Source organism: Macaca fascicularis, chromosome 11 (assembly GCF_037993035.2).
Source record: "Macaca fascicularis isolate 582-1 chromosome 11, T2T-MFA8v1.1".
Classification (NCBI taxonomy): Eukaryota; Metazoa; Chordata; class Mammalia; order Primates; family Cercopithecidae; genus Macaca; species Macaca fascicularis.
This window is the reverse complement of record NC_088385.1, coordinates 112680827-112825005: the sequence shown is the minus strand read 5'-3', so window position 1 is coordinate 112825005 and position 144179 is coordinate 112680827. Positions and strand designations below refer to the sequence as shown.

General features: G+C 41.2%; 1 long non-coding RNA gene across 1 annotated transcript; it reads left to right on the top strand.

The window, feature by feature from the left end:
- The first annotated feature begins 49071 nt into the window (after positions 1-49071).
- LOC123567577 (uncharacterized) lies at positions 49072-119600 on the top strand. The gene is made up of 4 exons (XR_006690616.3): positions 49072-49239; positions 49696-49822; positions 50155-50278; positions 119469-119600. It is a non-coding gene; the product is annotated as an uncharacterized lncRNA (long non-coding RNA).
- Positions 119601-144179: the final 24579 nt, after the last annotated feature.

Sequence of the window (144179 nt, the reverse complement as noted above, 5' to 3'; positions counted from 1 at the left end):
TCTTTATCTTCTGGAATGCTAAACAAATCATAGGGACTTATTTGCAGTGTTGAATGTAACTTGAAATAAGTTTTTTTACCTCGTGGTCTTGGCCCAGGCTGTTTAAATTGGACCAGTTTCATTATTGACTTTCTTCCCTTCTTTATACATTGTTCCATTAATTTCCCCAAAGTCATTTTTCTTGATGTCCTGCCTTTGTAAGCTGTGTTGGAGTGGAGGAAGGGTGAATGAGCTGCTGACATATTAAGTACTGACTGCTCCTGGGCTGTTTGAGTTTGTGGTTTGGCTGGTCCATTAGCAAATTTGTTCTTTCATTACTAGATCAATATTTTCCTCATTTTCCCCCCAGGTTGTAGGCATCAGAATTAGTCTCTGGGCCATTGGATATGTCCATTGATTATATGAAGTTGTACTAAGGAATCATTCATACATTCATATGTGCATTCACTCCAGAAATCTTTTGGACAACAAACTATGTAGAATTGCTATGCTATCAAATACCAATCCCATGAGGATTTTTTTAAAGGATTTTCCAAATGAGTTTGGGACACCTGTCTTAGAGGGTCACAACACACCTGAGCCTATTGTAGGATTTGAGTAATCTCACAGTAAAGAAATACCTTTGTATTTCTTTAAAGCATTCCCCAAACTTTGACCATGTGTATTAGTCAGCTTTTTGCTACAGTAACAAATAACCCTCCAAACTCTTAGTTTAGAACAACGTATGTATTTTTTCTTACTCATAGGTCTGTTTATCAGGGGTGGATTGTGCAAGGTTCTACTTGGCTCAGCTGTAGTCTGCTGTGTTCTGGGGGTCTTCTCATTGTGAGTCCAGGTTGAAGGAAAAGCCCCTAACTGGAATATGCTGTGCTCATGTCAGATGCTAGGAATATGAGAGAGCTTGAGCTAAACCTCACATTCCCATTTAAAGCTTTTGCTCAGATGTTGCGAATGACACATTTGTTCAGATCCATTGGCCAAAGCATGTCACCTGGCCAAGCCCAGAGTTAACGAGGTGAGGATAAATACTCCTCCCAAATGATGCATGGCCGAGTCACATGAATATGAGTAAGAAGGTTTAATACTCTTACTGGAGGGAATACATATTTGGGAACAGAACTTTTTTTCCAATAGCTTTAGGTCTGATTTCCTAGAAGCAGAGATTAAAATTGGGATTCCAATCAGGTGACTTACTGAGGGACAGCTTACAAGAGAAACCTATAAAGGAGAAAGGGGAAAACGATAGGACAGGATAAAAGATAAAAGCAAATATGTGGTTTCACCTGAAATCTAGCCTCAGTCTGGTCCCATGGGGAGCTGGAGTATGAATGGCATCACAATGTTGTCCTTTCTTGAGGCAAGGGATTGGGCTTCCGCATGCCCACACCAACCAGTTTTTGGCTTTAAGCCACCTCGCAGGGGGTGAGAGGTGAGGTGGCTTCTTTTATTTATGGAAAATTCTCTGGCGAAGGACACAGCTGAGAGTTCTTAGTAGCCAACATTTACTGCAGCTGGAAGATGGGTGCGCTAGCCTGATAAAAGGGGTCTGGGCAGGGTACCAACAGTGTATACCATAATACATCCCTGCACTGTTCAAATCTTCATGATTTCCACATGACTTTATCCAAGCACAGCTTCTCCAGTATTCTGTTTGGTCACAATTTGGGGAATATTCACAAGAGGGATAATGGAGGGAAAAGAAAGTGATAATTAATACTCATAAACTCCTTCCTCTACCACTCAATATAAACTTCCCTCCTCTTCCATTGTCACTTTGTTGGTTTAGATGGGTTGCTTATTGGGATGACCACACTCCTCATCTCTGAGCCGTCTCAGTGTACGATTAACTTGCTTTTATCAGGACAAGATTTCTTTACTATTAACAGTTAATACTGAACATGGGAGTATCAAAGGACTTGCCCAGTGGATCATATGAGCACAAAACATATTTCTCTCTACTTCCATTCTGTGGCAGCCACCCTGTCTTCTCATTTTGATCAGAATCACTTACTTCTGCTAGTATAGTAACTACTTTCTAGGCCTGCTGGTCTACTGACATGAGGATCCTGAAGTTCCCAGGCGGTAGCCATAGATTTAAGTTTAATGAAAGTTTTACCGTGTCCCCCAGGGGAACTAGAACCTCCAGGTATGAAGAGCCTAGAGTAGAAGGAATGGGAAGGACAAATTCCCAGGTTGGTTACTGCAAGTGATAGCAAAGGGAGCCACTCTTATTCTGCCTCATATTTCTAGGACCTATGTATTTAACTACCAAGGACACTGTACAATATAATGGCTGTTGGTCTAAGTTGCATACCAGCTGAAGAGTAGTAGCTTCATATTTTCTTTTTTTCTTTTGAGATGGAGTTTCGCTCTTGTTGCCCAGGTTGGAGTGCAGTGGTGCTATTTCGGCTCACTGCAACCTCTTCCTCCCGGGTTCAAGCGATTCTCCTGCCTCAGCCTCCTAAGTAGCTGGGACTACAGGCGCACGCCACCACGCCCAAATAATTTTGTATTTTTAGTAGAGACAGGGTTTCTCCATATTGGTCAGGCTGGTCTCGAATTCGTGACCTCTGGTGATCTGCCCGCCTCGGCCTCCCAAAATGCTGGGATTACAGACGTGAGCCACTGCTCCTGGCCATCATATTTTCAACTTTGTCTTTAAGAGTTTGTTTCACAGCTTTACAAGGTCAGTAATTTTTGCAATGTGTGGTACGTGGTAGAATTAGTGGATCCCATGGCTATATGCCCAGTATCACACCTCTTTTGCTGTGAAAAAGACCTTTGGTCTGAAGCAATGTTAAAATGGGATCCCAAGTCAGTTATATTAGATAATCTTTGAGTCCTTGCATAGTAATGTTGTCTAACATCACTGTTGTTTGTTTTTTGAGCTGGCTTTGCTGGCTTTGTTTGGCAGGCAAGGCAAACTCATACCTAGAATATGTGTCAATCTCAGTCAGGATGAATGGTTGCCCTTTTGGTAGATGGATTATGATGTAATCATTTTACCACTAAGTAGTTGCTTGATTTCCTCCAAGGATGGTGATATGTCTAAGTCTTAGTGTTGATATCTGTGCAAAGGTTCTCTATCACATGCATGAGTGTGATGAGACAGAACACACACAATAGTCGGGCAAAAGCAGATTTATGACTCCAAGACGGGCAGCAAGGATAAACAGAAGTCTAGGAGCCACCATGAGCTGGTCCAGCAAGGAACAGAAGAGCTTCCCAGGGTAGATGGAGTCTGAGCTGCATATTCCCCACGTTGCACCACAACTGAGGGATCCTGAAATCATTCTGCTATGAGTTTTATACCCTGGGTGCCCCTGGGACCACTGAGCACAAGTGTTGCAGAACATCCTATTCAAGGAGGAATGAGGATATAGCCTTGGCTGTTCCAGACAGTTCCTCCATATTCCAGGACATTGCATTCACGGTACATTCTACAGGTTATTTTGAGAATTACAGGTGGGAGAGGGGAGAGCTGATTGGCCACGCCATCAGTGACCCATCCTCCTATACTCTTTTGCTGGCAGCTTGGACATTCAGCATGGTGATAGCTATATCAACCTTTGTGAGAACCCTATGAACCTTCGTTCAGCCTATGCTGTTGAACCCTTGCATGGCCTTCATCTCTGCCACTAAGATTACTCTTAACATGTGCCTATTTCTGCAGTGTCTGAGGACAGAGGCTGGCTGACATCTACTAGCTGAGTCATTCTGTCCACTTATTTGTTAGAGCCTCTTTAATGGTGGAAGTTCTCTGATACACACTGTGATACAAAGACCCTCACAGTTTATGCCCACTCCCATAGGCACATCCTAATATACCTTCTGTAGACTTCCTTGTCCCCAGCCTTACAATCTTTCTGTTTCCAGGCACCTGACCCCATAGCTAGGACATTTGCTGCTGGGCATGAGTGAGTGTATATCCTAATTTGGGACCACTTCTCTCTATACACAAAATGGATGATACAATAAATGAATTCACCTCACACCATTGCCTTTCAGCATCATCCCTAATTGGGACTGTAGTGCAGGAAGAGAAATTTGTTATTGCATCAATATACTGAGATGATCTTCATAAACCCAGCTTGGGTTTTCTTTTAACCTCTTGTATTAGATGGTTTATAGAGAACTTCCATGAGGCCAGAAGTGTGACCTAAGGGGGAAGCACCAGGGCCACAATGGCTGGAACACCTGTTTTGCGGTTTACTTCTGCCCTCTGGACTTGCTTTAGTCCAGCATTAAATGTACCACTTCCATCTTAATGATGGATAGTGCCTGGATCTACTTGACCTTATGAATTGGTAGATTTGACAGCACCATGCTCATAACAAGTAATTTTGACCACATGGTCACTTGATATCTGAGGGTCCAAGGCTCAGTCTTTATCGGGGCCCAGTGTTGTGCCAGGAACTACTTTTGAGTGGTACAGAGCACTCTGCTGCATAGCCTTGCTCCATAACTCGGCAATTTGTGCTGTAGTTTTTCTATTGGGCCTTGCTGGAGACGCTTTATGACCTCTTTATGTACCAAGATACTTTTAGTGTCAGGGAGTTTATTGATCGTATGGCCGAATCATCAGGCCTGTTTGTATTAAAGCCTGAATCTGCTGCAGAGACTTTTCTTGAAGCACATCATCCAATAAAATGTCAGAGTAATATTCACAAGAATGGACTATGCTACCTTTAAAACCCAAAGAAACGAATCAAGTGTTGTGATTTTTCCTTAGTGGTAGATAGTGCAAGGTACAATAAATTGTCTTTTACTTTGAGAGGATGTCACAGTATACTTCAAAACACTGGATTCCTAAAAATATTACTAATGTTTCATAGGCTTTATTTCTTATTTTCTGGACTGCATGCATCTTACTAAGGCACTCAGAGCACTTGCCATTTCTTGTCCATTACATACAATTAACATGATGTTATCAATACATTGAACCAAAATGATATTCTGCAGAAGTCCAGATGGTTCACAGTATATTGTGACAGAGTTTAAAAGATTAATAATCTCTGGAGGAAGGCCATGGATGCACACTATTAAAGTCATGGAAGTATTCCATGTAAATAAGAACCGCTTCAGAATCTCCTTGATGAGTGTGGAAAAGCATGCATTTGCTAGCTCAGTAGTCATAAACTATGCCAGAAATTATATTAATTTGATGTAGCAAGGATACCACATCTGGCACGGCAGCTGTGACTGGGACTATTACTTGGTTAAGTTCATGGTAGTCTAATGTTATGTATCATAATTCATTCAGTTTTTCCAAGAGCCAGTCTGATGAATTAAATGGAGACATGCCATTGCCTCCTGTATGCAACAGAGTTTTTGATGGGTTCAGCTGAAGTCTAGTCTCAACTGAATGCCATGGAGAGTCCTAGGGAGTAAATGATGCTACAGTTTTCCCATCTGGAAGAAAGTGGGGCAAGCTTTATGTCAACGTAAGACACTTGATATCTGAGGGTCCAAGGCTCAGTCTTTATCGGGGCCCAGTATTGTGCCAGGAACTACTTTTGAGTGGTGCAGAGTACTCTGCTGCATAGCCTTGCACTTTCTTCCAGATGGGAAAACTGTAGCATCATTTACTAAGTGGCCCTTTGGGAAGGGGGACAAATTTTCTCTGAAATCCTTGAAAAATCAGACTCCTGTAGGCTAAGGACAAGTTTTGAAAAAAGCAAAGCTGTGAGTTGTTAGTAACCACCAGTCTAAGCAGCTCGGGGATAATGCACTGGCCCGGGAAAGGATTTCCGGGTGGGGCATCAAACAGCACCTACAACAAGCAATAACCTTTATTGATATCATATGGAACTAGGGTTCCCTGAAACATATTTTACAAAACATGCCATATTGCAGGCACTAGAGTGAAAATAGGGATGTAGACAAATAACTGTAACACAATTAGCCGCACCCAACGTTTATTTAAGGTGACAGGTGCTGTGCTAGGTATAGGGTGACCAACCATCTTGGTTTGCCCAGGACTGAGGGGATTTATTGGATGTAGAAGTTTTGAAACTCTCAATTTCAAACTATGACAGTCCAGGCAAATCTGGATGAATTAGTTGCTCTAACAGGGTGCTGTGAATATTAAGGGAAGTAACAGCGTTGTCTGTGGCAAGAATCATAAAATCTGCTACATTCAACAAATGAAGTGTCAGGGATTTCTAGAAGGGATGGCTGCTAACTTTCTTTTGGAGAAGAAATAAGGAGGAGGAATCATCGTGCTGACATGTGCTTTCCTAAAAGCAGCAAGCTGTACCTTTTCTACTGAGCACAGAGAGCTTCTTCTCCTGCGATCTCTTCCTCCTGCTTGGTACCGGCCCCAGCTCCTGCTCCAGCAAATATGACCATCCTCCAAAAGAAATGAAGGCTACAAAAATGCTCACGTCTTATTAAACCTGCTCTTTGATTTCTTTTGGGATGGAAGGACTCTTCTGAATTGCATCATGTACATTGTAGATAGTGCTCACCTTCCTTTCCTCATTCATTCAAATAATGAACACCTACTGTTGAGCAAGAGGCATCTGTTGCCCATTATCAGAAGCAGAATTTCAAGAATTTCTGTTCACTGTATCTTGGTGTCTGAATTGCCAAGGAAAACAATGCAGATAAGCACTGCAAGGAACAACATTTTACTTGCACAGAGAAGAGACAGAGCATGATCTGCCTCAATACTGGGCATTGGTTCTCCATGGCCAGTGGGTCCCTCCTAGCCACTGCTGCAGGGCAGTTGGCCTACAGGCACCCAGGCACCTTTTTTTGTGCTGCAGCAGAAGGACCCTTTCCTCTCCCTACAGGGAACAGACGTAGCAGTGGGGTTGAGCAGGTGTCATATGGTGCACACGTTTAAGCAGAACAAAGGAGTGCACATTGAGTTTTAACCAAGGAAAGATATTTCCACACAAGGTGATAAGTTCAGCACAGGCTGTGAGGACTCTGTAACTCTTGGTAAGAGAGTGTTACAGGTCTCAGGCCCATTCTTGCATGGTTTAGTGGGGGTTCAGAGGCTGCATGCACAAGACAGCCTTTCTCAATACCTGCTAAGTGCCAGACACTGTTCCAGCTAGTGGAGACACAACAGGGAACATAGCATACAATCATCTTGCAACTTACATTCTAGTTATAGAGATCGTGTGTGTGTGTGTGTGTGTGCTTATGATTATGACACATGGTGATAAGTGCTATGGTAAAAAGCAGGAAGACAGATTAGGAGGCCAGTGGATCAATCTAGGTAAGATGCGATGATGAGTCGGACAGGGCAATGGTAGTAAATATGGTAAGAAGTACTTGGGTTCTGGATATATTTTGAAAATGGAGCCAACATGATTAACTGATAGGTTGAATGAGGTATGAAAAAGAAGGGTTAAAGGTTAGAGGATCAGGAGTTCAGCAAATAGGTATTTGAGTGCCAAAGTTGAGTAGGCAATTGGACATATGAATCTGAGTTCAGGAGAAGCATGAGTAAGATATATAATTTTTGGAGTCTTCAGTTCATAGATGGTATTGAGAGCTATTGCCCTGGATGAAACCATTAAGGGAGGAGTACGCAGAGAAGAGAAAAGGAACAATGATGGAGCTCTAATGCACTCCAACATTAACAGGAATGGGGAATGAAGAAGTAGCAATACAAGAGACTAAGTGGTAGCAACTAGTGAAGTAAAAGCAAAACCAAGGATGTGTGTTGTTCTGGAAGCCATGTCAAGACACTGTTTCAAGAATGAAATCATGATCAGATACAAGTCAAGTAGGATAAAAACCCAGAATTAACTCCTGGGTTCAGCAATATGGAGGTTACTTGATAACCTTGATGAATCTGAGTTTTGACCACTAAAATGGAAATTCATTTCAGATTATTTTATCCTCTGGAATAACTCCCAGCTTTCCTTTGGAAACCGGCCCAAAGTTTCCAAAGGAGTGACAATGTTTAGTGTTGTGATTCTCAGCCAGACTGTGGTAATCTCAAGTGCAGGGGCCTTATTTATTTTACTATCTCTGGACTTCTAATACATTGCCTGGTATACAGTAGATGTTCAGAAAATATTTGTTTTATAAATGAAGTGAATGTGCTATTCAGTATATAAGTTTCTTCCTCTTCTTTATCCTTATTCTTCTGTATATGCTTTTTAAGTTCCTTCCTTAAACAATGAAAGATTTGAAGTTTCAGTGGATATCAAATTTTAACAAAATAAACTAATGAAAGATTAAAAACAACAACAATACCAACAATTATTCCTTGAGGGTTTATTGTGTGCCTGGCAAGCATTTTACAAATATAATCCCCACCGTGAGAAAAATTGTATTATTCCAATTTTACCATTTTATAGGTTAAAAAATTGAGACCCATGGGGGTAGAGTAATATGGTAGCGTCCTTAGAGTGGTGATTTCTGTGTTCATCAAAACCCATTTCCTTTTTGTTGTGGGGACACAGCTTGAGACATTTCCCTGTCTTCTTTGCAGTTAGGAATGGCCATGTGACTGAATTCTGAGTCCACAAGGCAACAAGGATATGTGGCACTTTCAGGCTTGGCCCACAGAAGTCTTACACGCATAATCCTTTTTCTCCACGTGGAGTTTTGGAGTTTAATAGAGCAATTTCTGAGTCCTGGTGGAGCCACAAGATGCAAGGAAACTAGATCCCTGAATGACCACATGGGAAGCCGTCTGCTAAGTAGGAATAGCTACATTAGGCTTTGCAGTAGTGAAAAGCATGTTTTGTTAAGCCACTGGGATTTGGGAATTTGTTTCATAGCAGCTAACATTACTTGCCTTATATGGAAATATAGCTGGTAAGTCTGAAGGCTTATTTTATGGAGGGGAAAAACTGTGGGTCATTGAACTAAGGGACGCCAGGCATAAAGTGTAGATACCATATCAAAAACAAGGGACTTAAGTGACTGTGTGCATAATGCATGCTATACACTAAAACCTCCAGCCCTCTTCCCCTACTTTGACCACAGAATGCTGTCAGGATCTCTGTGTTCCAAGCCTGAAGTGGGAAGAGGCTTCTCTAGGAACTCTAATCTCCAGCCAACAAGACAGATTCAAAGATTCTGATAATGGGAGTTTTCTAACACATGGTCTGATCAAATCAATGCTAACAGCCTGCATTGCTTGGTTGAGAGCTTCCAGTGAGTTTCCTCATTCCTCACTTTTATTCATACAAGTAACAAGGATTATCAGACATTAGGAAAGTTCTGATATGAAATATAGAGACCACAACAAACAAACAGAAGGAATGCAAATGAGAGGAAGCAGAGGCACAAGGGAGAAGAATTGTGGAAACATCTTTGATTAATGCTCTTAAGACAAGATAGTACATGAATGAAATGAGAAAAGGATGCTATAAAATAAACAGAGAAGAAAACAAGTTTTGGTAATTAAAAACATGAGGACAGAAAGAAAAATCGCAGTAAGTTTGGAAGATACATTTGAAGAAATGTTACCAAAAGTTGAGCAAAAACACAAATAAAATAGGAAAGAATTATAACAATATTAGAAGACTGGTCCAAAAGGAAATCCAGAAAAAAAAAAAATCAGAGAAGGCCAAGGGGAAGGGTGGGAAACAATCTATGAAATAATTTAAGAAGATTTCCCAGGACTGAAGGACAGGGTTGACTGATCAAAACATTGGATGGAAAAAAGGATCCACACTAAAGACTATCATAAAATTTCTGAATATTTGTGATAAGAAAAGAGTCTATGAGTTTGTGGAAAGAGAAAAAAGAAACAGGTTACATACAAAGGTTCAAGTATCAGAATGGCTTCAGATTTTTCAACAGCAGCATCTCCAAAAATTAGTCAGTAATATCCAACTACAATTATATATCTAGCCAAATTATTAATCACAATTGAGGGTAGAATAATAGCATTTTCAGATATTTGAGTTCTTAAAATTGTCTCAAGAATCCATTGGTGGATGTACTTCGAGAAAATGAAAGAATCAGCCAAGAATGAGGAAGACACAGGCTGCAGCACGTGGCAGAGCTGACAGAGGAGAGGGTGATGGGTGTTTTGGGAGGATAGTGAAGCTGTGTCCACGCATGGAAGGCAACCCCAGATCTGAGTAGAGACAGAGGCACCACCATGGGCTGTCCACACTAAGTTTCTAGCTAACCTGAGAGTTCAGGAAAGCCCGGTCTGGATTCTGAATGATACCTGGCTTGTCTTGACCAGAGGCTGAGAAAGTTCCTGCTCTCTCCTCCATGTGCTGCTGCCTAGGTAAGCTGAGGACACTCACTTCACCCACAGGAACGTCCTGCTTTGACCTAATCTTGACAGCAGGACTCAGGCCACATAGATTCAGAAACAGCCCACTCTCCTGGACAGGATTCTTTCCATACGTCTAGTTCGTGGCCCACACTACAGCCTTGCCAGACAAGCTGCAGGATTTCTGAAGTGAACTCCACATCTCTGAGGCCTCACTTGTGACCTTGCCCTGTGGCTTCTCCAGAAGGGACTCCTGGATACCCTCACGGAATCTAACGTTAGGTCACGGCCTAGAGGCTCAGCCTGTCTTCCCTAGTGGGAAGACAACTAAACATTATTTGTTTCTTCATGCCTAGGAGGGAGACCCCATAAAGCAAAGCTGGGCAAGGATGAACACAGCAGGTGGGATGAGAGTTACTTCTGGGAGGGGATGAAGGACTGATGGGAGGGGCATGTGATTGGGAAGGGACACATGTGGTATCTAAGGGACTGGTAATGTTCTTGTTATGAACTTGGTTAATGGTACATGAGTACTTACTCTATGATTATAATTTAAACTGTTCTCTATATACGATCCATTTCAAAACTTTTAAAAAGTGAGTGGTTGAGTTAGGTCATTGTTCATGTTCTGTTGAACAATCATGAGCTCGAATTTTATGAGGTTGTGAGTGGAAATGGATGCACAGAATGAATCAGATGGTGCAGTTCATTGTGGTCTATGAGACAGTCCTAGCAGGGAGAGCACAGGTTTGGCATGAGTGTTCACAGGCTCCGGAGACAAGGTGTATGGGAGTGCTGATGGAGAGTGGAGGGCAGGGAAAAGCCCATGAGGTTTGTTGATTATTGTATTCATCTGTTCTCATGCTGCTAATAAAGACATACCTGAGACTGGGTAATTTATAAAGGAAAGCGATTTAATTGGCTCACAGTTCAGCATGGCTGGGGAGGCCTCAGGAAACTTGCAATCATGGCAGAAGGGGAAGCAAACATGTCCTTCTTTATGTGGCAGCAGGAAGAAGAATGAGTGCCCAGTGAAGGGAGAAGCCCCTTATAAAACCATCAGATCTCATGAGATCTAACCCACTATCACTAGAATAGGATAGGGGAAACCACCCCCATGATTCAATTTTCTCCACCTGGTCCCTCCCACAAACCTTGGGAATTATGGGAACTACAATTCAAGATGAAATGTGGGTGGGCACACAGCCAGACCATATTAATCATAGCCTGCCTCCATCATTGCCTTTCCTTCCACTCACCTAGTCTCCTCTCAACAGCCTGTCCAGAGAGATTCTTTAATAACTTCAGTCAAATTGTTACTCCTCTGCTCAAAACCCTCCAAAGAGTTCCCATGTGTTGCAGAGTAGAATAGTGAAGGAAGCCTTGCAGTATCTGGTCCCATACCACCTCTGTGACCTTATCTCCCTCTATTTTTCTCCTCATTCTCTCTGCCTCAACTACTGTCATCTGCTGCTCTTAAAGAGGCCAGGCTTACCTCTGCCCAGGGTCTTTGCACTTGCCAAGTTCCTCTGTGTGATTAGCACTCCTTCAGGGCTTGCATCCTCATTTCTTTGGGTTTCCTGCTGAAATGTCACTTCGTGAAGCTTTTCCTGACTGTTCCTTGTGACTCGACGCTCCTCTCTATTTCTAGCATTCCTTTCACATTTCCTATATTTTATTTTTTATCATAAACAATATAAACCATAAAAAATATATAGGAAATGTGAAAGGAATGTTAGAGATGGTGAGGAGAGTTCCCTGTCCCCTCCTCTGTTCCTCTGCTCACTAGAATCTAAGTTCCAAAAGGGCAGGATTTTTTCTGCTTTGTTCATAATAATAGTCCTGATTTGGAGATGGAGTGACAAGGCAACACCTAAGCTTTCTTCATGGCCTGCCCAGTCCCAGGACTGCATCTTCTGGTCTGTAGTGTCTCCTTGTATAAAGAGTCATTCGTGGCATGACTCAGCAGTGAATGTTGATAGAGTTGACACTCTTCCTGCTCTTTGCCCTGAAGAGCAGGAAGAGTGTCATGTAAATGCCAAAGCTTGTTATTCCCATTGGAAACACACAAGGGCCTCTGAGATGCCTGGGAAAGGCTCAGTCTTCCAGGCTCCAATGTCACCTTCTGGATCTCCTGAGCTGCCCCACTGGCATGCTTTGAGCCCTCTTAGATATAATTCAGTCAATTTCCTGACATGCATCCTCTTATTGCCTTATAATGCTTTCATCGAGTTACGACTTACAACAGATCAGCACAAGCCTAAGTAAAAACAGAGATTTGCTCCTTTGGTGGAGTGTGTCCAAGTTGACAGCAGAGCAAACACCAAAGACTACTTGGGGCTTAATGGGAACCATTCCTTCTATTTGATTTGGAAGACTTTGTTGACCCCAACTAAGAAAAACTCAAAGACTCTCACAAGCACAGAGATTGAGTTTTCTCTAATGCCCCATTAGGGATAGAGGAGCTGGGCTGATATTTTAGAAGGGAAAAATGCAAGATAATAGTGAGAAGCTCTAAGTGGGCAAAGGGAAAATTCGTGACTTGAAAATCTCTTTTAATGGACCACTGGATTTACTACGTACACAGCAGAGATTTTAGTTATGAAGACAGAGAGGGTATCCATAAAACTTCCTCTTAAAATTATTTAGCCTGAGCAGTAAGTAATCAATCCAGAAAGAAAAGGTCTAGATAGACAGATCCCTGTGTTTCTTTGCAATAAAGCAAAATTGATCATCTTTGGTAAAGGAAATGATTTAAGGCTCTTTTCACAATCCTTATGTGTGCATACTATTTTCTAATTTTTACAAAGCACCACTTTGGTTCGCCTTCCCAATAGTTCTAGGAAAGAAACAAGTCAAGAAATATGGTCCTCATTTAATATTGAAGAAACTAGTATTCAAAGAAATTGTTTAGCCCAAAATCATTTGTGCAGTGCTACCCAACAGAACTTTCTGCAATGACAAGAATATTCTATATTTACCTTGTCCAATACAGTAGTCCCTAGCCACATGGCTACAGCACTTGAGATGTGATTAGTGTGATTGAGGAGTTAGAATTTTAATTTTAAAAACATTTTAACTCACTTAAGTTTAAATAGACATTTGTGGCTATTTATGTGAATAGCACAGGAATGAGTGGCTGAACCAAGATTCTAATCAACAATGGCCGCTTCCATGCCGTCGTTTCCAGGCAGGTTCTGACTAACTGTGAAACAGGAAGTGAAATTTGCTAAGAATGCACTAGCTTCAGGAATACATAAAGTAAAATCAGTCCCAGAGACCCTTAAGTCCAGCATACCTGGGCTCAGTCCTGTGGGTACTTTACGTGTAAGCAAATTCCTGCTGCTTGGTTTTTACAGTAATGCACAGGATGAAATCTGGTTGCCATTATGCTTGCTATATGATCTTTTTGTGGCTTCCATCTTCTTAAAACAAGAAAAAAGGCCTCAGACTCCCAACATATGTTAGGATGATAAGCACCTATTTAATCTCTGTCACTGCGAAGAGAACAGAATATTTCCTTTGAAGTGAGGAAAGTTGCTTTGTGAATTAAGGCAATTCCTTTGGGATGGTGGAGGAGAGTTAAACCAGGCCTCATGTTTCCCAGCAAAAATCCCAGATCTGAGAATATGTTGGTATCTTGTACTATAGGGGAGGAAGGGAAAAGGAGATGCAGGCTTAGTGGGAGTGGGTTGTTCTAAGGGTTTTCAAACTTACCTCCTTTTTTTTTTTTTTTTCTACATCAGCCTTGTGAGTTTGGAATTATTATTATAAGGCACAGTTTCTCAACCTCAGCATTATTGAAATTTTGGGCCAAATAGTTCTGTGCAATGGGTGGCTGTCCTGTGCAATGTAGGATGTACGGCAGCATCTCTGGCCTCTACTCACTAGATCAGAGCCACATCCCCCCATCGTGACAACCAAAACATGTCTCTAGACATTGTCAAATATCTCCCACATGCATCCAGGTTCAGAACCACTGTTGTGGAGTCATCTTACATAAATCTATCCCATCTCACACAGCTATGTTTTGCTTAGAGCATTTTTAAGCTCAGTTTTTTTTCCACCCTCCAAAGACCATTGTTTTTGTTACACTCTTTTTAACTTTTGGTGGAATTTGGGGAAAGGCATTAAGGAAAATTATTAATAAAAGAAAAGAGAGTAGGAGTCCTTAGTGTCCCTCCCTTTCTTCCCCAATCCAACAATCATGTATCCTCAGTATTTCAAACAGAGGCCAGTATAGAGAATGCATACAGTATAAAGAATGCATACAATATATATCTTCCAGACTGCGCATGAATGAATGACGTTCAAAGATACCACGTATTCTATTTTAGGACATTGGATGGGACAGACAGGGCCATGCATTAGTTTCCAAAGGGTCAGAAGTGTTAGATATGAGTTTTAAATTTCTTTTCAAAGAATCAATATGTCAGTATGTTCAATTCTTTGCCTTCTACTTTTAAACTTAACTTCCTCATAAAGCAACCTTTTTCGATTACCTGCTCCACCCTGACTCATTCTGATTACCTGCTCCACCCTGACTCATTCCGATTACCTGATACCTGCTCTACCCTGACTCATTCTCCACTCTGCATAACCATTTATCCCGCCAAACCATTCACCCCATCACTCTCTTTAAATTAGCCAATTGGAATTAGTTTAGCCTGTGCAGTCTAACCCTAGCCAATAGGGGAACGACACAGCAGCAGGGGCCACGTGCATCAGGGATAAGGACCCCTTCCCCTCCCTTGTCCAAGTGTGCACTCACCATTGCTCCATCTGTAAGGGCACACCCTTCTATAGAAGTAACTTTACTTGCTGGGAATTAAAAAGAAAATTTTATATTCGAGTGCTATTTCTTTTGTGGCACCGAAATTTTATTTATAACAGAAGGTAGAAATTAGAAGACTTAATAGTTTCAACTGAGGAAGTTCCATGGGGTGAATCCAAGTTAGAGCCTTTGAGAGAGATTCTAGAATCAAGATTCCAGACGTCAGCTACAAAGTCAAGACTTAAGGGGGAGGCATCCTTCTGGTTAAGAGTGTGAACTTCTAATCCAAACCTGGTTTGGATTCTGGCTTTTTGATTGGTAAGTATGTGATCATCACTCTTTTTCTAATCATGAAGAAGAGATAAGTACAAAGGTAGAGAATCAGAAGAAAGTAAGAATGGAGTTGGAGCAAGTAAGGAGCAGAAGAGGAGATCAAGAATAATTGCCTGTTGGAGATTAACAGGTGAAAGAGGGTTGAAACCACCTTTGCAAAAGTTCTGTCAGCAAACGAAACTAGCCTAATCCCCGTCTTGCGTTTCCCTTAATTGTTCCTGGGCTGTTGGGCCAAGCGAACTGTGGGAGACATTTAGGCTACAGTTTAAATGACAATAGGCCTTGCCCTAACTCATTTGCTTTTGTAAAGCTAATAGGAGGCCATCAGGTTGAGGGGAGGAGAAGACCGTGAGTCCCGCTAAGGTGCAGATATTATTACAGAGGTTATAAAATATGCACTTCCGCAATTACTCCTGCGAATGACACCTCTATTGTAGATTGGCCTTTGAGATATCTTTCCAGGTTTTTTGCATGTCTGACACTCATGGCTCCCCCTGGAGTGACAATCAGGCTCCTGTGGCCCCGCCCAGAAGTGAATCAGGCTGCAGGAGGACCACTTCAACCCCCTATGGTTTCATCTCTGCCCCAACCAAACAGCAGCAAGCCCTTGTTACTTGGCCACCCCCACCCTTTCCCCAAACTGCCCTTGAAAAACCTCTAACCTGTGAGCTTTGAATGAGATGATTTGTGTAGGAACTCCAACTCCCATGTGGCGTGGCCAGCCTCGTGTCTATTAAGCTATTTCTGTACTATGATGCCGTGAAGTTTATGCAGTGGGTAGGAAGAACGCGTCGGGCAGTCACAAGGTGAGGGTGCTGTGTTGCTAAGAGATGCAGAAGTGCATCAAGTAATCCTTGAGCTGGTGTTGTCTTAGGACGGGTCTCCAAAAGCAGGCCTTGAGATGCAAATCTGTGTACAGTAATTTATTAAGGGTGTGTTCCCAGGAGAAACAGTAAAGGAGAAAGGAAAGGAGGTCAGGGAAGGGGAAGTTGAACAAGTCTGCAATTTCAAGCAAAGTTCCAGGCTCAACCTGATCCTACAGGGAACTCTGGAGTGTGAATTATATCTCAAGAGTTTGTTCACCTCGAGGCAAGGGAGCTGGGCTTCCCTGCCCCTACACCGGTCAGCCATTGGCAATCGGCTGCTCTGGGAAGATTTGAACTACTGGAACTTCTAGCTGTCTGCATATATGAGTAAATTGGCTCAGTTGTCCAAGAGTATTTCCCTAAAGAAGGTTGTGGATAAAAGCAGTTAGAAGTAAAGCACACAGATGCTGGGTGATAGATGTACACAGCCAATGTCATACAGATCTGAACGGGTCTGGGTGTAGCACTGCCAGTGTTTGCTCCAGGTATTCAGGGCCAAATTGAGTTGATCCTTAATAAATCTAATTAATAGCCTTATAGGCAGTTGTGGAGCTGTTGAGAACAAAAGAATTGCATGTAGGAGGGCTGATATGGAAGGCAGGATTGAGATGTAAATCACAGCTTTGGAGGTGGTGAGACTTGGCTCTTGAATTCCTTAAGCTATTCCTCCTTTGCTGCAACTTCAGGCTCTCATAGCTATGCACTTGTGGACTTCTGTCTCTTTCTTATTAATCCAGGACAACTGCCTGCCTAGGCCCCAGGCATGGGCACACAATGCTGGCTGAAAGGCCCTGGGCCCACAAAGGTAGATGGTCAATTCGATGTTAGAAAACAATTTCCATTGGCCCAGTGAGAATAATGAGAATAACAATAACAAATAAAACTTATTGGAACACTTTCTACATACCAGGTAGCATGCTACGGACTCAATTTGTATGAACTCCTTCCTTCATCATGAGTCTGCAAGGCAGTTCTTATTACCATCATCATGTTATAGATTAGAAATCAAAGCTGGGAGAGGCAGCTTACCTTTTCCCAAGTTATATTGCTTGTGAATGACGGAGTCATACTCACATTTAGATCTGATTCCAAAGTTCTTTGTCTTAACCCTTAAGAATTCAACACCTTCCAGTTGTCACCAAGCATTTGTGGAGACCTTCTTAATATTCTCGTGGCGCTTGCAGGCGCTGTGATCCAGTAGGGGGAAGGGGCCAAACAAACTCCAATTACTTGAGAGCCAACGTATTTGTACAGTAAATGAGGGCTCAGGCTTGTATCATCAGACCCATAAAATGGTGTTAGATGCCTAGAAGCTCTTTTAGTTTTTGCCTGGTACACTTTGGCTTTGTGTTCCCACCCAAATATCATCTTGTAGCTCCCATAATTCCCACATGTTGTGGGAGGGACCTGGTGGAAGATGACTGAATCGTGGGGTGGATCATTCCCGTGCTGTTCTCGTGATAATGAATGAATCTCACGAGATCTGATTGTTTTTAAAATGGAATTTTCCCTCCACAAGCCCTCTCTTTGCCTGCTGGCATCCATGGAAGATGTGACTTGCTCCTCCTTTCCTTCCCCTGTGATTGTGAGGCCTCCCCAGTCATGTGGAACTGTAAGTCCAATAAACCTCTTTCTTTTATAAATTGCCCAGTCTTGGGTATGTCTTTATCAGCAGTGTGAAAACGAACTAATACAGTGTCTTATCAGCAACCTGCAGCAGCAAAATCTAAACAAGTCAAATGCCTCGGCAGTAATGTGATGGGGGATGGGCAATGGGGGCAAGAGAGGGCAGGGAGCAGATGAGGACTAGGCTCAGCAACTTGGGCTGGAAGGGAATTTGAGGACTAGCTCCTTTTTCTCTTCTTGTACTGGCTTCTGTGGGTAGGGTTTGGGGGTGGGTAGAGAACAAAGAACATCTGGCCTGGGGTAAAAGGGATGCTGGGGTTGTTGAATGGGTGGTGCAGCCTCCCAGGGTCCCTGGCTTGCCTCCTTGCCTTGCAGCCAGGGCATGAACAGTCCCCTACCCTAGGCCTTGGTTGATGTGGCTGTAGACTAAACTGAGAGAGTGACTGAGCTGGTCTAGAAGTCACTGAGATGTCATGGGAAGAGCACTGGGTTTAAAATCTGGTGCGTTGGGGTGGCATGCTGACTTGTCACTTGCCAACTGAGTGTCCTTGGGCAAGTCACTTAACCTTTCTTGTTCTAAGTGTTCCCATCTGTAATCATAATAAGATGACTAACATTTATTCAGTACTTACTAAGGCTCAAGCAATTGCTCCAAGAGCTTCTTATGCTATATTTAACTCAATCCTCATAACCACCCTATAAAGTAGGTACTATTGACTGGGTGCAGTGGCTCATGCCTGTAATCCCAGCACTTTGGGAGGCCAAGGCGGGCAGATCACTTGAGGTCAGGAGTTGGAGACCAGCCTGGCCACCATAGTGAAACCCATCCCTATTAAAAATACAAAATTAGCCAGGCGTGGTGGCATGCACCTGTAGTCTCAGCTACTTCGGAGACTCAGGTGGGAGAATCATTTGAACCCAGGAGGTGGAAGTTGCAGTGAGCCAAGATGGCACCACTGCACTCCAGCCTGGGTGACAGAGTGAGACTCCATCCCAAAAAAATAAATACATAAAAAAGTAGGTACTATTGATATCTCTATTTTTTAGGTGAAGATATTGATGCCCAGGGAGGTTAGATAGATGGGGACCACTTGTTCTGGGTTGCCTGAGATTGTCCCCACTTACACCTGTAATCTCTGCCTCTCATCTGGCTTAACATTTTTCTATCACTTTTCATGATCAAAAATGCCCTGGTTTGGTTATTACATTATGTGTAGTACTTATAGTGTATGTTATACTTAGGTTAAATATTTTGTCAAAATCCCAGAACTGTTAGGTGGTAGAATAGATCTTTAAGCCTGGGAAGTCAGATTCCAGGAAGCATGTTCTTAATCATCAAACTGTATAATATCTGGACACACCTGCTTCAAAGGGATTGTCTTCTTTCCTGCCTTTCTTGCTTCCTTGCTTCCATCCTGCCTGCCTGCCTTCCTATTCATTCCCTCCCTTACTACCTCCCTTTTTCCTTCCCTCTCTCCCTCCACTCCTTTCCTTGTTTCCTTCCTGCTTCCCTCACTCTCTCTCCCTCCTTGTCTTTTTGCCCTCCTTTTTTTCCTCCTTCCCTTTCTTCCACATTTCTTGGGTGCTGACTACAGTGCCAGGCATTAGAGATATAGGATGATCTGTGCCCTCAGCGAGTTCGTAGACTGGTGGGAAGGCAGACACACAAATCAATATTTGCAATATAATATGAAAGGTGCAATAGAACAAACACAACGGACAGAAGCTACAGGAGCATAAGACAGGGAACCCTAATTGTGAGTGAAGCGGTTTCAGGAAAATTGAAGAATAGAGGGACTTTTAAGCTCCATCTTAAGGATGTGTGTTGTCTAGAAGCTTGCCAAGAATGTTATGGGAGGGGTGAGGGCAGAGACTAGGGTCAAAAATAAAAATAAAATATGAACATTTTGGGTTACTTTTAGGAATTAAATTCATAATAATAGTAGCCAGATTCATAAGAAATCACTCATACTTTCTAGGTAAGAATAGCTTACATAATTAGTAGCGCTATAGCCAAGCCAGGGACATTCCAAGTGGATGGAACTGTTTGTTCCTTTATAGAGGTAGTGTATCAAGAAAGGATGCCTTCAGCTACAAGCAACAGAACACACAATTAAAAGTGGTTTCAAAATAAGGCATTGTTTTTCTTTTGTAGTACAAAGTGTGAGGCAGGCAAATGGTTGTATTATTCAATTTTCCACCAAGGATCAAGGTTCTCTCCATCTTTCTGCTCCGTCAACCTTAAATAGGATGGCTCTTTGTTCTTGTGTTTGTTCTCTAATGATCCCAATGTGGCCTTTGGAGAAGACAACGCTGCTCTTCAGCTTGGTTCAGCTACTTATCTCTGGAACTTTGGACGAGTCACTTAACCTCTCTGTTTCCTCATTAGTAAAATAAATGAGAAACAGCCTGACAGGGCTGCTGGGGAGAAGACTGAGTTCCTGTATGCAGAGACAAACTAGGCAAGCCAAAAAAAAAAAAAAAAGAAAAAAAGAAAAAAAAAAGATTTGTTTTCCTCTTTCATCTATATTTTTGTTGTTGTTTTGCATATGTGCTTTGCTTTAAGGGGAGGGCAGGGACTAGGATCAAAAAAAGAAAAAAAAACCGCATATTTGGGGTTACTTTTAGGAATTACATTTATAATCATAGTAGCCAGATTCATAAGAAACCACCCGTACTTTCTAGGTAAGTATAGCTTATATAATTAGTAGCACCATAGGCCAAGCCGTCCACAAGTGCTGACCCATCGCACAGCCTGCCATGTGGTCGAAGCTCAGAAACTAGGGCAGGCAGAAAACACCACAGATGGGCGAGGGGAGTCTGGGCTCCTCTGGGCTTTTACCTTGTATCGTTGACAAAGGCAGCTTCAGCACTCTGGAGATTGAGATCCAAGATTTTTTTCCAAAGCCAGAATTTGAGATTAAGCCACAGTTAATATTTGAGAGATTAACTGTTCCATTAGGGAAGGGTGGCCATTCATTAAGCCTCAAAGGCAGTCGGAATGAATTATGTTCCAGCAAGAAGGGTGGATGCGTCCTGCTCTTAAAGGAGATGGAGGGAGATGGGAATCGGATTCCAATGAGCTCTCTGTGGCTTTTTTGGATGGGTCTTATGTGCCCCGATTTAGAAGAGATTTATTTTTTAAAAACAGCTTTTTGGCCAGGCATGGTGGCTCATGCCTGAAATCCCAGCACTTTGGGAGGCTGTGGCAGGTAGATCACTTGAGGTCAGGAGTTTGAGACCAGCCTGGCCAACATGGTGAAACCCCCGTCTCTACTAAAAATATAAAAATTAGCCAGGTGTAGTGGCACACACCTGAAATCCCACCTACTTGAGAGGCTGAGGCAGGAGAATCGCTTGAACCTGGGAGGTGGAGGTCGCAGTGAGCTGAGATCACCCCACTGCACTCCAGCTTGGGCTACAGAGCGAGACTTCATTTTTGTTTTGTTTTGTTTTGTTTTGTTTCAGTGTTTTATTTGCAAAATCTAGAAAAGCAGAATGATTCATTATTGGTTCAGCTGGGATGATGATTCCTGAGCCAGTGAATGAATTGCCTTGGTATTTTGAAAAATCAGATACAAAAGAACCACTATTTTGTGTGTGTTTCATTTTGAATAGTTTTACCTGGTTGGTTGCTGGGCATTTTACATCCTTTCCACATAGGTGATTTGAACATAATATCTTTTTAATGGGAAATAGAAAGAATTTATTTAAAACCAGTGAAAACCTGGGGCCCTAGTGCATAAGACACTGGAGCCAGACCAGTCTCTACAGCTGGTAATGCTTGCATCACTAAGACCATAATAAAAATGTAGTCTTCATTAAAAATATTTCAATCAGTCCTCAAGATTCTTTAAGAGGAGACTGAGATTTCGCAAGATGATCTAGCTTCTCCCAGGTCATATCCGATCTCTCAGGGGTTGGCAAAGTGTTCTATAAAGAGCCAGAAAGAAAATATTTTCGTTGTGCAGGTCACGTGATCTCTGTAGCAACTACTCACCTCTACTGTAGTAGCATAAAAGCAGCCATACACAATAGCAAATGAATGTGTGGTTGTAAAGTTCCAATAAAACTTTAATCTCTAGCTGGGTGTCGTGGCTCGCGCCTGTAATCCCAGCACTTTGGGAGGCCGAGGCGGGTGGATTATGAGGTCAGAAGTTCGAGACCAGCCTGGCCAATGTGGTGAAACCCGGTCTCTATTAAAATTACAAAAATTAGCCAGGCATGGTGGTGCATGCCTGTAGTTCCTGCTACTCGGAAGGGTGAGGCAGGAGAATCGCATGAAACTGGGAGGCGGAGGTTGCAGTGAGCCTTGAGATTGCGCCACTGCACTCCAGCCTGGGCGACACAGTGAGGCTCCATTTAAAAAAAAAAAAAAAGAAAGAAAGAAAAACTTTAATCTCCAACAACAGGTGGTGGGCTGATTTGACCCGTGGCCGGAGTTTACCAACCCCTCCTATAGAGAGTAGAATAGAAAGAAGATGATAAACCAATGACATTTCTTTAAACACCTACATTTTTATTGGGTTAGAAACAATGACTTCAATAACAAGTTATCGTAACAATGACCTTTTTAAAATCACTTTTTTATAAAGAAGAAATACTTTTATTATTTTTATTTATTAATTATTTTAGAGGTGGGATTTCACTATGTTGCCTAGGCTTGTCTGTAACTCCTGGCCTCAAGTGATCCTCCTGCCTCAGCCTCCCAAGTAGCTGGGGTTATAGGTGTGAGCCACCATGCTTGATTCTATTTTTATTATTGACAAATAGGATAACAAAAAATAGAAATAAGGAAATATGTATAACTTACTGTGGTAGACAATTTGGGTCAGCTAACCTCACACCTGATCACCCCTACTTCCTTTCTGGTCTCTATTATAGTGGTTGAAAAGCTAACACACTCACTTGCCCATTTCTTTACTGCTAATGATTGGATAACCATGTGACTCAAAAAATGTCCAATGGAATGAAAAAGGGAGTTTTCATGGGTGTATCAGGAGTATTGGGAGGCCTCCAGGATACTTTTTCCTGATAAAAGGAGAAAGCCATTTCAGGAAATTTCTCTCGGCCTCTCTCTTCTTCTCACTTGGAATATGGAGGTGAGGCCTGGAGCTATAGCAGCTGAGTTGTCACCTTGAGGTGGGAAGCCAACAGGCTAAGTCTGGCTGAGAGGAAAGAAGGATCTGGATCTATGATGACACCACTAAACTGAGGCATATTGCCCTAGACTGCCTGCCATCCTGGAATTCTTGTTACATGAAATAAAAACAAAACGCTGTTTGTTTAAGCTACTGATAGTTGGCTGTTTGTGAAATGCAGCCAAAAACATCACTAACAGATAGTTCATTGAATTATTAAAAGCTTGCAAAATAACTCATGTTGGAAAACCCTGGTCTAAAGTGTCCTTCACATGCAATATCCAGATCTAAACTTTGTATTCAGTGTGTGGGTAGGGATTCTTTGCTTTTGAATACTATAAAGTAGATGTCTGTTTAGTGTTGTTCTTTTAGCACAGTATAAAGCTTTCTTTGCAAATGCAAAGGTTCTAGTTTTAAATCTGCAAATTAGATGTAAAGGGGTGACCTGCCCCTCCACACCTGTGGGCGTTTCTCGTTAGGTGGAACGAGAGACTTGAGAAAAGAAATGAGACACAGAGACAAAGTACAGAGAAAGAAAAGTGGGCCCAGGGGACCCGCGCTCAGCATACAGAGGACCCACGCCAGCACCAGTCTCTAAGTTCCCTTAGTATTTATTGATAATTATCTTTACCATCTTAAAGAAAAGGGAGTGGCAGGACAATAGGGTCATTGCAGGGAGAAAGTCAGCAGTAAGACATATGAATAAAGATCTCTGTGACATGAATAAGTTTAAGGGAAAATGCTGTGCCTTGATATGCATATGCAAACATCTCCATAAACCTTTTTAATGCATAAAGAGGAGAACTGCGCTAGCAAGGCCCACCCTTCGCCCTAAGGCGGTTTTCTCCTTTCTCAGTAAACAGAACATACAATCAGGTTTTACACTGAGATGTTCCATTGCCCAGGGACGGGCAGGACACAGATGCTTTTCTCTATCTCAAACTGCCAACAACCGCCAAGAGGCCTTCTTTCCTCTTGCACTAGTCCTCCTCAGCACAGACCCTTCACGGGTGTCAGGCTCGGGGACAATCAGGTCTTTCCCTTCCCACGAGGCCATATTTCAGACCATCACATGGGGAGAAACCTTGGACAATACCTAGCTTTCCTAGGCAGAGGTCCCTGCGACCTTTGGCAGTATGCGTATTCCTGGGTACTTGAGATTAAGAGAATGGTTATGACTTTTAACCAGCAAGCTGCCTTCAGGCACTTGTTTAACAAAGCACACCCTGCACAGCCCAAAATCCTTTAAACCTTGAGTCACCACAGCACATGTCTCTTGCAAGGACAAGGTTGGGGGTAGGGTCACAGATTAACAGCATCTCAAATACAGAACAAAATGGAGTCTCTTATGTCTGCTTCTTTCTATATAGACACAGTAACAGGCTGATCTCTCTTTCTTTTCCGCACAAGATGGGACGTTAAAATTTAGAATACACCTTGGGAGTAGATACTTATGAAAATTATATCACTTTTCCACACCGTTTACATCAATATAGTGTAAGCTGCTTCTCCTATTAAATGAATGGCATCCAAAGTGAAGTAAAAAATCAATATCATGATAAATTACTTGCTCATCAAAGAACCGTTTATCTGGAAAACTCAGATACCTAAAACACAATCAAGAAGTAGATGTCCAGCATAAAAAGACTGCAAAGTGTTAATAAATGCCAAAAGATCTATTCCCTAAATTGCTAATAATGCAATCAAAGGAAAGGATCCTGGGCTCATACTCAGAGCTTTTGTGTGTGTGTGTGTGTGATGGAGTTTCGCTTTTGTTGCCCAGGCTGGAGTGCAATGGCTCGATCTTGGCTCACTGCAACCTCTGCCTCCTGGGTTCAAGTGATTCTCCTGCTTCAGCCTCCCAAGTAGCTGGAATTACAGGTGCCCGTCCCCATGCCCAGCTAATTGTTGTATTTTTAGTAGAGATGGGGTTTCACCACATTGGCCAGGCTGGTCTCCAAATGACCTCAGGTGATCTGCCTGTCTCGGCCTCCCAAAGTGCTGGGATTACAGGCGTGAGACCTGCACCTGGTCTCAGAGCCTTTTTGCTCTTATTTTCACACATAGTCTTTTAGTGTAGTGGCTACTCTACCTTGACTAACAAACGGTGGCAAAAATTGCGAAGGTGACATGCAAAAAACTAAGATTTAGGAAATATTGTTAGAAAGGATATTATTTCCCTTAAAAAGGGGGGAAGTTGAAGTTCAGACCCAGCAGAAATTGCACCAGAGCCAAGCTTTCACCTTGAGCATCATGGCTTGGGCAGCGAGAAGGTGGCCCACTGTTTCCAGACACAAGAACACTTCAGCCTTTCTGGACAGATGACTCAGATCAAGTCATGCCATCGAGGCACTGAAGCAGACTTCAGAAATTGCTCTCCTCCCTGCCAGCAAAGTCAGCTTAGACACCAGATTGCTATTTCTTGCCTTCTATGTTCATGTCCAGAGCCATTCCACACTCCCTAAAACAACCCCTTTCAAAGGTGATGATAAGGCTCATTTGGAATCTGTAATTGTGGCTTTCCTGAACTGCATTTGAGGCACAGTATCTAAGAACAAAGACCAGTTGCTTGGATGCCGAATTGCAATCCAGAAGAGGGTCAGGGGTCAGAGAGGCCTTCTGAGGCTAACTTCTAGTTGCATGCATGCCTTTGCTTGATGGTTTGAGTTATCTTGAATATTTTTATGTGTAAAAAGAAACTACTAAAGGCAAATGGTCATCTAAAAATGTGAAATTCTGAAGCACATGTCCATGGCAAAGTTTGACCTAGTTTGAAAATAAAATAATTTTGGATTTTTATTTTATTTTGGAAAAGTTCATTTCGGAGTTTTGGATTATTGATCCTCCATGCTAGACAAATAGAAATAGTCAGGTATTTCCTGATAGTTTAGGACAGGAGCTGGCAAACTGCAACCCATGAGTCAAATTTGGCTCACCATCTTTTTTTTTTTAAACATGAAATTTGATCAGAACACAATCACACCCATTTGTTTGTGTTTTCCATGGCTGCTTTTGGGCTACAATGGCAGAGTTGCACAGACAAGCAGGGACCTACATGGCCTGCAAAGCCTAAAATATTTACCCTCTGGCCCTTTGCAGAAAAAGTTTGCCTACTCTTGGTTTGGATGAACTAGAATTAAAACCTATTGTAAACTCTCATAAAAAGGGCTAAGTGGAGTACAGTTGTTAGAAGGTGCTCAGTGAACACTTGCCAAAAGAATGAATGAGAAAGAAAAGCCAAAAAGTTAAGTTTTTACTTCCAGATGCACTGTGATACTAGTACCTTTTGGGCAAGGGCCACATGTATAAGAGAAAGTGATCTACCATTGATGAGAACTTACCTTAGACCATCTGATTCCTGATTTCATTTAGGCCCCCACAGCAACCTAACACGTAGATATTATCATTGCATGGGCTTGGCGATGACGAATTTCCTCCTGTTCAGAGACTTTTGCATTTCATCTCAGGACTTTAGCTCTGTTCCTGATGGCTGAGGTACTGACCATCTGATTGCTTGATAAATAATACAGTGTTTAAAACATCTTATAAAAGTATTTTCGATTTACACAAAAGTTGCAAAAATAGTTCCGAATTTCTATATACTCTTCATCTAACTTCTCCTAATGTTAATATCTTATATGTGTACTTTAATGATCAAAACCAAGAAATTAACACTGCAACAAAACTATTAACTAAAATACAGATCAAATTGAAATTTGGCCAGCTTTTCCAGAATGCTCTGTTCCTCTTTTAGGATCAGCTTCAGAAACCACATTGCATTTAGTTGTCATCTCTCCTTAATCTCCTCTGGTCTGTGACAGGTCCTCAATTTTTTCTTGTCCATCATGACCTTCCACTTGTGAATACGACAGTTTTTTCTTGTCCATCATGACCTTCCACTTGTGAATACTACAATTTTTTCTTGTCCATCATGACCTTCCACTTGTGAATACTACAGGTCAGTTAGTTTTTAGACTGTCTCAATTTGGGTTGTCTGATGCTTTCTCACAATTAGTTTGAAGTTACTCATTTTGGTGAGAATATCACAGAGGAAATGTGCTTTTCTCCCTGCATCACATCAGGGGGTCCATGACGTTGCTCTGTCTCATTACTGGCGATGCTTACCTTGATCACCTGGTTAAGGTAGTGTCTTCCAGGCTGCCTCACAGACAGAGCAACACTGAAAGATATGCAAACACCTAGACACAATTAGATGCTTTACCTACTAAAACGGCTGTAAACAACTACTACTTACATCAAATTCAAATTTATCTTAGTTTATTCCTAATTCTAAGTCTCCAGGTTAGGTTTTCCCACAAAAATCTTTGCCAGCTGTTACCATTTCTTCTTTGAACTTAAACCTAGAACAGAAGATCTGACTATATTCTCTTCTAATCAGCCCTCCTTTTCTGTTACCTCATGATCCAAGAAAAAGAAGAGTAAAAATACTTCCTTTGCAATCCACTGGTGTCTGTAAATATCCTTTCTTTCTGTTCAGTGGAGGAAATGTCTCTCCTCCTAGTAAGGTCAATCCCTCACCTGAATCCTAGCCCCGCCCACCTCATCAGGTTTAAGTAATGATGGTGGATCTTCAGGATGGAAAACGCTGCAGCTGGTAAATATTCATTCGTAGAAGACTATTGACATGGGAAAGTGTTCATAATATATTCCATATAGTTGCTACCATTTCCAAGGCTTTCCATTCCTTTGCGTACATAGATATTTCCATCTGTTATCATTTTCCTACCATCTGAAAAGGACTTCCTTCAACATTTCTTATAGTGTAGCTTGTCGGTGATAAATTCTTTCATCTTTTGTGTATCTTCAAAAGTGTTGATTTTGCCTTTTTAAAAGAAAGCTTTATTGAGTTATTATTTACATATCATACACTTCAGTCATTTAGAGTGTAAAATTCAATGGTTTTAATATATTCACAGAGTTGTGCAGCTACGACCACAGTCTAACTTTAGAACATATTTTTATCATCCCAATGAGTCTGTACCCATTAGCAGTCACTCTCAATTCCTCTCTCCCCTGTGACTCTTCAAGCCCTAGGCAACCACTAAATTTATTTCTTGTTTTAATAGATTTGCCTATTTTGGACATTTCATATAAATGGAATGATTTTCTTTCCCTCTTATAAAATGAGAAAAACATTTGATTTTTTAAAAGTGAAATAAATTGTCATAAAAAATTAAATGAAACAATACAATATAGGTCTTTTGTAACTTTCACTTAATATTTTCAAGGTTCATCCATGTTGCAGCATGTGTCAGTACTTTATTACTTCTTATTGCCAAATAATATCCCATTTTACTTATCTTTATTAAAAAAAAAAAAAAACTTATGCTGGGAAAAGAATTCCAGGTTGATCCTTTTTTTCCCCATAGCTTTGAATATGTTGCTCCACTGTCCTCTCACTTGCCTTGTTTCTGAAAATAAATCCTCTGTCATCCTTTTCTTCATTCTCTATTTACAACATGCCTTTTTCTCTGGTTATTTTTCATATTTTATCTTTTTAACCTGTTTTTAGCAATTTGATTATGATGTGCCTTGATGTATTTTTTTCACATTCCTTGTGTTTAGAGTACATTAAACTTCTTGGATCTGTGGATTTATAATTTTCATCAAATGTGGAACATTTTTGGCTTTTATTTCTTCAAATATTATTTCCTGTCCCCAACCAATTTTATAAACACACATGTCTCTATGTATATGTATATATATATATGCATTTAAAGATCATTGATGCTCTTTTATTTAATTTTTTATCTGTGTGTTTCATTTTGGATAGTTTTACCTGGTTGGTTGCTGGATATTTTTGTATTCCTATAAATATTCTTGAACTTTGTTCTGGGACATGGTTAAGTTACTTGTAAACAGTCTGGTCCCTTTAGATCTTACTTTTCAGTCTTATTATGTGGGATCAGGGCAACATTTATTCTAGGGTGAACTGTTCTCCAGTCCTGAGGCAAGACTCTTCTGAAAACAACTCTACCCAATGCCCTGTATTCTATGAAATTTTCCAGTCTTGACTCTTAGGAATAGACACTATTTCCTGCCTTGTGTGAGCGCTGTGTTCCCTCTAATCCTTCGGGTGGTTCCTTTTTTTGGCCTCAGGTAGTATTCTTACATGCCCACACTGACTAGCATACTGATGAATACTTAAGGAGAGCTGTCTGCAGATCTCTAGAGTTCTCTTTCTGTGTAACTCTCTCTTCTCCAATAACCTATCATGGGAGCTCTAGCTTCCATGGTATCCCTGGATTCTCAGCTCTGTCTCTTCATTTGAGGAAATCTGCTGGGCTCTGGCTGGGCTCCTCATCTCTGCACATGGCTGGAAATGTGTATTAGTCCATTTTCATGCTGCTATAAAGACGTACCCAAGGCTGGGAAGGAAAAGAGGTTTAATGGACTTATGGTTCCACATGGCTAAGGAGACCTCACAATCGTGGCAGGAGGCAAGGAGGAGCAAGTCACATCTTACATGGATGGCAGCAGGCAAAAAGAGAGCTTGTGTAGGGAAACTCCCATTTTTAAAACCATCAGATCTCGTGAGACTTATTCACGATCATTAAAACAGCACGAGAAAGATCCACCCCCGTGATTCAATTACTTCCCACCAGCTTCCTCCCACAACATGTGGGAATTGTGGGAGTTACATTCAAGATGAGATTTGGGTAGGGACACATCCAAGCCATATCAACATGTAAGCTTGGGAATTCATTGGCTCACCTTCTTGGTTTTCCATCTGTCTTTCCCTGCTTGCTGCCCTAGTGTCTTGAAAAGCATGGTTCCATATATTTTGTCCGGTGACCTTGGATGTTTCTGACAAGAGAGTGAAGTGGTTCCTGTTATTCCATATTGGCTGCAGGTGAAAGTCCTCCACTATAGACTTTTAAAGCGAGAAAGAACCTCAAGTTATTTAGGGAAATTCTTCTTTTCATGGATGAAAGCTCTGAGGCTGAACAGAGTCCTGTGGTCTATATTAGAAAGAGCCCTAAACTAGGTTGGGATACTGTGTTGTAGTCTTGATTTTGTTATTAACTAGTATGCAGCACTCTTAAGTGATTTGCTCACGAAATAAAGGACTTGCTACTCCTATTTCTCCTCCTCATCCTCCTTTGCTTTTGCAGGAGTAATTGAAAACAGTTTTTCCAAAGACTTTAATGTATCAGCCGTTAGTTCCTTCTAGGTCATAGCTCAAAATGGGTTAGAAATATGAGGGTGGCTCTACTGAGGCTGTTTCACAAAGAGAAAAGAGTTGACAGAAAAAAGAAAATAACTGAATCATGATCGAATGTGACCATTGAGAGTGGAGTTGATAGCCCTCTTTGTCTCACTGAAGTGCTTAATAAAAAAGGACAGTACACATTATGTATTAAAAATTTCCATCCAATCAGTTAGTATTTTAACAGTAATCTTATTTCTCAAAGTGTTTTTAAATGAAAGCTTATTATAATCAGAAATATTGGTTAATAGGACACTGCTGTACATATGGCCATGATACTCAATAGCTACTCTTCAGAAACCCCTCAAAATAACCCCCCAACACCTTCGTATAGTAACTTCCTGACATGTCTCTCTGTGTATATTCTCAGAACATATATCGCAATTGGAAATTATCTTATTAACCTATTTCCCTCTTTCTTCTTGTGATCCTTAACCCCACCATTTGTGTGGGGGCTTTGTGAGGGCCCAGATCATCTTCATTAGTGGCTCTAGAGCTTCGTGCAGGGGCCAGACACTTAGTGGGGCTTCACTGTGGATTCAATGAATCAATAGATAAAAGAATGAAACTCCTACAAAAATTCAGTACATCTAGGATGAAGCAGGACAGCCAGAAACTGAGCTTGGATTCAGAAACTTTAAATTAAACATTCATTCTGGGCCAGGCACAGTGGCTCAGACCTATAATCCCAGCACTTAGGGAGGCCGAGGCAGGAGCCTAGGAGTTCAAGACTAGCCTGGGCAACATAGTGAGACCTTGTCTCTACAAAAAAAAAAAAAAAATTAGCTGAGTGTAGTGTCTTGTACTTGTATTCCTAGCTACTTGAGAGGCTGAGGCAGGAGGATTGGCTGAGCCCAGGAGTTCAAGGTTACAATGAGCCATGGTTATGCCATTGCACTCCAGTCTGGGCAACAGAGTGAGATCCTGTCTCAAAAAAATAATAATAATAAATAAATTCAACATCTGTCTTGATGTAAGCTGTGTTCATTCATTTAACAGGTATTAAGGCAAAACTGACTGTGTTGGAGGCTCTCTGTTCAAATGCATCAAATTCTGGACAAGTCACTTGAACTGCCTGGGCCTTATTTTCCTCCCCTGACAAATGGAGACAGTGGTATCTGCCTCATGATAATGTATGGAAAAGCACTCTGTCAAGTGCAGCCCTCTACATAAATGTAAGATATTGTTAACTACCTATTTTTACATAACTTTACTCTGAATTTTTAATCTTTCTAAAAGGGTATTCATGGCCTTAGTCTGGAAAGACTTAAATGGCTTCCTATATTTATTATATAAATCTCTGCTGATATAAGCAGCTAGTAATTTTTTCTTTAGATTTTTTTTCCTTTTCTTCGGTGGGAGCATCTTAGTGCTTTGGCTTTTCTCGAGGAATGATAAAATGTCTTCATCCTCTCTTGACACTTCTCCCTGAGATGGATGAGTGTAGGAGTGCTGTTTGGAAGTAGGCCACTGGGGAGGAGGAGAGGAGAAGGGAAAAGTTAGTGTTTGCATGTTGCCTTGGTTACAGGCATCACCTCCCTTCTGATTCGGGCCTGCCCTCCCAGAAAGCCTGGTTTTAATTTTTCCTTTGAGATGGGGACAGGGCTTTGCTGCCAATTTAGATTTCACTGGTCAGCTGTTTGGCAGACTCTGGGCCCCTGAGGCCATTTCTTTTTGCTTGGGCTATTCACCGACCTTTTGTGCAGCCACATCCCCTTGGTCTGATGGTTCTGATCTGGCTTAGGTTGAATGACCTTGTTATTGCTGCTCTCCTGATCACCCTTAAAAGACCCACTCTGGCCACAATTGTGCACTGGAGTGATGTGTCATCCCAGAAGATAAGAATGTGATGAAACCCTGTTGTACCAAATAAATAACCCATGTTTTTTCCCTCCATGTCTTGATAAATGCATTTCATGACTGGAAAGTCACTAATATGTTTACACATGACAATGGTGAAGTGATGTAAGGAAAAGATTGAAGTTATCCGTGTAGGAGGGTTCTAAGAGCTGAGCTTTACACTTGAAGCAATGCAGTTTGGTTGGTTGGTTGATTCTGGTAGGTTCATTCTCTGTCAAATTGAGTTAACTGTCCAATTCTGTCCATGGAGATTGTGAGAGGCTGCTTAGGAGGCCAATGTACCTGAAGGAAGGTTTCGAGGGCCAATGTGAGTTGGCACGGAGGTACCGCTAAAGAGGAGAGATAAATGGAGCAGCCAGGAAGCAGACCAGGGTATCAAAAGCTAAGAGAAAAGTGAGCCATAAGTTGAACTGATGGAACCCAGGCAGAATTACGGTGGAGGAGGGAGAGCGCGTGGTTGCTCATGAAAAAGGGTGAGGAAAAGGAATTAAGGGCAATATGTGGCAGAAGAGGCTGGTATTCTAGTATCTGAATCTAGGGATACTGGACATTCTCTAGGTCATTTCTGGGATGGGATCGCAGGAGACTCTTCCTAGGTGTGCTGAGGGTGGGGACAGGGATTCCTCATGTTGAAAAATCAGATCACACTGTAGTATAGTGAGGATGATACTAATATATGTGACAATGCCGGGTAAGCTGTAAAGCAGTTCAATTGTTAGTGATTATTGCTGTTTATTCTATGATAATAATAAACATGTGTATTGTTGCCCCTTCCTGGGTCCCTGGAAAAATCTTTTCCTACCCACTGACCTCAGTCAAGTCCACCTCCATCCATTGGAGAGGTTCCAGCACTGCAGAACCTACAAGAAGAAGGGGTTCACCCTCCAGTGGTCTCCCAAGGGTCTCCTTTGCCCTTGCGCAAAATTGGAAGAGACTGGGATTAGTGACCTTTTCTCTGTCAAGAAAGTATCCTTTTGAGCATTTCTTCCAGATGAGTGGGCTCTTCTCATTCTATATCTATATAACCAAAAGAGACCTTTGAAAACTCCTTCTAAAAACAGAATGATTTCCTGGAACATGACTTGCTATCTTCCCTCATTAAAGACAGACATTGTTGGCAACCAGATAGCTACCGCCCTTGCTAAAAAGAATATTGTAAAGTTCTGCACTCTGATATACATGCAAAATGCCAAGCATTCTTATTAGTGATAATAAAATGAAGACATTCAGGCCCAGAGTAGTTGAGTGACTTGTTCAAGGTCACCCAGCTAGTACAAGGCAGAACTAGATTTAGAGACCAGGCTGTGAACTCCAGACCCTATGGCATTTCTTTGCCTCTTAAGTGTCATGTTACCTTTGAGATGTTATCTTAATGACCCCCGAGTCCTCACCCTGTTTCTGGAAGAAAGAGTATATCCTTTGTGAACCAAGCTATTCAGTATTAAAGAAAGCATTTTAAGTCTGAGGCATATTGTGAATAGTGTTTAACATTCCTGAACTCGAGGCCTGGCCATCTTGGCCTGCTCCCTTTGATGGTAAGTTAAACATCAAGGCTGTAATAATAGACTCTGCATGTCTTAATAGAGAATAAAAGCTGGGCATTTTGCACGTGCACAGGAAATTCCTTTAAAATAACCAAATATTAGGAGTTTATTTTTTATTCTTAAAATAAGAAATTGATTTATCTTCAAAAGTTACTTTCCAGAGCTCTTCTTATACAGAGTATTTTTCAGCTGAATGTAATGTTAATGTCTGTGCAAGCAGCATGTGTAAGACATGAAACTCCATAGTCACCCAGGCAACATTCACGCTACCATCTTCTTTCTGTTGGGTCATCCCAGGAGCCTCTTAACTGGTCTCTCTACCCTTGCTCATTCTTCTTCACCCCCATAATTTACTGATCTTTGGTTCACCCAGGACCCAGAATGAACCTTCTAAAATGAATGTCAAAACAGTTTACTCTTTCTCTACTCTTTTTTTTTTTCCCTATGTCTTCATTCAACAAATGTTTGCTGAGCCCTTACTTACGCCAGGTGCTGTTCTAGGTGCTGAGGATATATCAGTGAGTCAAGCAAAGATTCTAGCCGTTGTGGAGTTAGCAGAGCAGGCAGAGAATAATAAAGATCACTAATAAAAATGAAAGGAGCAGAGACTAGGAAGAAAAATGCAGCAAGGGAAAGGGATCATGCAAAGATTGGGGATAGGGTTGAGGGAGAGCCATTCACCTTTTAAGATAGCATGGTCACCTTAGACCACATTGAGAAAGTCATTTGAGCTCAGAACCCTCAAACGGTTTCCCATCTCAGAGAAAAACCCAAAGGCCTTGCAATCGCCTATAAGACCCTACAAGATCTAGACACTCCCACATCGCAACTTCTCTGACATCATCCCCTATTACTATGCCTCTGGCTAAGTGGTCTTCAAACTTTGGTAGTATTCGATCATCTGGAGAACTTGTTAAATCAAAGATCACTAACACTAGAGAAATCCAAATAAAGTTTGCAGTTTAGTTATTAGTGTGGTATAACTGTTAATCTCTTAGTTTTGAAAAATGTGCCATGATGGAGTAAGAGGCTGACATCAGGGGGAGATGGGTGTAAGGAAAATCTTTGTACTGTCTTTACAACTCTTCTGTCAATCTGAAATTATTTCAATATAAAAAAGTTAACACACACACATATACATGCACATACACACTGCTGGGCTGCACCCCAGAGTTCCCATACCTGCAAGTGTGGAATGGGGCCTGAGAATTGGCATTTCTAACTAGTCTCCAGGTGAAACTGATGCTGTTTGTCCTAGGACTCTGTTTGGAGAACCACAGCCCTGGGTAACTCTGCTCCAGCCAAGACATCCTTGGTCCCCCTGGAACAGCTCAGCAGGCTCCTACCTCAGAGCATCTGCACTTGCCTAAAATGCAATTTCCTTGAGACCAAAGTGTGCAAAGCTCATTCCCTTAACACCTGCAGGTCTCTTCTCCACAGGGAAGCATATTCACTTGATTCAAAGTGCCCACACCGTTCCTCACTGTCTCCCGTGTCCATCTTTCCTGCTTTATTTTTTTCTATTATAGCACTAGGAAGTGACAGACTCTGTACAGTCATGCACTGCATAGCTGTGATTTAGTCAATGAGGGACTGAATATACAACGGTGATCCCATAAGATTATGATGGAACTGAACAGTACCTATCATTTAATGACTTCGTAGTCATCCTAATATAGTAGCAATGCATTACTCACGTGTTTGTGGAAATTCTGGTATAAACAAACCTACCGTGCTGCCAGTTGTATAGAAGTCTAGCACATACAGTTCATGTGCATGATAACACACTTGATCATGATAATACATGACTATGTTACTGCTGGACATAATTCATGATACTATACCTGTTATCGTTATTTTATAGTGTACTTCTACTGATAAAAAAAGTTAATGGTAAAACAGCCTCAGGCAGGTCCTTCAGGGGATTTTCTAGAAGACAGCATTGTTTTCATAGGAGATGATAGCTCCATGCATATTACTTCCCCTGAAGACCTTCCAGTGGGACAAGATGTGGAGGTGGAAGACCGTGATATGGATGCTTTTGACCCTTTGTAGACCCTTTGTGTTTGTGTCTTAGTTTTTAACAAAGTAGTTTAAAAAGTAAAAAAAATTAAATGAAAAAAATTAAAAATAGAAGCAAGCTTATAGAATAAGGATATAAAGAAAATAGTTTTGTGCAACTGTGCAATGTGTCTGTGTTTTAAGCTCAATAGTATTACAAAACAATAATAATTAAACAATGAAAAGTATATAAAGTAAAAATATTACAATAGGGTAAGGTTAATTTATTATTGAATAAAGAAAAAACTTTAAATAAATGTAGTGTATCCTAAGTGTACAGTGTTTATAAAGACCATAGTGGTGTACAGTAATGTCCTAGGCCTTCACATTCACTTACCACTGACTCACGGACTCACACGGAGCAACTTCCAGTACCGACAAGCTCCATTTATGGGAAGGGTCCTATAGAGGTGTACCATTTTTTTATCTTGATACTGTGTATTTTTATTGTTCCTTTTCTACGTTTAGATACACAAATACTTATCATTGTGTTATAATTGACAGTATCCAGTACATTAACATGCTATGCAGGTGTGTAGCCTATAGGAGCAATAGGCTATATCATCTAGGTTTGTGTGAGTAAGCACACTGTGTGATGTTCACACAAGGACAAAATCACCTAAGGACACATTTCTCAGAACGTACCCCTGTCGTTAAGCAATGCATGACTGTATTTACTGTTCATGTATATTTCTGTCTACCAACTCCCGTCCCAGAAATGTAAATTCCATGAGAGTAGCTTCTCTGTCTCATTCTTTGCCATGTCCCTGGCACTTAGAAAGGCGTCTAATCAGTGTATGCTCAAAGACTACACGTTTACTGAAGGAAAGAATGAATAGAGTAAAACTGTCCATGAGGAGTGGTGGAGCGGAGTGGTTAAGAGGTGGATGAAGCTGGAAACCATCATTCTCAGCAAACTAACACAGGAACAGAAAACCAAACACCGCATGTTCTCACTCATAAGTGGGAGTTGAACAATGAGAACACATGGACACAGGAAGGGGAACATCACACACCGGGGCCTATCGGGGGTGGGGCTGGGGAGGGATAGCATTAGGATAAATACCTAATGTAGATGACGGGTTGATGCGGGCAGCAAACCACCATGGCACGTGTATACCTAGGTAACAAACCTGCACGTTCTGCACAGGTATCCCAGAACTTAAAGTATTAAAAAAAATAATAATAATAAGCTCAGCTTCAAGAGTCAGAATGATTTGGGCTCAAATGCTTACTCAGCCACATCCTTCTTGTTTATTTAGCCTTGGAAAAATTACTTTCCTCAACTACAACCGGGGGTTTCCAGTTGTACTATCTCATAGAGAAATGTGAAAATTCAATGCAGTAATGCAGATAAATTATCACAGGGCTGGGCACAGAGTAATATCTCAATAAATGTCAGTTCATACTATTTTTGCTCTACAAATTTGACCCCTGTGATAATTCAAACAGGACCTTGGTTAAACTTCAACTTTGTGTAGAAAACCATTTCTTTGGGGTTGGTAAAAAGTGAATAATGCTATGGAGAATATTTAAGCTACTAACAGAAGAAACTATTTTTAAATACTCCCAAGCACTTTCAAAGTGTCTGGTTGCTGTTCCAATTATCTCTACTTTTGTTGAAAATCATTCTATGTAACCGTGAAAGTAAAACCTCTAAGGATTGTTCCAAACTATAGTTGGAAATGCTTTAAATAAACTTTGTTAACCTAACTTATCTTAAAACTACAAAAATAGGTTTCTTTCCTTAAAAATATATATGTTTATAAATACATATTTAATTACAAATATATTATATCTCTATGTTATATTAATAGAAAATGTAATGTATTCCTATATGTTAATACCTAATATGAAGATTGATTTTAATATATTTATGTTTAATAAATATTTACACATATATTTCTTTATTTATAACTATTTATATTGATTTATAAATGAGCGTGTTCCCTGATTTAGAAATCCAGATGGAGCTAATTCACGCAGTTCTGATTAACACAGCTTTTGTGTAGCTCCACACCATGTGAATGCAACTCCTTGCTTAAGAACTCAAATGCTGACCCACAGTATTTACCAGATGTGGAAGATGATCTATATTTGTTGTGAGGCAGATGTACCAAGTTGAAATCTTTTTTTTTTTTTTTTTTTTTTCACTTTTTCCCTATTATGCTCCTCCCAACATTCACATCCTCGCCACCAACTCTTAATGAAAGCTTCATCCGTGGGTGGCATCTTGGCCAGCACCCTTAGAACTGGGTTTGCAATGGACATCATAACTGTCAATGAAAAGACTCAGAGATAAAAGCACTTAGAAAAGAAAAGTTAACTTGCAACAAGGGCAGAGGAGTCAGACTTCAAAAAGACTGGCTTGCCACACAAAAAACACAAAAGGTTTTTAAAGAACAAAACCACAAGCTCACCAAGGCTACCAAGGGCATGTGAGTCTGTTCATGGTAAGGAAAAAAACAGCATTTTGACATGATTATTGTAAGAGAAAGGTTGTGACATACTTCAGTTATGGGCATTGCAAAAATCAGGAACACAATTGTCTTTGCTAGGGGTCCATGCTTATGAGAAATGCAAATTTCATTTATTTTGGGGACCAGAGACAGATAGAGCACCTATTATTTTTGTTAATTTCAGGGTTCAAAATTTGCCTGTATGTTTTTTTTCCCTTGATTATAGTATGTGTCATGCATGTTTACTAATCATGATGACAGGCCACAATGTCAGTTTTGCTTTACAAAATGTCCTTGGTCACCAAGTTCAGCTTTTGCTCAGGGTCCAGCCCTTGTTGCTTCTGTTCTTAATGGGTTTTCTGTTTTCCACAATTGCCCACCCATTACATTAACAGTAGCTGACATTGACTGAGTGCTAGGGACAGAGGTAGGTGCATTATACAATAATAGCTCATATTTATTGAACTTTATTCCAGGATTTCCTGTTCTAAACAGTCTTCATATTATCTCATTCAATCTTATGATAACCTAAAAGGTAGATACTATTATAATCTCCATTTACGTAGGAAGAAACTGAGGCACAAAAAGGTAAGCAACTTGCTTGACATCACACAGGCGATAAGCAGAGGAGCTGGGATTTGAACCTGACTCCAGAGTCCCAACCATGCTATGCTGTGCTGGTCCATCTGCAGTTGCATATTTTCTTCCTTTTCTAAAATAATTTTTATTTTGTATTTTTGTGGGTACATGGTAGGTATATACATTTATGGGAAATGCAATGCATAACAATCACATCAGGGTAAAAGGGGTATCTGTCATCTCAAGCATTTATCCTTTGTGTTACAAACAATCTAATCATAATCTTATTTATTTTAAAATGTACAATTAAATTATTATTGATTATAGTCACCCTGTTGTGCTATCAAACACTGTATCTTTTCTCTTTCTAATTATATTTTTGTACCCGTTAACCATCCCCACTTCCTCCCTAACCTCCCACTACCCTTCCCAGCCTCTGGTAACCATCCTTCTTGCTTATCTCCATGATTTCAATTGTTTTAATTTTTAACTCCTATAAATAAGTGACAACAGGCAAAGTTTGTCTTTCTGTGCTTGGCTTGTTTTACTTAACATGATGACCTCCAGTTCCATCCATGTTGTTGCAAATGACAAAATCTCATTCTTTTTTATGGCTGCATAGTACTCCATTGTGTATATGTGCCACATTTGCTTCATCCATTCGTCTGTTGATGGACACTTAGGTTTAGGTTGCTTCCAAATTTTGGCTTTTGTGAATAGTGCTATAATATACATGGTAGTCCATGTATCTCTTCAATATACTGATTTTCTTTCTTTTGGGTATATACTTAGCAGTGGGATTGCTGGATCATATGGTAGCTCTACTTTTAGTATTTTGAGGAACCTCCAAACTGTTCTCCATAGTGGTTGTAGTAATTTACATTCCCACCAACAGTGTTTGAGGGTTTCCTTTTCTCAATGTTTTTGCCAGCATTTGTAACTGCCTGTCTTTTGGATATAAGCCATTTTAACTGGGGTGAGATGATATCACATTGTAGTTTTGATTTTAATTTCTCCTATGATCAATGATGTTGAGTACCTTTTCATATACCTCTTTGCCATTTGTATGTCTTCTTTTGAAAAATGTCTACTCAGATCTTTTGGCTCATGTTTCAATCAGATTATTATATTTTTTCCTATAGAGTTGTTTGAGCTTCTTATATATTCTGGTTGTTAATCCCTTGTCAGATGGATGGTTTGGAAATATTTTCTCCTATTCTGTGGGTTGTCTCTTCAATTTGTTAATTGTTTCCTTTACTATGCAGAAGCTTTTTAACTTGATGTGATCCCATTTGTCCATTTTGGCTTTGGTTACCTGTGCTTGTGGGCTATGACTCAAGATATTTTTGCCCAGACCAACGTCCTAGATTGTTTTCCCAATTTTTTGTAGTAGTTTCATAGTTTGAGGTATTAGTTTTAAGTCTTTAATCCATTTTGATTTGACTTTTGTATATGGGAATAGATAGGGTCTAATTTCATTCTTCTGCATATGGACATCCAGTTTTACCAGCACAATTTATTGAAGACTGTCTTTATGGACATTTATTTAAAATATGAGCATTTTAACAATATTGATTTTTCCAGTCCATGAACATGGAATCTCTTTCCAGTTTTTTGTTACCTCTTCAATGCCTTTCACCAGTGTTTTATAGGTTTTATTGTACAGATCTTTCACTTCTTTGGTTAATTCCTAGGTATTTAATTTCATTTGTAGCTATTGTAAATGGGATTATTTTCTTGATTTCTTTTTCAGATTGTTTGCTGTTGGCATATAGAAATGCTACTAGTTTTTGTATGTTGATTTTGTATCCTGCAACTTTACTGAATTTGGTTATCAGATCTAATAGTTTTTGGGTGGAGTCTTTAGGTTTTTCCAAATATAAGATCATATCATCTGCAAACAAGGTTAATTTGATTTCTTTCTTTTTAATTTGGATACCTTTATTTTTTTATCTTGTCCAGTTGCTCTAGCTAGGACCTCCAGTACTATATTGAATATCAGTGGTGAAAGTGGCATCTTTGTCCTGTTTCAGATGTTAGAAAAGAGGCTTTCCATTTTTCCCCATGCAGTATGGGTCTGTGGGTCTGTCATATGTGGCTTTTATTATGTTGAGGTATGTTCCTTCTATACACAGTTTTTTTGAGGGTTTTAATGATGAAGGAATGTTGAATTTTATCAAATGCTTTTTCAGCATCAAATGGAATTATCATATTATCCTTCATTCTGTTGATAGGATGTATCACATTGATTTTCATATGTTGAACCATCCTTGCATCCCTAGGATAAATCACACTTGGTCATGATGAATGACATTTTTAATTTGTTGTTTAATTTGTTTTGCTAAGATTTTCTTGAGGATTTATGCATTAACGTTCATCAAAGATGTTGGCCTGTAGTTTTCTTTTTTTTTGATGTGTCTTTGTCTGATTTTGGTGTCAGGGTAATACTGGCCTTGTAGAATGAGTTTGGAAGTATTTCTTCCTCTATTTTTTGGAATACTTTGAGTAGGGTTGGTATTAGTTCTTCTTTAAATGTTTGGTAAGATTAAGCAGTATAGCCGTCAGGTCCTGGGCTTTTCTTTGCTGAGAGACATTTTATTACAGCTTCCAACTTACTACTTTTTACTGGTCTGTTCTTTTGAATTTCTCCATAGTTCAATCGTGGTAGATTGCATGTATCTTGAAATTTATCCATTTCTTCTAGGTTTTCCAACGTATTGGCATACAGTTGCTCATAGAGACCTCTAATGATACTTTGAATTTCTGTGGTATTGGTCATAATGTCTCCTTTTTCAGCTCCTATTTTACTTATTTGGGTCTTCTCTCCTTTTTGTAGTTAGTCTGGCTAAAGGTTTTTAAATTTTGTGTATCTTTCCAAAAAACCAACTTTTTGTTTCAGTGATCTTTTGTCCTGTTTTCTTTGATTCCATTTATTTTGGCTCTAATCTTTATTATTAATTTTCTTCTACTAATTTTGGGTTTGGTTTGTGCTTGCTTTTCTAAGTCTTTAAGATGCATTATTAGCTTGTTTATTTGAAGTTTTTCTCCTTTTTTGATGTAGGTGCTTGCAGCTTAAACTTCCTTGTTAGGACTGCTTTTGCTTTATCCTGTAGATTTTTATATATTATGTTTCCATTGTTATTTATTTCAAGCCATTTTTAAATTCTTTCTTAACTTCTTCATTAACCCACTGGTCATTCAAGAGCATACCATTTAATTTCTATGTGTTTGTATAGTTGCCAAAATTCTTGTTATTGATTTCTAGTTCTATTCCATTGTGGTCTCTGAAGATATTTAAAATTATTTTAATTTTTGAATGTTTTATGTTTTAAGACTTGTGTTGTGCCCTAACACACAGTCTATCCTTGAGAATGATCCATGTGCTGAGAAGAAGAATGTATATTCTGCAGCTGTTGGGTGAAATGTTCTGTAAATATCTGTTAGATCCATTTGGTGTATAGTACAGATTAAACCCAATGTTCCTTTGTTGATTTTCTGTCTGGATGCTCTGTTCAGTGCTGAAAGTGGTGTAGTAAAATCTCCAACTAATATTGTATTGGGGCACTATCTCTTTCTTTAACTCTAATACTATTTGCTTTATATATCTCAGTGCTCCAGTTTGGGGTATACATATTTACAATTGTTATATCCTCTTGCTGAATTGGCCCTTTTATCATTAGATAATGACCTTCTCTGTCTCTTTTTATGGTTTTTTTCTTGAAATCTATTTTGTCTGATATCAGTACAGCTATTCCTGTTCTTCATGGTTTCCATTTGCATGGAGTATCTTTTCCATCCCTTTATTTTCAGTCTGTGTTTTTATAGTTGAAGTGTGTTTCTTGTAGGCAACAGATCACGAGGTCTTTTTATTAAAATCTATTCAACCACTCTATGTCTTTTGATTGGAGAGTTTAGTCCATTTACATTCAGTGTTATTGTTAAGGATTTCCTCCTGCCATTTTGTTACTTTTTTTCCGGTTGTTTGTAGTTTTCTTTTTTCTTTACTTCCTACTTGTCTTTCCTTTATTTAAGGTGACTTTCACCGGTGATATGTTTTAATTCCTGCTTTTTATCTCTTGTGTATCCATTGTGTTTTTTTTTATTTGAGGTTACCATGAGGCTTCTAGTTGCATAGTTTCTTAAATCCTCACAACCCTGTGAGATGGGCATTATTACCTCCATGTTATAAATGAAGTAAGTGCAGAGTTTAACTGACTTACCAAAATGACATAGAAAATGGCAGAGTGAGAATTTAAATAGGAAACATTTTGTCCCTAAGATTTTCCAGTGCACTGTCACAATGTCTGTAAGATATCCTGGTTCTTGTTGGCCACCATGTGGTCTTTGGACAGCCCACATGACTTGGCCCTCTGGTGTATGACTTCCCTGGTTTCTCACTCTCTGGTGCTCAGACTCTTGAGATGTGTGGATTCTTGAGCAAGTTGGGATTAAGGATGAAGGGGTTCTTGTTTGCTAAAAGAAATAATTATTTTCCTATTATAAGTTATATATCCAAATTCAGTTCAGTCTTCACTAAGAGACCTCAGTGTACACAGTCCGGTGTTATGGGTCTGCTTTGGGGCCAGAGAGAGAGAACAGAGTTTGTCTAAGATACACCTTCCTTCTTTGAATAACTTATAATCTAATTGGGCAAACAAAAATGGCACTGAGACACAGACGTGCACTGAGCTTTCTTTGTGTTACTGATGGAATGCTATAAGGGTTCAAAAAGACACTGGAGCTCTTGGACAAGCCTCTTGGGGGATGAGGACCTTAATGACATGTGGAATCTGGAGGTGAGCAGGAATATTCACTAGGCATGGACAAAGAGGTAGAAGAAGGAGCTGGTGAGTAAATGTATTCAGGGAAGAGGGAGAGGAAGAGAGAAACTGACATATACTGATACCCTTTATATGTGCCAGATGCTGAGCAAGGCACTACTCCAATGACTCCTCAAATTAGCTATGCAATATCAGTGGGATTACTTTCATTTTACAGATGAAAAAAATCTGAGGCTCAGAAAGGTTAAGTAATTTGTCCTTGGTCACTCAGTTCTTAAGTGATAGAGTGGGGTTCAAACTCAGTCTTGACTGGTAACAAAATTCATGTTATTCTAATGCTGCTAGGATTTTATAGAATTTCCAACCTCCCCAGAAGAAAAGATCTACACAGGCAACTTGACTCCTTTCTGAACTCATGGCAAGAGAACCTTTGTTTGCTTTTGATGAGGCACAAACCTTGGTCCTGGCTTCTTGCTGATTGGTAAAGGGATACTTGCTGTGCTGGGGCCTCCAGCATGACAGGTCACAAGTCTGGGCCCTATGGGTTGAACATGGTGGACAGGGCCATGCCATGGTTTGGCCAGCTGGGCTCAATCCAACACAAAGGCAAGTTCTGGAAGCTGAAGCCTGAGCCTGAGGATCTAGGTAAGGAGGTCATGTCAAGTTGGTGCTGTCTGGAGAATACAGACAACCCCGTAGAAGCCTGTGGTGGACAGGTCAGTTTGGTTTCACTGACTGTGTGCCAGATAGGCCTTGTGCTAGGGACCAGAGATACCAAAGTGAATCAAACACAAACCTGGTCCTCACTGGGCTCGCAATTTTTCTGCACAGATGGGCAAAGAGATAATTTAAATATAACTTTATAAGTGTCATGATTCATTCAGCTATATTCAGCCTCCATATATTTGACTGTCTTCTGGGAAGGTTTTTGGAAGGACTGATCACCCAGCACCTGCTTCAGTGTGGACTCTGGGACCTGGGTGTGTCTACATGATCTATGATGCCATGACCCTGCAGGTTATAGCATGCCTAATGAGTGGAATGGTCAATCACATGATCAAAGCATGACACTTAGATGCATTGTTCATTTCTGAATATGCATTTACAAATAAAGGACAGAAAGTTATAATAGATATAACTTTGAATGAAGATTCTTCTTATGTGCTTTGTATATCAAGGTTCTGGCAGTCTCTGATGGAGCAAAATGTATACAGGCATACTTTGGAAGTATTGCAGGTTCAGTTTCAGACCACCAAAATAAAGCAGGTGGCACAAATTTTTTGGTTTCCCAGTGCATGTAAAAGTTATGTTTATATCATACTATAGTATATCAAGTGTGCAATAGCATTATATTGGAAAAACCAATGTACATACCTTAATTTAAAATACTTTATTGCTGAAAATGCTAACAATCACCTGAACCTTCAGCGAGTCACAATCTTTTGGTTGGTGGAGGGTCTTGCCTCAATGTTGATGGCTGCTGATTGATCAGGTGGGTGGCTGCTGAAGGTTGGGGTGACTGTGGCTATTTCTTAAAATAAGACAACAATGAAATTTGCCTCATTGTGACTCTTTTTTTCATGAAAGATTTCTCTGTAGCATATGATGCTATGTGTTAGCATTTTACCCTTAATACAACTTCTTTCAAAATTGGAGTCACTCCTCTCAAACCCTGCTGATGCTTTATTAACTAAGTTTATGTAATATTCTAAATCTTTTGTTGTCATTTCAACAATGTTTACAGCATCTTCACTAGAAGTAGATTCCATCTCAAGGAACCACTTTCTTTTCTCAACTACAAAAGGCAATGCCTCATCCATTCAAGTTTTATCGTGAGACCCAGCAATTCAGTTGCTTATTCAGATTCTATTTTAAATTCTAGTTCTTTTGTTGTTTTAACCACATCTGCAGCTGCTTCCTCCACTGAAGTCTTGAACCCCTCAAAGTCATCCATGAAGGTTGGAATCCAGATTCTTGTTAATGTTAATATTTTGACCTCTCCACATGAATCATGAATGTTCATAATGGCATCTAGCATGGTGAATCTTTTCCAGAAAGTTTTCGATTTGCTTTGCCCAGATCCATCAGAGGAAGCACTGTTTATGGCAGATATAGCCTTACAAAATGTATTTCTTAAATAATAAGACTTGAAAGTCAAAATCATTCCACGATCCATGAGCTGCAGAATGGATGCTGTGTTAGCAGACATGAAAACAACATTAATCTGCCTGTACATCTCCATCAAAGCTCTTGGGTGACAAGGTATGTTGTCAAAAAACAGTAATATTTTGAAAGGAACCTTTTATTGTGAGCAGTAGGTCTCCACAGTGGGCTTAAAATATTCAGTAAAACAGATGTGCTGTCATCCAGGCTTTGTAGTTTCATTTATAGAACACAGGTAAAGTAGATTAAGTTGAATTCTTAAGGGCTCTAGGGTTTTCAGAATGATCAGTGAGCATGGGCTTCAACTTAAAATTACCAGCTGCATTAGTCCTTACATGACAAGAGAGTCAGCCTGTCCTTTGAAGCTTTGAAGCTAGGCATTGAATTCTCTCTAGCTATAAAAGTCCTAGATGGCATCTTCTTCCATTAGAAAGCTGTTTCTTCTATGTTGAAAATCTGTTGTCTAGTGTAGTCACCTTCATCAGTTATCCTAGCTAGATTTTCTGGATAACTTGATGCAGCTTCTATATTTGTACTTGCTGCTTCACCTTTCACCGGCTTCTTTCCTTAAACCTCATGAACCAACCTCTGCTAGCTTCCAACTCTTCTTCTGCAATGTTCTCACCTCCTTCAATCTTGATAGAATTGAAGAGAGTTAGGGCCTTTCTCTGGATCAGGCTTCGGCTTAAGGAAATGTTGTGGCTATTTTGATCTATCTAGAACTCTTCACTGAAACTTTCTGCATATCAGCAAGAAGGCTGTTTTGTTGTCTTACTATTCGTGTGTTCACTGGAGTAGCACTTTTAATTTCCTTCAAGAGCCTTCCCTTTGCATTCACAGCCTTGCTAACTGTTTAGTGCAAGAGGCATAGCTTTCAGCCTATATTGGCTTTTGATGTGCCTTCTTTACTAAGCTTAATCATTTCCATTTAAAGTGAGAGCTGTGTAACCCTTCCTTTCACTTGAACCTTACAGGCCATTGTAGTGTTATTAGTAGTTCTCATTTCAATATTATTGTGTCTCAGGGAATGAAGAGGCCTGAGGAGAGGAGAAAGACAGGAGAGCAACAGTCGATGGAGCAGTCAGAGCACACAACCTGTATCATTTAAGTTTGCCATCTTCTAGGGACACAGTTCATGGCTCCTGAAAACAATTACAATAGTAACATCAATGATCACGGCTCACTGATCACCATAACAGATGTAATAGTGAAAAAGTTTGCAGTATTTCAAGAATTTCCAAAATGTGGCATAGAGACACAAAGTGAGTCCATCCTGTTGGAAAAAGGATACCATTAGACTTGCTCGATGCAGGGTTGCTACAAACTTTCATTTTGTAAAAAACACAGTATCTGCGAAACAAAATAAAATGAAGCATATTAAAACAAGGTATGTCTGCAATTGTTATGGCAAAATGCTATGATAACTACTGATAACAATAAAAAATTATTAATTTCAAATACAAAATAATTCCCATACCTTTCAAACAGTTAATAAATGGAGAGATAGTATGATGCTAATATAGATATTTTCAAAGGGGTAGGCTAGCTAGATAACTTTAAAACCTAATAGCCTCTTTGAGCCAACAAATCTTTAAAAAGTTTGAATAATAATACATGACAGGATAATAGAGAATAGTTCCGATTAGAATGCCCTTGCTTGTAGAATTATTTGTCACACTTCTTAAATAACCTTAAAGAACTTAACGATATTTACTTTCCATTTCGGCCATGAGTCTTGGGAGAAATGTTTTATTTGGAAGGCACCACCTCTTGTGAGGATGAATTTAAAAAATTAAAATGCCAAGTTTCCCCTCTCAAAGGGGAAAAACCTCCCAAATCATGTGAAGCACCATCTATGCTAAGTCCTCAGACGTAAAAGAGATACATAAGAAGAAGAAAATAACAGCGTGTAGGAGAACGGTATGATACTCAAACTGTATTTTATTCTAGTGGATCAAACTGTAAGAAACAGACTTCACAGAAACCCATTTCAGCCCTGGGGCACCAGAGGCCTCACTCTGCTTAGTGCCTTTCAGAGAGGAAGAACAACCCCGGAGGTGGTGGCAGCATCCATGCCAGTGGTTGCTATGGCACCGCTGGCCAGAAAGTGCCCTGCTCCTCCATTCCTCAGTGCAAGTGCCTCGAATAGTCACCATAGTGACTGCTGCAGTGGATGGCACTGGAAAATCACTGGGCAGCACTCTGACATCAAAGATTTGAAATTCAACTATTCATTTCATTTTCTTTCTTTTCTTTTTCTTTAAGAGACAGGGTCTCATTCTGTCACCCAAGCTGGAGTGCAGTGGCGTGATCTCAGCTCATCGAAACCTCAAACTCCTTGAAGTGGACTAAAGCGATTCTCTTGCCTAGCCTCCTGAGTAGCAGGAACTATGAGCAAGCACCCCCACGCCTGGCTAATTTTAACATTTTTTTTTTTTTTTTTTGTAGGGACAGGATCTCATTGCCCAGGCTCTGGCTAGTTTTTATTTTTATTTTTATTTTTGTAGAAATGGGGGTCTCACTGTATTGCTCAGGCTGGTCTTGAACTCCTGAGCTTAAACAATTTTTCTGCCTTGACCTTCCAAAGTATTGGGATTACAGGTATAAGCCACCATGCCCAGCCTATTAATATTTTTAATAATACAACTGTAATAATAAGTCAATCATTGATAGAATTTGAGATCCCTCAGGCCTCACCCACGTTGTTCCAAAACTGCTATGGTCACTAGCTCTGCATGGCCCCAACGAGCTTCATGTAGGTGCCGACATCAGCGCCTGGCCTCAGGCCCACGCATGAGCCTCTCACGTCCACCTGGGCTTCCCTGTTGGCTCCAAGGGACCTCACCACATGCCCTGCTTGAGCAGCCTGTGGTCCAGGGGAGTTAGTACCCGCTGTGGGGGCAGCAACCAACTGATGATGGGAGCTGGTGAATAAGTTCTTCCCCTTTCCACTGACCATACATAGCCCTGAGACACCGTTCATGTATTTCTCAGGGACTAGTCCCGCAGGATCCAACAGTCAGCACACATGGCTATGGCCACTTCGGTAATGCACCCTCCTCTTGGCTCTTCCTCTGTGGTGGATTTAAAAATATGTCCACAAGTTCTTTGATATTCATCCACTCAACAGATGGAGTTCCACTTTTCTCCCCTTGAGTGTGGGCTGTATTTATTGCCTCCCTTGTAGAGAATAGATTTTGGCAGAAGGGATGAGATGTCACATCCAAGGTTAGGTTATGAAACCACTCTGGCTTCCTTGTTGGGGTCTCTCTCTCTCTCTCTCTGTTAAGGGGTGAATTGTGTTCCCTCAAAATTCACATGTTGAAGCCCTAGTCCCTGTGCCTCAGAATGGGACTGTATTTGGAGATAAGGTCATGATCGAGGTGATTAAGCTAAAATGAGGCCACAAGGAAGGTCTCTAATCCAATGTGACTGTTGTATTTTTCAGAAGAGGATGTCTGGACACTCAGAGAGACAGCAGGGACACCCATGCACAGAGGAAAGGCCATGTGAGGACGCTGTGAGAAGGCGGCTGTCTGCAAGCCAAGGAGAGAGGTCTCAAGAGAAACTGGCCTGGCAGCCACCTTGCTCTCAGACTTGTAGCCTCCAGAATGGTGAGAAAACAAACTTCTGTTGTTTAAGCCACACAGTCTGTAGTACTTTGTTATGGCAGCCCAAGCACACTAATACACACTCTCTCAAATTCCTCTTTCTCATCACTTGCTCTGGGGGAGGCCAGCCACTGAGCCCAGCCTCCCAGGTTCCTGCCCCTCAAAACCTTGTGGGATGATAAATGCTTGTTGTTTTAAGCCACTGAGTGTGGGGGGTAATTTGTTACACAGCAATGGAAAGCTAATGCCCCCTCCTTCCTTACCTCCTTGCCCTTGTCTTCACCCCTGTGCCCAGGGATGGTCCCTATGGAGTGATATAATTCTCATAAATCCTCTGACTCAGGCCCTACATTCTCGGGGAAACAGACTAGGATCATCCCAGATTTCCTCTGTGAGGCTCACGGTCTGCTGTGACCTTGGCTTTGGTTGATTCTTGCCTTTTAACATTTACCTATTCAGGATCGGGTCAGAATGTGTATTCAGTGCACCTCGAAGTCATGTCATGGAATCAAAATGTATTAATCAAACCCCTACTGTGCGCGGAGACTGTGCTGGTCCTGAAATAGAAGATGGTTAGGAAAAGCAGGTATGCTCCTTTCCCCAGGATGCACCCAGGAGTTGGGGGGCACCTGTAATCAAATATGCATGACTTCATGGGGAGCCTCCTGAGATTCCAGCCCTCCTCTAAGCCCACGGGGTGTGCACTTGGCAGAGCCTACCTAGAGGCTTTGGGACCCCCTCCTTTCTAGCCTCTCTTTCTAGCCTCCCTTTCATGAAAAGGGAGTGTCATTTATGACACTCAAGAGCTCAGCCCCTGAATGTGTAGTTCTAGTTTCCTATGTCTTCCATTTCCTCCTTTCCACCCCCCTGAATGTGTAGTTCTAGTTTCCTATGTCTTCCATTTCCTCCTTTCCACAGGTGCTTTTTGAGAACTGCTATTTGAGAGACCAGGTGGAACAGTGGTTATAGGCAGAGACTGAGGGGTAAGACTGACCAGGCTTCAATCATGGCCCTTCCTCACTAGCTGCAGGACTTAGGAAAGGTAAGATGCCCCAGATCCCTGATTTCCCCATCTGTGATGTCTTGTGAGCATCAATGCTTATCATAGATTTTATGGTGTTCTGGATAGAACCTGGCATATAATAACTCTTAGCTATTAGCATGTGCTTAGCACAAAGGAGGGAGTCAAACAAGAAGTAATCTGTACCTCCAAGAAGCTATGAACATGGGGGCACTCACATCAACACGTCTAGCTGTTTTGGAGGCCTTGAACAGAGTGCCTAGTGCCCAGCACAGTGCCTAGGTCTGGCTGGAGTGCAGTCAAAGCTTGTTGAAGAAACCCAGTTGTGCTAGTCTGAATCATGGCCCTCAAAGATGTCCACATTATAATCTTCAAAACCTGCAAAACTGTTCCCTTACATGGTAAAAAAGGCTTTGCAAACATGATAAAGTTAGGGATCCTGAGATGAGAGATCATTCTCTATTATCTATGTGAGTCTATTGCAATCACAAGGTCCCTAGAAGAGGAAGGTGGGAGGATCAGAGTCAGAGGAGGTAGGACAGGAAGCAGAGATTGGAGTGATGTGGCCATGAGCCACAGAATGCAGGTGGCCTCTAGAAGCTAAAAGAGGCGAGGAACAGATTCTCCCCTGGAGCTTCCAGAAGGAACCAGCTCTGTCAACACCTTGACTTTAGCCCTGTATGATTCATTTTTGACTTCTGGCATCCAGAAATGTTAACAGTAATTTTTGTCCTTCTAAGCCACAAAGTACCTGGGAATTTGTTATGGCAGCAAGAAGAAAAACAATATACCAGTCTCATACTCCCTGGGGAGTTGGTGATGAGAGAGTCGGTTCCCCTCACAAAGGAACTTTTTTCCTCTCTGGGGGGCCCAGCCAGCTTAAGAGGCTTAGGAAGGGAGAGAGCCAAGGTTCAGAGGTGAGGAGTCCTGTTTCCCCTGCGTCCCTGGCAAAGGGCCTCCAGTGGAGGAGGTGTGGGGTCTCACACTGCGGCCTCCCCGGGATTGGCCTGGAGAACAGGTCCTGGGATGCGCCAGTGCCCTGAGCAGGGCTGCCTGTTTCCAGGGAGCAGGAGAGCTGGGGCAGCTTACGGAGTGCGCCCCAGTCCGTGTAGGAGGTGGGTGCGAACAGTGTGAGGGCGGCAGTACACCACGACCGAGGTACCCAGGAATAGATCCTGTGCTGGCCCCAGATTCTTTCTGGAGGAAGTGAGGTCCTCACACCGCACCCACAGTTAGAGCAGAACAGGTCTTTTACAGCCTGACAGAGAAGACGTCACTCTCCAGAGCTGGAAGACCTAGCTTTTGATGCTGGCTCTTGCTCATTGCCCGTGTGACCTTCAGCTAATCCCATAACCTCTCCAAGCCTCAGTTTTCTCAGCTGTAAAATGAGACTAATAAAAGTAGTAGTAGCAGTAATAATCATCATAATAAAAAGTATCTAACACTCCCTGAGGGCCTAAACATGCTGGGACATTCTAGATACTATTTTATTCCAGATACTAAGCACATTCTAGATACTATTTTATTCCAGATACTAAGCACATTCTAGATACTATTTTATTCCAGATACTAAGCACATTCTAGATACTATTTTATTCTAGGTACTAAGCACATTCTAGATACTCTTTTATTGAGATTCCATCCCAGAACACTCCGCTGGGGTGGGTCCTAGTTTTCTCCCCTTTCTAAAGATAACAGGACTTATCCCAGGGAGTTGGATTGAGTTTTAATTCAATGAGTTAACATTTATCAATCTTTTCCTGGCATATGGTAGTATACACAGTAAATGACATATCTGTTATTATTATTATTTTTCCCCCATCGAGAGCCAGGATCCCCCAGATTCTTCCATGCATTTTGTGATGAGTTTGAGCCCCTCTGAAGGCTGCTACAGATGCTCTGTGAGTCACGCAGATCATTTGGTTTACTTCTTAGTGCCCAGCTTGGCACTGGGCATGCCGTGGGAGCTGGGGCAGCAGGTCTGGGCTGCACTTCTAGCAGAGTGTACGTGGGCACCAAAGCCCTTTCACAGATGTGGTTTGATTTTTACCCCTTGGATTGGTCCATAAACCTCAAGGCCTCTTCTGAATGATAAAAGCAGTGATCAGATTAGCTTTTCCTCCTGCACCCTGCAAATGACTTTTTAGTGTGTCTGTCCCAGGTGGCTTGGATGTCCAAAGCCCATTGGAGCCAGGCAGTTGATTCAATGGTGAACATTGTTCTCCCTGGGAGCCAAGCCCAGCCACCTCTCAGGAGTGCATGTCTCTGAGCATTGCTTGGTTCCAGCAGTATGAATCTCAATTTCTTTTGACTCAATAGCAGTAGAACCCTCCCTTGGAAGTTACACTGGGTGAAGTATTGATTGGAGCAGATGTAATGGACTGATAAGCTTTCTGAGTGCTGAAGAATATTGGCTTCTTATAAGTGTCTTGGCATTTGTGGATCTCCTCTCATTGGGTCCTAGATGAAGCCCCACTGCGGCTGTCCTCTGTAATCAGAAGGGCAGGCTTCACTCTGTGAGATTGGGTTACACTTCAAGCATCTGTCTCCCCAGGTTTTTGGGTGAAATCATTTTCAACCTGAATGCTTACTGGTTGACAAGCTACATACTGTCATCCTGATGGATGGGATGGTGGGAGAAAAGCTACCATCCCATTAAGGGCACAGGTTAACTGAGGGTGATGGATTTTCCATAGCTCTGAGAAAGTCTACAAATCCTTTGTATAAACACTAGCTTGACAGTGAAAACAATTTTCCCTTCTTTTGTTGAGGGCAGCAGACAGAGTAAATATTGACAGATGGACAGGTGTGCTTTGCTAAGAGGCCCACGGCAGGTAAACGAAGCAGGGGAGGAATGCTTTGGTTGAGTCATTATCAACAGAGGGAAAGCCATTCTCTTTGGGCTCCGTGTTTGGTATGATGGAGATTTTATGAGCCTGAAGAGGCAAGTTGGAACTCTGTGAGACAGTAAAGTCACAACTAGGGCTTGACTTTACCCACCTCCACCCCCGCAAGATTCTGATGCAGAGGGCCTGAGGTGGAGCCCAGGCATCCATCTGTATGTTTACAAAGCTTCCCAGTGGTTTTGGGGGATGTGGTCCAAGGTGGTGAGCCCTCTTAAGACAAAAATGTTTGTGTTTAGTGTGACCCTACTCCCCAGGCATTTCCTAAATATGCTGTCTGGTCCTGAGAGCTTGGGGACAGTGTAGATGACGCAAAGATACTACCTTAACCTAAAACTTTTAGAATGTTCAACTTGGACATTGCTGGGAAGAGAGCCTCATCAGGTACAAAGGTGGATGTCCCAGTTGGCTTTCAAAGACCCTCAAATTAAAATCCAAACCCTGATAGGCCCCACCTGACCTGCCTAGCCCTCTATCAATCTCTCTGTCCTCTCTGCCCCTTGCTCCCTGCACTTTAGGCTCTTGTCCTGATGAGTTCCTTTCTCCTCTGGCCCCCTCCACACAGGCTGTTCCCTCAGCCTGGATGCTCTTGTCCCGCTTTCTGTAAGGCCATCTCTGAACAATCCCCGGAGTTCAGAAGGTGTTCCCCATTATTCTCCCTCCTCATACTCTGTTTTCTTATTTATGAAAGTGGCTGTTTTTTGCTTATTGATCATCTCCCACATCAGACTGTACGTTCCATGAAAGCAGAGGCATTTTTTATTTCTACTACCATTGTGTCCTCAGAGCCCATTGGACTTCCCAGCACATAGTATGTGTTCAATATAGGTTTATGTGGTGGCTGAATGAATCCACACAGAGCTGAAAGACTCACCATCTGTATTAGTCTGTTTTCGCGCTGCTGATAAAGACAAACCTGAGACTGGGTAATTTATAAAGAAAAAGAGGTTCCACGTAGCTGGGGAGGTCTCACAATCATAGCAGAAGGGGAAAAACACTTCTTACATGGCAGAGGCAAGAGAGAATGAGAGAATCAAGCAAAAGGGATTTCCCTGTATAAAACCATCAGATCTCGTGAGACTTATTCACTACCAGGAGAACAGTATGGAGGAAACTGCCATCATGATTCAAAGATCTCCCACCAGGTCCCTCCCACAACATGTGGGAATTATGGGAGCTACAATTAAAGATGAGATTTGGGTAAAGACATAGCCAAACCATACCACCATCCATCCTCAAAGGGACCTAGAGACCACAGCCTGATGTTTCAAGAGTCCAAGCTATTTTTTCTAAGAAAGGAACAGTTAGTGTGAAATAATGAAGTCGCATTCTTGGCTTCCTTAGTAGATGGCCCTCACGGTCTTCTGGCATTGCTTTTTCCCGTTGAGTCATCTCTCTCCCATTTCATTCTAGGCTCCCGCCCACCTTCCCTCACTCATGCCATGCCCTTGTTTCCTTCTTTAGTGAAAATCACAAACCACTGAGAAAAAAACTTCTCTCAATGTTCTCACTCCTTTCTCCTTCCCATCTTCATTTATGCCCATATCTTTCCTACCTTATAGTCTCTCAGAGGCTGAGATGTCTTGTACTGAGGGTAGAACTAGGTCTGGGAAGGGGGCTGGAAGACACGTGGGTCCTGGAAGAAGGTGGCAAGCAAAGGACAACCTCTAATATTTCCAACTGCCTTTGGCACCCTCCACCTTCTAAATTAGCCTTGGTGGGAAAGTAGGGGCCCACGCCAGGCGGGGGCTACCATAAGCCATCTCTTGTCACCAAATCCTTCCTCTGTATATACCTTTCCACCAAGTCATATGATACAGATGAAACGAAGTTTGCCTTCAAGGTGTTTAGAGTCAAATTTAAGAATCAGGTTAAGTATCTCAACCTCGAAACACACACACACACACACACACACACACGACAAAAAAATAAAGATGGACAGAAAGGGGATCCATTGTATTGTTAGATCAAAAGTTTAAAAATATAAACCTAATTGAATTCATGCTTTATGGAAATAGCTTTTAAGTGGTAAATCAGATTAGCACAGTAGCATAAGATTGCAGGAAAGACAAGAAGATAAGGACTTTGGTTTGTATCCTACTTTTACTATTTGCTAGATGTTGGTAAGTCACGTAACCTTTGATCTGGAAACTAGGAATAATTTTTAATTTTTAAAGATTAAATAACATTATTGAAGTGAAATTTTCTGGTACAAAGTAAGTACACAGAATAAAATTAGGTCACATTTATTGGGTGCTTACTATGTTCCAGAAACTTCAAGATGCTTTGCCTTTGTTAACTCATTTAATCCTCACAACAGCTCCATAGATGTTTCCCTGCTTTACAGACATGGAAACTGAGGCACAGAGAGGTGGCAGAACATGCCAGCAAATGGGGACTCAGAATTTCTCTACAGAGGCTGGACCGTCACCAACTTTCCACAGTTCCCCTCTGTCTGTAAAAATTGCTTTCTCTATGAGTCTGTTCATCAGGGTTCTTCTGCACTGAAATGAAGGAAGAGATGAAAATAGTATCACTTTAAATTTTTCAGCATCAAACTGGAAGGTCAAAGCAGATGGGTATGTCCTGGGATGAAAAAAATAAGTTGAGCACCTCATGTTTTTCAAAACATTTCTTCATAAAAGAAGTAGAGACTGTTTGAATTATAAGGGCTCTCATTTGTCATATAAGATATCATTCCCTCTCTGCCAATGCAAAAATCCCCTCTGTTGGAATTTGACCTATTATGGGAGCTTCTACTTGAGTGGGGCAGCCCAATGCACTTGAGTTTCCTTATCCTTTTGACAGGTGACTGCTGCTGGTCCCTGGTGCCCTCTGTACCCGTGGACTGCACCTACAAGGTGCCATTCTCATCAGCAAATGGCTAGAAGTTCAAACTTACATGAGTCAACATTTCCAGGGATTTATAGTTGTAGGTATTCCTATTCCTACTCTCTTCACTAGATATTTACTGCAAGTGCCTATGTCCAGGAATGACATTTCTATGTGGGCAACAGAGCTGACATCAGCTCAGTGTTTCCTGTTTCAGCCTGATGTTTCCATGTCTCAGTATTAATTGTGGCAGTATAGAGGGTTTTAACATCCAGAAGACACCTCAGAGCAAGAATATCTGCCCCCACCCTCCCACCCCCAGGCCCTGAAGTCACTGACACCTTTGACACCATGCTTCATCTTTTGTAACTCTAAACTAAGTTCTTCTGACTCCAAAAGGTCAGTGTTTAATTATTTCATTCATTTCCCCATTCTTCTATGAATCTATCCACCCATCCATCCATCATCCATCATTCATCATTTATTCATCCATCCATTAATCCATCATCCATCTACTCATCATCCACCATCCATCCATCTGCCCATCATTCATCTACCAATTCACTCATCCATCCATCCATCCATCCATCCATCCATCACTCATCTACCCTTCCATTCATTATCCATCATCCATCTATCCACCCAACAATCATCCATCCATCCATCCATCCGTCCATCCATCCATCCATCTATCATCCATTCATCCATTTGTTATAATCACATATTGAGCACCGATTGTGAGTCAATCCAATTCTCAGTGCTGAGGAATTCACAGTGAATCAGGCACTTAGCTCAAGTCTACAAGGGGCCACCATGTCACTCCTACCATCTTTTAGGTTGTACTTGCTCATACATCATCTCTAAGCTTCCTAAACTTCACTTACTTACCACTTGTGCAAATTCACAACTTTCACTTATAACTTGTAGTGTCATTTGCTTAATATTTGTCTTTATGTAAATTATCCTATTTTAAAAATCAGTTTCTTTTAAAAGGAAGCTTTATATTACAGGTAACATTATACATTTGACATAAGTTGTATGTTTTCATAAATAATTAAAATAAGTGCATACAGTGTTCACCTGTGCACCTAAAACCATCTCAGGTACCACCAATGGTAATTACACAACAGTTTGAGAAACTGAACTATATCATGTTTGTCGCACAAAGTCACTCTGAAATGATTATGAACCCCATTTCCAAATGTAAATTCTCAAATGAGGTAATTCTTCTAAGGATGCATTGTTGGCAAGAATTAGAATTTAAGACTGAAACTCAGATCTTCTGGCTGAAAGTCCAGAAAATCCCTTAGAAGATGGTAAAGTTCCGAGATCGCACCACTTCATGCCAGCCTGGGTGACAGAGCGAGACTCCGTCTCAAAAAAAAAAAAAAAAAAAAAGAAAGAAAAAAAGAAGATGGTAAAGTTAGCACCAACATTTAAAAAATTGAACAGAATATAATAAGATGTAGTATATCACACTTAGTGTGGTTAAGTATGTTTTTGTGAAGCTTAATCATGGTTTAAAATGTGTATCTTACTGTAAGGCTTATAGTCAAACACGTTTGAAAATCATTGCTTTACCCACCATGCCATTTGGAAACTGGGTGCCTTGTTGGCACTCTTGGCTGGAAAGCACTGCTGCACTGCAAAACTCCAGGGATTGTCATTCATATCATCATCAAATCTGCTCTACTGCCTGCTTTTATAAACAAAATTCTACTGGGACACAGCCGTGCCCATTTGTTTATGTACTGTATATGGCTGCTGTTACGTACAAATAGGGTTGCCATATTTAGCAAATAAAAATACATGGTGTCCTGTGTGTTATTCAACAACCCTTATTACAATGACAGAATTGAATAGTTGTGACAGAGACTGTATGACTTGCAAAACCAGAAATATTTATTATTTGGTCCTTTGCAGAAAACATCTGCTTATTTCTTCCCTGTATGGATGGCACCCTCCGGAACTGTGCAATGCCCAGGCTATGTACATGCACATGGCAGTACTATAGTTGGCCAGTTGCCTCTTGGAAGCTGCTCTTCCTTCCAACTTCCTGTTCTTCCATTGCATTTCAGTGTTTGCTTCTTTTCAGGGCTCTGAACCCAGATTGTGTGAACAAAGAGAGCTGAGCTTTCCCTCCGAGGAGCTGTCTTCCTAATGTCTCCCAGAACTGCCCTTTATCCCTGCTCCTGGCTGCCCTCATAGCCACTGCTACTCTTCCCAAGTCTCTGGCCCCTTAGGACATATGAATGGAGACATTTGGACCCTTTTAGTAATAAACTCTGAGTGACATTCTTAAACAGAGGAGTGGGGTTTGGGAATAATGTGAAAAACTGTGAAATTCTCCCAGTGTGAGGGGCCCAGCCCAGTTTTGGACAGTGAATCATGGCCTTGGCCAAGATGTTCTCATTAAAATCTCTGCTGACCTCCTTGGAGGAGTAAAAGCTATTGCCTGCAAAATAGGCAGCTTCTCAGCCTCCTCCTCCATAACCCGGCCTCACTCCCTGGTGGTCTTATTCCACATATCCTTTCCATCTCTGTCCATCTTCTTTTTGCCTTATCTCAACTATTGAGATGAACCTGGCTTGAGACCTGCCCATGTATAGTAACTAGAATGGTAAGATAGGTAAGATAGAAGTGATAGCTCAACTCCTTACTATAATTCCCTTGTCATTTCTTTTACTATATATTTTAAAATTCAGATCATGCCTGGAATGATGCATTTGACTCCTGGATCCCACGTCAAGGCAAGCACCAGGAGCTGGAATGGTCTAGAAGAAAGCCAGCAGTATGGCCAAATGCTGGAAGGGTTTTGTTTTGTTTTGTTTTGTTTTGGCACATATGAGTGGTTTGGGGTTTATAGAACATTAATGTTGGATGGAATCTCTAAAGAAAAACCATGCAAAATCATAGTGAAAAAGTGGCTGCAAGGTTCACAGAAAACTTGGATGTGATCGTAGGTTGTCTTTCAATGTATCCATGGGATGAAACTAGTAAACGTTCTTTGCGTTCTGTTTCTAGCTTTTTCACTGTCATTGCTTTTGACAACACCATCAACATGGTATGGTCTACGTAACTAACATTTATTGAGTGCTCACTGTGGACCAGCCACTGGGGTAAGCACTTTACATACATTACCTTACTTAAACATCACAACAACCCTATAGGGTAGGTATCATCATCCTCATTTCATAGAGTTGGAAACTAAGATGTTGGGAAGTTGAGCCACATAGCTAGTGATATCAGACTGGCCCTTAACCACAAATCTTTTGAAATTTATACTGAGTGTGTGTGTGTGTGTGTGTGTGTGTGTGTGTGTGTGTGTGTGTGTCTACTGTGTGTGGCTTTCCTGGGCCTAGAAAATGTCTGGCACATCGTAAGTGATGGATAAATATGTGTGAAGTCAATGAGTGAATGGCACCAAAGTTGGTGCTCTTGGTCATTTTGCTGGTGGGTCTCAAACTTGGCTCTTCATTGGAATTGCTTCCACAACTTTTCAGAATACAAATACTACAGGCCCCTCTGGAGATTCTGAGGTCAGGCCCAGGAGTCTGATTTTCAAACCATTTCCCAGCAGATTCTGATGCAACCAGCTCAGCTTCAGGCCTGCAGACCAAAATTTGGCATCCACGACCGCCATGCTATCTTGCCTCTTAAAAATTTGCAACTTTTTAATGCTTCTGCAGAACAAATAAAACCACAATTTATGCTTCACAATTCGTATAGCTCATCTCACTTCCTTCTCACAGACTTTTCACATTTCAGAATGTTACAAATTGCTTTCTTTTCTTGGATACCAGGATATAACATTGGATCTTGGGAGGCAATTACCTCTGATGAAGGCCCCAAAAGTTACACAAATATTTCTTGTTCTCAGTCTGATTCTCTTTCTACTAAAGAAACCAGCCTCTCTTGTTTATTCTAGAGGAGAGAAGACTCAGGGGGCAATTTAAGCACCTTCAAATTTCAGTGACACTGAAGGAAGAGGGACAAGCTTGTTCTAGTTATCCCTGGGATAAACCTAAGGCTGGGATGGTCTGTATGTCTTGTTTTGCCAAAAGAGAGTTCCAGGTTACCCCTATTTTCCGGATGCAATTATTAATAGTTCCCCTATTTAGTTTCAAGCATGAGCCTGTCTTTGGACAATAAATAATATGGTCATTCCATGTAAGACTAGAAAGAAAAGACATACAAGGAGATAAGTTTCTGGTCTTTATAAGGAAATAATTTCTAAGAGACATGAAAAAAAAAATTGAAATCAGGCCGCTAAGTTAGGGAGTGAGTTTCGTGTTTCTGGAGCTGTTAAAACAGCTGGCACATGGTTATTTGTTGAAGATAATGGAAAAGAAGTCAAGCATCCGGTGAGCATTGGAGGTCCCTTCTGAATAAGTGTCCAGAATTCTCAGGGGGCATCAGATGCTGTGGTGCCTGTTCTGTGCTAGGGGCATGTGTCACACCCACACCCACATGGAAAGATGCTGCAAACAGCAGAGCCTTCTCTTCTCCCTCTTGGCAGGCTATCTCATGGTCAACCAACACAAGATGTTTTCCCACTACTGTAGAATTGGAGAAGGCTCAAGGTATTTAGGATTTGGCTCTTAACATCACACCCAAGGTCCAATGGCCTCTGCTGAGTAGGCTGGGCAAATCTTCAGGATGTGAGTATACTAGGATAGACTTCCTTTCCTGAGAGCCAGAGCCACATCTGCTTCCATCCGTCTTTGTGGAAAGTGCACGAAGTTTAGGCCACCCCTCTGCTCCCCACCCCTGGTATCCCCAGGTCACTGGGCATGTGTCCATTTGACCTTTGGTGGAGTCTGACCCCTGCTCACACTATCTCAGAGCTGTGCAAAGTGTTAGGGAGTTTTCCAACATTCTTCAGGGAAGTTATCACTTCCAGCCCTGCCCTTCTTCCTATTCCTACATAGCCAGAAAGTAAGGCACTGGCTTGTGAATTTCTCTAAGATTACATGGCACATTGGCTTCAGAGTCAGGGATCCAAACTCAAGATATCCCAGGGGAAATTTGGCCGCAGTATCACACATATTCCCAAGCGGATCCAGAAGTGGGCAGAAACAAACTGAAAGTCTCTAGGCTGAAACATTGTTTTATTCCTGTTGCAGGATTGAAGCTTCTAGACTCCTTGACTACATCAAGTTAGGAAGGAATGTGAAACAGATAGTGTCTGAGTTCCGGTTTCGTTTTCGGATGAGAGTTGCAATGATTATCTGAGTAAGTCTGTTAATCACATATGCTATCTGGAGATTGCTTTGCTGTTCTTACTCCTTGACAGAGTGAAATTTGATTGGCCAAAAAGATATTATATCAAATACTTCGAATTTTAGTATTAGATATGGTCTCGAAGTCACTGATGCTGACATTTCTCCTAGTGCAGGAAAGTCTTTTACTATGTCCTTAACAGTGGCAAAATTATATTATTTTCTTACATTACAAATGGCTTTTTATATTTTTAATATTTTATTACTTTCTATTTATAAAAGTATTGTATACTCATTGTAGAAAATTGGAAAGTGGGCCAGGCATAGTGGCTCACGCCTGTAATCCCAGCACTTTGGGAGGCCAAGGCAAATGGATCACTTGAGGCCAGGAGTTCGAGACCAGCCTGGCCAACATGGCAAAACACTATCTCTACTAAAAATACCAAAACACTAGCTAAGCGTGGTGGCACACGCCTATAATCCCAGCTACTTGGGAAGCTGACATATGAGAATCATTTGAACCCGGAAGGTGGAGGTTGCAGTGAGCCAAGATTGCGCCTCTGCACTCCAGCCTAGGTGACAAAGAGAGACCCTGTCTCAAAAAAAAAAAAAATGAAAGAAAAGGAAAAAAAGATGGGAAAATATAAAACATTATCAAGAAGCAGAAAAAAAACACATATAGTCCTACAATCTAGAGATAAGCATGGTTAATAGTTTTACAAATAAACTTTGTCTTTTCAATGCAGGTTGTGTTCTTGATAAATAGAACTGATGATAATATATATGCTACTTTTCTCCTGAACAATGTAATGGACTAAGAACTTTTAAATTCCATTTACCTCTTCTTAGTGTATATACTCCTGTCATTTTGAATTTTAATTGTCTCCAAAAATACGTTTTAAACCTGACTCCAATATGTTATTATTTTTCCTTGTATTTCTGTTGTAATGAATATGCATATGCTCTTAGATTTACTCATTTTTCTTTTTTTACCACTTTTGTGTCTCTTCATTTTTCCTGCATCTTCAGTTTTCCTTATGGAATCCTTCCCCTGTTTGAATAATATACTTCAGAATATTTTTAGTAGCATGTCTGTTGGTTCAAACTCCTTCAGTTTCAGTGTGCAAATGGCTGTGTGGGTGATTTTTCAATGCAGAGAATTCTTAGATGCCCATTGTTTTCTTTCATTTCCCGTTGAGGCAATGCAGTTCCGCTGAGGTTATCATTCTGTTGTGTTCCAGTTTCTGTTGTTGCTACTAAAAAGTTACTTGTCAGTCTAACTGTTGATTCTTTGGACATCATCTTCATATGTTTGTTTGCCTGACATTTTACTATGATTATGTCTAGATTTCTTTTTTTTAAGATCATGCTTGGAATCTGGGGAGCCTTCTTGAATATGTGTATTAATATCTTATCATTTCACATCAGCCTCAGTCATAAATGTTTCAAGTATCGCTTCTGTCTTATTCCATTCCTTTTCTCCTTATGGGACTTCAATTAAACATGTTTGACCTTTTCACTATGTTCCCTGGTTCATATTCTTTAGCCTATAGTTTTCATTTTTTTTTCTTTGTGATTGACTCTGATTGCAGTTCTTACCACTGTTCCCATATCCATCTTGCCTGCTTGACTTGTGGTGTATATGCCTTCCAGAAGGCAAGTGTCATGCCACTCCCTCTGGTACTCTTTGCCCAGCACTTTTGTAAGAGTTTCAGTCTATGACTGAATGTAGGAAAAAAAAAGTGATTTGAATTTGGTAAGAGGGTGCATTAATCCATTTTCAGACTGCTAATAATAAGAACTGCCTGAGACTGGGTAATTTATAAAGGAAATTGACTCACAGTTCAGCATAGCTGGGGAGGCCTCAGGAAACTTAACAATCATGGCGGAAGGTGAAGGGGAAACAAGACACCTTCCTCACAGGCTGGCAGGATGGAGAAGTGCCAAGTGAAGGGAGAAGAGCCCATTATAAAACCATCAGATCTCATGAGAACTCACTCACTTACATGAGAATAGCATAGGGGAAACCATCCCCATGATTCAATTACCTCCACCTGATCTTTCCCTTGACATATGAGAATTATGGGGATTAGAATTCAAGATGAGATTTGGGTGGGGACACAAAGCCTGACCATATCAGAGGGAAAGAAGAGGAGCATAATGATAGTGACAGTGCATCTCTTAATAGCATGCAGCATGAGGAGGGATCACTGCCCATGTTCTGGTTAGAATGACTATGGGTAACAGGCAAATTTCAGTTTAGAGACCAATCATTTACTTCATGTGGCAACTGCAACACTGCTGGCAAGGATTCAGAATCCATATCTGAGCTCAGTAGGAAGGAATGCTGTGATAGATAAGTGATGCCTGCCGTGAATTTGGGAGGGAGGTGTAATGGCACCCATACGTATATTTGCCATATCTAACTTAGACCTTGCCTTTCCAGTCATGAATACGAAACTGTGGGACACTTTCAGATAGACAGCGTGTTTGGGATGCTACTGATTAGTTGTTTTAATCCAGTTCCATTGATCTTATGGTTAATGTAAATTCTGCTCATCGGTGGTGGTACGAATTTTTATCTTTTTTCTTTTTTTGACTTTGTATACATTTTAGTAGGAAGCTATTTGAGGCTATATCAAGCTCTGCTAGCTAGACCCCATCTTGTATTAGAAACCTCATGGTTACTGATAAATAAAAGTACAGAGCTGTTAGGAATCATCAGAGTTCTAAGGTTCTAAACTTGGCACTGCCCCTTGATATCTGTCTGATTTTCCTAGTAGCTGCCCCTACCTAGATAGCCAGCCTCATCTCCTAGTGCTTGCCTTCCTCAAAGAGAGCGAAGGAGATCACACAGATTGGGAGAAAGTCTTTGCAATATAAAAAGCTGACAAAAGATGAATATACAGAATATATAAGGATGTCTTAACAATCAAAAAGAAAAGGTCAGGAAACCTAAGTTTTTAAAAATGGGCAAAGGATATAAACAAGAATCAGAAGAGGAAATCCAAAAGGTGAATAATAATACAGAGTTGCTCAGGATGACTAGATATTGAATTATGCAAATTGAAACAACAATGCCTATTTTGTACCAATCAGATGGGCAAGATGATTAGTTAGATGACACTAAGTATATGAGGTATGAATGATGAACTGAGGTGTGTGATTGAATGAATGAATGATCTCAAGGGCAAGAGATAACAAAGAGTAGGGAAGGGGAGGAAGAGGCTGGTTCTGGTCAGAGTTAACATGGCTGGAATGCAAAAAGCAAAAGGAAGCCTGCTTTTGTACCAGCTGTACAATTGTACCAGCTGTACAATACAAAGTTGGTGGAATACAGAGGGGTCAAGTTATCTGGGCCTGGTAGGCCATGCTGACGTATTTTGGTTTTATTCTAAGAGCAATGGCAAGATACGGAAATATTTCATCAGGTGTGATGCTTAGATTTGCATTTTAAAAGTCACTCTGGCTACAAATCATGAATAGAGGCAGAGTACACCTGGGGAATCTCATGGGATACCACTGCAGTCCTGCAGGTGACAGGGACTGGTAGCTTAAAATGTGGTGGTGTTGGTGGTTAATTAAGAGAGAAGTGAATGAAGAGATAGTTAGCAAGTAAAATGGATGTGGGGTCATGCAAAAGGATGTGGTGCATAAGAAATTTTTTGTGAGTGAATGAAGGAGTACTGGGATGTTACTGCCCGTTTTCTGGGATAGAACACAGTGGAATAAAGGACAGGTTTGAAGGAGAATTTTGTAAATTTGATTCTCAATGTGCTGAGCAACATAATACAATGTGTAATGGGTAGGTGACACTTAACACACTCCAGAGGTGCTGCAAGAACGTGACCCTGAAGGGGATGTCATAGAAAGGATTCCCACATCAGGCAGAAAGCACAGATTAACAACTTGTGGAGTCTTAGGATTCTAAACTGAATGCCTTGAAAATTTATCTTTGTCTTTGGTATCTTTTGGGTACGCTCAGAAGCCAACTAATACACATCAAAAGCCAGCATCTAGGGCTTATCTCAAAACAACAGGAGAGGTCATCAGAAACACTTAGCACCCAGCAGGCTCACCTCCTTCAACCTCCTCCAAAATTGTATCCCTAAAGCTAGAAATAATTGTGCTTGATATTCCCAGAGAGCTTTCACATCTGTCATCTCATTAGACGACCACCACAGGCCTGCTGAGATGACGTTCATGCCCCTTTTTACAAACAAAACCAAGTGTCAGACTTTGCGGTGTCTCATTCAAGAACAGCTCTGTCCCTTTGTCAGACTCACAAACACTTTGGAAATGCTCTTGAGCACTAATGGAGAAAGAAGTCACCAGGGATAACACAAGATCAGGGTAGAAAGCAAAGTCAATAAAGGTGGTTTTCTGATTTCTGCTGGTCTTTTAGTCAGTTTACATAGACCATATAGTGGTAGACATAATTTTCATAGTCAACAGGAGGTCAGGAACAATCCAACAGAAAAGGCTTGTTCCACTGAAGGTTAAGAAGGGCTATAATATCTTATTTAAAGCATTGATGCCCCTGAGAAGCAGGCTAGGTAAAACCTATGGTGCAACCATATGAGATAGAGTTCCTTGGGCCTAGCAGCTTGAGCAAAAAAAGCAAAATTTGCCATGTCACTTCCTGTCTGAAAGACTTCAATAATGCTCTGTCCTCTACATCAGAGCTTCCTAAAGTGTGGCCCAGGGACCAATAGCTTCAGCACCTCCTGGGGATTGTTAAAAAATGAAAATTCTCAGGCTTCTCCCCAGGCCTTTGGAATCGGAAATCTGTGCTCTTTTAATGATTTTGATACATGCAAAGTTTTGGGAATTATGGATTGCACAAGTGCCCAAAGGCACCATAAGGTCCTTCAAGACATGACTCTTGGTTGCCTCCTTATCTTTATTTTCTTGACACTTGCTGTATTTTCTGAGACAAGATCTTGGAGAAACCAGGTCCTTAATGACTTTGTTGAACTACTTAAGCTACCAACATTTTAGCCTCCCATCCCTCTGGGCTTCCTGTTATGTGAAAAAAATAAATGTTCTTATTGTTAAGAAAATTTGAATTATAGTTTTCTATTACTTGCATCCAAAAGCATCCTAACTGATCTAAATGCCATGATTAATGTCAAACTGCTTCAAAATGTCCACACAGTTGTCTCTATTTCCTTGTTGCATATTCATACCTCAGTCCACCTCAATCCAGCTCTTTTCTCTCAGCACCCACCCAAAATGTTTTCTCTAAGTTCTCTAAGATTTCTCTGGTGCACCTTGCATTGCTCAATCTAATGGACATTTTTCAGTTGCCATTTTATTAGACCTCCTAAGAATATTCAACATTTGCTCTATGTACCCTTGAGCAAGTCAACCTTTCTAAGCCTTGATTCTCTAATCCACAAAATGGGGTTAAAAATAATCTACCTCCTAGGAGCATTGTGAGGATTTAAGAAAGTTACACAGAGTGCTTAGCAGAATGCTGAACTGTCACTTATTAGTATACATCCTTCTCCCTTTTTGAAACATTCTCTATCTTTGGTGTAAGTGCAGTTGACCTTGAACAATGTGGGGATTAGGGGTACCGACCTCCCACACCATTAAAACATCTTTGTATAACTTTTGGCTCTCCCAAAACTTAACTACAAATACTCTACTGTTTACCTTACCTATAACATAAACAGTTGATTAACACATATTTTGTATGTTCTGTATTATGTACTGTATTCTTACAAAAAAAGTAAGCTAGAGAAAAAAGTTGTTAAGAAAATCATAAGAAAAAATATGTTTACTGTTCATTAAGTGGAAGTGGATCCTCATAAAGATCTTCATTCTTGTCATCTTCATGTTGAGTAGGCTGAGGAAGAGGAGGAGGATGAGGCTGAGGTGAGGGAGAAGAAAGAGGGGTTAGTCTTGTGGTCTCAGGAGTGGCAGAGGCAGAAGAAAGTCGTATATAAGTGGACCCACACAGTTCAAATCCATGTTGCTCAAGGGTCAACTGAATTAGAAAGCTCCACCCAAAGTGGCTTAAATAGTAAGAGATTATGAATTCATCTCACTGAAGATGAATCACAGGTGATAGATGGGTTTAAACAATGCTTGCTACAGTGGTTCAGCACAGGCACCGAACCTCCATTACCTTTCATTCCTACTCTCTACCTTCTGTGGTGTCTTTTCCATTCCAAGAATGGCCCCTCTCATGCAACATAGGGTTCCAGGAGGCCATAGCCATCCAGCAGGGATGAGGGCTGAGTTTCTCAGTAGTTCTCTTAAAAGAGCAAATGAGCTTCTGCTCCAGAAGCCCCCTCCTGAATTACACTGAATTGGATTATATGCCCCGAACCAATGATTCTGATCAGAGGGACATGGGATGTATTTCTTGGCTTCAACCAATCAGGGGATGCTGGAGATGCAGCCAGCGGGGTATGAGTGAAATGAATATTCAAATAAAATTTGAAGTAATATTATCAAGAGGAAGGGAAAATGGATCTTTGATGGCCAAAAGCAGCAAATATCCAGTACTCTAGATTTACAGATCTCTACACTCCCCGGATTTCCTCCCAATATTTTTTGTACATTTCTCTAGTCTCACTGGCTCCACTCTATTGTAAATGTTTGTTTCTCTTTCTTTCTTTCCTCATTAGAGAATGAGTTCCTTGAATGTAAGGTCTATGCCTTATTCCTCAGTCCCTAATGCAGACATTGGCATTCGGTAAATGTGCATCAAATACATAAATAAACACATAGTTGAATAAGGATTGCTTTCTTCTTGCTAAATGGAAAAACCTATTCCCATAGCAGCAGGAATGGAATCCCCACTACAGACTAGAAGTCAATCTGTCTGTATAAATTCCGAACCCAATGCCCAGGACTTCCACCCAACAGATGCTTTTTGCATTGTGAAACACCCAGGCATGTGGGCTGCCTGAATTCACGTGTTTGTTCCATCCTTCATCACTCTGTTTCCTGAGAAGGAACAAGAGCCGGTGGGGGCCCTATGCTCACTGCACATGTTTTCCGTTTCATGTTTCAGCCAATAAATGAGAGGGCTCTCTCACAAGCCACTTAACATGTATTACAGATATTTCCTTGGACAAATGGTCTCTTCTCCTTCCTCTGGGAACACAAAGCCTGAATGATCTGCAGACCCAGTAGAGGAGAGCGGGGCTTAGAACACCTAGCACCTAAAGATAGGACATCTTTCATTTAACTGTGTAACTTGAAGATGAGCAGTGTGACCTCAGATATACATCAGTGCCTTCTAGCACAGGTGGGTCTGCCTTGGGACTGATGGGGCTGCACATCTGGAGGAGCTAACATCTGGACGACCGCACCCATAGAATGAGATGCTGTCGTTGGCTAGGACTAGGGTGCTGGATCATTTCTTTTCTTCCTACTCCTTTCATTTTACTTGTTAAATGTTAGCTCTCTCTGAAAATGAACAAGGGACGATTTTAGCAGAGATGGAATGGGAGAATTGTTCCTGATTCCTGTTTCATCTTCCAGACTCATCATTACCAGCCAAAGTAATATGAAATTAAAACTGAGGCTTGGCTGTCCACTGCAACAAGCAGAAATCTAAGACTATAATACTTAAAACACAACCTCTTGCAGAAATAAAAATCTCTGCAAAGCCACAGAGCTCAGAAATAGCATTTGGTTCTGCAAAACTACTGCTTTTTTTTGTTTGTTTCTTCTGCCAGATCAAACCCCAGAGAGAACTGATGACATTCTTGCTACTGTCCTTGCAAATGGAAAAAGAAGGGGGGCAGTAAAATTAGGAAAGTGAGAATAATGTTCTAAGAATGGAAAATGCAAAGGTTAAAAATTTGAAGAGGAATGTTGTATTTAGAAGCGAGGAATTCAGGAGGGAGAACACTGTCAAAACAATCATGGCACCAGGCTTGCTTGGCAATATGGTTTATCTCAGGAGACACTTGCCTCCAGGCCTCAAAACTGGCTACAATTTGCCCCAGAAATTCTTCACTTCACTCTAAAATAGAGCTTGTAAAAGAAGTTGGAAGTAACTTTTATGTGGTTGTTTTCTAAAAATCTTTTTTCTCCAACAGATGAATCTCAAACACTTTGCTCTAAGCAGCAAAAGGTTCAAATGTTATTGGATTGTTTATAACATTCAGTAACCTTCCAATCCCCCAGTGTTTATAGAAGTAAATTGGGAGTATTCAAGAACAGTTTGTCTGTCTAGTGGAATTTCAACTTTTCCATATTTGCTTAATTTTGGAACCAAATGTCAGAGATGCTACAGCACCAATAAGGCAAGATCTTGTTGGAGCTCATGCCTCATTGGATAAAAGCTATTTGGAGTGAAAGATCGAGCTTCTGCTTACAAACCTGGGATGGCACTGGGCTTCAGAAAGGATAACTAGAAATGGTTCAATGGTTATTAAATACATTGAACAAACAGAACGTATGTTGAGGATTTGATGAGAAAAAAATGGAGCTCTCTTAACACAGCACTTGGCAAATAATAGAAATTCAATAACTATTAGCTATTACTTCTATAACACAATTATTACACCATTGACTGAAAACACATGTGGCACCTTAGCATTCTCATTTAAAAGACACTGTCAGTGTTGTCTGTTTTGTAGCATGGCTTTAGCCTCTGGCTTAAGAGTTCGACCGTCCACCTGGTTGCCCAAATTGGTAATAATGATAATACTAGTTATAATTTTTATGATAATTATTATAGGTAGGTAGATATCATAAGAGATAGAGGGTAAAAGAAGACATGGTCATTCATAAAAGAGGAATTAAAATTTGCGAAAAGCATTCTTCTTCACTAGTAATCAATGAAATGCAAATTAAAACATGAAATACTTCTTGCTTACCAACATTTTGAAGATTCAAAGTGGTAATTGTTAATGTTCTCGACGAGTACTAGTCGAAGCATAATTTGGCATCACTGATCTTTGGAAAGTAATGTGGCAAATAGGAATGAAGTGCTGCTAGCATATGTTTATCTGTTGATCCACTTTTAAGAATTTATCTGAAACTTCTAGAGGCAAATTGAGAATAGTCAAAAATGTAAGTACAAACTGTCAACTGCCATGTGCCTCTATCTGTTAGGATCCGGTCAGGAAACAGCACACTCAAACTGAGTAATTTGAAGAGAGTTTAATTAAAACAAAACAAACAAACAAAAAACCCAATGACTTACAAAGTATGGACAAGATGTGGAGACAGTGAGAGATGGTGTAGGATTCTGGGGCCAGCAGCAGAAAGGAGCCGGTACCACCTCAAGGCTTGAAAGGGCAGGGAGTGAGTAGTTTCCAAAACTTGGAGAGGGATTCCCAACTCCCTGACTTACCATGTGACCCTCCCATGGGAAGAAATGCTCCATTCTCACCCTCCTCCCAGCTCCTGGTCTCTTGCCTGCACCTCCCGCTCACTGAGCCTAACTAAAGCCAGGATCCAGAGAGCCCTTTGACAGAGTCCATATGGGCTCAGGGTGGACAGTGGCTCCGGAGAGACAAATGAAAAATATCCAGCACACTTTGTTATTTTTAAGAGCAAAAATAAAAATGGAAGATAATACAAATGTCCAACACCTGGGAAATAAGCCAATAAAGTATGGTACATTTTGTAGTGGGATGTTATGCAGCCATTTAAAATCATGCTTTTGAAGAGACAATAACACAGAAACATGTTTTCAATAAAATGTCAACTGAAGAAAAGTAGAGGAGACAATTATATATGACTCCAATTATGAAAATAAAATACACACACGTGACCCTTTGGAAAAAGAGACTGGAGGACACATGCCCAAACTTTATGGCTCTCCTGATTTGGGGGGTTATGGATTTACTTCTTCTTTTTTCAGTTATTTGTATTTTCTAAATTTTACAGGAGCATAGACCGCTTTTATAATAAGAAAACATTATTTTACAAAACTAGTCTTTTGCTTTCTGTAGCTTATAATCTAGTAGGGGAGAAATGTTAATTTCTAACTGGTTTCAGCAAAAGTCCATGGAAGAACAAAGGAATAACTCATTCCTCTGAGAGTTACTCCTTTGATTGCAACTGACAGGTGGAATTGGGGAATCTTCTTAGAGGAGGTGTCATTTAAACTGGGCCTTCAGAGATGAGAAATACTTTTCTCCAGGTTAAGAAATGGCAGAGGAGAAACCAGATGAGAAAATAATGAAAACAAAAGATTTAGAGCCTTCAAGGTCATGAAATATCCAGGGCACAACAATAGATGGGTGATTGTAGAGCAGTCCACTGGCAACATCAGAGGAACTTTCACAACGCATAAATTTCTGTGTCCCTCCCCACATCTCTGGAATTAGCATCTCTGCTAGGGAACCCAAGACAAATATTTTGAAAATGCTTCCAGGTAATTCTAGGCATGACTGGGGCTTAGAAGCCATGTGAACAAAGTATAGAAGAAAGCACTGTGGACCATTGTGGAGTGGCTGCCCAGAAATCTCCAGCTGTCTCCTTACCCTGAGAGAGAAGGGGCCCAGCAACGACTTTGTAGGAGATGACCCTGCCCTATGACCACATACGTCATATGTATGAGATGTAGAGATGCTGAGATGTAGATGTCAGCTTCAGAATGGGTGGGCAGAAGACCTGCTCTGTGATCTGGAGTAGTAAAGGGTGATGAAAAAAGTAGAGACAGAGAGAAGGAAGCCAAGGTAAAAAGAGAACGGATGGGAAACTAAGAGGGTCCTGCCACCTTCCAGTCCCTGGTTTCAGTACTTTCTGAGGTTCCACTGCATCCCTGCCCCTGAGTGTACTGAGACCTCCATTGTCCTTGTAATAGAATTTTTAATGCTTGCCTAGCTGGAACTGGCCTCAGTTGTCTGCAGAGATGAGTAAGACAAGTTTTATCTTCAGATCACCATTGTGTCTTGCAAAGTCTCAGCTGGGGCCCAAAGATAGCAGCTCTGCCCCCTATTCACTAGCTAGTGCAGTCTTTCCAAAGTGGAGCTTCTTGGAAGCATGAGGTTTGTGGAATGAATGGGTATTGCCACACAGAGAGACAAAAGAAAAACTAAGAAATACATACGTGTTGATCAAGTAAGTATGGATCAATGGATTAACAACATCAAGCTGGTTTATTTACTAGAAAACTTCTCAGAACCTATGTGAGCTCTTGTACATTGTGAATTTCCAGGAATTATAGAATGCAGTGTTCCCAAATTTATTTGACTGTGGGACACTCTGGATTATTTTTTCCCCAAAAAAACATGTTTCAGGACAGGTGCTTGGCCCTTAAGAGCTAATTCATTCATTTATGTATTTCTTTATTAAATAAACATTTATTAGAATAGCAAAAATAAGGACTATTTCTCAAATGACGTGCTATCTTTATGAAGACGCCATGCTAGTCTCTCAGGAATTGTGTATGTTTGTATGTGTATGCACACATGTGTGTCCATGTATGCAAATATACATGTGTCTGCAGGCACACATGTGTATATGCCTACGTGTGTGCGTTAAGCGAGGATAAAGGGAGAGGGAGCAAGACAGGATGGGGGTGAATCTTTGGCTTGGATGCTCATGTACGTGGCTTCCAGAGGTTTATTAATGAAGATACCATCTCAATCCCCGAATAGAATTACATTACATCAAGTGGACTCAGGCTAATTGTCTGACTAATTTTAAGTTCAATTAAGAGAACTATCCAAATCATTTATCTTCTAGTTCATCAAATGAAATATGATGCTACAGCAGAATGCATTTATGACCAAACCAACTTTTAATATGTGAGAGTAACTGGCCTTTCTTTGTAATCATTTTCATTTTTTTCCCTAAAAGTCCTTATCAAAAACATTTCCCATATTAAAGATGATAATGCTTTTGTTGGGGGAAAACGTGGGATGAATGTTTATTGAGCATTCCTTTTAGACCACTACTAGGCCGAGCATTACAAATACCCAGTCTTATTAATTCTTCTAGCAACACTGTAAGATAGGTAATCCATTTTTCTCCTTTTAACAGATGAGAACGTTTTGTGAGGACAAGCATGAGTCTGTCTTTAGTGCCTGACTCATAGTTGGGTCTCTATAACACATTTATTGAATGAATGAATAAATGGTTGGGGAAACTGAGGCTGAATGAGTTGGCTCAGGATTATCTTCTCCATGTTGAAAACTGCATTTGAACCCAGGTCTCTCTGACTCCAAAAACCAAATGGTTTCCTCCTCATCATTTCAGAAACTAGCAAAATGCTTTTATGCATACCATTTGATTTTAGAATCCTGTACGTTTTATAAACGAGGACAGTGAGACTCCGAAAAATAGTATATCCAAAGTGACTAAGGTAGTAGAGAGAAGATTCAAAACCCTATCCCAGGCCTTCTGACTCCCATTCCAATGTTCTTCCAGCTACCTCAGAGGTCTTTTGAAAAGCCCCTGAAATTGCACCCAAACTGATGTTCATGTGGCAGATACCTCACCACCGTCTCCTCGCCTCACTCCTTAAATTCTTGTCTTCAGGCCCCTCTGACTCAGGTGACACTCATGCTGGTAAAACGTCCTGTGTTTTCTGCCAGAAGTAGCCAGCCCAGACAGGTGCAGGAGAGGTCTGCTTTAGAGGGATATATTGCACAGCCTTGTCCCTGCCTCCCTTATTTCACCCCTGATTTCTGATGGGACCCCCAGATGAGTATCATCTCCCTCCTGGCCATTTAAAACCTGCAAAGCAACTTGAGTTCCTCCTGAGGGACTGGCAGCTCTGCCAAGACCATACGTGATTTTCACATGAAAAGTACCTTTGGAAGAGGATTTCTCCATCAGTTTCCACCATGAACACGGATGCACACATTTCTCCAGAATCTTCTCTGCTGTCATTTGCTGTCCTGCCAAGAGCCTGGGATTGTCCTTCATTGGGACAGAGAGGGTCAGGCCCAGGCTGGAAGTTCTCGGTTCCACTGGTGCTCTCTGGGGCAAAAATGTGGCATTTTTCCTTTTGTCTTTTCTGCTTTTGTTTTTTGCTTTGCTCCAAGCTGATGATTCTCTCAGCTTCTGTCTTCATGATGCCAACACTGCGAAGTGAAAAATAAATAATGCCCCCAGAAAACCCCAGGGTTGTTCATTTCTAGACACAGAACCAAAGAACTGACAGCACTCAGCTTTTTCCCCTCCCCAATAAAAAAACGTTACTTAGATACATTGGAAAGGCAGGTTCTAAGGCTACTAGAAGTGTTTAGAAAAAGATGATGTGTATATTAACAAATTTCTCTCCTCTTTTCTCTTACTTTAGGCTCTCATCATCTCTCTCTCTTTTTTATTTTTATTTATTTATTTATTTTTGAGACAGTGCTTTGTTCTGTTGCCCAAGCTGGAGTGCAGTGGCACGATCTCAGCTCACTGCAACCTCTGCCTCCTGGGTTCAAGCAATTCTCCTGTCCTCAACCTCCTAAGTAGCTGGGACTACAGGTGCACGTCACCATGGCCAGCTAATTTTCATATTTTCAGTAGAGATGGAGTTTCACCATGTTGCCCAGGCTGGTCTTGAACTCCTAACCTTAGGTGATCCACCCACTTCAGCCTCCCAAAGTGCTGGGATCAGGCATGAGCCACCGTGCCTAGCCTCATCATCTCTGTCTTAGATGATTTTGATCGGAGGTTATTGTGCATTGAATTGGGTCCCTCCTTGTTCCCCCAGATTCACATATTGAAGTCTTAGGCCCTAGTACCTCAGAATGTGCCTATACTTGAAGATAGAGCCTTCGAAGAGGTAATTAAGGTAAAGAGAGGCCACATGACTGGAACCTAATCCAATCTGACTATTGCCCTTATAAGACGAGGAGATTTGATTGCAGACAGTTACAGAGGGAAGACCATGCCAGGATGCAGGGAGAAAATAGCCTTCCATAAGCCAAGGAGACAGGCTTGGGAGAAACCAACCCTGCCAACACCTTGATCTTGGACTTCCAGCCTCCGGAACTGTGAGAAAATAAATTTCTTTAAGCCACTCAGTCTGTGGCACTTTGTTATGGCAGATTTTGACATTGAGAAGTGGGGATATGCTGGAACAAATACCTAAAAATGTGGACATGATCTTGGATCTGGGGAAAGGGTAGAGGCTGGAAGAGTTTTGAAGTACATGTTAGCAAAAGCTTAGATGGCCTTGAAGAGGCTGTTGGTAATTTACCAAACTAAAGCAGAAGTTAATTTTTAAAAAATGCTGGACATAGAGAAGAAGGAACTTTGATTGGAATTGTTTCAAAGTTCCAGGCATTAGAATGTAAGGTGCTAGGTATCCCGCATATGTTAACTCATTTGTTTCATTATAATCCTAAACATTAATGATATGTGTAAGTATAAATATACTAAGTAAAAATTATTGTTCATGTGCATACTTAAATAAATGTATAATTCATATGAACAGATATCTTAATGAATACACCTATTTTACAGCCAATAACAAGAATGGCAAGCAGTAACAATAGCAAACATGTTTTAAGCTCTCACTATATGTCAGACACAGTTCTAAGAGCTTTGTATTCTTTTTTTGCCTAAATGTTTACAATAACTCTTTAAGTACCACTTAATGATAAATAATAAAATAACATAGTAATTAACAGCACAAGCCCTGGAGTCAGATACCTGAGTTCAAGTCTAAATTCTGCCACTTGGGTTCTGTGTGACCTCGGGCAAATTCCTTAACCCTTCTGAGCACCAGTTTCCTTATCTATAAAATGAGAATGATGATAATGATAATAATAATAATAGTTCCTACTTTATTGGGAGGGTTAAAATAGTTACTACATATGAAATCCAGGCACTTAGGCTGGAACCTGGCCTAACCGTCATTAACCCTATTTTAAACATGTCAAAATAGAGGCTCAGAGAAATTAATCTACTCTGCCCAAGCTTATTCTGTGAAAACTATTTTTTAAATGAAAATTCTGTTTAACATGCCACTTTCTTTATATAAAATCTTTGTTAATTCATCATTTTTTACAAAATAAAGTCCAGTTCCTTAGCATGACTCATCTTTCCAGCTTCAAACCCTGCTGCTCCCTGTACTCCTTGTGCTGTATACAACACCCTACCAGCTTATCACCCTCTTAACATGTCATGTGCTTTGAAACCTGTGGCCTTTTACAAGCTATTTCTTCTGTCTGGAGTGCTCTTCCCTCTTTCCCCCTGGCCAATGCTTTGTCCTTCTTCCAGATCAGACTCAGTCATCATTTATTGATTCATTCTTGTATTCATTCATTCATTTAGTTACACAAATGTCTACTTTGAATAAGGAACTTTTCTAGGTCTTGGAGGTACAACAGCAAATAAGAAACATGCAGTGTCTTCAACAGCAGACAAGCCCATGGGGAGACAGACAGATCTCATAGTGCAGTGTGATGAATGTGGCGACAAGGTGGGAAGATGGGGGGCACCTCACAGGGCTGGGGTGTGGGTGGGCAGTTTGTGTGACTGGTCTTCTTTCCCCTAGTCTTTCCTCTATCCCCATGGGGCATATGACCATATCACCAGCAAATGTTTACTGTGGACCACGTGGACTGCTGATGTTTCTTTCAATGATCGATAGACTCACAAGAAGAGAAATATTTTACTTTTGCAAATAAAGAAGCATTTATTCTTTATTCCACTCTAAAGATCATAACTCTCTCTAGACTAAGAGAGACTCGGGACATACCCTCACACAGGATGACTTCATGGAGAAGGGAGGTAGATGCATAATGAGATTGCACCAATCTTGAGCATGACATTTGCCTTAAGAGAGAAGAAAGTGGTAAAACTGAACAAGAAGAGTGGAGGATGTGACGGATTGATTGCAAGCATGGTCCCAGTTGTCCACCCTTCCTGTAGCCATGCTTTTGCAATGTGGCTTTGCAGCTTCTCCCATCATGAGATGGAGCCTTGAATTGGAGCTAGCCAGGGAACTTGTTTTAGCTAATAGAATGAGTGGAAGTGACAGTGATTCAGTTCCAAGCCTAGGTCTCAGGGGACCCTGAGCACCTTTGCTCACTCTCTTGAAACCATACCACTGCCATGTGAACAAGTATGGGCTAGCCTAATGGAGAAAATTGAGGGATACATGGAGATTCCATTCATCCTAGCCAAGGCCACCCTAGACCAGCCTGTGGCCAGTCAACATCCAAACATGACAGAGCCCTGCCAACATCAGCAGAAGTGACCCACAGAGAAGTAGAAATGCAGAAGTGACCTTAGCCAAGACCAGAACTGTTCAGCTGATGCAGAGACTCATGAATAATAAAGCCCCTGAGTTTCACGGGGAATTGTTACATGGCATTACTTGGTGATGACTCATTGATACCGGCAGAAGAGGGGATACATTTTCAGTGGAAACATTCTACAAACTATTAAAGTATAATAGAGAATGTATGTCTTGTTTGTCAATTTAGGGACAAGATTTGCTCTATAACAAAAGGCCTCTCATTTTTCTGGCATGTCTTTGGATGAAGTTTGAATTTGAACTTCTCCTAAGATTTTCAAACTAGAATATTTGAAAACCAATGCAATGAGATTTTCTGACTTTATCTTAGCCCGATGCTACCTGTAATGTTAATTTACAAAGTTTAATAACATACACTATTTGCAGTGTACTGATGCCCTCTGCAGCCCTCTATCTTCCAAGGGTAACAGCCACAGTCACTGAGACATTCCATGAAAGACTGGATTGAGTGTTCTAGAAACCTAGCATATGTGCCCTTAGCCATGGAGTTGTTTTCAATGAGCCTTTTTCTGGACTGGGAACTCCTTGTCCTCGAACTGGTAGGACTTAATACTTGCAGGGTTGGGGAAGGATCAAGCTGGCAGCCTGAAATGCCCAGTATCAGCATGAGGAGGACATTATTCTCAACTACTGGCTCCCACACTAGGTGTGTCAGTGCTTACCAGACTTCTGTCTGCAGTAAAATCCAGGCTTCTATGAGTTGGGAGTGGGAAAGGAAGGCAGTGGAACCAACTGGAAAAACTGTTCAACATCTTTGATGTATCCCCAAGCCCTACTCCTTGCTCCCACCATCCATGATACCTGCTGTCTCCAACTCTGAGGTCTCTCATGCATTTCAACTGGAAGATGGCCCACACCATCCCCACTCCATTCATGGCATGTTCTGGGCAGTGACTACTTCTTTCTTGGCTTCACCCACCAACGCATCTCCTTCTTCAAATCAATCGGAAACTCTTGTTCACAGAAAGTCCTTCTCTTTACTATAGGCTAATTCGGTAAAATCCCTGGAGGCTAAGAAAGTGAGTTCCTTCTACCGTCTTGACCAAGAAGCTGTTTCTTCAGTATTGAAGGATGTTGGCTTCAGTCCACTCTCCACACTCAGTCCCTTTCTGCTGTTCTTACAAGTCAAACAGCCAGTTTTTTAGGGAGCCGTTGCCAACTCCAAATGACAGGTGTTTATTTTTAAGCACTTTCCATGGTTTACATGTCAGAGAGTGAATATATCTTTGGAAAAATACAAATGAGTACAATAAAAACATGATAGATGCCATCATCTTAGGTTCTTTGGGTGCTCCAGTGTCTCAGGTGCTGTGGCGGGTCCTTTCATCAATGTGATCTCTGTTAATTTTCCTGGTCTCCTGAGAGGGTGTCCTGATCATTTCCAATTCCTAGGCAAGGGGACGGGGGAGGCTTAGAGAGGTTGAGAACATGCCAGTGTGGCATAGCCAGTGGGTGATGAGATGAGGACTGGAAACGAGGTTTTCTTACTTTAACTTCAATGTTCTATGCACGATCAGATTATTCTGTTACTTATTTCTCTCCTCAAGGGGTGACGATTTCCAGTAGGGGTGACGATTTCCAGTACATACTCTTCCTGTCCTATAAAATATAGCCAGCCAACATTTTATTTATTAAAATTTTATCGTAATACATACCTTACTGCATTAAAATGTTGAACACTATGTAATAGTAATGCTAACATTTATGGAGCTTTTACCATGTACCAGCCACTGTTATTAGTGTTTTATGTGTATTAACTATACATGTAATTTAATCTCACTGTCCTATTATCATCCCCATAAAACAGATGATAAAATGGAGGCACAGAGAGTAAGTTGCCCTAGGTCACACAGCCTGTGCAGAGCTTGGCTCTGAACCAAGACAGTTTGCCTGCAGAGTCCACCCATGTTCTTCACTGCTTTCTCAATGGGTTTTGTTATACACAAAAGTGAAAAAAAAAAAGCTTATATTTGACCTACTAATAAAGACCTGCTAATAAGTGAACCTTTAATAAGTAAGGCACTAACAATATTATTCCATGACTAATAAATAGAATCAACTAAATGCCTAGTACTTGTTAAGCATCTGGTGAATATTGGTTCCCCACTTTCCTCACCTATATGGGTTAGGGAGATTATTTTTTCATCTATTTTGGAACATTTATGATTACTGTGTATCAGTCAGACCCTGTGCTGAGGAGGTGCCAGACATGTGAATTGATCAAAGTCAAGTCATTGATCAAAACTAAGGAAGCTCCCAGTTTTGAGGAAGAGGCAGATGAAGCAACACAACAGGGTATTCTATGGGCACTGTGGGAGGCACAGAGGACAAAGTAAGGATGCTGCTTGTGAGTTAAGATGCACCTCAATCAGGAGACTGATTCAGAGAGCCATGGTGGAAAGAAACAGGTCTTGAAGGAGATTCAAGTTTAGGTGGTAATAGTAGTTAATAGTTCACAGGGCATACTGAGGACCAAGCACTGTTCTAAGTGATCTGCTTCTATGCCTGTCTATCTTTAAATCCATCAGGCATAGAAAGCTTAAGTAACTTATCCAAAGTCACAGAGTTAGTAAGTGACAGGGCTGGGATTTGAACCTGGTGCAGTCTAACAAGAGAACCCACACTGTTGTATAAACTCTTGAGAGGTAGAAGTTAGGGGACATCCATCATTTGGAACCAGGTAGGGGTAGGAATCAAAATGTGTCAACCATCCAAAAATAGTGCAGAGTTTCTGCTGGACTCCTCACCTCCTTAGGAATGAGCAGGACAAGAGTCCTGCTGAACAAGGCAGAAGGCGCATGTTCACAGCCTTGCTGCAAACAGCAAGCCTCCATCCACCTTAGGCCTTTTCTAGGAAAATCACTAGAAAAAAAAAATAGAGCAGAGAACATCATTGGATTAATGGGCCCTTTGCAATCTGGATTCATCAAAAAGCTTTCACACGACGTTAGGCCATGGCAATCCCAGCAGCGTCTGCACTTGAGATTCTTAAAGCGATCTCAATAAATTACCAGTAATTCATGCAGGGCTGTGTTGAATGGTTCCCATTAAGCTGGATGTCTAAAGTTGTAAGTCTAAAGAGATTTGAGTAAATTGGAGATACGTGAAAAATGCTGGAAAAAAAATCCTTGTGCTTGGTTTTGTTTTTCCCCAATTACCATTGGTCCAATGATCCCTGGTTTTCACTCGACTCATAAAGTGTCATTGAGGAGCAACTAAGAAGGGAGTCATCAAAGCTGACACTGCTGTCGAAAAAAGAAATTCTCCATAAGTAGAAGGTTACAGAGAGGCAGATGGAGTTGTTGAAGAGTCTTCTTGCCCCCGTTTCATCCAAGAAAGTCCCTGTGTTTCTTCTTTACCTGGTAGTCATCGGGAAGCATTAAGCTAATATTTAGTATTAATATACAGAAATGGCACACCTCATATTTTCTCATGAAAAGTTGAGTGAGTACAGTAAGGAGCTGAATTGGGTTTGGGTTTTGTGGTCACTATAGTTACTGTCTGCATACTGCAGGCTTCTGATTGCCCTTGCAGTGGCTTCTGTTACCTGGGGCTTCCCATGGGCCCAGGACAGATGGAGGGCTTTCCTAGTTTCTGCTCCATCTCAGCTTTCAATAGGCCCTGGGTCAAGAGTATTTCTGTATTAGTCTGCTTGGGCTACTGTAACAAAACACCATAGGCTGGGTGGCTTAAACAACAGGCATTTATCTTCTCATAGTACTGAAGGCTGGACGCCCAACATCAAGGAGTTGGTGGTATCTCGTGAGGGCTCTCCTTAGGTTGCAGACAGCCACCTTCTTACTGCATCTTTGCACGGCCTTTCCTTAGTGCATGCACTCAGATAAAGAGAGAAGAAGAAAGAGAGAGACAGAGAGAGAGAGAAGTTCTGGTGTCTCTTTTTATAAGGCCACTAATCCTTTCTGGTCAGGACCCTACTTTTATGACTGCATTTAACCTTAATTAGTTCCTGAGAGACTCCATCTCCAAATACAGACACATTGGGGGTTAGGGCTCCAAAATAGGAATTTTGGAGGGACGCAAACATTCAGTTCATAATACGTTCTCTCTCTCAACGCCCTTGCTCTTCCCAAGGCTGTTTGCTCCTGGTGGAAGCAGGGCTTAGTCTGTCACCATAGCCCAGCCTCAGCCTTTCTCAGGCCCTATGTACCTCGGCCTTGGGAGATAGGTCTTTTTGGCACTCCTGTCCCTCCTTCCCACGGCAGCCAAATTCTGCCTTGAGTTGCTGGTTGGTTTTGGGCATGAAGAGTTTCCTGTCCCTCTGTACTGAGTTGGACAGTGTCCCTCCCAAAATTCAGGTCTACCTGGAACCTCAGGACGCGACCTTATTTGGTTATAGGGTCCTTGCAGACATAATTAGTTAAGATGAGGCCATCATGAATTAGGATGGGCCTTAAATCTGTTGACCGATGTCTTTATAAGAGAACAGAGAGGGAGACACAGAGACACAGAGACACATACAGGGAAGAAGGCCAGGTGATGACAGAGGCAGAGATAGGAGGGATGCACCTGCAAGCCAAGGAAAGCCAAGAATGCTGGCCGCACCAGAAGCAAGGCAAGAGGCATAAAACAGATCCTCCTCCAGAGCCTCTAGAATGAGCCAGCGCTGATGACACCCTGATTTTGGACTTCTACCCTCCATGCATTTCTGTTGTAGAAGCCACCCCATTTATGGTACTTTGTTACAGTGGCTGTAGGAGTCTAATACAACCTCCTCCAACAATGGCCAGCTCCTGCTTAGTGCCAGTTCACTATGCTGCCTCCAAGGTGGCTTCCTGTTCCCTTCCCAAGGGCAGAAGGTTGTGTTTCTACCCCTGATCCAGAGATGATGGATTTTTCTGGGCCTTTGGACAGAGGGCTCACTGCTCTTCTTCAGCAGGAAAGACTGCTTTCTAGGGGGAGGGTCTGATAAGCAGTGAGGCCTCATGTCTGTCCCCTGTTGTACATCTGGGGCTCCCCATTCCCCTACCTGCCTCTGATCTTTCCTGTGGACATACAGTGGAGGAGTCTGGAATGAAGCTTGTGAGCGATCGCCTTTGCCCCCTGGGTTCCTAGCCATCCCAAGCTGACATGCCAGCCCCACCAGCCTTTCAGAATTGTTAACATTCGAGCTGATTTCTTCCCACCCGCTGGGTCAGTGGCCGCCTCTTTCTCCCATGTTCTGCTAAAGGTGAGGCAGCTGTTCCGAGGGACTTGTCTGTCTCTGGATTGCTGTTTATTGGGTAGCTTGGCTACCTCAGCTGTCTGATGGCCTCAAGAAAAGTGATGATTTTATAAATAATCTGTTTTTTTTTTTTTTTTTTAAAAAATCTCATTAGGGTGGAATCAAGGTTCTCTTGCGGCTTCTAATATTCTAAGCAGAAGTGGAATTCCTTGACTAGTATTTTCACTAAATATAAATGAGGACAGTTTCTCAGGAGTTCCTGAGTTTGACTCTTGGCTCGAAAACTCACTAGGTCTGACACCAGTTGCCTAACCTTGCCGAGACATATCTTCCCCAGGTCTGAGATGAGAGATACGTGAACTCATATCTTGAATGCAGCACTACTCACAATAGCTAGCATATAGACTCAACCTAAGTGTCCATCAACGGATGAATGAATAAAGAAAATGTGGTGTATATATAGGTATATTAGCATGTCATGCTCTTTGCGCTATTCTACGGCATATGTATATATGTACATTATTTTTCTTAGAGAGGGTTTAGAACTCATTCTTGCTCTTTGTATCCTATCACATCTTTTGGAAAAAAAAAATGTAGTTTTGATTGTGTGAAATTCCAGGGACATTCAACTAGTCTTCTAAATTATTTATTTTCCCATACTTATATTTTAAATAAATGCATACATTGTCTTAAACTCTCAAAACGTTTTATTTTTAATAAGTAGATTATATAATAATAATGTTATTATTCAGTCATAAAGGAATATTACTCAGCCATAAAAAGAAATGAAATCATGTCATTTTGCAGCAACGTGGATGAAACTGGAGACCATTGCTTAAGTAAAATAATTCAGAAATGGAAAGTCAAACACCGCTTGCTCTCACTTGTAAGTGGGAGCTAAATAATATGTACGCATGGACATAGAGAGTGGAATAATAGGTATTGGAAACTCAGAAAGGTGGGAGGGTGGGAGGGGGGTGAGAAATGAGAAATTACCTAATGGGCACAATGTATACTATTTGAGCGATGGTTATACTAAAAGCCCAGATTTAGCCACTATGCACTATATCCATGTACAAAACGGCACTTGAACCACCTAAATCTTTTTTTTTTTAATAAAATGGATAGTGGTACAGTTTATTTTAAAATTGCATGCATATACTTGTTGAAAATAATAATCTGTCCTTATGGGGAAAAACTCACATGCTTTAAAATAATAATACAAATTTTGTAACTATTTAAAAAATAAATAAAATGAAAACCCTGATGGGATTATCTCAAAAGTCTCATTCAGTTCTGATAGCCCATTATTTTAAAAGAAGTTACTGGGGCAATCTCAAAGAGGGTAAATTTGTAGTTCTGAATTATTTCAATATCAGGTTTTCACGGTATTGAAAGAGTACATTAGGGGAAAAAATGAGGAAATCTGAATGAAGTATGGCCATTAGTTCACAGTGTAGACATATTGGTTCATTAGTTGCAAAAAATATACTGATGTAAGGTTTTAATAGTAGCAAAAACTGGTATGAGGCATATAGCGAATTTCTGTAATATCTTCATAGTAATTTTTTAAATGCAAAACTCTTCTAAAATAAAGTTTGTTAAAAAGATTAGATTAGAACATATCAGAATGTATTATAGTAGTAAGTTTAATGTATCATGAAATTTTTGTTTTGTTTCACTTAACTACAAACATATATATAAGTATTTACATAAATGTATGCACACACACACCTGGTCTTGATGTAAAATGCATTTCTTACTGGGGGTTGATAAAACAGTTTGAAAGATACTGGATTGGAGGATATTTTGTTAGCTCTAATATTTCTTAAAATTAAATCATCGTAAACTGTTTAATAAGGGGTTTATTCATTCCTTCAACAATAGTTGAGTAATTCACCACCATAGTCAAAGTATTGTGCTTTCAACGTAGGGGATGCCACAGATGAATGAATAAGACACAGGGTTTCATTTGTCAGATACAGAAGTAGAAAAACAAATACGCTGTGATGCAAAAGGCTGTAAAACAAGTGCTAACCAGAGGTTTACAAAAGTGCCACAGAAGCACAAAGGACAAAGGAGTGAGTGTTGACTCAGGATGTCAGGAAAAGTTGAACAGAAGAGCTGGCATTTTAGTTAGACTTTTAAAAAATGAATCACTAACGCGTGCTCAGCACTTCCTATGTTGCCAGAGTTTCTGCGGGAAGGAATATTACAGGGATCACCTCATCTTATCCTCACATGTTCTCATGGCTAGGAGCTAGTTTTACCTCCACTTTACAGAAGAACAAACTGAAGCGTAAAGAGGCGAAGGAACTGCCCGGGGATAAACAGCTGTGAAGTGGTGGGCAGAGCTCGTGGTGCACGTCACAAGGTAGAGCATGTCGCCAGCTTGGGGTTGTGTACACCACGATATTGTTTGGATGTTCGGCCCCTCCAAATTTCCTGTTGCAATGTGCTTCCCAATGTTGGGAGGTGGCGCCTGGGGGTAGGTGATTCGATCATGGAAGCAGATCTCTCATGAATGGTCTAGCATCATTCCCTTGATCACAATTTAGTTCTTGCTCCATTGGTTCATGCAAGATCTGGTTGTTTAAAGGAGTCTGGGAACCTTCCCCTTCTCTCTGTTACTCCTTTTCTCTTGCTCCAGCTCTCCCCATATGACCTGCCTGCTCCCACTTCGACTTCGGCCATGATTGGAAATTTCCTGACTGAGGCCGCCCCAGAAGCCGAGCAGATGCTGGCACCACACATTTTAAAAAGCTTGAAGAACCCCGAGCCAATTAAGCCTCTTTTCTTTATAAATTACCCAGCCTCAGCTATTCCTTTACGGCAATGCAAAAATGGACTAACACACACCACCTGTACCACCTCAGCCATTCCCTCCTGCTGGTTCTTCCCCACTCGATTTTCCTCTAGCTACAGAGCATAATTTAGGATTTCACTCCCTCAAAATATTGTCATTTGCATTGCCTTTGCTACCACTGCCCTTCTGCCTTCTCCCTTCTGGAAACACTTCTACAAAACCTTCATAGCCCAGCTCAATTGCTACCTCCTTTCTGTGGCCGTTCCCCATACCTCCACATTCTTCCAGCAGATTTCATTGTTCCCTGGATCATATTAAAACTAGTCTTTGAAAAGTCTATCTCAGATCAAGCCCAGTGGTGTTTCTCTTCATTTCTGCCTCCCAGCACAGTGCTGGCACACTGTGGTTGCCCAATAAAGGAGAAGGGAAGGCAGACAGAACTGTAGGATTCCTATGAGCAAAAAAGTAGAGATCGGAATCCCATGCTGAGACCAACACAAGAAAGAGCAAAGAAGTGAGAGAACAAAATGGTCTGGTGGTGATGCGGTGTAAGGTACCCAGATGCGTGCAGGAGGGGAGGTAATTAATTATACCAGCCTGGGGCCAGATTGTGCAGCTGGCAGGCTTTGCCAGGAAGTTGGAGCTTCCTTTTGTAGACTGTGATGAACCACGGAGGGGTTTCAGAGATGAGGGACAATATTTTAATTGAGTGACACACTCTATTCTGTTTCCTTACTTTTGAAGGGGTTGAAGGGCAAGAGGAAATATAACTATTATGTACTTATTATATTTCAAGCTCTGTCCTAAGAGCTTTCACTAATGCTCACAGTAAGCCAGTACATTAGCTATGATTCCCTTGTTAATCAGTTGTGAAGCAGAAACTCAGACAGGTTAAGTAACTGATTCAAGATCACACCAAAAGAAATAGCAGATTTAGGATGTGAGCCCAAGTTTCTCTGGTTCCAAAGCTTGGGACCTCCCTTTTCTCTCTCTTTTGCTCTTGTGGTTTGGTTTTCCCACCACATCATCCTGTCTCTAAAACTCTTAATAGCCTCAAGCAATCCATCCGCCTGGCGAACATGGTAAAACTCTGTCTCTACTAAAAATACAAAAATTAGCTGGGTGTGGTGGTGGGCGCCTGTAGTCCCAGCTACTCAGGAGGCTGAGGCATGACAATTGCTTGAAACCAGGAGGCAGAGGTTACAATGAGCCGAGATCATGGTGCACGATCAGAGCAAGACTGTCTCAAAAAACAAAACAAAACAAAGCCAAAAAGAAAAAAAAAAAAACAAAAACAAAAACAAAAAAACCCACTACCAACAACTCTTATTAGCCTCCCCACTCTTGCTACCTTTCCTTCTTCTCTTACCCACTTCTTTCTGCCTTGTTTTTCCTGGGTCCCTGGACCTAAGTGGCAGGTTTTAAAAAGAGGGTGACCTGAGCCCTAGCAGTAGATGCCACAGTGACCATTTTATTTCCCTCCTTCCACTGAAAATAGGGGTTTGGAGCCTGGAACAGACTAGCGGGAGACAGTGGCTGTGTCTGGTCGCTGAAATGTCCCAGCCTTCTGCAGACGTCTCTGCCTTCTGGGGTATCCTTCTGATGCTTCAAAGGAGGTCTTCCCTTCAGCTCATGAGTACACAAAATAGTGAGATTGCCAATTTTAGCATGCGTGGGCATCTGCTGATTTGAAACCTCCTTTTGGATGTACTTTTTGTTACTTTCTTTCTAAAACACTTTTCTTCCAAGTCTGTCAGGCCAACCAAAAACACAGAAGGAATTATGGACTGAAAAAAAAAAAAAAGCCAGTCCTCCTTTTCTTGATAATGATATTATGATTCTGGTATTCCAATTCAATCTTTTCCAAAGTTTTTGAGCAACGTATGCTCTATGTGTGCTTGTGATTAAAATATGATGTACCTTAAAAGCCATTCCAGCCTCTTGTGATGTGGTCATAAAAATTATTTCAGCATTAAATACCTTATTCTCATCCTGTCAACTTTGAGACCACTGCTAGATGAATCATTGGAGAAATGAAATGCTTAGCAAAATGTTTTTCTTCCTGATTACAGGGCTAGGCTTATTCGATTAAAGGATAAAAGTAAATTGATCAAATATGTGGATGCTTGGAGTTTATTTTTATCGCTCCTGAGCAAATTTTGGAATGCAGCAATCTGATTAGATTTTTCTCCTTGTGGCTCCCCGTGAAAGAGGAAGAACTGATGAGAAAGTGCTGATGGCCCAGCCCTGGGGGATGAATGATTGGCCAGTTTCCATTTTTAGCTTTTCTGACTTCTATGGCCTAGAGAACTCAGTCAACATCAGGAAAGCCCCCTTCTAACAGAGCAGCCTAGCAATTGTATGGCAAGCTGACTTAGAAGCATTCATGGAGGTAATACAAACACACCCAGCCTGACAGACTCAACCTGCAGAGACCATTTCTATTAACATTCTCCCTTCAACTTGGGGTCCTTGTGTTCTCTCCCTCTTCCTCACCCTGATCTCCTTCATGGTCTCATTATCCAGGCCACTAAGGTTTCAGGAAAATGACAAGAAACTGAGAGAAAGCTGGGCGACTTGAGGGCAGAAAAGGGACCATTGGTTTTAATTTCAGCTGTGTTCTTAATCCTATCCCCAGCCAGCTTCCAGGGCCTTCTGGGGCTGGGGGAGTGGCCAGCCACCTTCCTGCTCTGAAATCCCCAAAATTAGTTACATTTTCCTGTTTTAACATATCACTAACAACAACAACAAATAGTAAAATTGATGTTGAGTCTTCTAGGTGTCCTAAGTGCACTGAGGCCTGACATTCCTTATGTCATTTAATCCTCACAATGCCCCTATGAGGAAGGTGCTGTTATAGTTTCCAAAGGGGTTAACTGCGGCACAACAAATTTAAGTAACTGGGAAACATTGTAGAGCTTGGATTTGAACCTATGCAGTTTTAGTCTGTGCCCTGTGTATGTAATCATGGCATCAAAATGTACTATTTTGCTGTTAAGTTGGGAGACTTGAGATTACTACATGGAAAGCCTGCCACACCCAGCTCCTAGAAGGAGATTACTAAGGATCATAATCAAGGTACAAGTGTAGGAAGGGGCCAAGGATTCAGCCTGGAGGGGTGGGGAAGGGCTTGGTGTGGTCAACTTTTTAATCTGTGAAACTGGAAATTTCTTCCTAACCCCCTTCACCCCAGGTACCTGGCAGAGTCTCTGCTCACTGAAGGCATTTCTGAAACATTTGCTGACTTGTAATTGTGAATGAAACTAAGCAAAAAAAAGATCAAGGATTAGCCATGTTCTCCAGGCAGCCAAGAGACTTGAAAGAACTAGGAAAATACTGCTAAATGTTCTGAAAAGTATGACTTAGTAAGTTGATAAACGTTACTAGAAGAAATTCCATGTTGGTACTAATGACAAGATGCAGGGAGAAAGTACTTTTTTTGAGGGCTTTCTTTTGCAAACAGCTTACAAACAAAAGAAGGAATCAATGGACACATGATGTTTCTCTCCATGGGGAGAAATGCCAGGTTAATGACTGCAGAGGCCAAACCATTTACAAAAATAGCAATATTTCTTGCACAATCAACCTCTGAAAATGCACTAGCAAGCATGAGGAGGTTGCATTAACAGCCAGGAACACACTGGAAGCTACTTGTTTCATTAAGTGACCCAGTCCCTTCAAGGCCAACACAAGCAAAGAAGCTTGTGGCCTACCTCTGAGTCAACACTGAGAGGAGGCCCCTAGTGAATGAAAATGCATCCGGTTCTTCCATCGAAAGGAGATGGCAGTCCCAGAGCCAGATCGGATTATTAGACTGGATTTATTTCAGACCCTAAATTTAACCAGCTGGAGGTCTTTTGAAAGTACCATCCTATGCAAACTTTTGAATTGAGGAATTTGCCACTTACTGGGATTTGATTAGAGACAGAACACAATGTTCTTGGCTTGTATCCTCCTTCTGTACAGTGTGCCCTCCAGCCAGCTTGGGCCATCTGCAGTGCATGTCAGCTTGAGGGCTGCAGGCAAGGTGCTCAAAGAGCAAGGGTCTCCACAGATTTGATTTCTCTTTGAGTTGATGCCGCTAATGAACTTGTAACTCTTAGAAGAAACTGCCAAGAGTAAGGACAAGAGGGAGAAAGAAACAAGAATGAGCTAGGCTGGAAAAGCCACGAAACCATACCTGGGGAATGGTTTAAAGTCCACACACACCTTCCTCTCTGTACACAGGATGTACACTTGCTAACACAAGCTTTAGCCAAGAACTCAAGTCACATAAACACTGCCATCCTGGGCTTCACTTTAATAGAAACATTCTCCTCTTTGTTTTCAAATAAACATATAGAGATGGATGAAATCCAAAGTGGAAATTAGAATGATGAAAGACTGACATTACATATAGTAATTTATTTATAATATACCTCCACACATATTGCAAAAATCTGAAGGATTTCTCTCGAAATGTTAGCAATGGGTGCCTCTAGATGGTGAAATTAGAAATTATTTTCAACACATCTTTTTTTCTCATTTTTATTAAAATATTTTCGTAAGTGAACATGAATTGCCTTTGTAATTGGAAAACATTTTTAAAATTTTAAAACACGATAAGCCGATATATGAAACTGATTGAACTATTTATTACTCTAAAATGTGTAAAAGGCAAAGATGATTGATGCTAAGGGTAGAGGTTAAGGCAATGTATTCAATAACTGAGGGAAGGAAATGAGAAATCTTCTGGGAATGACTCCTTTGAACTATTCAGTGTGCTAATCCAATGTCTGGCAATGTCACATGCTTATTGGCCTTTACCAGGCAACATTTTTCTGATGTATAAACTGAATTTGACATAGCCTCACACATAGATTGCCTGTGCAGGATCTTTTTTTTTTTTTTTAAGGAAAACAACCATTTGTATTCATTTTTTTTCTCCCAAGTGCTCAAAGTCATAATATCAACTGCAAGGAAACTGTACATGTTGAATGACTGAATGAAAAAACCAAGACAATAAAAGACATAACCCTTGCCCTGAAGGAATTCACCACTTAGTTGGAGACATAAAACCCAGTACATGAAACAACTGGATGATAAAATTAAGAATGGAGTTATAGAAGGATAGTTGGAGAAGCGGGTTAACACTTATTAATGCCTACTGCGTGCAGATTTTGCTAAAGTCTTCCTATAAGGTACCTCATTTAGTCCCTTAACCAACCTATGCAGTAGGTATCATTTTCTCCACTGACAACGGAAGGAATCAGGGTTCAGAGAGTTTATTTTCAAAGATGCCACAGCTGGCAGGGGACTGAGCCAGGAAAGGAACTTAGGGCCTTCTGAACCCCAGGTCAGTGTTGGATCTGCTCTACCCCCACGCTTCTTCCATTCTTGTGTAAGTGAAGAATTTACAGTGAGGGTGTGTAGTATGCATCAAGCCCGGAAAGGAAAGAACATGACAAGTGGATTTGGCAAGAGATGTTCCTGTAGTGCTGGTGCAGCCTGGCTCTTTGAATTTATCCATCTTCCTTCCACACGCACCCAATAATACATGAAGGTGGGTTCCAACACTCTTGGAGTTGTCTTGATCCTAATCCCAAACTATTCACCCCAACTCATCCTCTGTCTCACATCCCAGCCTGTTCCAAGCTTCTTAGCCTCTGGTTCTGCAGTTATACCATCCTCTAATGGTCCAAGGTGTCCCCCTGTACCTGATGCTCAACTCCATTTCTCCAGCTTCTCCCTTTGGTTGCCACCTGCACCACAGTTCAGCCTCTCTCTCCTATTGTGCTTCCTTGAAGGGTTAAATGCAATAACTTACATTAAGCACTATCATCATGGTGATATCTGGGAAGCTTTTAGAACATGTCAGTGATGGTTATAGGGACTGGAAGTGGTTAAAGACTCGAGTGCTACAGTCATTTGGATTTGGATTCAAACTTTTGCTCTACTATTTGACTAGCTTCTGCTTTTTTTGGCCTGGGCTTTTGACCTTGGGCAAGTTACCAAACCCATCAAAGCCTCCATTTCCTTATCTAGAAAATAGGGATAATGATAACACTACTTCTAGAGTGTTATGTAGATTTACCAAACAAGAAAATACATGTGGAGCACCTAGCACAAGGCTCTTCATAAAGGATTCAGCAAACATTATGAATATTATTAATGATATCAGTAATGGCATCATTGCCATGATTACAGAAACTCTGCCTGGAGAACTGCAGGTCTAGTGCCCTATAACCCAGCAAAAACCCTCGTGAATAGCATTCCCATTGGGCTCACCTGGCAAGTCAAGCAGTAGCTAGACTTTTAGAATTCAAGACTAAAAATATCAGGTAGATTCAGCACATTGGAACACAGAGAAATGAAGACACAACAGTGAAAGGGCACATGATGTGTGCATGTGGCGGGGCAAGGTATAAAACAGAACGACAGAATTTTCTGGAAGAGGTGTTATAGAAGGAAAACCATTTTTCATTTCACACATTCATTCATTTGTTTAATAAATATATACTGCCAGTTGATGAGAATCCAAAGATAACTAAGACAACTTTCATGGCTTCCGATCTAATGGAGGAAATATTTTCCTAACAAGATCAACGAACACAATGTACAATGAGTTATACTACCGCAGTTAAAGGATCAAGAAATAGGGCGTTTGATATTTGTATATGTGCTTTGTATCAGGGTCTTCAGATGAGAAGGAATTAATGATGAATAGGGAACTCTTTCAGGGCAGAAGAAACAGTATACCTGGAGTTAGAGAGTCAGGGAACAGAACATGATGGGGAAGGAGCTAGAAAGGTAATCTGGCATCAGATATTGAAGGGCCTCTGTTGACAGGCTAAGGCTTAAGTTTAATATGCTTTGATTTTTTTAATTTGGTAAACACACTCCCAGGAACATACCTGTACTGTGGCTTCTAGTGCTGTGTCTCACATGGTCCTGTCCACATCATCACAAGTTCCCAGTTAATTGCAGGAGAAATTCCAAACTCTAAGGAGACTCCAAAAATGATATCTCCTGATGACTGGATAGTCCTTGCCCCCAAGCAAAGTTTATAGAACACACAGTGCATCCATGACTTCATCTTCATTCATGACTGATTGTCTTAGAAAATTCTCCTTTCCCCTCTCCTTTCTGTCCTCAGTAGATATTCACAGATTGTTAGATGGTGGCTCTTGGGAGAGATGATAGATGGCTGGAGAGCTCAGATATCTGACTCACCAGTTTTTTTCTAGTCTTTGCATGCTTTTGCAAATAACATTTCCCTATTATCTCTGTTTAGCCAGTGTAGCTGCTGTCACGTTCCTGGTGAGATGGTGGCAGGTTTGGGGATGGCAGCCTTTAGAAGACCCTTGCACTGAGCTCAAGTGTAAGTGAGGACACTCAGACTGGGTTAAGGCTCATGACCCATCCCACTACTTCCGTCTGGTCTGGGCCTCTCTGTGGTGAACAGAGTCCACATCTTCAAATGAATTGCATGTGCTCAATTGCTGAACCATGTAGTCCTGCTTTTGTCCATGCCTGCATTCTTGTAAGATGTCCTCACTATCACACTTTGGGTCAGAGGGAAGTGGCAGAAGATGATGAAGAGCCAAGAAAGAAAGAAAAAAAGTGCATCCTTGAATGTGGTGCAGATCCAAGAAGGCCAAGGTCAGTGATGCCTGGGCCATGGGGAATATTGGAGGGAGGTGCTGCAGTGCTGAGGTTGGTGTTCCCCCAGGTCCCCTTTTCCTTCCCTTCTGAGGCTGCTAGCACACCTCAGCTGTCTCCTTCTCCAGAGACTAGACCTTGGCCAGACAGGGGATGCCTACCACTGAAGGACCACCAGAATAATGCAAGCTGGGCCCAGAGTTGCGGTGCTGGAGATCATGCTCCCAAGCTCCCAGGGGACCAGGCTGAAGCCAATCTTCAGTCAGGACCCCATCTTCCCTTAGCTTCCTTCCCTTGCCTTGCCTTGCTTCCCTCATCCCTTCCTCACAAGAGCAGTTCCTCAATAAATGTTTTTCACAAGAATCCCCATCTTAGGCTCTGCTGAACCCTTGCTAGGACAAGGACCAAAGAGCTGAGGACGAAATCCAGGAGGCAGAGTGGGAGAATACATTTTAGGAAAGTAACTTAATTGCCAGGTACCATTGTGTGACATGATGCAAGCACTGTCTAGGGAGGGATTTGCCAGCACTTGCCCTTGACTTTTACCAACTGTAGCATTAAGAGCCATGCTACCCAGGTGCATGCTCAAAAGGTCAATATGAAGTATATGCTTAGTGGTTTCATGGCTTAAAGATAACATTTCTTAAGTGAGCGTTTTTCTTAAGAAAATTTGGGCTTAAGAAAAAGATGAAAACAAAATATAAAGCAGTTCATATTTGCAATCATGCAAAACAAAACAAACTTCTATAAGCATTTTGGTGTCATTTATTTCAAGATTTTTACTGTACATAAGCTACTTTATGTAGATAATTTCATGGGGTTTTTTTTCTTAATATTAAATGTAAAAACCAAGTTGCCATATTTATTTCCTGAATGGGTTGCATATTTACCATTTCACCAATCATGTCTGTAAGTATTTATTGTACTCAACCACCTTTCACCCTAAGCATGATTTAAATTTTGTTTTGTAATGTCAGAAGTACAGTAATATTTTAATGTCACTTTAATTTGCATTCCTTGTTTGACAATAAGGCTGAACATTTTCTCACATGATGTTTCCTAGTTGTACTTCTCTTTCAGTCAGTTTTGCCTGGGTCCTTGGCTATCTAGCTTTAGGATCAGACATTCTTCTTATCAATGTATAGGAACTCTCCAGGCTCCAAAGACAGTTAACACTTTGTCATATGTGTTACAAATATGCCTGTACTTTTCTTGCTCTTTGTTTTCTAGTATTTCCTTCAAACATGCAGACGTATTACATTTTTGTTTGCTCAAATTTACTAATGTTTTACTTTTTGATTAATTGATATTATTTTTAAACTTGGAAATTATGAATCCATTTGTTTTTAAGATAATGTGAAAAACCAAAACATTCATGGATGTCAATATTCTTGGGGAAAAGATGTTGGTTGATTTTTATTTTCTTCTCTTTTTTCTTATTTATATTTTCTAAGTGTTCTATTATTAATTAATTTTCCATAATAAGAACTAAGTTTAATTCATTTTTTAAAAATGTCTTCTTTTAACATCAAGTTTATTCCAGAGAGAGATGAATCCTTTGACTCCTCCAGGTATGTCACCGGCAGTGTTTCAATGAGCAATTGCTATATGACAAATAACCCCAAAACCTAATAGCTTAAAATGACAGTCACTTATTATTATGTGTCTGTGGGTCATCTGGAGATTGGCTGATCTTGGCAAGCTTCAGATGTCTGCAGGTGACTAGTGGACTCGGCAGAGTGGGGTCTGTTTGGGGCTGCTGGACTACAACAGCTGTGCTCTAGCTATCACTCCTGCCCCTCCTAGCCCACCAATTATCCCAGACTGTCCTTTACCTGGCAATGGTAGGAGCCCAAAGAGGTCCAACTCAAACACACAAGGCCTCTTGCAGCCTAGGCACACCCTCACTTTTGCCTCAATGTTTTGGCCAAAGCAAGTTGCATGGGGTAGGGAAGTATGCCCTGCCTTTATAGGGGAAACCCCAAAGCCACATGAAGGAAGTCTAAAGAATTAAGGTGAAGAATGGGAATCTATCAATTTATCACAGGCACCAATAGATTTTTCTCTATTTACTTGTATTTAGAAAGAGATATATATTTATGCCTGATTTGACTAATCAATACAAAATTGTCTTTTTAATTACAAAGGTCTATTATAAATTGATATAGGACCTTGCCTGAGTATTTCATAGAGGGAAACACTCACTTCCAGACCAAGCAAATGAAAGAAAAAATAATAAATTAACCTCTGGTTCAGACATCAGACTCCGAGTAACTCGGAGGAGGCATGAGATGGATAGGCAGGCTGGGAATGTCAAAATGCCCACTTACAGATAAGCAGCTACTGGGGCACAGGGAAAGGCCTTCTCTTGTGCCTTCTGAATGTGCACAGCTGTCAAGAGCTGTGGGTTGTGATCACAGCGAGTAAGTTGGAACAGGCAGGTGCAATGATAAAAGCAATTCCTATGGGAGGCTTATTTACACAGATGTCAGATGTCAGACTGGCAGGTGTGCCACAACAAAAGAGAGCTATGCAAGAAGCCCCCGACTGAGCCACTCAGCCTGGCCTCTTCACTAGCAGCCTAGTTTGGGCCAAGTTTAACAAGACGTCTCTTTCTTCCCCTGGAGAAGCTGCTGAGCTGGGAGACATTTAGTAAGAGTGACTAGGCCGGGTGTGGTGGCTCACACCTGTAACCCCAGCACTTTGGGAGGCCAAGGTGGGTGGATCACCTGAGGTCTGGAGTTTGAGACCAGCCTGGCTAACATGGTGAAACTCCGTCTCTACTAAAAATACAAAAATTAGCCAGGCATGGTGGCGCATGCCTGCAATCCCAGCTACTTGGAAGGCTGAGGCAGGAGAATTGCTTGAACCCAGGAGGCAGAGATTGCAGTGAACCGAGATCGTGCCATTTCACTCCAGCCTGCGCAAAAAAGAGCAAAACTCCATCTTAGGGAAAAAAAAAAAAGATTGACTAAAATGGCAATGTTAATATTCCTGTATATTTACAAACACATCAAAGTTTACAAAAGCTTTCCATAGACTTTGTTTCCTGTCAGTCTCACAATACCATTTGAATATATAGTAATGATCATTCTTTTTTATATTAAAGGAAATTGAAGCTCAGAAAGGTAATTGTTGAACTAGTATAGGCCAGTTGAAAAATAGTTTGGGTCACAGTAGTTTAAATTCTCAAGCCCCTCCCGGGGAGAAAAAGAAGCAATGTATTTGTGCTATGAGAATTAGAGTCAAGCAAATGTAATGTTCTCAGGGTGCTGCCGGCAAAAGACTTTGGGATGTGAAATGGGATGAGGCCAGAGAGCAGAAGGAGGTTTCCCAAGGGAATCCGGGGCCCCGACTCTTTACTCTTCTAGGGGAGCAACTGGGGCCCAGGCCCAGGGTCCAGAGTGAGCAGCACAGACTGACCAGCTTTGAGGCTTGATTGTTCTCTTCTCTTCAAAGCACTCGCTGGGATCTGGGGTCAGAGGTCTAATTGTATTTCTTGCAGATTCCTTCAGGCCACTAATGGGCTACTGGAAGAGCTAGCTTGCTAATAGCCTTCCTGCTTTTGGGAAGAGGAGCTTTTTAAAAAGAGGCGTTTGTTAAGTGGGCCACTCTGGAATTCTCCATTTATATGAAAAGGGTGTTTGATATTCAAGAAGGTATTTGTCATCTGGAGGAAAGGTTAATTCAATTATTTTGTTTGGAGATGAAAAAGATGAACAGCCAGCTTAGTAACAGGCTTCAGGTCTATGAGGGGCCGTTCCTGGGGAAGATGGCAACCACCTGTCTCTCCTCCAAGAAACGGAAGAAGAATCAGGCTTTTGTTGCGGAAAGATTTGAGTGAGGCAGATGGAATGGCCTGTGTGCACTGGCTGCTCTTCTTGGCGGATTATCAGTGGGTCTCCCGGGTGGGACAGCGTCAGGAAGGGAGCTTGTGGCGGATGATTCCCTAAAGGCTCTTCTTTGATTTTATGACTAGGATTTGTGATTTGAGATAAAGCTGGAAGAGTAAAAGCCAAGGAAAGATGACACTTCAATAGGGTTCCTGGCTACTGAGTATAAGTGATGATTTCCCTGGACCTCAGTTTTCCAATCTATATAATTGGATTACTGTTACTTGTGTGGCTCTTCAATCATAGAGTTATGAAGATGGACCAAGATAATGTAAAAGCGCACTTCAAACCACACAGCCCTGAGCAACTGAAAGAAACTATTTTTTCCTGGAATAAGGGCTGATTATTTTTCAAGTCTAGTGTGCACTAACATTTTTCTTCCTGCTTTGGATAAAGCTGCCAGATTGCTTTGGACCCAACCTTGGAATAACATGCCAATTACTTTCTTTGAGCTCTCAGACCTCTTCCTGCATGTGCCTCCTTGAACAAGTCCTGCTTTGCTTTTGTTACCAATTATTCATAGAATGGTGCCATTCAGGCATGAAAGGAAGGGGGCCTCCAAAGAATATTTTCTAAGCCAGGACCCAATCCACATCGATTCTCCTTTTATGAGTAGTGATCCCACTTCTCTTTGAATGCCTCTGATATTAGGAAAACTCACTATCTCATGTTAAAGCTTTTGCATTGTTTGAAATTTCAACTAGTGAACAACTCATGTTCCCTTATGTGAAGCCCAAATCTATTTCCCTGTAGCAGAGCTCAAAAACTGAGGCACATACAAACAAAGGTAACATAAGTGAATGACCTAGGCCTGGTAAAGACAAGGCGTCATGGAGGAGGGTAGTTAACTTCTAAAGAGATGCCTTTCCAAAGCAGGCATCTGCTATTCACACCAATAGATTATTGCCCTGCATAAATATGGGCCCAGAGTGAACAGATCCAGCGCTTTGCTTGGACCTAGGGAAGTTTAACTTGCGTGGAGTACACAAAAGAATCACACTTGAAAGGAGGCCATTTGGGGTATTGTTAAATACTAAAATTAAAAACTGGATTCTAATGGTATTCTGAAAAGAGGAGTAAGGTGCAACCACCTCCCTCGATGGAGTGCCTCTTTCCAATCCCAAGTGCAGAACCAACGGTGGCAGCCACAGTTGCTCTTCCAAAGGATGGGATTTCCAATCTGCTTAATTTTTAAGAGACAATGGAAATCTTTATTTTTATATACAATTTTAAAGTTTTGATGTTAGCTCTATCTTAAATGTGTCTTAAAGACTGTACAGGCCAAACAAAATATTCTAAATATTCTCTGAGAGGTGAACATGGCTCCCACACCATAGATTTTCAATCTCTGCTGTCATAGTGCTGCCAACCTCAGTCTTAGTTCTACTCTCAGAGGCAAATGGAAACATTCCATGCCCTTCTCTATAAGAAGAACCTTCAGAAATTTGAAGACATTTCTGCATCCTCTCTGGGTATTTTCATCAACAGGGTACAAATAATTAGCTAATTTTTATTTCTCTCTTTGTCAAAACTTCCATCCAGGTCATTATCTTCTCAGCCCAAGACCCTTCAAACTAGACTATTTATTAGAAGCAAAGGAGTCACTCTTATGTCCATATTTGTAAGAGATAACTATTACCTTTATGAAAGGGGACTCTTGCTAAAGATCAGATTCAGATTGTAAGATTAGTTTGTTTATTAGCCTTAAATTACTCATTCTGGATATTTTGGTAAGGAGAGTGCCTCCAGGCACATATTGCTGATTTGCTTGTCATTTATAGCACTGTAGCAACATCAGTAAAGCAACTGATTTAAAAAACAAAAAGAGAGAGAAAATTAGAGAATGTTATAACTGAAAGAGAACCTGGGTGTCATCTAATTAGCCCAATGGTGACAAATCAGTTTCACATGGAGAGCCAACTTAAATGGATAGCCAAGGATTCCTGGGAGTTGTGTATTGAGAACGATTCTGAAGAATTCTGGAGAAAGAAGACCAGGAAAAAGCAAGAGGGAAATGGGAGCATGAGTGTCACCTATCTTGTTAGGAGGAATTCTGACCTGATTCGGTCATTTTATAAATAAAATGGTTGGAAAGTGGAATAAAATCTGTGGCAGACAGTGTTGGTTGGCTGGTCCAAAAAAGCCTTCTCTACCACCATCTTCCCTAGAAGACATTGTCTTCATCTAGAGAATCTGCAAGAGATGAATAGTCCCTTTACCAGCATCTATTGCAGTTAGGGTTGACAACATGATGTAGCCCTAGTAAATGATCCAGGAATGGAACTTGGCTGGGAGTTCCCACTTTAATTAAAATGATACAGTCTAGCCTTTTCACCCTTCTCCTGCTGGTGTGATGATGTAAAGCCTGGAGCAGCAGTAGCCATCTTGTGATCATGAGGCAACAGCCACAAGATGAAAAGCAAAGAACTAAAGGTGGTCAAGTGAAAGCCTAAGAAGTGTTTGAGACTTAAAAGTCTTCAGTAAATAACAATGCCAGCCACTATCCACCTTTAGGTATTCTATTGTGTGAGAAAACAATATCCTATTTGTTTGGGCCACCGTACGTATCAGGATAGACTAACTGCTGTAAAACGACGACAACAACAACAACAACAACAACAACAACAACAACAAAACACCCAAATTTCAGTCTTTTAACATAATAATTGTTAATTTCTTGCTCAAACGAAATCCAGTGAGGCTTTTCTGAGTTGAGTGCTCTCGTAGGAGGCTGTTCTCCAACTGGTTCCTCAGGGATTCATGCTCCTTCCACCTTGAGATTGCTGCCATCTTTAATTTGTGGCCTCCAAGGTCACACCCATAAGAGTGTGGGGAAAGCCCCCTTAATCTTCTTAGTTGGGAAGTGATACTTCACTTCAGTTCATATTCCAGTGGCTTATGACTAGACATATAGCTCCCCCTTAATGCAAGAAGGCTGAGAAGTGAAATCACTGCCTAGTAAGCCCTAAACAACTCCGTACCATGGAAGGGGAGCCCACATCTCTAATGGTTAGCTAGCTCCCTCTGTCATAGTCACTCTTAGTAGTTTTTCCATTACTTGCAGCCAAAGGCATTCTTGATTTAAAAGCAGAATACAGCATTTATTGCCTATGCTCAGACAATATTTCTGATGCCCAAATTTCATTCAGAATACTAGACTTGAAATCAGGTGGCCTTTGTAGTAAGTGGAAGCCACTTTCCTTATTGTTTTGTTTTAAATTTTCAATTTTTGTGGGTATATAGTAGGTGTATATATTTATGGGGTCCATCAGATGTTTTGATTCAGGCATGCAATGTAAAATAATCACCTCAAAGAGAATGAGTTATCCATCTGCTCAAGTATTTATCCTTTGTGTTTACAAACAATCCAATTATACTCTTTTAGTTATTTTAAAATGTATAATTAAGTTATTAGTGACTGTAGTCATCCTGTTGTGCTACCAAATAGTAGGTATTATCCATTCTTTCCTTACTGTTTTATTAGGGAGAAAAGAGGCATACAAGAACAAGTCATCTATAATTGCCAGCAATACTTTGAGAAGCATGTGGCATCTAGGGTGAACTCAGTAACAATATGGATGTTGAGTGAATTCAAGGGAAGGAAAATCTCAATAAGAATAAAAGAGTCCAAGAAGGTTTCTTGAACAGAGACTTTAAAAGAGAAGGACTATGCCTTGTGCTTTTCATGAGTCTCTGCTTTTTCAAAACACATACACTTTTTCTGTATAATTATTCATTCATAAATGCTATTATTCCTTCCATAAATATTCATTGAGCATGGTAAAGGTGGCAGGGACTGGAGTAAAGGTTTTAGATAAAAAATGGCTAAGATATAATCCCTTCCCCTCACAGTACTCAAAGTATAAGGAGAGAGAAATATATACCAGAAGCTTCTCTGCTTGCTAAAAACATGGGAGCATTGAAGAACGGAGGAAATTTGGCCTTGAGGGATGTACTGGAAGTTTTCAGTGATGAAAGGAAGAAAATAAATTTTGAATAATGGAGATTGCATTAACAAAAGCACAGGGGTGTGCAGATGCAGATTCACAGTAAACCCAGAGAATAGGGAGTAATCCACATTGCATGTATATGGCAGAAGGGCAGGAATGGTGGGGGTTCAGAATGGAAAGTCAGACATATTGGGTCATATGATGAAAAACCTTAAATGCTATATTAATTAGGAGTGCTGTCAACTGCAGGTTACAAAACACATGATGAAGGCATATAGTTAGCTTGCACAAGAAAAGTTGAGAAAGGCAACCTTAGAGTTCATATAGCAGCTCAATGATGGTCATGAAGATTTTTCATGCCATTTTGCTTTATCCTGCTCAGTGTGCCAGTGATGTGTCCTAGGATGACCAACTGTCCTGGTTATCCTGACACTGAAGTGTTTGTTCCCTAGGATGTGGGCCGTTTAGTGCTAAAAGTGGGGAAGTCCCAGGCAAACTGGGAAAAGTTAGCTACCATAATGTCTCCCCTTACAATCACAAGATGGCTGCTATAGCCCCAAACATCACACAGAAAACTGGTCTTCTTTTCAAACACTTCTGTCTTATCAAGAAGAAAAAAGTCTTTCCCTGAAGTCCCAGTAGACTTTCTCTTATATCTCATTGACCAGAACTGTGTCACAGGCCCACCCTTAGTCCAAAGAGGGAAGAGATCATTATAGTTGGCTTAGAACAAGCATAGTTTATCCTCTTGGTTTGGTCGTATTGGATTCCACTGATAGGGAAGAGGAGAAGCATCACTTGTGTGTGGGCAGCTCACAGTGTGTGCCACAAAAACCATGGTAAAGATTTTCGACTTCATCCTGAAAACAGTGGGCTGTCCTCAAATATTTTTAAGCAGAAGGTGATAGACTCTCACTGATGTTTTAAACTTGAAAGCAATACGATAACTAAATTAGAAGGGACTTGAAAATAAGACTGAAAGAAGAGAGATTCATTAGTAGCTTACTGCAATAATCCAAATACGAGATGACAAGATTTGAACTAGGACTATGATTATAGAAGTGTAAATGAAGTGACGGATTTGAAAGAAGTGATAGGATGTTTATATCATGTGATCTGAATGAAAACTGTGCACCATGCACAGATCAAGCTGTGGTTGTTTCCATTTGTGAATGAGAAAATAAGTGTACAAACATTAGAGGTGGCATGTTCAAGTTTCCCTCAGCTGCCAAACATTACCTGCCTGACAAAGCTAACCTCCCATGCTAGTAGAGTCAGATTTCCCCCGTTCTTTGGCTCTTTGACACATTCAACACCAGTTGGCTTTACTCTCTGGGGGCCCCCGCATCTACCTGGCGCCAGGTGGGTGTCAGACTGGGCAGGAAGCCTTCATTCTTTGCAGTTAGCTTTGGGGAAGATGACTGTAGCAGGATGTGTTGGTTAATCAAATGTACCTTTAGCAGAGATGAGCAATCACAAGGTTGCACTATCAGTTCAAAGACTTACCTGCCACTCGCAGGAATAGTCTTCAATTATTTTATGCATGGTTTGCAAGTGAAATCAGCTCATCTCCCAAAGACTTCTGATGCTAGAAAATTAACCTAATGGGAACTATAGTTTAGAGCAATGAATTCTTCCTTGTGAGTCATGAGAAGGACAATGAGGGAGGCATTTGGTGAGTGGTGACTTTAGTGACACTGTTGAGTGAGGAGTTGTGATAGGAACTAGCCTTTGTTATGCCTGTACTGAAGCATCTGATGACTGTCCATGGTAGATCTTATCTCATATGACAGTTAGACACTCATAAATGCAATTCTAAGGTTTTGTCTGTCTACGCCCATGAGAGTAGGGGTGATGCCTCATTTACTCACCACTCCCTTTCTGGAGGTTAGCATAGTACATGGCATATAGGATATGCTCGATAAATATTTATGGAATTATTATTGATGAACTACTCTGTGCCTGTGCCCATATCATCCTTTTTAATCCTTCCAAAATTTTAACATAGGTTTTATGATCTCTATTTTAGAGATAATGAAACAGATTCAGAGCTGGATAGTGAATTAACTGAGGTCATACATTTAGTGAGTGGCAGAGCTGGGACTCAGACCCCAGGCTGTCCCTGGTTCCCATGCTCTTTGTTCTGTAAATGCTATTGGGATTTTCATTTCAGGTAATGGTATTCCTCAATACAAAGAATCTCAGTGTTGATTTTGTTCTTTCCTTTGCTTTGTAGATGAGGGAGCTTTAGGCCCAGAAAGGCCAAGCAACTTAGTTCAAGTAAAATTAGTGCTCAAGCTCAATCTAGCCCAGCATTTTTCAATTGGACTTCGAAGTTCCCTCAAGATAAGGCAACCACTAATTCAGCTAGAGCCAGGCTTCCTGCAGGTTGGATTGAACCTATCTCTTCAGTGTGGCTGCATGTCTACATAGCAGAAAGGCATGAAAATTCTCAGCCAATGCAAGTTGGTTGTTTTCTGGTTCTCAGCTGTACCTGGCACAGTTTGCCTTCTGACTGAAGGAAAGGCAAGCCTCAAGCTTTTGGAAAGCCACTGCAAGCTTGCTGTTGAAAACTTCCAGGTTTGGATGTAATCTAGGCTCTGGTAAAGTACTTAAGCTAATAAAGGTCTAACGCTTCCTCCAGACTCCCTGCAAGCACCTCACTGGCTCAGTGTGCGCAAACCTGGAGGAGAACACTGTGTCCGTGGCCTGGACAGCCTCACACATGTGATTCTGGCTGGGCGATGTACCAAACCAGGGCCTGTTGCACTCAATCCCTCCATTCTGTCTTGCCACTCTTCGCTCCAACATGCTACCCAAGTCTCTTCATCAAAAATGTGGTTTATATTTCCCTGAACTTCCGTCTGGGAAGTATATTACCTGCATAAACCAGTTCAAACTAAAATCATTGAGAAATCCTCAGGTTCAACTGGCATCCATTTGCTCATCCTCTTCTTCCTGGGCTGAGTCACTTTCACAGTGCCAGACTCTGTGCCAGGCATACTATGCCAGACAGCTGTGAATGACACTTGAGTGGGGGAAGAGGTCGTATCACAAGACCCAATGCGATCTGGGGTCATTTCTTTGCAATTCACTGGACTTTGTCCTCCTCTGGGGTCCAGCTAGGACAAAGATGACTGCCTCAATCCACACAAAGTAACCCCAGGGGACCAGAGAGTATCTCTTTCAGGAGCTCTCCCTTAGGAGCAAAACATTTTCTTCCCCAGAAGCCCCAACAAAATATCTTCTGAGGTCTCATTGGCCTGACTTAGACACGTGCCTATTTCTGAGCCAATCCCAGGGACGGGGAGATGGCAAAGATGATTGACTCGGACTTGATTTCTTTTAAAAAAAGATGTTTTGTTCCCTGCAACCTAAAAAGTCAGAGCTTCCCAGTAAAAGCCATTTTGTATTCAAATTTCTGCCAGAGCACTGTTGTTTTATTAAATTGATTTTTTTCTCTATTTTTATCATCATTATCATCAGCAGCAGCATCATATTAGGAAGGTGGATGTTTTAAGCAAATCAGTCATGAAGGAGAGAATGGGCAAATCTTTAACAATTGAGAGGTAGATTTCTTGCTGCTTGTAAATTTCAAAATTTCTCATTTCTATTCCAGCTTGAACTCATCCTGAAGGCAATGGGATGTCATCAAATATTTCTACACAGAAGGTGATAGGCTGTCATTTAGGTCGCAGTCATTCAGCGTGGGTCAAATCTGACAGAAGGTCAAAGCAATCAAGATGCCCTCAGGGGACAGCAGTTTAAATCCACATAAAGCAGATTGTTTTGAACGGGCCTGCCCCCCTGGATATGTAGTCTGATTCAGGCTTGCCAAGGGAGCCTGAAGGTGCCACACTTGTGGGTAGTAACCTTCTCCCCAAGTCGCCTCTGATTCTCACCACAGGGACTCACACAGTGGGATGGAAGTGAAAGCCCAAGGTCATGGCTCTGTGCCAAAAAGAAAGGGGACACATTTCTTTTATGCTTTTCAGGAGATAGGTTTGGGGTTTTTGAGTAGCCAAGGAGAATTTGACAATTCTTGTCTCAGAAATAGATTAGCATCTGCATCAGTGGACTCAGTAGAGCAAATGGCTCTCCCAGTGTGGGTGGGCACCGTCCAATCCATCCAGGGCCTGGATAGAACAAAAAGGCAGAGGAAGGAGGAATTATCTCTTTCTGCTTGAGCTGGACATCCATCTTTCCCTGCCTTTGGACCTTAGAACTCCAAATTCCCCAGTCTTTGTATCCCAGGGACTTACACCAGAAACCCCCGGGTTCTACAGCTTACAGAGGCTATATTATGGGATTTCATGTCCTCCCTAACCTTGTGAGCCAATTTTCATAAAAAAATCTCCTGTTATGTATTGAAACAGTCAAGCATCGCTTAATGACAGGGGTATATTCTGAGAAATGTGTAGTTAGGTGATTTCATCATTGTGCAAACATCAGAGAGTGTACCTGGATGGTATAGCCTACTACATACCTAAGCTATGTGATATATCCTATTGCTTACAAACCTGTGCAGCATGTGACTGTACTGAATACTGTAGTCAATTGTAACACAATGTTAAGCATTTGTGTATCTAAACATAAAAAATTCACAGTAAAAATACAGTATAAAAGGTAACTGATACACCTGTGTAGGGCACTTACCATGAATGAAGCTTGCCGGACTGCAGGTTGCTCTGGGTGAGTCAGTGAGTGGTGAGTGAATGTGAAGGCCTAGGACATTGCTGTACACAATTGTAGGCTTTGTAAACACTGTACACTTAGGCTACACTAAACTTATAAAAGAAATTATTCCTTATAATAAATGCAGTAATAAATTAATCTTCAATTACTGTAACTTTTTAACTTTATGACTCTTAATTTTTTAATTTCATAATAATGCTTAGCTTAAAACACAAACACATTGTACAACTGTACAAAAATATTTTCTTTCTTTGTGTCCTTATTCTATAAGCTTTTTAAAACTTTTTACTTTTTAAATCTTTTTGTTAAAAACGAAGACACAAACACACACATTAGCTTATGCGTACACAAGGTCAGGATAATCAATATCACTGTCTTTCACTCCCACACCTTGTCCCACTGGAAGGTCTTCAGGGGCAATAACATGCATGGAGCTGTCAACTCCTAAGATGACAATGCCTTCTTCTGGAATACCTTTCCTGAAGGACCTGACCACAGCTGCTTTCCAGTTAACTTTTAAAAAAATAAGTAGGAGTACACTCTAAAATAATAACTAAAAGTATGATACAGTAAATACACAAACCAGTAACATCGTCATTTTTCATTATTAAGTATTATGTACTGTGCATAATTGAATGTGCTAGACTTGTATACACCTGCAATGCAGTGGGTTTGTTTGCACCAGCATCACCACAGACACATGAGTGATGCATTGCACTACAACATTATGAAGACTATGACACTGAGAGACAGGACTAGCTGGATTTCCTAGGCTGATTAAGAATCCCTAAGCCTAGCTGGCAAGGTGACCGCATCCACCTTTAAACACGGGGCTTGCACCTTAGCTCACACCCGACCAATCAGTAAAGAAAGCTCACTAAAAAGCTAATTAGGCAAAAACAGGAGGTAAAGAAATAGCCAATCATCTATTGCCTAAGAGCACAGTGGGAGGGACAATGATCGGGATATGAACCCAGGAATTCCAGCCGGCAAGGGCTACCCTCTTTGGGTCCCCTCCCTCTATATGGGAGCTCTGTTTTCACTCTATTAAATCTTGCAACTGCACTCTCTTCTGGTCTGTGTTTGTTACAGCTCAAGCTGAGGTTTCCCTCGCTGTCCACCACTGCTATGTGCCACCATCGCAGACCCGCCGCTGACTTTTATACCTCTAGATCCGGCAGGGTGTCCACTGTGCTTCTGATCCAGCCAGGCGTCCATTGCCGCTCCCGATCGGGCTAAAGGCTTGCAGTTGTTCCTGCATGGCTAAGTGTCTGGGTTCATCCTAATTGAGCTGAACACTAGTCACTGGGTTCCATGGCTCTCTTCTGTGACCCAGGGCTTCTAATAGAGCTATAACACTCACCACATGGCCCAAGATTCCATGAGGCCAAGAACCCTGGGTCAGAGAACACGAGGCTTGCCACCATCTTGGAAAGAGCTGGCTGCCATTTTGGAAGCAGCCCACCGCCATTTTGGAAGCAGCCCACCGCCATTTTGGAAGCAGCTGCCACCATCTTGGCAGCTCTGGGAGCAAGGACCCCCATAACGACATCGCTAGGTGACAGGAGTTTTTTAGGTCCATTATAATCTTATGGAACCACCATAGTATGTGTGCTCCATCATTGAAAAGTTCTGTTTTTCTGGAGAACCCTGACTAGTATGTTGATAAATTGAATTTTAAGCAAGCAATTATATTTAAATGTTGACTTTTCTGGAGATGAATATGAGGTCCATGTTAGCTCCTGGACAGGCTACTTTAAAGCACTCCTCTCTGACCTATCAAGTAAGACTTGGTCTCAGAGGCTGTGGTTCTGAGTGGTGTACCCCTATTTCCTAACTTAGTGACTTTGAGTAAATTACTGCTACTTTCTAGGCTTCAGTTTCCTCAGCTGTGAAATGAAAACAAGACTATTTCTCACTTAAAGAATTTGATAACATAAAATATCTAAAACTCCTATGGCTCACCGTTTTTTATTCATCCGAGAGGCCCATGTTCTTCCTAAGTAAGTCTCAGTTTTCTCACTTGTGAAAGGGCGGATCTGCCCTGTTTGCTGTAAACGATAACCCTGGATGCACTCCTGAGCACATGGTTACCAGGATGATACCCTGAGGGATCAATCTGAGGTGCACCATGGTGAGTGAAGCTGAGCAGGCAGGGATGTGGAGCATTCTCCAGGATCCATCTTACCATGAAGCCAGATGCTCTGCTTCTTCCAAAAGCCAATTTACACTGCAAAGATTCTCTGTTCAAAGCAAAGTCTTGAGGGCCGTTGTTTTCTATGTGTATTCAATTGTTGCTGAGGGGACTCTATAAATGGCTCCCACATGGTTCATCTTCTAAGTCAGAGATTTTTTTGAACTCTAAAGTCAGCTGAGGTTTGTTAATCATGTTGCTTTTCCTTTTCTAAAGAAAAAACATAAAGGAATGCAATTTTAAAAAATTCAAGTCAAAGTCTCTCTCCCCTCAAGACTTCCTGTCTATAACTGAAGCCATCTTCCTAAAATTAGCAAAGCATTCCTTTTGCAACAAAACAACAGTCCCCCCCAATTTTTTTTTTTTACAAAAAAGGGGGGAGCAGGCTCCTTTTCGGACAGGAATTTATGTAAGAGAATTGGACAGGGGAAAAATTGAGCCTTTATCCAACTTCAGCAATAGCTTCCCCATGAGCCCAACCCCTGCCTGTTATTGAAATTATACCTCAATCACTTCAGGCAAGGGCTTTACAGAAGCAGAAACTTAGATCAGTTGAAACCAGATGCTTTAATTCAGTGATTCTCAAGCTTGAGTGTACATCAGAATCTTCTAGAAAGCTGCTTAAAAATACAGATTGCTGGGCCCCATCCACAGTGTTTCTAATCAGTAGGTCTGGGGCTGTGCCAGATATTTTGCATTCTAATAAGTTCCCAGATGATGTTGATGCTGCTGGTCCAGGGACCACATTCGGGGACCAGAGCTCTAAGTTAACAGTTTTCAGTCCACAGTGAAGTTTTGAGAAAAGAAGCCATTCTGACCAGACATCACTGGGACAGGCAGTTGACTTCTGGTCTTGGAAGGCACAGCTGGTCTTGGGAAATCTGGGTGTTGGCATTTGACCTCAGTATGGCCATTTTGGCCCATATAGGGGATACTCAGGGCACTTCTCTGATTGGCCTTCCTATGTCACTATTTTAATTGTGCTCCGCGGGATGCTCTGGTCTCTTCTTTCCTCCTACGAGACTGTATGAGAATTGAAGTGGAAAACAACGGTTTTTGGCATCAATGAGGTAGACTTGGGTATGAAACTAGGCTCCTCTGCTTACTAGATGTGTGATCTTGAGCAAGAGAAATAACCTTTCTGATTCTGTTCACTTGTTATCAAATATGAATAATAATGATATTACACTATTATAATGGCTTACACACCTGGCTAAGGTCTCTATCCTCTCTCAAATCTATGTCCCCCTTGATAGGCCCCCTTCTTGGTAATGACACCTCCACCCAACTAGCAGTCCAACGACCCCTGGAAGCTATTTTTGTCACCTCTCTCTCTCTCTCACTTCCAATCAATCACCATGTACTGTATATCCTACATTTGAAGTGTTCGTTGGCCCTACACACATTTTCCCATTTCCATTGTTTCTCCTCTCCTCTCCCCTAGACCAAGCCATTAGCTCTGAACTCAACTACAAAACATAGCTTTTGGCTTATCTTACCAGTTTCCATTTCATATAGGATAAAATATAAAATCTGTAATGGAAACTACAAAGGGCCTACAGAGAGTCTTCTGGCTCTGCCTATCACTGATGAGCACCTCTCACTTATTGCTTCTTTGATTCTCTGGGCTGCACTCAGAGGTGCTGGCCTTAGGATCGTTGACTGTGCCAAGTACTTTCCTGCCTCAGGGCCTTCACACAGGTTGTTACTTCTGCCTCTTATGCTTCCACTTCACAGATTTTCCAGTCAAGCATTTGTATCTTCTGTTTCTCCACCTGGATCCTTGCATTCCCAGATCTTTTACTGAATCCCTCCCTCACTTCATTGAAGCCTGCTCATGTATCATTTTCCCAGTGAGGCCTTCTCTGACCATCCTGTCTAGACTATCACCCCTAACCCCATCACTCTCAGTCCCTTCACCCTGCCTGAATTCTTGTGTAGTCATTATCATTAACTGACATAAGACTTCCATGTTTGCCTGTTGAGCATCTCCTGAAATAGAAGGTAAATGCCACAAGAGCCAAGATTTCGTCTACTTTGTTAATTGATATATCCCCAGGAAGTCAAATGGTACCTGGCGTGTGGTTGATGCTCAATAAATATTTGCTATGAATGATGGAACAAATGGACCGGTACATGTATGTACATGACAACTATTGTTACTGACATCTCTGGTAAAAGGCAGCTGGGCAGGGTCCCTAACCTTGGAGTGTTTTCTCAGACACCGATTGCCAATGCAGTCCCCAAGGAAGAGATGAGCTAAGCACACTTTAGATGCTTGGGAATTATTGCTAAACCTTTATCTGGGCTCTTGGTATCATGTGAGCTACGAGGACTTCTTTTGCTTACACAGGACACATGCCCATGTTTGTAGCAGGGTGTGCTATGGCTTTTCATATGCCTGGTTCCCACTTGGCCTTTTGTGGAAGGAAGCAGCCCTTTTAGCAACAAGAGGAGTCCCCAGACCCCACTGACTACACCTGCCAATTTGAATATGACTTCCAAGACAAAGAAGTAATCCAAAGAGAAAAGTGTTCTACATAAGATTGAAAGCCATTTGGGTCTTCCTATTGGATTCATGGCCCAATTTCAAGTTATAGACCCATGTCAGAATATCTTCCCTTCAGGGAAATCTGGGAAAACACTAAGCAACCATGTCATGTGCCTCATGACTTAGGCTGTGGCTAACTCCACCCAAAGGTAGCCAGGACATAGACTCACCTGAGGCCCAGAAATGATGTTGGCCAATCAGATTTTTACTTTTGGGAATTTGAACTGGAAAACACAGAGAAAATGGGATTGCCCATAAAACTGAAGCTGATGCAATAAATAGCATCCAGAAAGTGACTAAAAAGCGTAAGGAGTCATAACCAATCTGGATCTAAGAGGCATTTGATTGTGTAGAGTAGGTAAAGGGAAGAGAAAAAGAAGAGGTAGCTGGTTTGCCATGTGTGAAGTGAGACATACAAATCTAGATCTAGAAACTCCTGTTATGGTGGACCTGCTTCCAATATTCTATTTGTCAGGAGAGACTCATAGATCTCCAAGTCTGCATGTATTGATAACGCAAAGGTTTACTGTCATAGAGTGTCCTGACTACACTCCATAGTGCTGTCCTCCAACTGAGACTTCAGGATCACAATATCACGTCACCTAAAAGGGAAATTTAGGTGGGTCCCTAGAAGCAGAGCCTGAGATCTGGAATCTTGTGATAGTGATTTATTGAGGGAGTTCGTTTTGGAGAAGGGTAATGAGGCAGATGGACTAGTATAGTAAAAGCAAATTAAGCAAAGATACGCTTCTTAAACTAGCTTCAGCCTGCTCCCAAAGGGAGCTTGTGAACATGAATTATACTACTGGGTTAGTCATTCACAGCTGGCTGTCCCTCAGGGTGGGGAGATCATGTAATTCCTCTGAGAGAGGTGGTTAAAGTGATTCTCTGGAGAAGAGGAGAGCTGTGAGTTATTAGCAGCCAATCCTTCCTGGGGGAGAATCGTGAACATGGAAAAATTAATATTTCCATATGGGTGTGGCTCATGTCACTTCCTCTCACATTCCATTGGCTAAAATAAGTCACATGGCCATGTCTGACCTCAAGAGGATGGAAAAGTACAGAAATACAAGCTACACCAAGTCCCTGGAAGGAAAAGAACCAGAAATAATATGAACAGCTAAAATCTCTACCACAAAAGCTGTCCTGAATCCTATTCTGATCTATGTAAATCCCAACCATACTGTGGTCCCTGTTTTTTTTTTATTCCCACCTGATGTTTGATTCTGTTAACACTAATACCACAACTTTATTACTTGAGTTCCTTGCGATTAGAGGAACTGAAAAAAAATGTATAAAATATTCATCCTTTGGAAACTAAAGATTCAATAACAAAATAAAATACATAATGGAATTTCCATAGATGTAATATGATGCAAACATTTAAGAAAAGTCAAATTTTGAGTCAGGCGCAGTGGCACACACCTGCAATCCCGGCACTTTGGGAGGCTGAGGAGGGTGGATCACTTGAGGTCAGGAGTTTGAGACCAGCCTGGCCAACATGGTGAAACCCCGTCTCTACTAAAAAACACAAAATTAGCCAGGTGTGGTGGCAGGCACCTATAATCCCAGTTACTTGGTAGGCTGAGGCAGGAGAATGACTTGAATCTGGGAGGTGCAGGTTGCAGTGACCTAAGATCGCACCACTGCACTCCAGCCTAGGCAATAGAGTGAGACTCTGTCTCAGGAAAAAAAAAAAAAAAAAAAAAAAAAAAAAAAAAAATCAAATTTTGAGAACTTTTCTTGAAATAGGACCATATAAAGTTAAAAACATAAAAAGGATGCAGGACTGAGTGTACACATAACTATATATGTCTACCCCATATATGTGGAAATAAATGAGAACTAGATGAAAATAACTGATAATGCTAACAATGGTTAAAGACAATTTTATATAAGTTTAATACAATTTTGCCTCCATATTTTTACAATGAATTTGTTTGCCATTATTCTAAGAAAAAAATAAATATAACAAAAGTGTTTTTCAAAATAGTTTTATTAATTTGAAGTTTACTTTTTGGAAAAACTGGCCAGATTTTTACTTAAGTAGAAATAGGAGAGAAAAGCTTTGTCTTGTATTTCTCGGGACAGGAAATTATGGGATAAGAAGGTTGATTCTAAGCAGGAGGTATGAGTTGGTGGTTCTAAAATTTGGTTAGGACTTAGCTCAGTATTGAAATTGAGTAGGACAGAAACATCATCTTCTTTAGCAAAAAACCGTAAGTGCAGTGATATCAACTGTGACCTCCCCTCTTATTTCTGGCTGCCAGATAGCCTCTCAGAGACAACTGAGGTCCAAACATTGGTCTTAGCTAATAAGGTAAATTCAACTGTTAGTTCATTTTCTGTACCTTTATTTCCCTTTATTTCCCCATCCCTATATCTCCAGTGACCTTCTCTCCCTCTCCATTCCACCCTTTGCTCATCTCTCCCTTCTTCTCTTTGTGTTTCTTGTCTCCTTTTCTTTTCCTCCTGCAATGAACAGTTGGTGACTGCCTCCCATGAGCCAGAAAAAGAGTTAAGATCATCATCCCATAATTCAACCTCTGTACACTCAGGGAATGATATTAGCAGACTTGTTAAAATATCATATTTTATTTAATATTTTATACCTTTATTCTCTGTTGACTTCCAGAGAGGGTTCTAGTCCTGAATACATTAAATACACAAGGGGAAGGTAAAAATCACTGTGTATCTGAATAACAATATATTTGCCGAATACATTTGCTTCATCTGTAGTTAGTCAATAAAATAAGCTGTTTTAAATTTAGTTAGTTTCATTGATGATCCTTGATGGCTTACCATCATTCATAGATAATAAAGAGACATAAAATTATTAGTAGCAGAAAGAAAGAAAAGGAAAGAAGAAAGAAAGAAAGAGAAAGAAAGAAAGAAAGAAAAGAAAAAGACAGAAAGAAGGAAAAAGAAAAAAGGAAGGAGGGAAAGAGGAATTTAGAGTACATAAATGAAAGAAAGCCAAGACTGACATTGGAAAAGTATATAACGAAAAGCCTTTTCCTTTGCTGTGACTGGCTACAAACTCGACTTCATTTTTTAGTGGCCAAAACAAAAAGGGAAATATAGACAATTCACCAAGTATATTACATTACAAACTGGGAATAAGGGAAGTATAGACAATTCACCAAGTATATTATATTACAAACTGGGAATAAGGGAAGTATAGACAATTCACCAAGTATATGACGTAAAAACTGACCAGTTTGTCAGAAGAACTATTTTTAATATTGAAATCAGACAGGACCTCAACTCCATGTGTAATGAATGAGGTCATCTACAGCAGCCTGACAGGGGACATGATGGCAAATGTCATCAGCCTGAAACCTCCTTCAGTATAGGCTGATGCCAGCCCAGCAGAGCCTGCCATAAAAGCCAATCTGTGGAGCCCTCTTTGGATGCAACCCAGGCCCCCAGCATCTTGCTAACCTGGTTTAATTAGTGATAGATTTCAGAACTAGAAGAACAAATCGTTTTTGAATAGATATTTCAGGTGATTGATGCTGCCTTAATGACTGAATTGTGTATAAATATTTTTTATTCAATAAAACATATTGGGTACCAACTGTGTATCAGATATTGTGCTAACTGTTGAAGCAACTCAATTGTTTCTCAGTATTTAAGAACCTGAGACTCAGTGCAGACTTTTCAACAAAAAAGAATGAGGTCACTTGAATAATTTATTCACATATGCATCAACTATCCACTCATTCATTTATTCTGCCTGCAAATATTTATTAGGGGTCTGCTATATGCCAGGCACCATGCTAAGTGCTAGGGTTAGAAAGGTGAATAAGACAAGGTTCTTGCCTTCAAAGAGTCACTGTCTAATGATGGAGAGAGACCATGTTCAGCTCCCTGCTATACTGAAGTTGTGTACCAAGAACTATGGATACACAGAGGAGAGAAATAATAGATACATGTTATTCTTTTAGTAATTAATTCCCATGGAAGCAATTGGCTTAGACTGATAACTTTCCTTAAGTAGGATTGGTGGTGAAGGGAGAAATAAAGTGTACAAGACTTTGGAAATGAACAAGGATGGAGTAGAATGCAGGAATTAACAGCGTGAGCCCTAGCAGCGGATGAGCTTGAGGACTCCTCTGCTACTCAGTAGATATGGGACCTCAAGGCGATCATAATGCTCATGCATTATGATCATGTGGTGTCTAAGGCAGCACCCGGTCCAAAGCACTGATTCAAAACCGTCTACGGGTGCTTGTATTATTCCATCAAGTCCACCTTGCATGAGGATGTATTATTTGAACACCAAATGGGATTTGGATACTAAATCCTTTTGCAGGGCCCATAAGGACAGAAATAGATTTGACTGCAGAAGGACTGGCATCTAGGGCCTGAAAGATCGATTGTGATGAGTGGGTCACCAGACTTTTTTGTGTCCTCAGACAGACAGCACCTGTTATGGTACCATGAGTTGAGTGCTCACTACCCTGAGTGTTAGCACCTGTCCTGCTCAGAGCAGTGCTTTTTGCAGTATGAGGGGCTAGGGGGTCTCAGGCTTATTTTCAGCTGTAGCCTCATCAATTTACTTTGGTGTTTTATTGCCGAAATATTGGTCTGCTTGGGGGATGAAACAGCTCAGCATAATTTTTTTTTAACCTTTGACCCGGATAAATTTGGAGAGCACGTCTCTTCTTTACCAAAGCTTTCTGAATTGTTTTAGAAAGTAGATCATCTGTCTATCTAACATCAATAAGAATAACATACTCTTTTATATTATTATATGTATATAATAATAACAATAATGTCTAACTTATTGGAAGCCTATTCTTTGTCAGGAACTATATATGCTTTACATGTATTATTTCATTGAATCCTCACTGTATCCCTGTAAGGGAGGTGTTTTTAGATGAGTCGACTGAGGACCAGGGCTGCTAAATCAATTGCTCAAGGTCAAACAGCTGGAGTGGAGCTGGGATTAAATTTAGGGAGTCTAAGTAGCGTCTGGCTGTTATAATTAGGCCTTTATGTATCTATGCTGTTGTCTATATATCTACACTGGAATCTATATATTTATCAGCATCTGCAAGTGTATTACACATAACTCTATCTCTCTCTATCTCTATCTACTTTGTATATTAAATGAAATGTTTGTAAAGCTTGGTCTCATGCCCAATATATTGAGGAGTTGAATAAGTAGTAGCTATAGTCAGCAGTACCCTGTACAGGGCTATGTCTATATATATTCTCCAGCCATAGGCGCTAGAGCTTGGTGGTTAAAGAAACAGACCCAGGGTGCCTGAGCTGAGTTCAAATCCCAGTGCTGACACGAATTATATGTGTGATCCTGGGTGAATTGTCCTCATCTGCAATATGGGAAGAATGATTACTATGTAGTTGTTAAAATGATTTAAAGGAACAATGTGCACACGTGGTGTGTGCCAGTATTACCATCATAATCAGTGTGAATGGAAAGTGAAGTTTCTAAAAGCAAGTGATCCTTCAGTGACCAGTGCAACCCGGGGGTGAACTTGTTGATTTTGGTGGGTCTCGCACATGTTCTGGCTCTCAAGTTTGAGAAATGAAGTTATGTGAGGCGATGTCAATCTGGCCTATCTACCCCCACCAATCCCATGGGAAAGAGATGTGTCCAGGCCAGCCACACAGGTCACTGGGTACAGATGCCCCCAGCCTTTGAAGCCCTGAGCTGATGGGAAGTGAAAGCACTGGCATCCCACTGGGCAGCTGTTCTGCCAAAAGTTCACATTGCTGCACACTTGAGAACTTCCTGACCAGCCGACCCAGTGTCAAAGGGAGCTGAACCTCTTCTTGTCTCCAGTCCTGAAATGGAGTTGTGGGCAAATGCTTGCGTTCACAGGACAGCACAAGGCATCAATGGCCTGATTATGTCAAGACATTTGAAGACAAAGCCAAATGGAACTTCAAAAGACTTGGGCAGGCCTGGGATCCCCTTTCAGAAGTCAGCAAGTTCAATCACTGATAAAGATCCCTATATTGGGTTCACATTTTGGCTTTGAAATTTCAGCTCAGATGGCAAATGAAATCCTTTAATGTGTTTAAACTTTTGGTAAAACTCTATTACCCTCTAACTCTTGCTAAAAAAGACATTATCTTTTGCATGTTGCACAAAGAAGGTTTCCCTTTTAATGTCACTTCCACATTTCTATTACAGTGTTCACAGAGCTTTCATAAATATGTGAGTATGTGCATTTCTACGCATATTTTCCCCTCTCAAATGAAAGAAAAGAGTGGAGAATTGGAAGCCTTAATACATATTTTTTTATTATGTAAAGGATTGCATGTTCCTTGGACTTCGGAAAGGAAATACTTTCTAGCTATTTAGCTTGCCAAGTCTAGAATAAAGGTACGTAGAATCTTCTGAAAGGATTTTTAAAGGAAGGAAAAGATTTTATGAAATGGGTTTTAGTAAAGGCACTTAGGGAAATATAACTCAATCTAAAATATATTCTTACTTCCTGCCTATTTATTTTTTTAAACAATTTTATGTTGTATTTCATTTTTACACGTGGATGTGTGTAATTCACCGTTTTGGGGATGGGATCAAGAGGTTTCGCTAAAGTCAAACAGGTTTTTAAAAACTTTTATTGTAAAATAAAATAGACATAAATTACTTCCTGCCTATTTATTTTTTAAAACAATTTTATGTTGTATTTCATTTTTACACGTGGATGTGTGTAATTCACCGTTTTGGGGATGAGATCAAGAGGTTTCGCTAAAGTCAAACAGGTTTTTAAAAACTTTTATTGTAAAATAAAATAGACATAAAAAGTCATACAAAACAAACAGTGAATTATAAGACTAACACCCATTCAGATTAAGAAATAGATATTTATGAGATATCCCAGAACATGTCACCTCCCTCGCTCCAAAAATAACCACTATCCTGACTATTATAGTAATCACTTCCTTATGTTTCTTTATATTTTTTTACTCAAGTGTACATCCTTAGCACTGTGTATTCTTATTCACTTTTTAAAAATTGGTTGTTTTTAATTTCCTTTTAATCTACTGATTTTCCCTCCATCTCTTGCTCTTGCTTATAATTTATTTGTTCAAGATCCTTGATGGTTTGACCTGTAGAATTTCCCACTATCTGTATTTTGCTGATTGTGTATGCATGGCGCACATGAGTGCACCATGAGTACATGTTTCTCTGTCCTCTGTGTTACCTACAGATCACAGCCTTTGGATCCAGAGACCAACAAAACGTTGACTCAGTTATTGTCACAAGATCACAGGAAGCAGCATGTTCTTTCATTAGATGGCATATGACGGGCTGTCTCTCTTTTTGTGATATCACAGCCCTTGAGGCTTAAAAATGGTGACATTTAATTCTATGTCACATTTTACTTTTTAGCTGGAATAATGTATAAAGAGATCCTTCCCTCATCTATTGTTTTGTTACCCAGTTGTGTATGTATAAAAGTTGGGACAAATGCTTGATTCCTTCTCATTACTTACCTGTTTTCAAGATAACAGATTGTTTCCCTATAACCCTCTAAAAGTGACTAATTAGATTTTTTTAATGTGTCATTATGAACTCATGACTTTAAACATACAGAGTTTAAATACAGTACATTCTTATCTTTATTAAACTCAAAGTGTCCCATCTTTGGCCAGTGGAAAGCTCTTAAGGTTGGCAGCTGAGCTCTTTTGACTTGACCATAGTAGTCTTTAGTAGCATCCTTTCTATTTGATAGGATAAAATGTCCTAGGTTCACCTCCCCCAGCTACACACATGTAGACACACACACACACACACACACACACACATCGCCAGTTGTCATTACATTTCTTGCCACAGACTTGGAATCAGCAATTTCTCCAAAAAACCCTGGTTTCTTATTGTAGGAACTAACATTTGAAGATCATAATTTGGGCACTACAGTTGCTTATTGTAACTTGATTAGTCATTGTTTCTAGGTGTTTTTAGTAAATAGAATTGATAAACATATTTAAATGTATCAATCATAAGTTCGTAGTAGTCTTTCCAATTGAAATTCAGAGCTCTCTTCACATAATATTTCTAACTTTATAGAACTCACTCTTCTGTAATTTTCATGTGGTATTGAAAACATAAAAGATACATGAAATTTATGAAATTTTCTGTTTGATTTTTTTCCTCTCCTCTACTTTATTTTTTTATTTATTTTTTTTTTTGAGACGGAGTCTTGCTCTGTCACCCAGGCTGGAGTGCAGTGGCGGGATCTCAGCTCACTGCAAGCTCCGCCTCCCAGGTTTACGCCATTCTCCTGCCTCAGCCTCCCGAGTAGCTGGGACTACAGGCGCCCGCCACCTCGCCCGGCTATTTTTTTGTATTTTTTTTTTAGTAGAGACGGGGTTTCACCGTGTTAGCCGGGATCGTCTCTCGATCTCCTGACCTCGTGATCCGCCCGTCTCGGCCTCCCAAAGTGCTGGGATTACAGGCTTGAGCCACCGCGCCCGGCCTCCTCTACTTTCATCTAAAATTTACCTTACCTTGTCACTCTTGTCTTGATCTTGCTAAATTTGATTTCACTCCTAGCATTTTTTCCTCAGTGTGAGACCCTGCTCTGAAAGGGAGAACTGGCTGCCAGTTTCAAGATTTCATAGAGGGTAGACCACCCCAAGATTTTCAGTCCTTTCTGTAGATCCCTTGTATTCACCCCTATTCCAGTGGGTCAAGTCCATGTCGGTGTCAGCTGTTGTTCCCAGACTACCCCTCTGTGCTTCTCAGAGAACACCCATGGGCTGACTGGGGTTCTCCTGTTCTCATGTCCTTGGTCATCCTGTAGATTCCTTTGCTCCTTCAGTGCAGATAGTGAATCAGTGCAGGTCTTGTGGTTATTGGCATTTTCCTCTCACCCACTGTATTTTTGTGGTTTGAGAGTATGCCTTATTGCTTAGATTTTTGCAAATACAGTCCATGGATTTTGTTTTTCATTCCTAGTAGATCTGTGACAATTTCAGAAGATCTAAAAAGTATGCTTCCACTGCATACTTTTTAGATCTTCTGAAATTCCTTTTAGAATATTCCTCTTAGAATTCTTTATCTAGTTATTACTAGATAGCTACTGGATAACTCCCCAAACAACTTTGTCTTTATTAAGTATATTTTATTGAATTCCAACTTCCTTTGTTTTTTTCCAGTTAATCTGCCCTTCTGGGGGATTCACCCGTTCATTAAACATTCCCTGAGGATCTACCACTGTGCACTCTGTGCTGGAGATTCAAAGGTGAGTGAGACTCAGTGAGGTTGTGTGTGGCTGGCTGTGAAATAATGACCTACATGAAAGAAGGACCAAAGAAGAAAAGGCCAGGTTATCATGGACTGGTGGGCCTGGTTTTTCAGAATAGGACGGAACTGGCTTTTACACTACTCTTTGACTTATTTATTTCTTGTGATTTTCTTGGAACATTGTCTGAAAGCCTAGGTACCTAGCAGAATGACCCCCCTTGCCATCACTACCACCACCCTCCACCATTATCTTTACTGTAATAGTATACATGGGCAGAGGGATAATCAGCATTAAAAAAGAGGTGCTTTCGTATTCTTTCATCTTCACAATAACCCTGTGAGACAAGATTATTACAGGTGAGGGAGCAGAGGTTCAAAGAGAAGGCTCTTCAACTCAGTACGTGACTGAGCTAGGATTTAAACTTTTGTGAGTCTATTCCAAAGTTATTCTTCTTTCCTCCATAGCCTGATGCCTTTGTTGTTTTTCAGAGTTAGTTTAGGGAGATTTGCAATAGGCTTCAGCCTTCAAAGTCTTTCATAAGACTCATGATGGAAGATACTAGAGATTGGCTAACAAAGGCTAACAACACCCATGCCCACCCCTTTCTCTCTTGTCTTCCCCCACTACAGAGGCTGAATAGATAAAACCTTACTTTTCGAGTCTCCCTTGCACAGGGGTGGCCCTGTGACATAGCTCTGGCCATGAGATGTTTAGTGTTTCTCTCCTTTCAGTGTTTCTGGGAAAAGTCTGGCTTTTCTGACAAAAACAAAAAACCAAAAAACATGTGTCACATGGCTGGTCCTGTCTCCTTACTCCTGCCTCTTCAGTTGGATTTGAACTTGATGCATGGTGCCAGGGCAGCTTTCTACAACCATGAGGGAAAGCCCAAGAAAATCACAGAGATGCTGGCCCTCCACCAAGGTTTCTGTTTAAGAAAATATGAAAACAACAACAAAATACTCTTCTGTTTGTTTAATCCACTATCAGTTAAATGTACTGATATTAACAGCCAGAAGTGTTGCTAACCAATATACTCACCTTTGATATAAATAAGAACATTATAGACTTTTAAAACTTTCTTTATTCTAAGCAGTAGGAGGTGCTTAAGAGCATTATCTTAATTATAAAAAGTGATTCAGATACTACTGGGGATAGTGTTCCACTTTTGATTGACCCACTTATTTTCACTCTTGCAATGTTTAACTTCATACTCAGCCCCACTTGAGGTTGACTAGCGGCTACTGTATTTGAGCAGTCAACATTCATGCGGTTTCTGTTTACTAAGGCATTAGCAGACACATAGGCTGAAATATATACCACCATATAATAGATCCCAGATGTGTTATTATATTTTTTAAAGAGAAGGAAAGGATATTTGGAAGAATAAGTAACCAAAGAGCACTTTCTGTCAATCTGATTGGGGTTGGTGGTAACTCTTCAGGGGGAAACAAACCAAACTTGGAATTAAAATACACTGGGATTAAGATCTGGTTCACTTTGTTTAAATTCAACAAGTAATCCTTGAGTCTTCCTAGAGCCAGATTACCTGTGTTAGCTCCTCTCAATAGCTCTATGGCTTTCTGATTGTTATCCCAGCATTAAAGAAAATTAAATTAAGGCTAATGGGCTGCAGGAGCTCTAGGTCACAGAGAAGCCTGACTGGGATTCCATCCTGGCCCATCTTACTCTAAAGTCCACATGATTGCTGCTTTCAAATATTTCAAAGGAAAGTACAATGTCTGTAAACAGAAAAAAGAAAAAAAAAAAGCATTACTTTTAAAAAGCAAAGGCTATTCTGCAGAAGGGGACAACTTTTTCTGGTTGGCTCCAGTGAGTGGACTACTGACGTTTTTTAATAGGTGGACATTACCAAAAGAAGTGTTTTAACTCTGCTATTATCATCCAGAAAAATCTCTATTTCCTGCCAATCATGCATTGGGCAACATGGTAGATGTGTCTCTAGATGAAATAAATAAAAATAAGATTCTTACCTATTCTGGAAAGAAAAACAATAAACTCACTGAGGAAATGGAATCCATACCTATAAAGTGATTGTACATCTATCTTTGTGGTAGTCCCTGGTTTGGGGTCATATTCTGAACAGTTGAGGTTGGCTGATAGTCTGTTTCTACATGAGTGAATAGAGAGAGAGGCAAGTTTACAGTTGGAGTTATTCCATCAACCCATTCCTCAAACTCTTCCACAATAGACTGTATGGATTTATGAACCATTAAGAACCTAAGGGGTGTCCATCACAGGAAGGTAAATTCAGGGCCTACTGCCATCCTCCACACACACAGGCCAGAAGCAGATACATACCTGCCCTATTCCATGGAATACTTTCCCCTTTTGAGATTCCCATAGGGCTCTTTGGATTTAGGGAGTGAGTGTTAACTAACCCTCCTATAGATTCCTGAGCCCTGTGATATGACTCGTTGAGTAAGGAGGTAGAATAATGAACCTTCTAGGATGGCTCTACATTTTTAAGGCAGAGAGTAGCTGCTGGGAAGTTCTCCTTGTATGGACTCTCTCAGTTGTAGTTACTGGCAAACTCTCCAGGTGCTAGCATGTGGATACTGCTTAAAATTTAAACTAACTTGATACTCTCTCCACAGTCTACAACGGGGATAGCTGGATTTCACAAAGAAACCCCAGACAGCTAGAACTTTACTCATTCTACTATCCGTGAAGTATTAAAAACATACAGCTCTCAGGAGGCTTGGAGCCTGTGCTTACAAAACAAAGTAGATGAAAGTAGGCTATAAATTACTTCACCTGGATAGGCTTGGACCCAAAGCATCCAAAACTTTCAGCAACATGCGGATGGAGGAGTATGGGGAAAAAATCTACCCAATAAATCCAGCATGGGTGGGGTTACTAATTAAAAGCCAGGCTGAGAGGATACTCAGGCCTTGCAGATGACTATATAATGATTTTATCCCATTCTGGAAGCTGCCCAACAGAAGAGTGAGGAACAGTTGCAGGAAATCCTTGCCATTTACTCAGGAGTCGTTGAGTTAGAGCCAAAGACTCTCAACCTGAAATTATACAGAAAGACATGTCCCAGAAGTCAGGTCATCAGATGCAGAATCCAGTCCCCAGGGAATGGGGGAGTTGAGTATCACAGGAGGGCCCTGTTGAGGCTGGCTGGAGTTGCTGGACACTAAGTGCAAAGGCTCACAATTAGAGGGAATGTTTAGACAGAAGACCATCCTATGGCCTGGGTCCACTTAGGCACTGGGAGAGCTAAGATTCAAATATCAGAGCTTGCTTCCAGCAGAAAAGTCCTCGATCTACTTGGCAGCCAGGAGAGTCGGAGGGTCTTCATGGGAGCTGAAACAGTCCACAGTCATGACCCCGAGTTCTGGGACTGGGAGCCTGATTCAACTCCAAACCCCACAAGGGGCAAGATGGAGGCTGTTGATGCAGATGCTTATGGAAGGAATTGGTTTACCAGCCACCCGCTCCCTCCTACCTCCTTGAAGATTTGTCTCTGTCAAGTAGAAATGGACCTCTGACACCTCCATCCATTTCATGTCCTCTCTTCTGGTCAACTTGCCGCAAGCTGCCTTGGGTTCTGCTTCCTTCTTCCTTCTGCTCTGCTGATGCATCTTGCTGTTGGCATCTCACCTCAACCTTCACCAAACTTGATGCTTGGAACCACTTCTACAGTTTTGACTTTCACTTCCCTGGTCAATACAGTTCAGATCCTGCCTGGCTATACTTCTTTCATTTGCCCTAGATAAGTCTGGTGATCTTGTACGTCAGCACAGAGCCCTGGGGGAAGCAATCCTGCCGGGGGTACGCACACCCTGGTACAAGATCCAGGCAGAAATTGGGTGGGCTGAGTCCTGCAGGTGAGCATCATCAGTGGATGGGCAGCAAGCTAGTGGAGGAGAGAGAGGCTAGGTGACAACGAAGGAGTCGGACTTCTGCTCTCTTTGGATCAAGGTCTCACAATATTTTCTGCAAATTACTGATACGCTACTTTTCAAAAGGTCCCTAAGGTTAGGGGATAAATCTTCACCAGGTGGTGTTTTGGGATCTTAGACAATACATTTTGACACAAGGACAAAGTAAGGCCGAAGTTGGAACAAAATGTCCTCAGATGATAGAAGCTATCTCTCCCATCACAACACACACACACTCACACACACACACACATATACACACACACATACCACTTGACATGCTTGTAGATTACAGCTGCACATGGGACATGAACATCCATCACTCCAAGGAACATGAAAACGCCTACTGGACTTCTTTCCTAAGCTGCAGGTGTGTGACTGCTCGCAGGGCAGGGCAGAGGGAGTTGTGGTGTTTCCCAGTCACCTGTCCACTCAACCCCAGGCCGGACCATGCAGAAGGGAGCCATGGGGTGTTCTCACACCAGGCAGCACTGACTTGGGAGCTGGCGCCTTGCTTCCTGGTGCCATTGGCAACTGTCCCACAAACCCTTCCCATCATCCACCAACATACCCAAAACATACTTCAGGGAAATGAAAAAACTGCTCCTACTGAATCTCTGTGGTCCCTCAGATCTCCTTAATCATTTCCGGAAATTCTGGGGCACCCCAAAGTGAAGCAGTTCTAACTATGGAAATCGCTTCTGCCTGCAGCATCTGTCTTCCAGCCTAGGAGTTGTACCAGGAGTTATTTTTATAGCCTTCGATTCTGCCTCAGGGACCAAGGCTTGAAACTAGCTTAAGAAATTTAGATGAAACAAATTTGCAAGTCTCAACTGAAATCTTGGAGCAGCTGATCTAATATCTGCAGTACCTAACCGCTCCGACTAAGTGCTTTCTCATCCTTTCAAAAACCATGTTGTCAGCCTAAAAGAGGAAGAGGAAACTGACAAAGTTTTGATGATGCTTACAAGTTGATTTCCTGCCTTCGTTCTCAAATAGTTCCGCTCAAGTCTTTGGCTGCTGGTTTTAGAAACTACACTATAAATATAAACAGTAATAATGCTACTGCTTGGTATTTACATCAGAGATCCTCCTCCACGGTGACTGCCAGGTGCTTTCCAAATTGTCTGATGTGTACAGTCTGTGCTTGGCTCAGCCCAGAAGTCCACTGTTCTACAGGTCCCTTCTAATTTTTTTTCAGTGGCTTGAATTTCCACATCTAAAAGAGAAGTGTCTGCTCTGCAAGTACTGACTGTCTCAGTTTCCCTCTTCCTTATACCCCCTTTTAGCACTCCGCTGCCCCTCAATCCCTCCTGCCAGCACCTATCCAGATTCAAAGTAGTGGATTTAGTAGTAGGTGCAGTATGAGTTGTGGGAGTCAGTGTTGGAGAAAGGATGCAATGGAAGGAATGTTCGTGTTCTCCTGAAATTCATATTTTAAATCTAAACCCCCATTGTGATGGTATTAAGCTGGGCCTTTGGGAAGTGATTAGGTCATGAGGATCCTTCATGAATGGGATTAGTGCCCTTTCAAAAGAGGTCCCAGAGAACTAATTGTCTTGCCTTCTTTCCAGCATATGAGAATATAGAAGTACCCTTTTGCAACCAAGAAGAGGGCTCTCACCAGAACTCAACCATGCTGGCACCTTGGTCTTGGACTTCCAGCCTCCATGACAGTGAGAAATGAATTTCTGGTTTTTTTATAAGCCACTCAGTCTATGGTATTTTGCTATAGTGGTCAGAGCTGCTTAAGACAGAGGATGCTGTGATTTGCACAGTGAAGAAGAGGAAAGATGATTTTTCTTTCTCTATCTGAAGTCCTGATTAAATTTAAAAAAAAAAAAAAAAGTCTCTGTAAAGAGTAGAATGATGGTTACCAGAGGCTGGGAAGGGTAGTCGGGGCGGTGGTGGGGAAATGAAAGAGATGATTAATGGGTACAAAAATATAGTTAGATAAAATAAATAAGATTTTGTATCTGATAGCACAACAGGGTGACTACAGTCAACAATAATTTATCGTACATTTTAAAAATAACAAAAAGAATAATTGGAATGAAATGATAAAAGTTTTTCGGTGATGGATACCTATTTACCCTGGTGTGGTTATTATGCATTGTATGCCTGTATTAAAATATCTCATGTATCCCATAAATATATATGCCTACTCTGTGCCCATAAAAGTAAAAAAAAAAAATAGTCTCTGCAATCATCAGGTCCCTGTTGTTTGCCTAAAAATTCAGGGATTTGTACCTGTTTTTCTGAGGTTCCTAAGAACTCTGATGATGATCATTCTTGAGCCTGTCATGACTCACTTTTGGATCATCAAGGTGGAAGCCTATTGCTTTTCCTTTGTCCCCAAATGCCTTTTCACCTAACTTGCTATAAAATGAATGTTTCTTCCTGCCCCCTCACCCCCAAATAGCGTGTTTTTTCCTATCACGAAAAATGAAATGTCAACAACAGAAACAGATATTTTTGCCATAATTGTACCCTACCTTAGGCTGAAAATCTTTGGAGATTTTTTGTTGTCACAATGATTGGGGAATTCTGCGGCGTTAAGGTGGTGGGAGGTCAGGGATACCCCATGCCCTGCAGGGTTCAAACAGTGCCTGGCATGTTCACAGGTGCTTAACAAATATTTGTTTACTGAGTGAGCAGGAGCAGGGGTCATCATTTCTGAGGCCTCACTCCTCAGGGGAGCAACTTGCTTATCTGAGCACCTTCAGGTGGGTCATGCACACCGACAAATAGGGCAATTTCCTCACATAAGAATGACAATCTTTGGGCAATTACTCATTCTCCTCTAAGCTGTCACTTTCTCAGGCATGTGGTGGTCATTCGAGCTGTTCACAATTATTCCCAGATCTCCTCCTCCTGGACATAGAATAAGATGACAGTTTCCTACCGTTTTGATGCTAGCAGTGATCATATAACTTACTTGGCCAATGAAATACGATGGGAAGTGATGCATGTCATTTCTAGGGAGAAGCTTCAGAGCCAGTGTGCAATTCACCATCTCCTGTTCCTGCTGCCACAGCGGTCATGGATCCTCGTCTTGAGACTGCCTCTGAGTGCCTGAGTGGCTGGGGAGAGCAGAGTCTCCCTGCCGAGTTGTGTTGGATGGGTAGGATGTAAGTTCCACCATGATAGACTGATAACAGAATGTGAGCAAGGAATCAGGTGCTACCTTGTTAAGCCACTGAGATTTGGTGGTTATTTGCTACCGCCATAACTTTTCTTCTGACGCTATAGTCTAATCTGGAGTTTTCAAGGAAACCAATAAGAAGTATCCCTACTTCTTCACCCAACAACTGAACAAAATAAGAAATGAGACAAAAAGAAAGACAGATGGAGGCCAAACTCTTAGCTTTATTATTAACTTAATCCAGACAACACTGGACTGAAGCAGAGATCCCTGTGAAGAGTGTAGGGGTAGTGAGGGATGGAGTCGGAGGCAGACCTGCTCAGCCAAGTCTTAAAGGTTTATCTGGGCATAGGTTCCAACTCCAGCTACAGTAGGTATATTATTATTTTTCTAGGGTGGCCATCATAAATACCGCAGACTGTGTGGCTTAAACAATAAAGGTTTCTGTTCTTACAATTTCGGAGGCTAAAAGTCTAGCATCAAGGTGTCTCCACAGGTGGTTTCTTCGGAAGCCTCTCTGCTTGGCTTGTAGATGGTCATCTTCTTCTATTTGTATCTTGATGTGGTCTTCCCTCTGCATGTGTCTGTATCCTAATCTCCTCTTCTTATAAGGACACCACTTATATTAGACTAAAGCCTATTCCAATGACCGTATTTAACCTTATTTACTCCTTTAAAGGCCCTCTCTCCAAATACAGTTACATGTTAAGTCACATGAGGGCTTAGAAATTTGCAAGGGAGGAGGGGACACAATTGAGCTCACAACAGTAGACTTCTCCATTGGCAAAGCAGCTGCAAAGGACAAAACACGTGGAGCTGAGATAAGTGTGCCCCGTTACAGTCTTTCCAAGTGGACTCTTCACACATCACTTATTCCAAATGGACCATTCACCTATCACTCAACCTCTGGGAGGAAAGGGGTGAAGAGATGCCAGCTTTTTCCCATCAGCGGAACTCCTTCCACATGGAGGAAACATCATAGGGAAAGTTCCCCGTGGTGTGGGGAAGACATGTGTCCCTACCAACAGTCCACATCTGATTCGACCCTGTGCCCTCATGGCCAAGTGCAGGACTTGGCTCATGGAAGGCTCTCAGGAAGACAAAAGAGTCTCTTAATTGACACGTCTTACATTATTTTGTTTTGGTTACAACACTGTTGTGCCATGTTACTCTTTAGTCCGTTTGTCTCTTTTTCGCCTACTCACCCCAACTGTAGCTCTGCTAGGAGAAAGAACTTCCTAGTATCCCCAGCTACACCCTGCATTGTACCAGCTGTACAGCAGCTGCCCAATGGGGTGGTGGCACATGAAGCTCTAGGTTTATTTTTGTTTACTGAGTTTCTCACACTGCAAATGGGCCTGAGAAATGGAATGTGGTCAAGTGGAGCCTACTAAACAGATGGGAGGAGAATCCTTGAGGTGTAGGGATGACCACTATCTTCCCATGTAAGACTACGCCACAGTGGTAACAGCCTGTGGTCCCTATGATCCTAAAAGGGTAGCTGGGTTGGCCTGCCAAGTGCCCCTGCTTTGGGGAAGGAAAATGAACATGAGGGAGGCAAGCCAAACGTGCATGGCTCTGCCCCAAGAAGCCAAAGTGGCCTTTTGAAAGATTAATAGGGCATTTGGCTCTCAGCTTCTTAACAAGGAGGAAGGGAAAAAGCTTTCTGAAAAACACCAACAGCTTCTGGCAGGGATTCCAGAGGAGGGATTGAAGGCTGCAGGATAGGTCTTCGTGCTTTTTTCCCAACCCTGGTTTTTTTTTTTCCCACAGCCTCTCTCATCCTGCTTCTCTTGCTTCCTCTTCTTATTTCTTCTTTGGTGTTTTGGCCTCCCAGAATGATTTCTGCCTTTCCTTTCATTTGCACTGCCATTAAACCTTCTTTCTGTTCTCATTTGTCAGAGGTACGTGGGAGAGGCACTTTGCAACGTAGAAAGACACAAACTTCAGAATGCAGCCTGGGCTTGCAGCTCAACTCTGCAAATGTCTAAAATGTGAATAGAGGACATGGATTGTGTTTGTTCCCTTTTTAAAGGGATGGTGCCCATATACTTCTTTGTAGAAATATTCCTCCCTACTGTGGGTGATTCTGGTGGGGATATCAATCATGCCACTGCTGCACTTGCCTTGCCACAGCAGCAGGTATGTGATCGGAGTTCACAATTCTGATTCCACCTGTTGTGCTCATTGGCCCAAGGCAATCAAGCTGAGCCAATCAGGATTCCTCTGGGGATGCCTTGAGCTGCAAGGTGGAAGGACCGTGTAGCCTGTGGCTTGTGGGGCCATCTTTCCTCCCAATGGAGGGAAGGCTTCCAGAAGCTACAGCAACACAGAACAAAGCTACATTAAAGACAGGGCACAGATGGGACACCTGGGTCCAGGAAAGGAGCTGGATTAACCTCTGCACGCTGTAGTTTTCTATCAGATGAGCCATTTTTTTTTTTTTTTTTTTTTTTTTTTGGTTTCTGTTATTCTTGAACTTGTTTGGACTTGGCTTCTGTCACATGCAACCAATAAAGCCCTAGTGATCACATTGTGTTTCTTCAGGCAACTCATTTAACTGTTTGGAGCCTCAGTTTTCACCTAAAAATGGACTCCTCTAATGCTCATCTAAATGGGGTGTGCCCCCAACAAAACGTGCTTCCCTCTCCTGTAAGAACCAGCATGTCTTTGCCTTTTTTTTTTTTTTTTTTTTCCAGAGTCTCACTCTGTCACCTAGGCTGTAGTGCAATGGCGTGATCTCAGCTCACTGCAGTCTCCGCCTCCTAGAGTCAAAGGATTCTGCTGCCTCAGCCACCCTAGTAGCAGGGATTACAGGTATGCATCACCATGCCCTGCTAATTTTTGTATTTTTAGTAGAGACGAAGTTTCACCATGTTAGCCAGGCTGCTCTTGAACTCCTGACCTCAGGTGATCCACCCGCCTCAGCCTCCCAAAGTGCTGGGATTACAAGCGTCAGCCACTGGCCTGGCAGAACCAGCATGCCTTCTTGCACTCATTTCTGGACTAGACTTTTTCTCCACTAGACAGAGTTGAGGGACTGTCTTTTCAGCACTTGCCCCGGAACAAGGAAAGTTCAACCATTGTTGATTCACTTCTGTTTTCCCCTCTTTCTCACTTCTTTCAGAAATCTAGTTATAGCCTCTTGCTTGTACCTCTTACTTCTTTCCTTCTATTTTCCTTCTTTTTTTTTTTTTTTTTTTTTTTTTGAGACGGAGTCTGGCTCTGTCGCCCAGGCTGGAGTGCAGTGGCGCGATCTCGGCTCACTGCAAGCTCCGCCTCCCGGGTTCACGCCATTCTCCTGCCTCAGCCTCCCGAGTAGCTGGGACTACAGGCGCCCACAACCGCGCCCGGCTAATTTTTTGTATTTTTAGTAGAGACGGGGTTTCACCGTGGTCTCGATCTCCTGACCTTGTGATCCGCCCGCCTTGGCCTCCCAAAGTGCTGGGATTACAGGCGTGAGCCACCGCGCCCGGCCCTATTTTCCTTCTTTTTTGGGCCAAGTTTCCAGTGTATTTCCCCTAATCCTCCCACAGGTACATTTTCTTGCCTGGGTACTCAGTGTACGTGGAAAAATTACGGTCGTTAGTAATTGTGTGTCCAAGTGATGCTGTAAAGAAGTTCTGCTCCAGCTGTCTTTGCCATGGAAGAGCAATTAGCCAACTGTGCCTGCAAGCGTGTAGTTGTTGTAAGTATCACAAAGCTTTAATGCCCAGAAATCATTGCTGATATAAGAATTTTGTCCGCCCATAGGGAATTTTAGCTTAGTGGTGAAGCAACCACTCATGAAATTAGTCACATGCAGACTCTATTTCTACCCATCCTCCCGAAGCCTGGCTGACACAGTCTTCTTTTTCTCTATATTTTTCTTTTTTAATTTTTTTAAATTTTTTTTTTAATTTTTTTTTTTTGAGAAGGAGTCTCGCTCTGTCGCCCAGGCTGGATTCTTTTTTTTTTTTTTTTTTTTTTTTTTTTTTTTTTTAAATAGAGATGAGGTCTCTCTATGTTGCCCAGGCTGGTCTTGAACTCCTAGGCTTAAGTGATCTTCCTGCCTCGGCCTCCCAAAGTGTTGGGATTACAAGCATAAATTATCACACCTGGCCGCAGTCTTCCTTATACGTGGCATTTTTATATTTCCCTTACATTAGAACATTCCCACACAAACTCAAGATGATCCCAAGGTGGGCATGTTGCCAAAGTCCTTTTCCTCTTTCTGCCCAAACTGCTTCTTTCTCCTGGCTTTCCAGCCAGGCACCAACCTTCTCCCAGGCACCAGGCTTCCAACCTGGGTGGTCATGCTAAATGTTTTTCACTTTGTCCGCAAACCATGAATATTCCGTCTCAAACCCATCTCCTCTTTTGCTGTCATCATCCCAATTCAGGACCACTTACCTTTCACCTGTGTTACTTCAGGAGCCTCTGTCTGCTCACAGAAGTGAACTTACTTGCTCTTGGGAAGGTTTTGCTAGCAAGAGGCAATTCTGATCCTTAAGTCCATGTTTCCCACCTGCTATGGACTCAACTATGTCCTCTCCCCACCCCAAATTCATGATTCTTATGTTGAAGCCCTAACCCCCAATGTGATATTTGGAGATGGGACTTCTGAGAGGTAATTAAGCTTAGATGAAGTCATGAGGGTGGAATCCTTATGATGGGATTAGCGCCTTTGCAAGAAGAGACACCAGAGAGCTTATTTGTTCTCTGTCTCCATGCACACACAAAGAAGGGGTCATGTGAGTACACAGCATGATGGCAGCCATCTACAAACCAAGAAGGGAGCCCTCACCAGAACCTGATCATGCTGGCTCCCAGATCATGGACTTCCAGCACCCTGATCATGGACTTCCAGCCTCCAGAACTGTGAAAAAATAAGTGTTGTTTAAGTCACCCAGTCTGTGGCATTTGGCTACAGCAGCCTGAGCTAAGACACCATCCCAAATTTGCTACAATTAATACGCAGATCCAGGAGTGACAGCACTTATCATAGATGCTAACTACTTGGAGGAACTTCTTTGACCAGAGTTTCTCAGCCTCTGAAAAGGACCACTTTCCTTATGAAAATCCATGCTGTCTATATGTTTTTGGGATAAGTCAGTTTCATTACTTACGTGATAATCACACCTCATGTCATCTTGTTTTCAAAAATAACTGTTTAAATTGCTATTTAAATGTGAGATGTATGGTCATGCAGGGTGGTTCTCAGTTTTTCCTTTGCCGTTCTGGCTAAAAAACAAACAAAACAAAACAAAATACAAGTAGCTGAAACATTTTCTCATTTAAAATTTTCCTGAAAACAACTCTCTGGGTTAGTAAGATCGATAATCATCTGCTTATCATTTCAGTGCTCATCACCTGTTTTCCTAAAAAATTGAATTAAAAGTAAATTAATTTACCTGAGCCTTGCCCTTGAGGCCAAGACACTGATTGCTCATTGAATATGCATGCGCTCACCCACTTCACCACTGCCTTGCAAGTCAGTCGAAGCCATATGACTCTTTCTGGCCAGTGGACTATAAACAAAAGTAACAAGGTATCGTTTCCAGTCTGAGGGAGTGAGAAGCTCCTTTATAATTCTTTGGCTGTATCTTTCCTAAACTCAATGACCTTAGGAGCCATGTGTTAAGCTACTGGAATCACAAGATAAAAGCATATTGGTTCCCTGAACCACCACTTGGAAAGGAGTTTCCCTGGAGAGTCACGAGACTTGGCGAAGAACTTTATGTACCAAAATAAATCTTCAAGTGAAAGTCACTGTAATCTGGGAGTGTGTTACTGCAGCGTAACTTAACATCACCCTGACTACTAGACTCATACCTACAATATTTTTCTCCTTCTGTTTTGGTTCTTCCCTGTCTTTTGACCTTCAGTGACTGTAAATAACATCCATAAAAGCTTTCAAAGGCCTGCCTTAAGCTGCTTTTTGTTTCTCCTGAAACCTCCAACAACCCTGCCAGACTGCTATTTTCAAAGGCTGAGGCCTCAAGTCTGATTTTACATCAAAGACATGCAAGCATGACCCAAAAGATGAAAAAACTTAAGAACATCCAAGAGTCAGGGGCTTCGCTAATCACTGGGCTTTGCTAATATAAACAACAAGGCAATCTCCTAAAATGTGTGAAATTTTCATATTTATATTTCTTATTTTCTAATCTAGAAACTGTAGCAGAAGGAGAGGTAGAAAAGGGAGAATAGTCATTTACTCTTTGATTTGGCTTTAATTTCCTTGGCAGACAAATTAATTTTACATTTTATCTCATTTTAGAGATGTTAATACTTTTTTTTTTTTTTTTTTTTTTTTTTTGAGACGGAGTCTCACGCTGTTGCCCAGGCTCGAGTGCAGTGGCGCGATCTCGGCTCACTGCAAGCTCCGCCTCCTGGGTTCACGCCATTCTCCTGCCTCAGCCTCCTGAGTAGCTAGGACTACAGGCGCCCGCCACCGCGCCCGGCTAATTTTTTGTATTTTTAGTAGAGACGGGGTTTTACTGTGGTCTCGATCTCCTGACCTTGTGATCCACCCGCCTCGGCCTCCCAAAGTGCTGGGATTACAGGCTTGGGGATGTTAATACTTTTTAAAAGAGCACCACAGAATAGTCTGGGGACCTACATTCTAATCCTAATTATTTCAGTAGCTAATCTATGAGCTTGACTGTCTAACTCTAACTGGCATCTCTGATTTTTAGCGAGCTTATCAGAACATTGGGCATGGTAATTCACCTTCTTCACTAAGTTATTGCAAAATTGCAATTCAATGTCTGAAATGCTTACCAAAGTACTCCGCACATGGCAGATGCTAAAGAGTTTGTTGAATGACTATCCATGAGCCAATTAACTTAACTGCTTCCCTTTTATTCTAATAGAAACTGCTAATACTGTGATGTAAAACATAAATGGTGCAAGGGGTGTGGGGTCATTTTAGTCAACCAGAATGTCATAGTTGATAAATGTATTCTTGTGTGGACATGTTTGACAATGAAAACAATTCTTGCTCTACTCTACTGAGCTATTATAAAACTCAAATTAGATTACCTGTGAAAATGCTAGGTAAGCTGTCAAGTGACATACAAATATAAAATGCTGGTGTTAATAATATTGTGACCAAGGCTGGCTTCATTGGTGTGTGACCTGTGTAGTCACATAGGGCCCTGCACTTACGAGGGTTCCACCGTTGATTGAATGATGTACTATCATCATCTTGAAATCTTAGTATTTGTTTTTTGTAAACAAGGGGCCCCACAATTTCATTTTGCACTAATTATATAGCTGGTCCTGGTTGTGACTCAAAATGTTGTTTCTTTTTACAAAAGGAGAGCCTTAGATGCTTTTACTGGTCCCTTTCAGTCCTAAAATTATATGATCCTAAAAAATATTCCAAATGTTGTACCATTTTTATTTATTCATTTAAAAAATCCTTCTATTTCTACCATTCTTCTATTTCGATTCAACATTTTTTAAAGTATCTGTTATTTCTCACAAGCTCTCAATCTTTCACTTTCCACTTCTGCAAAGCTCTGGGAAAAGATTTTATTTTCCCTAATAGATTCAGTCTACTTAGCTAAAATCCTTAGAGACAATTTCAACTTTGTGTTTTTATGAGGCCTCTTTCAAAGTATGCTGTGCTGCTGCACACTTAACAGTCTGGATTCTAGGCTGAAGACTTGCACTGATATTGAGTAATGCATTTTATGTTTTTACAAAAAGCATATTTTTTAAACATCTACATTGCAAAGGAAACTTAGGAGTCACAGTCCTCTTCCTCTGAATCAGAGAGGCTATAATGGAGCAGAACATGTAGAAGACTTGGCATTAGTAGGTTTATGTTCAAGTTCTTGTTCTATCATTTACTGGATATGTGAACCTAACTGAGTTGCTTCAATCACTCCAGGCCTTAGTTTTCTCATCCATAAAGTGGGGTGGCAGGGGGAGGGGTAGATATTATTTGCTTCATAGGGCTCTGGGGGAAAGAAATGAGAATGATGTCCTTAAAAATCTTTTGTAAGGAGACTAACATTCTAGAAGTTTTTTTTTTCATTTTAAATAATTTCATTCCACGAATGAATGAATGAATCAGCCATAAAAATCTGAAGATCTAAAGTGAACCCTATACCTCCTGCACTATTTCTCATGATGGTTAGCTTAGCAGATTCCACTGGGTTCAGTAAAAAACAGGTCAACTTGTTGATGAATATTCATTTAAGGAATACCTTCTCAGCACCCACTATGACCTGGGTACTTTGCTAAGCATACACCAAGAATTCTGATGCTATTAGTATTATTATTATTAAATTAAATTAAATTTTAAGTTCCAGGATACATGTGCAGGAAGTGCAGTTTTGTTACATAGGTAAATGTGTGCTATGGTGTTTTGCTGCACCTATCAACCCATCACCTAGATATTAAGCCTAGCATGCATTAGCTATTTATCCTAATGCTCTCCCTCCCCCAGCCCCTCTGGCCAGGCCACAGTGTGTGTTGTCCCCCTCCGTGTGTCCATGCATTCTCATATGACATGAATTAGAAAAAAACTACTTTAAAATTCATATGGAACCAAAAAAGAGCCCATATAGCCAAGATGATCCTATGCAAACCGCCCCCCCAAAAAAAGCTGGAGGCATCACGCTACTTGACTTCAAACTATACTACAAGGCTACAGTAACCAAAACAGCATGGTATTGGTACAGAAACAGATACATAGACCAACAGAACAGAATAGAGATCTCAGGAATAAGACCACACATCTACAACCATCTGATCTTTGACAAACCTGATAAAAATGAACAGTGGGGAAAAGATTCTGTATTTAACAAATGGTGCTGGGAAAACTGATCAGCCATATGCAGAAAATTGAAACTGGACCCCTTCCTTACACCTTATACAAAATTAACTCAAGATGGATTAAAGGCTTAAATGTAAAATCCAAAACTATTGGTGGGAATTCTGATATTATTAATTCACAGTCTAATATATTCTGAAAAAACAAAACCACATAACATTATACATTCCATCATAAATATTTTGTCAGCAAATATTTATGGTCATCCACAATATGCCAGGTTTGTAATATGAAGATTTTTAAAGGAGAGATAGAAGTTGCTATGGGGATCATAATAAAGAGTCTAACCAAATCTCTCTCTTTTTAAAAAATATGGCAAGGAGTAGAGGAAAGTTATTGGAAAAAGCTGGAAGAAAAAGTCCTCAGAGAATCAATAATAAAATGCCAGGATGGGCCATTTCAGATGAGAAAAGGTAAGCCTTGGGCTGAGATGGAATGAGAAGGGGAGAGAAGTAGAAAATTAGATGCTCTGCATAATAGCCTAAGAATTATAAATGTCTCCAAGGAACATCAAAAGCAAGAGAGTAAAGGAACCTAGAATAGAAGGAACTAAGGGAGATTAATGGAAGGAAGGGGTGGGGAAAGAGAGAGAGAGAGAGACAGTGGTGAAGATTTAGGAAGCCTGGGCCCTGAGAAGGGGTGGCCAGGGAGAAGTTTCCTGTGGGCGGAATGGCACTGCTCCCAGCTGTGTCAGTTGTGCACTGTACAACTCCAGGGAGAAATATTGGCAATATCGGCCTGCTGGTTCACATAACTATTAGAACAATTTCTCGGCAAATTGTTAAACGAAATTATGGGAGGCCATTATTTTGGATTGAACTCGTGCACTAGGCCACAGCAGACCAGACCAAACCAAAATGGAGTCACTCATGCTAAATGTGATATAATCAAACTGAAACTTTAAGGAAGTAGATAGGTTCTAAAACAGACCATGTTTTGTTTAACTGCAGCACAAGAAGGTGCCCTCTACTCTAACCCTTACAAAAAATTACCTGATGTCCTTTTTCCCAACTTACAAAACCCATTGTTCTGCTATTTCCCAGTGGAACTGGAGAACAAATAAGTACATTTATGATGGTGACAGAATGAATCAACACCTAAAGTTGGGGTAATTGTTAAATTAAGTTTAGCCTAAAGCTGCCTCCTTCTATAGTCTACATTCAGCATAAGTGTTTCCCCATACATAGTGAACTGTAACCTGATTGGAGGTATAAACAGACTGTAACCTATTCTTGTGCCAGTCACCAAGTTTTGCTCAATCAAAGACAGCCAGCTGTTTAAACTGTGCTCAAATAAGCCGAACACTGGGCTATAACAAATCCGGCTATTTCTGTACCTTACTTCCTTTTTCTGTCCATAAATCTTCTTTCATTTTGTGAGTATGTTGTAGCCTCTGAACCTGTTCCAGTTTGGGGGCTGCCTGATTCATGAGTCATTCTTTGCTCAACTAAACTGTATTAAATTTAATTTTTCTTTTAACAAGATGATAATAAAGACCTTGAAGGATGCACTCTTTTTAAGTTTACAGAAAGTTGTCTTTTGGACTAGCAGGGCTACATGGTCAGGGGAATTTTGAGAATAGTTGTTCACCTTTATATTGCTTCTGGCAATTGCTCTTGGGCATCACCCCAAAATCTCCACTTAAATTACACTATACATAATTTCCTTGTATGGTTATGGTTTTGGAAAATTCAGGGAAAAGTGCAGCATGGTGGACATAGGGTGGTAGAGAGGAGGAGCTCTACAAGGAGACATCAGGAAATGGAGAATTCGGTAGAAACCTGGACTCCCCAGGAAACTCGTAAGTACCTGGGAAATCCCTGCGGATGTGAGGGGTTGGGAAGACACAGAACAGTTTCCACTTCCGTGAAATGAGGGTTCAAGCAGTTTCTATTTAAATATCACAGGACAGGGTAACTCCAGTAGGCTGGAGAACCTGGGGTCTCCAAAAGAAACCAACATCAGTATTGTAGGTACTAGCAATATCAGATGTGTCTTTCAAATAAAACCTCCTCCTGCCCCACAGATACTCAAGCTATTCTTTTAGTCTCTCATCCTCAAAGGCACACACAAAAGGGAGCAATTGCTTTTTAAATTCTGCCTGCTAGATAGGGTCTGATGAATACATTTCCAGAAAATGTTGCCAAGAAACTTGGAACCATCTTTCTCCTAACCAAGCTCATGACGACTCGAAAAACCCTGTGATCTCCATGGACCTCAGGTAAAAACACCTGTCTCGCCTCTCCAATCAGCTATGACCAAAACAGTAACAAGAGCTTCCTTGGATGCAAACCTCCTTGGAAAATGTAAAAGGGCCATAGAAACTGAGGAAGATAATTATGCAAAGGAACATTTTCTTGTCCCTGACTACGTAGGACCCCATTCAGAACCACAAGGGACCCTGCAGTAGGCCATCCTTCTCTGCAGAGGGAAGATGCAGGCCTGGTCTAAGTGGCTGCAGCTGCTCGGAAGTGGCCCTCACTGGGACCCAGGAGGTGTCCTAACAGTCCACAGCAAAAGTTCTCATTTTACTTGAAAGTACAGCTTTCTCCACTCCTCACCACCCCCAGAATTTGTAATCTAGATTTTAAACCACATGTAGTCATGCCAAACATTTTTTTCTGAGATTGTCAAACGTTTGTAGTTAATTATCAGTTGGAATCGATGTAACAAAATCTGCATTTCTATGCTGGATTTTATTAAAATGCCTCTGATATCGGCCGGGGGTTGTGGTTAGTGTATTGCTAGTACATGCAATGAGGTTTTTCCTTCTTCTCTGAGGAAAACCCCAACAGGCTTTATAAATCAGTACTATCAACTGGAATGGCCCAGACTTACCGTAAGAAAGTGCTATCACTTCCACTTTTAAGAAACAATGAACTATTTCCTGGCTTCTCAATTAGGAAGGCTTTTTGGGACTTTGAAGAAAAAAAATGTAATACGTAATAAATACACTAAGGAACAAGCATGATTAATGACAGTTCAGAAAGAGTCTTCAAGCTGGTTTCTTATAGCTCAGGAATCTACATTTACTTCTCAAGAAAACCCAGCTTCCGTGAGGGCTATAATGAATGCACAGAGAAAGTCAGAAAATACAAAAGAAATTCTCACTCTAGGATTTGACTCAAGTCTTAAGCCTTCCTTGAATGGGTGGGGTAGGCTAAAAAGCCACTCTTGCCACTCATTGACTTCTTATCCATTGCATTGGAAGCTGTTATGAAGGCATAGTGGGGGTTGGAGTGGGAGCCCAGAGATCACCTTCCTCCTGCAGAGAAGAAAGGAAAACAGCTTGTGTCCTGGCATCTTCTTAGGACTTCTGAGCCTAATCAACATATTAACTCTGGAAGATGTGATCAGACCAGAATGTATCCCCCAGTCACCCTTATCTCTCCTTCCATCTGTGGCCAAAGAGAAATAGGTCTCTCTCTGTATGAAACACACCCATTCATTAACTCTTGGGAAGCTATCCCCTCCTCAGCTTTTCCAGTACATCATTTTACCTCATTGTACAGTATCTTAATCACTCCAGCTTCTTGCCTCCATAGACCTGCTCATGCCTTCTCCATCCAAAGATGAGGGATTCCTACTCTTTTTCTTCCATCACCTGAATTTCCCTTTTTTTTTTTTTTTTTGAGACAGGATCTCACTCTGCCACCCAGGCTGGAGTGCAGTGGCACCATCTCGGCTCACTGCAAGTTCCGCCTCCTGGGTTCACGCCGTTCTCCGGCCTCAGCCTCCCAAGTAGCTGGGACTACAGGCAGCCACTACCACACCCAGCTAATTGTTTTGTATTTTTACTAGAGATGGAGTTTCACCGTGTTAGCCAGGATGGTCTCGATCTCCCAATCTCGTGATCCACCCACCTCGGCCTCCCAAAGTGCTGGGATTACAGGTTTGAGCCACCACTCCTGGCCCTCCATCACCTGAATTTCAAAATCATGCTGCCTTCACCTCCTTATGTAACATGTGCTCTGTCACCCATGGCAATCTCACTCACTGCTTGCCCATGAGACTTCTGAGAATCACCACGTACCTTCCATTGCCCACATCCTAAAAAACTCTTTTCAGTAATTACTGGGATTTACCTTTTTGCTGCAATTATTTTCACACTGATGTTTTTGACATTCCTTCTTGCCACCAGTTGTATGATAATGGCTTTTCCCTCTCCTGCTATTTCCAATTGCTGTCTTTCCACTTACACTGTCAGTTCTTTCCCTTTAAAGGACCTTTAAAGGTAGGGTGGTCAGAGGATTTCATCCTCACTTTTCCGTGATATGAGTTTCTTCTTCTGTAAAAGGAAGATGATGATGTTGCTAGTAGAAATATGAAATGGTGCAGTCACTTTGGAAAACAGTTTGACTATTCCTAAAAAAGTTAAAACATAGAGTTACCATTTGACCCAGCATTTCTACCTCCAGGTATATACCCAAGATAATTTTTTAAAATACATGTTAACACAAAAACTCATATGCGGTTATTCATAGTAACATGATTTATAACAGCCAAAGAGTGGAAACAAATGTCCATCAACAGATGATGGATAAACAAAGTGTGATGTATACACACAATGGAATATTACTCAGTCATACAAAGAAATGAAGTGCTGAAACATACTACAGCATGAATAAACCTTGAAAACATGCTACAGAACATGAATGAAGTTAGTCACGAAAGACTACATTCTATACGATTCTGTTTATATGAAATGTCTAGAGTTGGAAAATGTATAGTGATAGAAAGTGGATTAATAGTAGTCTAGTGACAGGGAAATGATGAGGGATTAGGGATAATAGCTCTCTTAGTCTAATTATGCTGCTATAACAAAATACCACAGACTGGGTAATTTATAAAGAACAAAAATTTACTTCTTACACTTCTGAAGCCACCAATGTTGGTGTCTGGCGAGGGCTGTTTTCTGCTTCCAAGATGGCACCTTGCTGCTGTGTCCTCATATAGCGGCAGGTGGAAGGCAAGAGGGGCAAACTCTCTCTGAAGCCTCTTTTATACAGGTATTAATCTATTCATAAGGGCGGAGTCCTCACGAGTTAATCACTTCCCAAAAGGCCCTCCTCTTATTACCACCTTAATGAGTATTAAGTTTCAACATTAATACCTTTTTGAGGGACACCACATTCAAAGAAAAGCAATAGCTAAAGGTTATAGAGGGGTTTTTGTTTTTGCAGTGATTAAAAATTTTCTCAAGTTGTGTTGATAATTGCACAACTCTGTGAATGTGCAAAAAAACCCCATTGAATCGTACACTTTAAATGGATGAATTGTATGGTATGTAAATTATATCTCAATAAAGCAGTTACAAAAACAAACAAGTAAAAAACGTTAAGAAAACAAATGAAAACCAAAGAGGAAGAGGATGATATACCTACCTCATCAAAGGTGGGGGGAAGATTGATAAAATGAGGCACGAGCATCCCACAGCACAGTAACTAGCTCATAAGGAGTGCTCAAAAACTGCTAGATATCGATAATGTTATTCTACTTTCTTTAGTTACATCTTATGTTCACAGTTCCTTTCACCGTAAGAAACAGAAAACTCCATAAACATAGAGCAGAGTGTGATTCAAAGAACTCACATTCAAGGGCTGGAAGCAAAGTTTCATGCATTCTTTTACATGTATCTAATACTACTTCATAATAAAAATACTTTCAAAGAGTCATTAATGGGTCTAGTTGAGCTTGGTTCTTATTAAATATTTATAGAGTTGGCAACCAGCTTATCCATACAGGGAATTAGACAATAGAAGCTGCTCCTTTTGTATCTGGGTGTTCATATTGTTTTCTTTGGCAGAGTACCAGGAAAGTTAGGTTTGAAATAGAATCCTTGGAGGAGAGGTGGTTAGGATTTCCAACTCTCCATTCTGTCCCTTTTTTAGTAAGTTTTGAGTAATCTTCCTGTACTTGGTGCATACTGTCCCTAGGAGGATAATGATGATATCTCATGATTTGAATAGTAAACTTCCTTTAGGAATAGTTAACTGAGGAGTCATTGGGATTATTGTTCCCTTAAATATGCATTTAAACACCAAATGCTAATCTTTTATTGAACTAGAAAAACATAAAAGTTTACATAGTGAAGGTGTCAGCCCTATAGCTAAGGTATAAATTTTTCAAGTAAAAAATTGCTATGATGTATCTCTTCTTTTTCATAACTTTTATCAGTTATTTATCACTGTTTTATTTGTCTGTAGGACTTAGTTGTTTTGTAAAATGTGACGACATAAGCTTTGGGTAGAGATCATATTTGTCTTGTTTACTGTTTAATACCCAGCCAGAACTTAAATCATAGAAGGTACTTTAAAAATATTTTTGAATGAACAAATAGTGTATATACATAAAATGTATTAATAGTATGTATAAAATATATGATGCTACAGAGACCTACACACCTGTGCATCCATGCATGTACATCTATGGTCTAGGGCTCAGTTTCAGCTTGGGTGAAATCTGTGATGGTGAATTTTATGTGTCAACTGAAACGTGGGGTACCCAGATATTTGGCTAAATACTATTTCTGGGCATGTATGTGAGGGAGGAGATTAGCATTTGAATTGGCAAACTCTAAAGCAGATTACCCTTCCCAAAGTAGGTGGCATCATCCAAGCCATGAGGGCTTGAATAGAACAAAAGGTGGGGAAGGGAGAATTGGTTTCTTTTTCCTGATTGACTGATCTGGGACATTGTTCTTTTCCTGCCCTTGGACTGAGACATACACCATTGAGTCCCCTGGTTCTTAGGGCTTTGGACTTGGACTTAACTATACCACCACTTTTTCTGGGTCTCCAGCTTACAGATGGCAGACTATGGGTTTTCTTCCTCCTCCATAATCATGTGAGCTAATTTCTCATACTAAATCTATCTATCTATCTATCTATCTATCTATCTATCTATCTATCTATCCATCCATCCATCAGTATGTATATATTTAGCAACATCTACCTATCTATCTATCCATCATTATCTATATGTTTACCAATGTCTGTCTGTCTGTCTATCTATCTATCTATCTATCTATCTATCTATCTATCTATCTATCTATCCACCCATCCTATTGGCTCTGTTTCTCTAGAGAACCTTGACTAATATGAAACCCTTAGAGCTGCTCCATGTAGTTGTGCCCAGACTTGGACTGTGATTCTTGAGCCTGCTCTTTCTATAATGTTCTTTTTTCTTCCAAAATACCCGAATCCATGTTGAAATACCAGAAAATGAGGATGCCGATAAGGAAAATGGGACTATGGTCATGTAGGAACCACCACCTGAACAGCTCGACCCCCTATCACTTTCTTTTCTTCTGTGAGAATTCACCCCCTTCACTAATTGGACCCAATACCTCTCCCCAGAGATCATTTACAATGTGCTTGTAATCTCAATATAGAGATGCATTAACTAATAAAAGGCTTCCACCATAACATCTCCAATTTATGAATGAGTTTCAGTTTTTTTTTTTGGCAATTGTAATGATTCTTTTGTAAAGGAGGTTTCATTCTTTTCCATGGGCAGTGACATTTTACCAATACAGTTAAACCTTTAATATGCCTTTAATATGGCTTTTAAGAGAGACACGCAATGGTTTTAGCTAAGGATGATTTTGAGGACTGTGTGCATCAAAGTTGTTGGTGGCCCTCAGCTGGATGCTCACCCGGGACTCTCATCCAGGGGCTTTGGTTTTTCTTCACATGGCTTGTTGGACTTACACTGAACATGGCACCTGGGTTCCAAGAAAGAGCACTTCAAGTGGACAAACCCAGTGTACGAGCAATGGTCAAGCATCCGCTGTCTTCATCCTTGCCAATATTCCAGTGGCCAAAGCTAACATGGCCAAGACCAGAGGCAATGTTGGGAAGGCTGGCACAAGAGTTGGAATGGTAGGAGTCATGGTTTATTGAGGACCACCAAAGTAATAGTCTTCATGATGAGAGAAACCATAAATATTGGGCAAGTTTTTAGAAGACCAATGAGAATTTTTCTTTTCCTCTTGTCAGTTAGTTTTTCTTTGGTAGCTCCTCTATAACACTTACAAGCCATAGAAGCTAAATGTACTCACCAAACATCAGACTAAATGCCTAATCCTTTGCTAGGTGCTAGAAGTTTTTCATAGCGATAAACCTACATGTGGCTTCAAGGAGATTATGGTCATGTTAGGGAGAGAGGCATGTGAATATACAGTTACAAAACAGTCATAAAAGTACCTATCTGACAGCTTTGAAGAGAGCAGTGGTTCTCCCAGCACGGAGGCTGAGATCTGAGAATGGACAGACTGTCTGCTCAAGTGGGTCCCTGACCCCTGAGTAGCCTAACTGGGAGACATCCCCCACTAGGGACAGACCGACACATCACACCTCACACGGCTGGTACACCCTGAGACAAAGCTTCCAGAGCAAGAATCAGATAGCAACACTCACTGTTCAGCAATATTCTATATTCTGTAGCCTCCGCTGCTGATACCCTCACAAACGGGGTCTGGAGTGGACCTCAAGCAAACTCCAACAGACCTGCAGCTGAGGGTCCTGACTGTTAGAAGGAAAACTAACAAACAGAAAGGACACCCACACCAAAACCCCATCAGTACGTCACCATCATCAAAGACCAAAGGCAGATAAAACCACAAAGATGGGGGAAAAGCAGTGCAGAAAAGCTGGAAATTCAAAAAATCAGAGCGCATCTCCCCTTCCAAAGGAACGCAGCTCATTGCCAGCAATGGAACAAAGCTGGACGGAA